Below are 129040 nucleotides of genomic sequence, written 5' to 3' on the forward strand. Positions count from 1 at the left end.
ACCAGGCTTAGACCTGGCTGAAGGTGATGGATTGGCGGGCAAGACCATGCCTTACCTGGAGGCGGCCGTCTCGCTCCGGTTTCTACCACAACTGTGCCAGTCCGGAAAAATTGTGCCTAAATGCCGGTTAAATGTCAGTGCCAGGAACGGCCTCTGAAAGCGGTCACTTAAAAAGGTTTCGTTAATGCGTAGTACAAGCACGACATTCTGTATAGAGTATAAAGAGCAAGTACGCTAAGCCTGCAAAGCAGGACAGCACTGCAAAAACACCTCGGATATAGAAAACCAAAGGCTCTGAGTGGTATAATCGCAGAATCAAAAACCCTCTGGGTTCAAACAACAACAAAACACCCAGAGGGTTCCCTTACGAGGGTTTTGTTTTGAAAAATAAACATGCTATGCGAGATAATGTCTCGCAATAATTCTTCCGTATATCTTGCTCCTTGTTTCTATCGGTACAGGTTGTTAATAAATAGAATGTCACATCTCGCTGATATAATCGATGTAGTCGACACACCAGCAGAAACCATCGACAAGCGACAAGCTTTGAATGATGCTATACGGAAAGGTAAACAGCATCTTTTACCGAAAAAATGTACGGAAGGTTTTGTTGACAAAGCATCAGACAAGGCAGTCGAGAAAGCGTATACGGAATTTGTTCAACGTGAGATCCACGAGAAAGGGGAAAAGACCGCCAAGGCACTCTCTTCGCATGCGATCAGCATGCACACGAAGGCTGTAGGGAGTGTAGATTCAATCGATAGTGCTGAAGGTTTGAGACAAGATGTCGAAGCTGACCCCATCGTCAAAGACTCTATGGCGGATCTAGGGATCCTCGTATAGTCGTCATTTGGAAAGTTTCTCACGCCTCTTTTAGTCGCTGCGCATACTGTAAACCACTGCGAACTCTCCATGCCCAAAGTAGTTGAAAAGAAGGTGGACGAAGAGCAAGAAAAGTATGAGAAACCGTATATCAAAGATACACATGAGCAATCGTGAAATAATAGATATAGCAAACAATGAGGTCCTGTGCAAACGCAGAATAAGAGCGCGGTATACGGACTGGTGTGGTGTTTACGGAGACTGTTACGCACGCGGTCTGATGATTTTTACACCAGCGGCTGATAGATTCCCCAGGAAATTAGGAAGTTAGAAAGTTCTTCATCAAGTGGTGGCCAGGTTCCTGCATCAAGTGGCCAGGTTTCTGCATCAAGTGGTCAAGTCCCACACAAGTCAAACGACGTATATCTCTATGGCGCTGGAGGTCTTGTTGTACTTGCTTGCGTGGCGGCAGTTGAGGTCTATATCTTCCGTAAGCAGCAGGGTGGAAAAGAGCAACCTGTTGGTGCAGAGCCATCGCCTGGCGGTTCCAGGGGGGTACGTGCGCCCCAGCCCGATACCGACTTTTTTCACATGTTATAAACCTAATAATAAACATGAGTTCTAATGTGACGCCCCTGCAAAAAGAGATAATTGACGTTCTGTATCAGACAGTCGTGGACCTTGGGTTCACATTTGCATATGCCATGGTTGGCAAGAGGTTCCTCGGGATCTCGACCCCAGTACCAAGCTTGATACCAGCGATGCAATGAAGATGATCGCTTATTTTTCAGCGGGACGGGGAAGTCGTGAGATGGCCGTATCAAAGGGATGGATTCCCGCGAGTATAGTCACAAAAAAGTAAGCGCACGCAAAGTTTGTGTCTGCCTAATAGGCAGGCACAAAGAGGTTATAATAAATGCTAGCATCGTGAAAGACCCGCATACAGCAATCTTCACGGGGTCTACATCGTGTGGCAAGACTCAACGTGCACTTGACCTACTGGAGAACGAGTACAAGCACCATTTCCACAACATCGTGATCCTGTGTCCAACGATCTGGTGGAACAAAACTAACTTGGAGAGATCCTCGCTGGATGACTGCGTGTTTCTTATAGATCCCAAAGACCAGTTGTTTGATTGGATCGATCAATTCTCGAAGCGTCTAGCAAGGGATGACACTTTGTTCATCGTGGACGATTTTTTAGCGGACGAGAGCCTCGACAAGAAGCGTCAACCTCTGCTCGAGCTGGCCATCAGTGGGAGACATCGAAAGCATAGTCTCTGGCTCTTAACACAGTCTTACACGGCCTTGCCAAAAAATCTCCGTCGGCAGAAGAAGCAGCTGTTCATATGGTACCCTCACAGGCGCAGCGATATGAAGCTGGTGGTAGAAAAGGCGAACATGATCTCGGATTGGGAGTTGATCAAGACTCAGCTCAGGAATGAAACATGCGTGCTTGTATGTGAGATTGGAGCACCCTCGGACCTGTGAAATTTTGGAGTGACGCGGACATCAGTTGTACTCGGCGGGTACAACTGAAATTGGAGCATTTTTGCCTTGACTTTCAACTAAATAAATATGACTTGTATCGAAAAATCACGAGAGGAGTTTGAGGGAGAGATCCGGAATTTGGAGGAAAAATGGAGAACTTGGAAGCGAGATATAATCAGTCGCAGTATAAGATGTGGCAGAGTGACCAACGACCGGATCGCTTTAATCGCCTGTGTCTCCTCGCTGGCTATTGGCATGATCCACTATATGATGAAATATTAATACCCGGGTGTTACGGCACTAGAGGACTAAGTCACAGTTTTGTGGTTTATCAAAGCCACAAAAATTTTTGGAGTGAGCACAGTCCATGCATACACGATCCCAGATCCAAAAACTGTAAGATAAAAATGTCTTGTGTTGCAAAATTATAGAGGGAGATTAAAGTGAAGAAACAGCAAATTGAGGCTCTTGAATATGACCTGATAAAACGACAGGAATGTATTGACTATATGAATGAGGATCTCGAGGAAAAATCCCGGGAAATTGAGGCTCTTTGAAAGAGATGCAGCGCGCAGGATCGTGGGCAGGGCAATGTGATTGTAATTTACCGTAAATATACCACACCTGACGATGACGAGTATCATCGTCTCCCGTATATGCTCCAGCGTGTTCAAAGACGCGATATCCGCAGGATATGGAGTTGTTTCAAAGAGAAATTTCCAAAGTCGGAAGAGATTGTCGTCATTGACAAACCCAACCTTGTACGCGTCTTTAACAAGTTTGAGGAGGTAGGGCTCGTCGAACGATACAGAGGCCACTTCAAACTGATCGATCTTACTCGAGATGACTTGTACAGCCTGGGCGTTCCAGCACTAGGGGTATAAGCGTGCACATGTTTTTGTAGCTCTTGTTGGGCCACAAAAATTACAAGCACCGTCCCAGCAGACATAATTCTGCGCTATACGTTCTAAAAGAAAATGGTTTAAAGAGAACTTTCCAAAGTCCAAAGAGATTGTCATTATAGATAATCCCAATGGTGTACATGCCTTTACCAAATTTTCAGAGAAAGGGCATGTGGCGCGATACATATGCCACTTCTGGCTTCTTGACCTTATTCAAGACGAGTTATACGACTTAGTTGTTCCAGCGCTAGAAGATTAAGTCGCAGTTTTTGTAGCTCTTGTCGAGCCACTGCTTGACCACTCCAGCTGCATGTTAAAAGGTAGTCAAATGTCAAAGAAAAAGGATTGAAACCTATGTACAGAGCCAACAATTTAAAAACCTTTACGATATTCGAGTGCCCGTGCTGCGGTGCTGCATCAAGGCAGGGTCTACTACCGGTTATTGTTCATAGTGTATGGAGAATTTTAGATTTCGAAATGGGCCATACTATGAGGGGTTTGTATATCCAGATGATGACGAGCTTCTAGACAGAGTAGCATCAGGTGAAAAGCCGTGGGCAACAATTCCATGTGAGGAGGAAGATGAGGGGCTTGAGGTTGATATTGAAGACCGAGGTCTGCATATTGTTTCCGCTGAGGTGAACAAGTGGGGCATGCTCTGCTACGAGATCATCAAGGATAAGGACTTAAGGCTCTCGGATCTGGCGGACTTAGGGAAAATTGGCGACATATCCAACATTCAAATCGATGACAGGGGAAGAAACAGCAAATTGAGGCTCTTGAATATGACCTGATAAAACGACAGGAATGTATTGACTATATGAATGAGGATCTCGAGGAAAAATCCCGGGAAATTGAGGCTCTTTGAAAGAGATGCAGCGCGCAGGATCGTGGGCAGGGCAATGTGATTGTAATTTACCGTAAATATACCACACCTGACGATGACGAGTATCATCGTCTCCCGTATATGCTCCAGCGTGTTCAAAGACGCGATATCCGCAGGATATGGAGTTGTTTCAAAGAGAAATTTCCAAAGTCGGAAAAGATTGTCGTCATTGACAAACCCAACCTTGTACGCGTCTTCAACAAGTTTGAGGAGGTAGGGCTCGTCGAACGATACAGCGTGCTGCGGGGCAGAGTCTGAAGGAGTTTGATGAGGATATGCGGGACTATTACATGGCGACGCTCGAAAAAGCCCCTAAGTTATCCGACTTTTACACCCCCAACAAGCAGCAACAAGACAGTGAGTTGACGTTCATTCTTTGTTCTTTGGCACTTCTTGGGTTTGCAGCGTATAAGTGGGCCTAGATGCAACGTGGGACGTTTTCGATATGTAATAAACATGTCGAAAGCAACAGCACATATCATTAACCCTGAGGAGGAGGAAAAACTAAGCAGTATCTACCACTCTCCGGAACATCTCTGGACTGGTCGAAAAGCCATCAAACTACTCGCTGTACACTCTGGCCTTTCAAAAAAGAGAATTATTCACTGGCTCTCTCGTCAACTGCTCTGGCTTAGGCATATTCGAGGGCCTAAGCGTATCAATTACCCTCATTTCACAATTACAAAGCCGAATGAAATGCACCAATTTGACTTGCTCTACATGCCTCATGACAAAGTCTATGGAAACACGTATAAGTACATCCTCACAGGCATTGACGTGGCCTCGAGGTATAAAGTAGCTAGACACCTGAGAACGAAAAAGGCTAGTGAGGTCGCCGACATGCTTAAGGATATTTGCAAGTGACAAAGCTGTTAGAAAGCAAAGAAATCAAGATAAAGCGTGCAACTACCAAATACCACCACACTTTCACGGCGTTCGTCGAGAGCTACAACAAGGTGCTCGCGGAAAGGCTCTTCAAACCTCAAGATGCGCAAGAGTTGGTCACTGAGGAACAGAGTAGTACATGGGTTAAACACCTCTATGCTATCGTCAAGAGTTTGAACAACACCAAGACCGCGATGATAGGGGTGAAATCCTCGAAAGCAATCAAGCTGGATGAAGTCCCGCTTACGAAAAGCGAAGGTCATCCTGAAGAAAAGCCTCTACCCGATGATTGTCTATACTTGTATTTGCTGCGTCCTGGAGAGGAGCGGTGATGCTAAAAGACGAACAACAGACGCTTGGTGGAGTAAAAACACATATAGACTCAACCGTATTGTGACTGGTACCCGTCTCCTGTAATATTAGGCTGATGAACCTGATCGAGGCTTTGTGTCAGAGGAGCTGATGCTAGCACCAGAGTATGTTGAAGTACCTCCGGAACATGTTAAAGAGTGGTAAATTTGTTGTTTTTGTGGTAGTTAACGTGAACCATAGGTTCACGTTAATACCTACCCGTGCAACATCCCTTTAATCATCATCGGAGTTATCATAGCAATCGGATGAAGACGGGTATATTCATAACGATGTAAGGTGTAGAATGGATAGCCATAGACGATTCCCGTGATAACATTAGGCTCGCTATCAAGGTTGATGATGTCAACCAATGCCCTGTCATCGATTTGAATGTTGGGTATGTCGCCAATTTTCCCTAAGTCCGCCAGATCCGAGAGCCTTAAGTCCTTATCCTTGATGATCTCGTAGCAGAGCATGCCCCACTTGTTCACCTCAGCGGAAACAATATGCAGACCTCGGTCTTCAATATCAACCTCAAGCCCCTCATCTTCCTCCTCACATGGAATTGTTGCCCACGGCTTTTCACCCGATGCTACTCTGTCTAGAAGCTCGTCATCATCTGGATATACAAACCCCTCATAGTATGGCCCATTTCGAAATCTAAAATTCTCCATACACTATGAACAATAACCGGTAGTAGACCCTGCCTTGATGCAGCACCGCAGCACGGGCACTCGAATATCGTAAAGGTTTTTAAATTGTTGGCTCTGTACATAGGTTTCCATCTTTTTCTTTGACATTTGACTACCTTTTAACATGCAGCTGGAGTGGTCAAGCAGTGGCTCGACAAGAGCTACAAAAACTGCGACTTAATCTTCTAGCGCTGGAACAACTAAGTCGTATAACTCGTCTTGAATAAGGTCAAGAAGCCAGAAGTGGCATATGTATCGCGCCACATGCCCTTTCTCTGAAAATTTGGTAAAGGCATGTACACCATTAGGATTATCTATAATTATGAATAGTAGCAAGACGCCCTTCAGAGACTTGGAAGGACTGTCGATCTGGAGATCATAGCTGGTATCAGCTTTCTTCATCGTTTTTATAACCTTGCTGCGAAATACACGCTCATAGGGCAGGGCGAGTATCGAATATCGTAACGTCATAGCATTCGCGAGGTTTTCGTTGGTAACCTTCTCAAACTCAAGGCAAATGTTGCTGATCTTGTACGTAGCATCAGCTGGCTTAGCTGCGGTAGATCCCGAAGCGGTCGTACCATCATCTTTGATCACTTGGTCATAGGGTGAATGTATGGTGAACTGCAGCCTGTCGTGTAAGCCTGCTTGATAGAATGGCATATCCCTCGTCAATTCCAACATTTTGCCTATAGTTATGCAAAAGGTGTTGCCGTAAGCTGCCGCGATCGCCTTTTCTCCATCATTTCCTGCGTGTTCAGTCGATTTTACCTGTAGACCTTGGATTCTACCATCATTGGATTGATGCCTTCTAGAATTAAATTGTTATTGCGTTCAAAGTTTTGAAACCACAGATCCCGAGACACTGCCAATATATTGTAATCGCCGATGTTCTGCACCTCATGGCCGTTCAAGCTTATGCGAAGGTTTTGAGCCAGGGCTTTGCCGATGTTGCTGACAATGGTGCGTTTGGTGTTGGTGCCAGTAAGCTTCAGGTCAAATAGGAGCTTGGGAGAGCATGGAAAAATTACACCATTCTGTCCCAAATTGGGGATGTCAACATACAAATCTTCTTTCTGATTAATCGTACTGGGTACGTGGGAGACCTTGACACGCTGTTTCTTGCCTTTCATGGCCTGCATTGTCTTTAATTCCATGTTAGGATCTAACTTCGTTCCATACATTTATTAGTAGAGTCATGAAGCTTGAATAAATGGCTGATAATCCAGGATACGAAGAAGACTTTGAAGGTATTCAGATGGATGATCTCGGACCCGAGATCCCTAGCGAAGTCCTTGTGCCACAGGAGTTCCGTGGGCTCGAAGACGTGCAGGGATCCAGTCCAGCGGGAGATACCACGACGGAGCAGCAGGGAGATACACTTGATAGAATAACGAAATCTGTACTAGAGGAAGAGGTAAGTGCTTTCTACACACATCTAAATAATCAAGACCCGGGACCTCTGGATAAAACCCGGATAGATATAAATATAACCGGGTTCCTGGCATTAAGTACATTACACAAATATGGCCTTACGGCTCAAGATATTCGCGATATGGGCTTCATCAAGTATGTCTCTACGCCCAACAATGGTAGTAAAGCACAAGCCCAGAACCTTGCGCTGAAGGTTGATGTTCTTGTTAAGAAGGGTGAGGAGGGGCTTTGGGTAAAGAGGAGGTTGAGACGATTGAAATGCAAACAATTGATAGTGTTCAAAATTTTGCTCGTGACGCAGAGGGCTATGTAGATATTTCGTTTGCGGGCATCGACGATGAGATTGAGGTCCCTGATATGAGAAAGTTAAAGCTCGAAATTGAAAACCTGCAGAAGACTATTAAGGAGGTGAAGGATAAACTTGTACAATATCATAGCGAGATAAATACGAAAGAGGCGAAGCTGAAAGAACTTAAAAAGCAGACGCCTGGGGTGCGAAGGCCCCAGGATATTGATGATCTTGAGAAGGAATTGAAGAAATTGAAGGAAGATAAGAGGGATGAACTGGGTAGGCACGGTTTTCCTCCGAGGTTTTTAAGCAACTGAGGTTCATTAAGTCCGAGCTAATGAAGATTGCTGGAGACGATAAAACCCTGCTTGAAGAGCTTAAAGCCCTTTTCCGGGAGCAGGGCCTGACTATCGCGAGCATCGTTTCTGCTGTTGGGTTGATGGTCTCTACCATCGTGCTTGCCGTCACTGGAAGTGGAGGTGCTGCCAGATGTGCTGCCGGAGGAAGTACAGGTGGGAAAGGTTTTGTACGGAAACAGCTTGAACGACTCGGAAAGTTCTTGAAGTACCTAGCTGGCAAAGCAGGTGCAGCGCACACAATGAAAGTGGAGCTCTCTAGCGCACTTTCGACTTATCGCCGTTTTTCACTCAAAACCCTAATTTCAAGGGTCTAGCGCAGCACTTTTTCCTCGCTATATTGATCCTCTGTGCAAAGGGTCTCTTTCCCTAATTTCAAACACGTGACATCATGCCTCAAATGAGTAAAACATGTGACATCATACCTCAAATGAGTAAACAACATGTTATCACCCTGGTTGGGGTCACAACATAAAATAAAATGTCCAGTGCGTTAGAAAATTTTCCAACATATAATAAAATGACTTCTTACTTGAGAAGCATGATTAGCAGTCTCTATGAGGGTGTATCTGCACCAGTGGCAGCAACACGCGATGCACTCACAGAGAGACTGCAGAGTGTGCGTGAAACTGCTTCTTTATTATACCACAAGGCTAAGGAGAGGCTTGGTTACGGTCAAGCCCTGAAAGCCACCGTTGAAGATGTAGATTTGGCTCTAGAAAATGCAGCTCTCAATGGTCACATCGAGATTGTTAAGATGTTCAAAGAGTGGGGTGCGACGGATTTTGATTTGGCCATGAAACTTGCAGCTGTCAATGGTCACATCGAGATTGTTAAGCTGTGTAAAGAGTGGGGTGCGACGAACTTTAATTGGGCCATGGGACTTGCAGCTAAAAATGGTCACATCGAGATTGTTAAGCTGTGCAAAGAGTGGGGTGCGACGAACTTTAATTTGGCTCTAGAAAATGCAGCTCTCAATGGTCACATCGAGATTGTTAAGCTGTGTAAAGAGTGGGGTGCGACATACTTTAATTGGACCATGAAACTTGCAGCTCTCAATGGTCACACCAACGTTTTTGTATTGCTGCGTGGTTTTGATGTCATTCATGATGAATTGCTGCGACATCATCACAAGCGCAATTTTCATGCAAAAATATAGAATGAGGTATTGCCAGTGGCGTGGCATCCGGATCGATTTTGGAATTGGTGTTTAGATGAGGAAGAAAAGCGCGAGATCTCTAAATTATGGAAGTCTTAATAAATGAACGATAAAAAGACGTTAGATTGGTACGCATTTTTTACACTTGTAATGTTTTTTGGAGGTGTGGCTTGTGATGAAAAGTGAGAAAGAAGAAGAGTGCGAGACTGATATCAACGCTCTAGTGGAGAGAATTAAAGAACTGGAAGAAATAAATGGACAAACTGCGACAAGAAGCTAAAGCCTTAGGTCTCAAGGGGTACTCTACGTTGAAGCGAGTAGACCTTGTTGAAGCTATACTCAAAGTCAAGTATAAGGATGCGTCGACACGGACGGACGGACCGTACTGCGAGCCTTGTGTTAAAATTGCATGGCAGAAAAATCTTGAACAATATTTGAGGGATCTCGCTCAGCGACATGTCGTACATGATGGCGACTTGCTCATAGATCAAGATACAGGAGAAGTAATCGTCTAGTATGTTGACCAACATATTAGACTTTGTAAGCAGGTGGAGACTCTAAGTAGCGCTGGGATACTGCGCAGATTGCAGTTTTTTAAAAATTTCATCTTTAGCTTCTTGCCTGCCTTGTGCTAGCAACTCTGCGCGTTCATTGTCGTTGATGGATTTCACAGCCTTTTTCATTCGTTGTCGAATCTGCTCCTTGAGCACCATAAAGCGCTGTTTTTCCTGCATGATCCATGTAAACTCATCGTCTGAAATTATACCATCTTGGATCGCTCTGGAAATCTTATCGTATACAGTGTCTAGTTTTGATTCAGCTAGGAGTTTGATGCACTCATGTTTGTGCACCTTGAACTGTATCCGTTTGGAAGCATTCTTCAAACCTACTTGGCCTATGCCCACTGCAAGAGCCGCGGCTTCAAGACCAATTGCTATAGGGGCTTCGAATCCGGTTGCAAGCGTGGCAATACCTGCTGCGGAGGTGATGACAGTAACAGCAATCATGCCATGATCAGCATAGCGAAGCCCCATCCCCCAAAGCTTGAACTTTTTGTAGAGTTTTTCTCTCTCTTTGAACTCAGACCGCAGGTACTGCTCGATTTCTTCGATCTTTTTTAGTCTGTAGACCTGACTTTCTTCAGGCTCATGCTCAGGCGCACTTGGCGGCAAAGTTGGGTAAAGCTTATCAGCCATTTATTCTAGGAGTAAATGCATCGTAATTCCGACGAACGAAACATTTTTTTCATGATGATGCTCGTCCGTCAGCATGAACTCCAGTCTGTCTGTTGAGCCTTTCAAAGGAAGGTAGATTGGACTGTCAAAATTCCAAGTTAACATGTCTCCCCATGTGTTTAATTCTTTGGTGGGAAGCAAAGCAAGAATTTTTGATTTCTTCCCATCCAGCAGGCAGTCATCCTCATCTAACTGAGGGCAAACGAGTCTCAATCTTTGGTACACGTCAGTTTTGTAGAAGCTGTCATAGTCGCCTTTGATAAAATACTTTTTTGCAGGATCGTAGGGTAGCCCCATAAGCTCCTGCAGTTGTCTATGGATTACCACAGTATACCCGTCACTAACCCTAAGCCTGCATAGTCCGTTCTTTAATACAAACAACTTGATCTTGTCCTGTGCTTGACTGTTGACGATGGCCGCAATATCTTCAATCTTGTACAAACCGTTCATAATTTCAATTCTAATCTCTTTCTGATCAGGCCCTGTCCTACGAATGACAAAATCATTGTCGCTGTAAAGGTTCAGCCATACGGGCCTGATACTTATTGATTTCAGGGCAATTCTCGTATCCTCCCCTAGGCAATCGTTAAAAATCGTAGGCTTTTCTATATCCGTGACATACAGCTGTCTCATGTTTCTTTTAAAAAAAAACATGAACATTTATAGCTATAGCCACAAGGCAAAATACAAGTCAAATAGAGGCGAATGGCCTCTCGGTGTAATTAATCTAGAGCATCAAGACCTCTACGTTTCTACAGAATCGCACATTCCCGTGACCTTCTCGATGTTCACGAAATACCCCATAAAAGTCCCCACTAACCTGTTGAACGACCCCGTAAGTGTAAATTGGACCGGTCAAGCCCTTGGCTACTGGAATATACAAGTTAATTTCGCTTGTCATTGCGCTAGCACCGCTTTGGGTATATCCGCCAAACACTTGAATGGCTTCGTGCCTATCATCAACAGTATCTTTAAATTCCACGTCTATTACCACATGCGGCATATCCTAGCGAGAATTAAGGTACCCTTGCCATACGATGACGGCTTTTCTCAATACGAGAACCCCTACTCTACATCTGGATATGCCCAGATTTGTCGTGAATATGGTGCCGACCCCAATGCCCAATACAAGTTTAAGGCTCTCATGTCCTCGCTCACAAATGGTAGATGATGGCCGCAAGTAGATGGTGATTGGGCCAAGTTTATTATGCCTACGGGCCAAGGCCTGACATCGGAAGGTCTGACGAAGCTTAGCGAGAGTATTCGTGTTTACGTGATTTTACTACTAGGGTCCCAAGCTGATGCCAAGGCATCCCTTATAGGCTCGGATGCTGACAATTTCACAGCGAGACAGATACTACTACCGAAATTCGAAGCAATGGTACAACGTGAGGAGAACGTAGGCCACGATATAACCGAGTTTTAAAAGGTGCTTCAATATGCCAGGATCCCAGTGAATTTTGCCGTGATGCACCACGTGTACATGCTACCATCCGATATGAACCTGCGTATTGGTAAAATTGTGGGGTATAACAACAACATCTTGATTGCGCCGGCGAGTGCGATGCTTGGCATAAGGCTACCCTAAACAACAAACCCACACAGCCTCGGTTTTTAAAACGAGTCAGATCACCACCTGGGCAAGAAATATCGAGGGGTGCCCTAAAACCGGGGTCTGAAAAGATGCCACCTCAGTCAGGTCTAGGAGATGGAAACCCTCACGAGGACACCAAGGTCACCTTGGTTACTGCGGGAGTATTATCGATCCTAATGTACATTTGGTTGAAGAAATATTAATGCTCCGCAGGAGCACTAATATAGTTTGCCTCTCTTCCCAACATATGCCACAACAAGAGCAGCAGCGGCAGCGATCGCCATGTATAGATGCTTGGCTACATATTCGACAACTTTTGCAGCCACTCTGAAAAAGAACGAGACAACCGTGCCAATAATCCCTGGTAGCGCCGCACCTGCCTTACCTGCCAGGTATTTCAAAAATTTTCCAAGCCTTTCCAGCTGTTTTTGCAAAAAACCCTTCCCTGCGGCACTTCCTCCTGCGCCTGTTGCGGAACCTCCACCTGTAACTGCGAGTACGATGGTGGAAATCAGTAGACCAACAGCCGCCGCGATGCTAGCTATAGTAACCCCTTGCTCCTTGAACAAGATTCTAAGCTTTTTAGCTAGAGATTTATCGCCTTCTGTGATTTTCATCAGCGTTTCCTTAATAGATTTCAGTTGGCTCTGAATGTCAGAGGATAGTAAACCGTGTGCCTCTCGTACTGCTTCCTTTTGATCCTGGAGTCGTTCTAGATCTTCCCTAGCCTTTTCAATGTCTTCGTTCCAGATAGTTTCCTGTTCCTCTGATACTCCAGGTGTGGCTTTCTTTGTCTCAAGCCTTTTCACCTTGGCTTCTGCTTTGGCGATCTCGTTGTCGTAGAAGATCATCTTGCTTTTCAAGTTCTTCAGGTTACCCCTTAGCGTTTGAAGCTCGAGGTTGAGCCCTCTTCTTTCACGCTCTGTGAAGGCTTCGCTGGCGCCAAAAGGAGTCTCTTCTATCAGGCTCTCCGTTTCATCAAGGACGTTCTCGAGCAGCGGCATCATTTCGATATCATCGGCCTTCTGTTCAACATGAACAATCTCGTTAAGGAGTTTCTGAGCCATTGCTTTACTGCCTTTGTTTGGTGTAGTATAGTCGGTAAACCCCAATTCTCGCAAGCGATTTGTACCTAATCTCCTCTTTATCTCGGCAACGCTCCTCAATTCACCATTCCTTTTAGTGATCTCTATGCCATCGAAAAGAAGCTGGTTTCCTTGTACCTCAAACTGGTTATAAAATCTCGTGATTGGCTGCCCCAGCTCCTCACCAAGGTGTTCGTAAAGATCGTCGACCTTTGATTTTAGTAGCTCTTCCCTCTACCTTGTCGTGGTGTCTATTGCGGAGACGGTAGGCGATTGACCCTGATCTGGCGTTATCGTGGAGCTGGCATCAGGCCTACTGAAATCCTCGTCTGGAATTTTTTCCTCTGACGTAAAGTCGTCTCCTTCGTATATTGGATTAATCGGCATTTATTTGAAACATAAATCAGCTAATAATAAAGCATGATATTCGGAACTAAGCTCGATCCCTACGCGGAGATTAAAACAATGATGGCTATGAAAGGTAAGAAGCAGCGTGTTAAAGTAAGTCATGTGCCTAGTACGACTAATCAGAACGAGGACTTATATGTTGACATACCCAACATGGGCCAGAACGATGTAATTCTTCCAGGTAGTATTAAACTACTTTTCGATCTAGAACTTACGGTAACAAACACAAAGCGCACTATCGTCAGCAATATAGGTAAATCCTTGGTGGAAAATCTTCGTATCACTTTGAATGGCAACGAGGTGCAAAATATTAGCGACTACAGGGTGCTCGCTACCTACAAGGACCTATGGTTGCCCAAGTTTCATCGGGAAAACAACTTGATCCTAGAGGGGATCAATCCCAACGACGGTACAATACGCGCCCTACAGGTAAAAGCGACTGATCATGTAGGATGAGGAAAATCGATCGTCGCAGCCTACGGTAGCACCTTTTGCGTGCCCTTGGGGACAATGTTTGAATTAACACGAGACTTGCCGTTCTACCAGGCAGGATTATACGACAGGCTGCAATTCGTTATACATTTTGCATCGTACGGTGACGTTATCAAAGATGGAGGTACGGCAGCTGTTGGAAATACCGCAGCTAAACCACCGGATGCCGCGTATAAGATCACTAATATCGCACTAGAGTTTGACAAGATTAATAAAGAGGGTCTTGCGAGCGCTATGATGTCACGGTATAATCGTTTTGCGCTACCCTATGAAAGGGTTCTCCGTAGTAAGGTTGTCACGATGAAAAAGACTGACACAAGTTACAATTTGCAAATTGATACGCCTGCAAAAAGTTTGAAAGGCGTCTTACTGCTCTTTGTAGACCCTGGAAAAGTGAAGGCTTACTCGGGCGCTAACGAGGTGTTTTATAACCCAAAGATCGAAAAAATCTCGATCACTGTCGAAGGTGAGCCTAATGAGCTCTACACGCACGCGATGCTCCCGAAAGATCACCTCGAGCAGATCGCAAACTTATTCGGTAGCCACAATTCAGAGGTGACAATTGGGCAGTTCTTCACAGAGAGATACGCCCTGTTTGTTGATTTCCGAGCATCACCTGATCATAGTCTCCACGGTTCTGGAAGGCAATTACAGAGATTGTCAGACGGTATAACATTGCATATAACAAAGAAGGCAGACGGAACAACTGGGAATATTAAATGCTACGTTTTCCTACTTCAGGATGCTCAGCTGAACATCTTAGATGGTAGATTTCACTCCGTGGAATACTGAAAATAAATGGCGACCTTGGCAATCATGGCAGGAGGGGCGTTGATTAACTCTCTAGCATTCTCGGGGAGTAACTATCTGTTCAGTAAACTCAGTGGGCATGGTGAGGCCGAGCGTAAAAAGCGTGATAAAGCAATTGAACAACTTCAAGCAGCTCAAGCACAGTGGGTACGTGACAGGCAGGCAAAGATCGATTGGTATAACCATCAACGAGAGCTGAAAAGGCAAGCTGGAGAGAGCTTGAAGGAGCTTGATGAAAGCATGAGGGAGTACTATATCGCAACGATCGAAAAAGCTCCAAAACTATCCGACTTCTACACGCCCAGCAAACAGCAACAAGACGGTGAGCTAACGTTCATCGTTGGATCCTTAGCCCTCCTTGGTTTTGCAGTGTACAAGTTTGCCTAGCGTCTCCACAGGAGTTATATGTAAAATGTTTTCGACGTTTCGAAAACCCACGTTCTGAATGCTTCCAGTCTTGATGAGAATCCGAGAGGGGAACACAGTTCCAGCTGGTACAAACCAGGCTCTGAAATATACACAGCCTTGCCGTCGTTTACATTTTTAAATCCCAGAATTTTACACACCTCTAAAAATGTTTTTGATATGTAATAAACATGTTGAAAGCACATATTCTCACAGAGAAGGAAAAATTGACCAGGATTTACTATACCCCTGAAAATCTCTGGATCGGAAACGAAGCCATTGAAAAACTTGTTGAACTTAGTGGTTTGTCTATGAAAAAGGGCAAAATCTACCTTGCCCACCAGGCCTTCTGGCAGGTTCACATTCCAGGGCCAAAGGTGGTAAATCATCCTCATTACACCGTTACAGTTCCAAATGCAGTACATCAATTTGATTTGCTTAGCATGCCTCATGATCGCCTGTATGGCTCGAAATACAAATACATTCTTACTGGAATTGACATTGCCAGCAGGTTCAAAGTGGCGAGACCCCTGCGAACGAAAAAGTCTGCAGAAGTGGCCAAAATGATCGAGGACATTTACAAGGCCAGACCCTTGACGTGGCCCGAGACTGTCATGATAGATGCAGGAACCGAGTTCCTTGCAGACGTTACAAAGACCTTTCAAAAACATGACGTCAAGATCGACAGGACGGTGACAAAGTACCATCATCGCCACACTGCCTTTGTGGAAAACTTCAACAAGCAGCTCGCGAGACGTCTCTTTAAGGCTCAAGATGCTCAAGAGCTCAACGAAGAGGGTAAGGTCTCGACGATATGGGTCAAGCAACTCTACAAAATTGTCGATCAGATGAACAACACCAAAACCGCTGGAATCAAGATGAAACCAAACGATGCAGTCAAACTTGACGAAGTTCCATAAAAAGCGAGTTATAAGCCTGACAAGAAGCCTCCGGCAGAAAATGGTCTCTACCGATATTTGATGCAGCCTGGTGAAGAGCATGGAGATCAGAGAAGACGTGCAACTGACATGATTTGGTCGAAAAAAACGTTCCGTTTGGACCGCATCGTCAACGAACCAGACAACCGAACGATGTACTACCTTGCAGATGGTCCAGAGCGTGTGTTTGTGAAAGAAGAGCTTTTGCGGGTTCCTGAAGACACGAAGCTGCCTTCTGACTCGGTTAAAAAGTGGTAAATTCACGAGCCATTAGTTCCCCGCTATGGGGCAACCTCTCAGTTGATACCCATAAGCGTAGTTAATGTGAACCTACGGCTTACATTACCAACATAAAATCTTAGTCATCCTCCTCAGAGTATCGGATGAAGGCGGGTATAATCATAAGGATATAGGGTATAGAATGGATAGCCATGGACGATTCCCTTGAAAACATTTGGCTCGCTATCAAGGTCGATGATGTCAACTAAACGTCTATCTTCAATAGGAAATTTGAGTATGTCGCAAATTTTCTCCAAGTCCGCCAGATCCGAGAGCTTTAAGTCCTTATCCTTGATAATCTCGTAGCAGAGCATGCCCCACTTGTTCACCTCAGAGGAAACAATATGCAGACCCCTGCGATCCTCGATATTGTATTCGAGCACTTCATCCTGCTCCTTACAGGGAATTGTTGCCCACGGCTTTTCACCCGATGCTACCCTGTCTAGAAGCTCGTTATCATTTGGATATACAAACCCCTCGTAGTATGGTCCATTTCTAAATCTAAAATTTTCCACACACTGTGAACAATAACCGGTAGTAGATCCTGCCTTGATGCAGCATCTCAGCACAGGTTCCTGAATATCGTAAAAGTTTCTAAGTTGCAAGCTCTCTACATAGGCCTCCATTTTTTTTCTTAAAGTGTTAACTATCTTTTAACACGTGAAGTGGTCACGAAAGCTTCGTCCATAGCCTATTAGTGTATGATATCAGGGTCTCGCCCGTCTCCGCAGGAGCACGGGTTACAAAAATAATCCTAGATCTCGGCAAGCTCCATCAATCTCTGATGTGTATACTTACGACCTAATCGAAAGTGTTTTAGACGTTCGGGATTTATTTCGATGCATCCACGCTCTCGGAGCCAGTTGTAATGTACAATGCCATTTGGAGTTTCTGCAAGAACGACGAGTTGACCGTTGGGATGATCTGTTAACTTGTTGCGAATCTTTTGCGCTACATAGCCCTGTTGCCCACATATAGCGACATACGGATATTCATCGTTGTTATTCTTTTGGATTATAACCATCCCATTATCCTTTCGAGGATCTTGCGCACATGGAACATGTCGCTGTCGTAGCTCTATGATTTCTTGCTCTTGTGCGGCTATCGTTCGATCCTTGTACTCCAAGTCGTTGTTGCGCAGAACCAGCGCCGCTTCCTTTTCTTTAACAACCCAATCCAAAAATGGTTCTGCTTCAGGTCTACCACACCTTAAGAGGAAGCAATAAAGGCCTGGCTCTGTCAGCAAAACTGTGTTTGGGTGGACAGATCTGTCCACCTCATCGAGCTCAGCAACAACAGCGTCGCCAAGCCGTGTTTTGTACTTGTCGGGAACAAGTCTCTGAAGGGCTTTTACTCCCGCCTCCCGCTTATAGTCCGCGGCTCTCCAAACATCGGAGGCAACGATGCATTCACCTTTATAATGAACAAAGAATGATCGAACTTGCTTTCCTTCAAAATAATCAACCACAAGAGACATCTTTCTTATTCACGCCAAGGCTCAACCACAGTTTTTTTGTGATTCGCAAAAAAAGTCACAAAATTACTGGATCCAATAATGAGCACCAGGCTAAGGAAGCCATGGATATTTTTGTAGCCTCGTGAAGCTACAAAAGAGTCTCGCTAGTCTTCGAGCGCAGGCACTCCCAGGTCATATAAATCGTCGCGAGTAAGATCGATGAGTCGAATGTGGCATTGATACCGTTCTACGTGTCCTTCCTCTTCGAATCGATTGAACGCGTGCATCGCGTTGGGATTATCGATGACCACAATCTCTTCACAGTTTTGATAGTTGTCCCTAAGCCATCTCCTTTTGGTGGAGATTTTCCGTCTTTGAACACGTGCACAGTAGTAGGGAAGACGATGGCACTGATCATCGTCTGGTGTAGTATGCTTGCGGTAAATCATGATCGCGTTGTCTTTTCAAGGATCTTGCGCACGTGGAACATGTTGCTGTCGTAGCTCTGTGATTTCTTGCTCTTGTACGGCTATCGTTCGATCTCTGTCGTCAACATCTTCCTTTAGGGTAAGAATTTGACGATCTTTGTCCTCCAAATCGTTGTTGAGCAGAGCCAGCGCCGCTTGATTTTCCTCTACAATTCCAGCAAGCTTGCAGACCTCTCGAGGTAAAACCTCTTCAACAACCCATTCCAAAAATGGTTCTGCCTTGGACTTCTTACACCTTAAAAGGAAGCAATAGAGACCGGGTTCTGTCAGTAACATCGTGTCTGGATGAAGGGGGTCGATATCGACCCCCTTGTCTTCTGCGGTACTTTTAACCTCCCAGACCCGCTTTACATGCTTCTCCGGTACATGTGCCTGAATAGCTTTTCTACCATCACGATTATCGTTATAGCCTACAGCTCTCCACACGTCTTTGGCTACGAGGCATTGGCCTCTTTCCTTAATGTACAAAGAACGAACTTTGCTGTCTTCGAAAAAATTACTGACCAAGGACATCATTCTTATACACGCCAAGGCTCAACTAGGGATTTTGTGATTCACAAAATGTCACAAAATTACGAGGTCCAATAACCAACACCAAGCTGAGGAAGCCATGGATATTTTTTGCATAACTCTTCAATATCCCGAGTCGTGTTTACCAGTTTGCTGTCATCATGCACTGCATCTATCAGTCTGTCATGGGCTCTCAAAAGAGCTTGATACACAGCTTTAATTACGCTCTCATTATCCATCTTTTATTATATGTCAAGAGTCTAACCAACAATCTTGTAACTTCTAGGATGCTCCAGTCTTATGTAGAGACATGCGTGCTTGGACTTTTTCAATTCAGTCTTGATAGTCTCCCAGTCGCTGATCATATTGGTTTCCTCGTCGATCAATTTCAAATCCGATCGCTCGTGGGGGTACCACATGAACAACTGCTTTTTTTGCCTTCGAAGGTTCTTCGGAATGGCCGTGTAGCTTTGAGTGAGTAGCCAGAGACTGTGTTTGCGATGTCTACCACTGATGGCAAGCTCAAGCAGGGATTGACGTTTTTTGTCGAGACTCTCGTCAGCTATCATATCGTCAATGATGAAGAGCGTCTCTTCGCCCGCCAGCAACGACGACAGTATTTGGATCCACTCGAACAGCTGCTCCTTGGGCTCCACCAAGGACACGTAGTCATCTTTCCACAGCGAGGACCTCTCGAGATAGGTCTTGTTCCAGCGGAGAGTAGGGCAGAGAATTACAATATTGTCGAAATGATGTCTGTACTCGTTCTCAAGGAGGTCGAGCACTCGTTGGGTCTTGCCGCAACTTGTAGGCCCGGTGAAGATTGTCGTATGCGGGTCTTTGATAAGAGTCATATTTATTCAAAGCTAGACTTTCGGAGGCATTAGGGAACGTTTATACCGCTGCTGTTTTATAGCGTAATCGTCGAATATTATCGCTACTGTCATATAGCCAGCGAGCTTCAACCGTCCGACATGTCCATCTTAGCCGCCCCCGGTCTAGAAACTTCCAGAACTTGTTTCCCGCCTGGCGCTAAGAGAATAGTATGGGATATTAATCTGCCAGCTTCCCACAAGGAATCGACTATTTCTTTCTCATACTCTTTGGTGCTCATTTATTAAGGTTTATCGCATGTGAAAAATGTCAATTTTTGAAGGCTTTTGCTGCTGAGACGGTCCTTCCGCTGACACGCGTACTTCTGCGGCGACGCTAGGCTTCTTACGTATATAATAGACTGCCACGCAAACGGCAAGAACGGCAATACCTCCAGCGCCATAGAGATATGCACTGTCTGGGAACTTGTGAGGACCTGCGACAGGTTCCTGACCCTCTTGCGAAGTACTTTTTCCCACGTTCTTCTGTAAGTCAGCCTTGTTGTTGCGATTCCATTCAGCAAGTCTCTTGCCAGCAGCAACACGACCCTCATTCTTCTTGGTTATGACTTGGTTAGATTCACTCATTTATTTGTAAGTCGTGAGACGTACAAAAATCACTTCTTCATCAAGAAGGCTTCTCTGCGCAACTTAGTTCTATTTCATTCGGAAAATCTTTTCGCAGTTTGATTTGCGCTTGACGCTTCTCGGCAATTTCGCTGAATTTTTTCTAAGTCAGATGGTTGAAAACTGTGCAAAACAGAGAGACGGGAGCGAGCCACAGCCCGCACTTTTCATACATGTATGACCCTGCAACTTTCATCGGAGAGTTCCCTGTGAACGATGGCAATTTCTCCGTTACATTACCAATCAACTCTGAAGTCGAGTTTAGAATCAGAAAGTTTGCGTTTATGTCGCTCATCATGGTCTGAAAATTGTCAACACCTGACATTTTCGACAGCAAGTCTTTTGCTGCTGATTTTTGCGCTGGTGCCTCGAGCTTCTTCAAGAGGTTGTCAAGCTGTTTCTCTGTCGCTTTATCCAGCAACTCAGGCGTCCACTGCTTTTTTCCCAGAGAGTTGACGAGACTCAAGTTTTGCTTGACTTTTTCCCACTTTCTCATTGCTGGTGACGGTGTGTCTAAGACGTCTAAAATTTCATTCAGTTCTGACATAACTTTTATTAGAGAGGAAAACTTGCAGTAGACGTACAAAAAACTTACGTGCAACATTACCAACAGGAGTTCAAGTATCATTTTTATTAATGCATTTTCGTGATCAAGACCATGCTGAATGCAAACAGACTGTTTGAAACAGAAAATTTTGACATTTTGAAAACACTGAGACTATGTGTGAGATGCAAATAAATTTTTGAAGCATCCCGCGAGACTCAAAACATCCATGGTTTAACATGGTCGGGATGCCACACTCTGGTGGGCAATTCTTGCTTGCAAACCAAGGCAGGACTGCTTCCATGTGCAAAGGTGAACCCACCTTGAGCTTGAAGTCGCTTGTAATCATCAACACTCAGCGCAATTTTGTTCAGCTTTTCGGTGAAAATCTCGTGTTTTCGACTGGTAAATCTCAGTTGCGTGCGATACAAATTTTGACAGGTCTGCAGGCTGTTCAAATAGTCTGCGAACGTGATCTGTTTCTTGACACACTTTTTTGTACCTTTTGCCTTCTTTTGCACGTATCCTTCGAGTGTCTTGTACGCATACATTTTTGACCTCAATGCAACAAATTCGATCATGATTTTGCCACCAAGTTTATCCTTCATTAAGCACAATTTTTTCTTGTTTTTGCCAATAGGCAAGGGACGTTTGTCTTCGGGACTGTAATTCGATGTGTCAAACCTTAATTCAACGTTACCTGCGATATCTTTATAGACATCGTCTGTTTTGATGTGGTAGACGAAACTATCTGTGTCCATGTAGCAAAGCTCTGCGCTTGCACCAAACTTCGGCTTGATGTAGTCGTAGTGAAACTCATACATCGTGAGTTTGCTCAAGTCCAAGATGGAGAGGCCGAGGTAGACAGGTTTGTTCATGACGACCTTCACTTTGTTCATTTCCATTGCAACAAATTTTTGTCAAATCTTGATGTGCTGTGATAGTTTGGAGCTGATGCGAGCTTCTTGCGCCTCCATTCCGTTGTCACCAGTTTGATGTCACGGTGCTTGCGAACGTTCTCCATGGTCTTGCCAAAGACGCTATTATTCATCAGCTTAAAAAAGTCTTTCTCAAAGTCATTTTTGGCATCCTTTCGCAGCTTTGTGTTCATGTCAATGTAGGGTTTCAGCCAAGCACTTTGCTTGAACTCAATGACTCGGTGCACCTTGGTGAGAACCAATCCATGCTGCAGTGCCTGCTGCAATTTGCGAATGTGAAGCACGTATTTTTCCTTGTCAAACACATTGCACGTCAACTTTTCACAGTCGTTGTTCAGACGCATCTTTTCAGGTAAGAATGGAAGGTCGTTGTGGAGTTTGTGCAGCTTTTTCGGGTAGTGGACATCCACTTCAAGAAAATATCCATTTTTATAATTTTCTATAAAAGCTTGAGTAACATTTTCGAGGTCTTCACGCCACTTAAAGCCGTGTGTTGGCAGCTTTTGTGACATGGCACCTCCGTACAGATTGTTGGCATCGATGTACAGCAGATACGAGATCAACAGGTTGACATCAAACAATTCTTCCATGTACGGATTGTTCGCCTTAGCATGGCGCTTGATTGCTTGGCAAATACCACCTCTGAGCCCCTTTTCAACCATCAGTAGCATGTCGATGTCTGTGAGAAGCTCGAGCACTTGACCAGTCACTTTTAGAGCTGCCTGCCATGCGAGGCCTGGAGCAGTGTAAAAATACGCTGGATCAAGCTCGTAGATGTTTTGACAAGTGTCTCGAAAATTTTCAAAAACGTCTGCTAAAAGAAGCGTGTCGCTCATCACGTAGAGATCGTGGTACTCTCCAAGGTTTTTGATGTTGAAAGCCTTCCACACCTTTTGAGCATGCTTGTAGTCGTTTTCGGTGATGTTTTCAAGGTTCAAGCTGCTGTAAAATTGTGCTTTTGGAGGAAGTGCTGTCTCTTCAAAACGCTCCCACGCATCCATGTATTCGTAGGGGTAAACACCCTTACGCAGCAAAAGTCTAAAGTGCTCGTCATTGCCCTTTGCATGCTTGAATGTGTTGGAAAATTTCTTCTTTATGGAATGCTCATTCAGTTCCACCGTCTTGTAAGAGCAGTAACAGGTTTGGCACTTGAATTGCGCCTTGTACTCTGAGTCAATCTCGATGAGTTCCATGTTTGATTTGCAGTCGTTGCAGCTGACACTTTCACTGTTGGTTCCAGCTAAATTATCTACAAGGCTTGACAATGAGCTTTGCATGAACCTGCAGCTGTCGATAAACTTGATTTTGCAGGTCGTGCTGATTTCCACATCTTTCATTTGGTTGGTTTTCTTGTTCTTCTTCATCTGCTTCAGCGGTTCGCCGTCTTTTCCTTGAAATGTGACGGGGTGCTTGATGGAGAAGCTGATGTATTTTTCGCTGTTTTCACCCAGACATTCAAACTCGTGGCTTTTGAATTCCCTGGCCAGTTGCTTGATGATAATGTGATCGTCATATCGTGAGCGATTGTGCATGACCACCGGAATCTCGTTGGGGATGCGATATTTTAGGTTGCACGAACTGTGTGCAGCTCCTCGATACTGACCAGTGTAGTGACAGTGATCTCGAACTTTGCGCATTGTGATGTCTTTGTTGTTCTTCTTGAAAAGCCCATTGCAAATGAAGCATCTTTTTGCAGACTTGTGGGCTTCTTTCTCTTCGTGTGTCAACGGGATCATCTTCTTAGGCAAAGAGGTGGTTAGATGCTGCATAGAGAGAACATAAGCGGATGTTGCGCAGTAGGTAGCAAAATTTAACTGGGTAGACCAGAGGCTGAAAGGGTGGCTTTGCCATGTGTTCAACACCGTACCAGAGTGGAACTCGTATTCGACAAAGATGTTGGGGAATTTCATCTTGAACGAGGACCCCTTTGCATCAATCACGATGTCTTGTGAGGTGAGATCATCACCCTTGAGTCTCTCGAGATAGCGCCCATATGTGGGGGCATACTTTGCCTTGGGGTTATACGAGTAAAGGCTTATCTTTTCTTTTAAGAAACATGAAGCAACTGTATATGACAGATATCGAAAAGCCTACGATATTTGAAGACTACCTGGGGTAGGACACGAGGATAGCCCTGAAATCGATCAGCATTCGAACTACATGGCTGAATCTCTTCAGTAACAACGAATTTACCATCCGCAAGATATGGCCCGATCAGACGGTTACTCGAATTGAGATCATGAACGGTTTGTACAAGATAGAGGATTTGGCAGCCATTGTCAACAGGCGGGCGGAAGGCAAGATCGAGCTCTTCGTATTCAGGAATGGACTCTGCAGGCTCTGTTCGGCTTGCTTCGTATTTTCTGGGTCAATGATAAAGCACACTTTCCACTTGGCAGTCTCGTTGTACTTTTGGATACCATAGCTGTTCTGCTTAGGGGCCTGGATGCAGAGGGATGTGATCTTGTCTTCCGACAACTTGCATTCCACATAGATGCGCTTGAACTTGATTGTGTTGTCATTGACTGAAAAGTCGACCATCGACGAGATCACGACCTTGTTCACATCGACTTCGGAAGGTTTCATGATTTTTGAGTCTACATTGAATAAGAGGTTCGTGGTTGGTACTTCGATTCCGGAAAAGTTTAGTGTTTTGTTCATTTTGTCAGACATGTCTTTTATTGTAGAAAACAAAACCTTATCTAGCATCACATGGACAGCTACCACCATTATACATGATGTACTCTTGCTAGCAATGCCAGTAGAGCAGCTTAGCTTTTAAGAAGAACCTCCGTCCACAGGAGCATCTGTCATAGGTGTCGAGTATCTTTTCACAGTCGTCGCATTGTTCCTTCATCTTTTTATTTACTCCACAAGAGCTCGAGGTCCGCCTTTTCATCCTCCGAAAAACACCAATATATATCTCTGTCAGGATGCCAAGCCACTGGTAGCAATTCCTTGTTAATCCTATACTTCTCCGCTTTCCGCTGATGATAGGCTTCGAGCAGATCATTGTTACTCATGCACGTTTCCCGGGTCACAAACCAGTCCGGAACAAACACGAGCCACTTGGGGTTATCTTGAACAGTCATGTTACACATCTCCTGGCTCTTGAAATGATCCGGGACATCCCCGAATACCAACGGATACTCTTGAACCGCCATAGCGCAGCATCTCCGGCACCTCTTGAACCGCTCTGGTACACATTTCGCAGGTCCTGAAATGGTCCGGACCGTCCTCGAGCATCCGGGGATTCTGTTCAACGACCTCGATACACATTTCATGTGTCTTGATATGGTCCAGAATATAACGAAACATCCTCGGATCCTCCCACACCGCTCTGGTACACATTTCACGGGTTTTGAAATGGGCCGGAACATACCAGAGGTCCAAGGGATTCCTTTGAACCGCCCTGCCTTACATTTCCTGGGTCATGAAATAATCGCGAGTTGCTGATAGTAGAGCTGATACGGTGTCATAATTTTTTTTGAACAGGATCATATTTTTTATTACATACTGGCATCAATTAGCAGTCACAACTCTATGTACTTTCCCCTACTCAATTGCGCAATCTCTATTTTTGTTGATGTCAGCATTATTCCCGTTAGTCGCTATTGCGCATGCGCAAGAATTATCGGAATCGGATTTGTTTTCGGATTTGTTTTCGGATGCCGTCGGATTTTCCGATTTTGGGAGGGTAGGGTCTGGGGTGTGGGTGGAGGTGGTGGAAGCGAGGGTTTGAGGGGGTAAAGGTGTCAAAGGAGCGGAAATGTACTTAAATTCATCCCTTACTACTACTACACGCGTGCAGTAATAGGGAAGATGATGGTATTCGTCGTCATCCTGTGCGCTGTGCTTACGGTGGATGATGATGACGTTGTCTATTCCAGGGTCAACAAAGTAGCATTTGGATGTCAGGGCAATCATCCGAAACCCAATAAATTCCGCTTTAAATAACTCTCCTGTTCGACTCGAGTACTTATCACTGAAAAGCCAGTTTTTTACAGCCTCATCATACTCGTCAAGTAGTTCGGGTCGAATGACATCTCGTAACCTTTCTCCAGAAATGGCAAAATACGCACAGCCGGTGTCCATGTAAATATACTCAAAGTCCCGACAATCCACCTACTTGTCCAGAAAATCGTAGTAAAATTCAAGCATGCGCAACTTCGCGAGTTCATATACCGCGATATCGCACTGGTAGGCGCTATCGATAGTCCATTTGTGCTTGCCCCTTCTTACCTCATACGCATCCCTAATTTCTGCACGGTCCTCAAGATACGGGCTTCGCAGAGCAGCGTCAACTTCCTTTTCATTCCTCGTAAATGTAGTATTTGCATGCCATGCAAAATCTTCAATCATCTTGCCGTAGAACGAGTTGCCTTTCAACTTTGCCGTATCCCCCGCAATACGTTTGTCGGGGTCTTTATCAGCCTGTCGTCGTGCATCGGCAATCTTCTCAGGGAAACAGGCAAAGGTCCTACCCCAGGCGTACTTGAGGAACCGGTGAAAGGCAGTAACCTTTAGCCCATGGTTAAGGTACCATTTCAGCACAGGGGTAAACAGTAGGATTTCCTCAGCTCTCATCAAACCCAAAAGCTTACGTGTACCCGGAAAACGCTTGCGGCCCGTAGTTTTAAGTATTCGTGCATGTGCTCGGGAATTTGATCATCAAGTATCTCCTTGAAGACAAACAGGGTAGCCATTTTACTAAAATTTTCGCGCAGATACTTGGGTACCTCGATATCAACCTGGGCAAACCCAAACAACGATCCACATCCAGCGCCAGTAGCTCGATGTTGTGTTCCGATGTCGGCGTAGCCACCTTGATCAACTGTTCCTTCCCACAAAGAAAGTCCTGTCGTGGTATCTACAGAATACTATCGCGGGGCCACTCACATTCCCGTCCGTAGGAGCTCGTAGGCCTCATATCTCGTGCATTTTATACACGCTTTCCGTACCTCCTTGCAGGCCTTACAAGTCTTGCTATAACAAGAGTCCCCACACCGATGCCTGCATGGGCCTCCTGGAGCGTATAACTCTAACTTTGAGTTCAGCCGTAGAGACTTGTTCAATACGTAGCGCATCGACTTGGCCGGAATACTGACCGCTTCCTTCAAAGTATCTATTTCGTCGTCGTAATACCGCAGCCTCGTCTTGTCCACGGCTTCAATGAATGGTTCCACATCGGCCAAGTTGTACTCGCGCAAATTTCTCCCACTTAGACGGCTATAAAATCCTCGTGAGCCACAGGCCCAACATGATTCAGCTTTTCGTGGCTCGTCAACCATTCATACGGAAACATAAACTTTTCGAGCTTACATTCCAACGACTTGCACCAACTGTCATAGCTTAGGCCAGGGGTAAGGAAATTTTTGATATCTAGAAATTTAAATCTCGAGGTAGTGAGGAAGATGTAGTCCTTGTCTTTTTTCGCCACCTTGATCTTATCACCTTGCGCGATCTCTTCGACAAAATACCGCTTGATCAGGTTGATGTCGTACTTGCCAGAATTAAACCCTATTACAGCTACTTGATTTACCCACTCATCCCACAACTCCCGGTTCTCTTTGGACAGCATGTCAAAGTCTTCAGGCCTCGGGTACATTCTCTCAACCTCTTTCAGAATCAAGGCACAATTACTTCCGGCTCCTCCACAAACCGTTTAATCAAAACCTTAGGATTTTCGTGCTCAATTAACGTAGGGCGGCTATTCAAACTATCGGCAATACCAACACTTATTAGAACATGTCTTGAAAGGTATGTTAGATCGGATGTTTGCTGGTAATTTAAAGGTGATAGGAGGGCTTCGAAATCAAATACCAGGTAGTGGGGATATGGTCTGAACTCCTTCTGAAAGTACCTCTTGATTTTATGTGGTTTTTCACATTCCCAAGCCGTGACGAGGTTATAGCCCTTTTCCCGTATCAGCCTTTCCTTACACAGGCGTAATGTGTCTTGTCCGCCTTGGTTCTCTCAGGCAGACAAGGGCATCCGTGCCACTTACAACCATTGTACTCGTATGCAGTCTTTGAAATGGGTTCATAGCCATCAACCTTCTATTCCTTTTTGCCATCACGGATAACACGTTCACCACCATGACCACATAGGGCATGATGAATATGTCTTCTGGTTTGCTTTGACATATATTCTATCTATTTGCATCATAGCTAAAACTCTCATCGCAAAGACCTTCTCGGCGCTGCTCGGCATACGATTGACCTTCCCCCCTTTGCAGATAATCGTCGTCTTGACACCCTCGCATTCGTTCCTTTTATGCCGTGTGAGGGAAGAGGCGTAATTAAACTTCTGTTTGCATACCTCGCATTCTCAGTGTTGGGTCAGCACATCTAAATTCTTGATGTAAAAACAGTGCCTGTCCAGCATACCAAGATTGGTGCCATCCAAAAAATTTTTGTGCTGCCTTTGCCTATAGACGAGTCGCCATGGTGCCTTCTCGGAGTTTTTCCTGGGCTCAAATACTCTGATGTTTATCTTGAACTGCTTGCCAACCACCTCAAAATCCACCAGCCTTGTGGGTCGCACGCCCTTACGCTTGAGCTTGGGGTCCCCGTAGTATTCCCGGACCAGGGCGAGGGCTGGCCTTGTTAGATACTCTGTTCGTCGTTTTACGTTAATCCTATCTCTTATAGCTAAGCATCTCCAGAAGCATAGGTTGTCTGTTCTGGCATCTTCACCATCCATGGCGTAGATGCATCTTTTGTTTCACAACCAACCGGAAGGCACGAAACCGACCTGTTGTCTTTAAACGATGATAGAACACTTCCACAATTCGATATTTTTGTCTTAACCGTTGCTTCCTGATGAGACGAGCACTGGGGACAATTACACTTGTTGTAGCCTAAAAGTTGCTGGGGTTGGAAAAGATAATCGAGGGAGTTTGATATTGTCATAAACGTTTGCATGGTGAATGGGCTCCTTTCGGGCTCTGGAAGATGAATAAAAACAGAAATTACAGGACGTTGTTGTGGTCAGCGTTACAGAAAGAATGTCGTGCACCAATGATGAAGAGATAGAGAAATGTTCGTTCTGGCGCAGTCGACGTCGACCAAAGGGAAATTCCCCATAATGCCAATAACCAACACATAATAATATATACCAGAAATATATGACATCATCAACGCATGCGCAATAGCATATATGTTATTATACAGAATATGAGTAAAAAATTATCAGACCGTGCTAGAAATTTTGCTGATTGGAATTAAAATATATAATAAAGATGTCCGTTAATGATCATCTCATAACGTCTGATCGAATAGTCCGTGCTAATTTATGGACACTAATGTTCGTACCCGATCATTTAAAGACACAGGAAATGTGTACTGCCGTAGTTCGTGAACATCCCTGGACATTAATGTTAGTACCCGATAATTTCATGACACGGAAATGTGTGACCGAGCAGTTCGTGAATATCCTAAGATCAACGAGTATGTTCCGGATCGTTTCAGAGCCATGGTTATCCGAAGCCTTTAAAAATAAATGACTGAGTATTGCAACGAATGCGGGATCGCTCTTGATCAATATGATAGATGCGAGAAGTGTGGACGGAGGCTAATCATAAAAGGAAAAATGTTGTGTTGGCAGCACTATATAATGTATATCACCTATAACGGTGGATATTGTGTTTATGAAAATTCCCTAGTTAAAGTATCGTCATAAACAACATTAACCATCTAATCTAGTGGTGACAACAAACAAGTCTCTGATGGCAACCGAGCCCAGAGTTTTGGGAGGACAGTTAATGCTTGAAGAATAGCAAGAGTTGCCTTTGTTTATTAATCCAAGATAAGTGTTCGAAACGGCCTTTTTAGTTGGTGTTTGATTAGCCGAAATGACAAATCAACAGGAACAGCGCAAGTTGATATTAATTGTACGATCATGCATGATCCATCGACTATGCGGCTATTTCAATTCCACCTCCCAATATATGGAATATGAGGTTTGTACGAAAACTCTCCCAAAGAAAAGTTTATCTTCTATTGTTGCCGACTTTGATGGATCCATTGTAATACATGTAATACATATCGATGTCAATAACATTGACGCAAATATTTGCTGGGTTTTAAATCAGTTAAATACAATACATTTATAAAGGTCTTTTAAATCAGTTAAATACAATATATTTATAAAGGTCGTGATTGTGTCAACATTGAGATGAATCAAACAACAACGAATGTTTTTATTACGATTAGGCGCAGGAATTCTAAGACGCTTGATATATCAGTACACCGGAAGCAATATGGTGTCGTTTTGAATTTAAAGTGCAGCCACAATCTCATGTTATCCATAGATTGCAATGCAACTACAAAATAACCATTTTGTTTTTATTTTCCAGGCTGAAGAAGCTGGAAAAGAGCTACAAACGAAAAGCACAAAACTAACAGCTTGGTTTGTGCTAAATGAAGAGAATCACTTTGCTCTCCAGTATTCGTATTCAGCCATTTCTTTTCATTTTGTTTTCGATAATGAGGAGAGAGTTTCAAAACCATAGCCACATGGGGTCATGGTAAAATTTTCTCCAGATTATCTAGTGTTACTATTGCATACATCTTGTGCAACATGCTTCGACTATTCACAAACTGTGGATGGCAATGTTGTTGAGACATTTTGTGAAACCTGTTTACTTCAAGATGATGCAAAATAAAGTATAAAATAATACTTTGAAGAAAGCGGTGAATTTTTTTATGTTTCCACAATTGAAGCAACTATTTTTATTATACTTACTTACTGCAAACCGCCTGGCTTTGTGTGAAGATTATATTTATTGGCCATATGAATCAGGAAAGTGCTAAGTATAAGGTGCTTTTAGATATTTTTTATGTGTTAAGATAATTTGGTAAATCCCTTGCTGCTTCCCCTTTTAGATAAATTATCTCCAGTTGAGGCTAGCAGAACTTCTCAGCTAAGAGGTCAACCTAATCAAGAACAGACTGATGCGGTTATTGAAGCTGTTGTAAATGTTGCTAACAATGCAGCCCAAAATTTTTCGTGTATTAACGGGTCCTTTCTGACGTCATGAAACTTCGAGTGACGGGGTTTTTCCATTGCTCTCCTACCTAAGTGATATCCTAAAAAAGTAGATTTATCATAAACCATGCTTGTCAAATACGACTTTTCTATCTGACAAAATCCTTCCTCGCCAAATTGATCTCACTGCGACACATAACGTTGTGTTACAGTGGACATAAAACATTCAATTTATTTTTTTTGCAACGAAAGTAGAATGATCAAGGTAGCTAATAAACCACAAAGAGGAAGTTTCGTAGTATAAAAAAATGAACAAGTATAATTTCGCAACGATAATACTTAATTTACCTTAATTAGAAGTTCTTAATACGAACGATGCAAACTTCTTTATAATTATAGAACGTACAGCTTTCTAAAGGAACAAAGCTTTGGAAATTATTTTCTTTCTTTTCAACAAGCGTGGCATTAATTCTGATAATTCTTGTAATGAAACTAAAAAATTTAAAGTAGCCCAGATTGTTTCTCCTGTTAATAATTTCATGCTTTATTCGTCTCGTGGACAGGCTGAACCAATATTTTAGGTTTATTTCAGCATGCAGCCTCTAAACATACTGAGTTCGCATCGGTGAAAAAAGTTGACGAATAAAGGTCGGTGTGGTTTTTAGTTGAAAAAATTTCTAGTCACTCGCATAGGATTTATTCTGTATTCACTTTCCAAATTTCAAAATTATTTGTGCTTCTCAAAAAAGACATTTGTTTTTTAGTTCTTTCTGTGTGTTGCTTGGTAGAAAAACAACTTACGTTCCCCACAAGTATACTTTTTGAGTTAATAAAACATTAAATAGAATATTAATATTATACTAGTCGATAAGGCCCGTGGAAAAATCCACTTAGGAAAAAGGCCAATGAAAAAATAGGTTGCTTTAGATGTTTTGCTGCCACCAGCAGTGCATATACAAAAAAAATGTTCTTAAAATTTTACACCAAATATCAAATGTCAAATCGCATTAAATCCTCCACACAAATCTTACACAAAATAAAAAAGAACAGCATTACTCACAAAACCGACAGTAAGAACACCGACAGTTACAACACTGACAGTCACAACACGGATAATAACAATATCAGAAATAACGCGTCTCAAATATGTACATCTTATAAGTGATTATGTTGAAAACCCTCAGTATTTTATTCCGAAATGTCAAAAAGTTGGCCTGCAAGAGTTACACATTTTAAATATTGTCTTCCCCTTAAAGGTTACCTCCCGCTAAAAATCAAGTTGAGCTCATATGAAAGATCTTTATCTGTTCTCGAGATATTTGTCTTAAAAGTACTGCTAATTATGCAAAATTGTGACGTCATGAGTATGCATTGAGCCTAATTATGGTAACTAAATAAAAAAAATTATGTAAAATGTTCAAAACCCGTCAAAGTGAACGACCAGAAAACATTTTTAACTCTATATGGCTTTTCAAAAGTGTTAAATTAACTGCCTTGCAGAGCATACTCATGACATCATGCATAATTAGTGAATCTTCTTAGTCCAAATTCTAAATTTTAAAAAAATATTCAAATTCCTAGACAACCTTTCAAGCTCTTTCATATGAGCTCAACTTGATTTTTCACGGGAGGTAACCTTTAAAAGCTTATACAAAAATAGGAAAAAGCCATAGTTTGGAAAACATCAAATTTAAATTTACAAAAATCAGTCATTTCAGTTGCATACCATCCCTCCTACAAAAAATTTACACAAAATGTAAAAATCAACCAGTTAAGAAGACAAAAATTCTTTTCTTTTTTAGTATGATGATCCGTACTGCCCTTTACCAACAATTTTTTTAACCTAAATGTCAAAAAATCAATAAGCAAAGAATAAACTTGAATAAAAAAAGATCATTATTTTGGAAACATTGTATACGGTTCGTAAACAAAAGTTTACACAAAATGTAAAACAGATTGGTTTTTGAGAAACACATCTAAATCAACAAAAATAATTTCATTCAGCATATCGTATATTGCCAATACCCATTAATCTTCCACAAAAAGGTTATAAAACACATCAAAATTTAGAAAAATCAGTAATTTTAGTGTATAAAGTTCTCGCCCGTTAGATTACAAAATATAAAAAACAAAAACAGTCAGTTTCAGTCAGAACATTAAGTACTTTTTTATCATCAGCAAACATTTATATATCCCTACAAAATTTTGTAAAATTCTCAAAAAAAACAAAACCGTGAAACCTGGAATTTTCTTCCACCAAATACGACATCACATACAGTTAGTTCTCCCCAACAATAGTTTATATTACGAAATATAAAGACATCAGCTTATACAACAGCTTACAGTGAAGTCCGATTCTACAAAAATTTGTTCTTTCAGTATATATTGCATGTGGTTTATTTCCACAAAAATTTACATAAAATTTTAAAAAACAACATTTTGCAACACAAACAATATAAACTGACTTAATCATACCATCCTCTCATAAGTTTTTTTAACCCAAAGTCATAAACCAACGTAAATTTCCAATCGAATGTAAAAAACCCTGTAAAAAAACCTGGCATATTACATGTAGGCTGACAAAAGTTTAACGGGATGTCAGAAACAAAACAATAAGAATAACTTAACACACACACTTTAAATTCTATAAAATTCGTTCCACTTGTCATATTGTGGTCCCCTTTGTAAAGTTCACAGGTAATGTGAAAAAATTATACTCTATGGGCATAACAATGAGTCACACCATCCTAAAAGTTCAAGAAAGATTCTGTAGCTAACTTGTTACATCATAATTCGTGTTCAAAAAGGAAGAGATATGTTAGAGCTAGCTAAGAAGCTTGGGATGGGAGCCTTAAAGCTAACATTAGCTATCATATAACAGTAGCTAAGACACCCAGTTAAATATACTTAAACTGGGGAGACTTAACTGGGTCTAAAGCTAGCTATTCATGCTTAGTAAAAGACATTATAAAGAGAAACAATAGTAATGTAAAACAAACCAAAGTTTTCTGTTTGTCCAGCAAATTAGTTTGTTAGTCAGCTAACAGCTTTATCCAGCATTTTGAATTTTAGTACAAATACATTAGTTACGTACCAGGGGACACATTAATTATGCAAAAAAATTGAATAAGAATTGAAAAAAAATTGAAAAAAAATTGAAAAAAAATTGAAAAAAAATTGAAAAAAAATTGAAAAAAAAAAACGCGGTAAAAATTTGGAGCTTTAATGGATTTTTTTTGAGAATACGATTCTGCTTGACAATTTTAAGTGTACTACATAAAAAAAGTAACACGCAGCTTCAGCGACAAAAAAACGGAACGTCTTAATATATCAAAGTTCTTACTTTTTCTGAATTCCAATACACTTGAAACTCTAGCATTCATTTTGTACTTCTAACTTTACTTTACTACTTCTTAGCTCCACTCTTCACTTCCGAAGTAACTTCTTGTGGCTTTCAACTTTATTTTTCTACTTCTACTTCTTTACTTAGAGTTTTCTTTCTCTGAATCACTCTTTGCACTTTTTTCAAGACGAAGGCACCTTTCTTTTGTGTTTTTTTCGGTGTCGAGGGACACCATTTTTGGAAAGTTAGCCGTTAAATTTTTTTCAGCAAATCAAATTGAATCGTTTTCATCACGTCACAGACGCACGGAAATGGCGTATTATTATGTAGATAAAATACACGCAAAAAAAGTTAACAAAATTTCTTTTTTTATATAACAATCTTAACCCTAAAAGTAAAATTGACATTAACATTCTGTTGTTTTCAAGCCACTAAAAAGAAGCAATGAGCAAATTTAAAATAAAAACTGCAACGCAGGCACCCACTCATCTCATCTGCACCTTTTATTTAGTGCTGGAAAATTCACTAGTAAACCTTAGTCAGCAACAACTTTCTAATAAATGGGTGTAATTACAAATAGAAGAAGTAAATTATGCAATCATTCCACTTAAAATATTAGATTTTTGTCTACATAAAAATCTTCTTATCGCTGTCTCTGGGGCAAAACACATAATCAAAATGGCCCAACTTATGCGTTGCGAGACTTCAATTTTGTTGACCCAAGAACTATTGTGTGGGGCTATTTTCATTTTTAATATCATTCTGAATATTTATGAAATAACATTCAGTGTTGGAAACACTACTATCAATGTGTGCCTGTGTTCTGAAGGTATATAGCCTTGTCTACGCGCCACTCAAAATTTTTATATCTAGATTCATCTCTTTAATAATAGCCGTATTCCGTCTGTCTGTCTCTGTGCGGACCCCCCCGCTGAGTTAGAAAATGATTTTACGGAAACACGAATATCAAATGCAATATATTTTTATCCACTTTGTTGCGACGGGTAATTATAATGGACGGGCGAACCCGTGGATTTTTCCACGGGTTTGCCCGTCCATCATAATTAGTACTAGTCGTTAGCCCGTGGATTTTCCACGGGCTAACGACTAATACTTTATAATCGAGAAACAATGTTTATTTATCATCTTGCTTTTGGAAGGCAAAGTTCTTTTCAGTCAGATTGATATTAATAGCTATATTTTTATGTTGTAATGGAAGTTGAAGATAACGTCTGTTCCATATTTCATGTTATGCTTAATCAACCTTATCTCCAGCAGCTTTTCACTTGCCATTCCAGTTAAAGAAGACAAAAAAGGCAATAGTTGATTTACAATGTTTATTAAATTTCACAGACAACCCATATTCCAATATTTCACGTTGAATTAATTTCGCAGGCAGGCCTTACTTCAACCATTTTGTGATTTCTTGATTTCGCAACTATTATCCCACCCACGTGCATGTTTTTTTTACAATACTTTCACAATGTCTGCATATTTCAATCCAATAGTTTATCTTTAAAGGAATGTGTAACTGCTGCCCGCACCAATACTACAATGATGCAGTATTATGCTTATCGTCTAGCTGAAAAATTCAGTCTGATTCAGTATGGGAAGAAATTATTTTCGCAGTTTTGTGTTGATTCGTAAGCTTAAGTTGAAGGTAACAATTTAAATTATATTTGTTCGAATCAAACTAACCTTTGTCAACATCATCCTTGAGTACACTACCCTTGCCCCTGCGCTACATTTCATCACTTCCAAAAGCGTTTTACTTCCTTTGGTTAGAGCGTTTATGGACGATATTAACCTAATGTCATCTTCAGTCTGTGGCGCTCAAAATCTTCTTTCAAGATGCACTACTGCCCTGAAATGGGCTGGCATGAGTTTCTGTAGTGGAAAATTAAGAAGCATATTAATTTAAAAGGGAAGGTCTTTAAACTCGACACTTCTTTCCGTATTCAAGCCATCCGAACCTACGGAATTTTCATCCTTTATTTTATCCATTCATTCATCACATGTCTGTTTTCTGGGTCGCATTATTGACGGTTCTATTTCTGATGCCAGATCAATTGTTGAACTAGATAATAAATTAACAAGCGGCCTTGCCATCCTTAATGGTTTATGTTTAAAAGGTAGCCAAAAAAATTTGGGTTTTAGAAAACTTCCTTATCCCTCGCGTCCAATGGGCAATGCTTATTTACGAACTTCCAATATCCCGTGTCACAAGGAGCAAAAAACATCTACTTTATGACGCGGTAACGGGTGGTTGCCACATATATATGCCATTAAGGTAGGTGCTAGAAGTTACTCTTTGAAGTCTGTAACTTGCTGTTTAAAATCTCTTGGTTTCAGTATCTGCACTGCATCTTTCACTGCACGCAAACTTGGTGATATGAGCATGAAAGGTTCCTTTTGTATCTGGATAGCCAGAGATAAAATAACACAGTTTATGTCAACCGCTTCCCGCAGTTTATCATCATAATTTAAATGAAGTAACAAATGACAATAAAACCCCTCGTTCGAAATTCTATAACATAATGATGATTATGTGACAAAACAACAAGCTGTAATGATAATACTTTTCTGAGGACAGGTGGTTACGTCTATGTAGAGGTTGTGCACTCTGAAGATTCTGAATTAATCCAAAATCTTTCTTGTTGCAAGGATTGGGCGAAATATGCATTGTCCACTTTGACTAATATAAAAGTAATACAGTACACAAGCACACTTCCTTTCTGCATCGAAAGCAAGAGGATTCTGACAACATTTTCCAGCGCTTTAAACTTCCAGGAGAAGGAAGGACGTTGTACGACAGAAAGACAGAAAGACAACAGATTTGGAGGCATGGCTAGAATGAATTTTCATGACAGGTCGTTTTTGACATAATTCTCGCATCTAGTCCACTGTACCGGCACTTGTAACTGCATAGCTCTACTTATTACAACTTCTTTGTTGATGTGCTTTGCTGTTTAGAAAGTAACTTTCGATAAACATAGCACTGCTTTGTTCTTAGAATCTTTAAAGCTTTGTTTATGCCCAGTTCAGCTCTGTCATATTGAAGAGTGCCCATGACAGATTTAACTGCATCCTCAACCTTCCACAAACCTGTTTTCAAAGCGGGGGCACTGCCAGACACTAATGGATTTCTCGAATCTCTTATTAATAAGTGGCCGCTGATCTTAAAACACTTAAGCAAGTGGTGAGACTCTTAATAGGCAAAGGGCAGGGCGAACAGGAGCTATAGAGACAAGTATTTCAGATTGAACTATGGAGGTAAAGTCATTTTCTAATGAAAGTAGATGTTTTTTACTCAAGCCTTGTGACACGGGAGATTGGCAGTTCGTAAATAAGTATTGGTCATTGGACGCAAGGGATAAGGAAGTTTTCTAAAACCCAAATTTTTTTGGCTACCTTTTAAACATGAGCCATTAAGGATGGCAAGGCCGCTTGTTAATTTATTATCTAGTTCATCAATTGATCTGGCATCAGAAATATAACCGTCAATGATGCGACCCAGAAAACGGACAGATGATGAATGAATGGATGAAATAAAGGATGAAAATTCCGTAGGTTCGGATGGCTTGAATACGGAAAGAGGTGTCGAGTTTAAAGACCTTTCCTTTTAAATTAATATGCCTCTTGATTTTCCACTACAGAAACTCATGCCAGCTCATTTCAGCGCAGTAGTGCATCTTGAAAGAAGGTTTTGAGCGCCAGAAACTGAAGATGACATTAGGTTAATATCGTCCATAAACGCTCTAACCAAAGGAAGTAAAACGCTTTTGGAAGTGATGAAATGTAGCGCAGGGGCAAGGGTAGTGTACTCAAGGATGATGTTGACAAAGGTTAGTTTGATTCGAACAAATATAATTTAAATTGTTACCTTCAACTTAAACTTACGAATCAACACAAAACTGCGAAAATAATTTCTTCCCATACTGAATCAGACTGAATTTTTCAGCTAGACGATAAGCATAATACTGCATCATTGTAGTATTGGTGCGGGCAGCAGTTACACATTCAATAATATGGGGTATGGCAACCTGGTTCATCCTTTAAAGATAAACTATTGGATTGAAATATGCAAACATTGTGAAAGTATTGTAAAAAAAACATGCACGTGGGTGGGATAATAGTTGCGAAATCAAGAAATCACAAAATGGTTGAAGTAAGGCCTGCCTGCGAAATTAATTCAACGTGAAATATTGGAATATGGGTTGTCTGTGAAATTTAATAAACATTGTAAATCAACTATTGCCTTTTTTGTCTTCTTTAACTGGAATGGCAAGTGAAAAGCTGCTGGAAATAAAGTTGATTAAGCATAACATGAAATATGGAACAGACGTTATCTTCAACTTTCATTACAACATAAAAATATAGCTATTAATATCAAACTGATTGAAAAGAATTGATGATAATCATATCTTTGACACAAGTCAGATTTTTACTTTCTTTTACGATTTTATGTTTCCACAACGTTTAAATGTCTTTCGATGTAACTTAAGAACTGTTTATGTTTGTTTTTTTCAATTATTTTTCTTCGCTGGCAATTAATTACTTGAATCGTTCCGGCAAAATTTTCTTCACCAGGATCATCAAAAACAAGAAAAGTTCCAAGTACCTCTTCATCCAACCAAGACGCCTTTGACAACTTTTTCTGTTAAAAACTATGTATGTTTTGTAGTTTTCAGAAAAAGTAATACTACGTCTGTTTGCTAGCTAAGTTTTATTTGATTTATTATTCACCGTGCGACATCTGCGAAAATTAAAAAGGTTATTCGCGAAAATTAGTCTACGCGAAATATACAATAAAAGGGCAATCAGCGAATTAAAGCCACGCTAAATACGACGAATATGGCGTCTGTAAAAATTTATCCACGCAAAATTTATTCCACTGAAAATAGCTACAAAGTTTTAAAATCTATGCTGCGTTTACGGTAGAACAACACGTTCTTCTCTTTTATTGTATTTTAACAGATATGCTATGTTTCATCAAATTGCAATTTCAACGCTCTCTATATAATAATGTTTGGTTTTGTGTATGTTTTTCTTCGTATTATTAATATCACAACTTGCATGAGACATAACAGCGTTAATCCAAGCCAAAACGAGTAACAGTACTCTACAATATAGCCAGATACTAAGCTACCTAGTATACATCCGACATTTCTTAGTACATCTCTCATACTTTCCACGTAGGCCTGGTGTTTTGATGACACTAGATTTGCTGCAACAATAACAAGAAAAATTTGTTCTCCAATTTCTACCACAGTTATGCATACAGCCAGCAAAATGGTAAAGATTACATTGCTCAAAATATTTAATTTTGCTTCTATTAAAATGATCTGAAAGCTTCCTGATATGACAACAAATAAAATACTTGCTAAACCAGAAATGTAAACAGTTCTGAGTTTTAGTTCGGTTGATGTGAGAACAAAAATAATTCCAAATACTGTGAGAGCGTAGCTGATATAACATATTGTAATAAAATAGTAAGGGAACTGTAACAAACCAACGATAACTGGGAAACTTCGTGCAAAAGCTACTTGGAAAAATGCAGCTAACACTGTCATTATCATTACAAAAAAAACGTCAAACTTTAGCATAACTTTTTTTAGTACAAACAGAAAAGTTTCTTTTTCGTAACTTTCATTATGGTGTTCTCTTCTTGCAGTTGCTTCTTTTAAATCAAACTCTCTTGACAGATCGCTGGCTAGACCTACAACACTGACTTGAGTAAACATCAAAAGAATCAACGAAATGAAGCCAGAGATGTTGCCAATTGTTATACGTAAACCAAACACTGTTATATTAGCGTATTGAAAGAATTCACCAATGATTGGACCAAAAGAATAACCGACAAAAAAGAAAGCCATTAAAATTGGTATTTTCTTTTTCATTTCGTCTGCTGAATACGATCTAGCTATTTCTGCATACGTCAATGGCTTTGAAATCAGGTTGAACCCCAGCAAAGTTTGGCCAACCAAAGGATAATAAGGTGATATGGGAATTACATATATAATACAACCAACCATACTGATGAAATTGCATATCAATATAATCAACTTTACTCTTCTCGTTTTATCTGCATATCTAGCGACTACCATGGAAAAAAAGATGGGAGGTAAAAAATATACCAAGCTTATAAGTCCAAAAAATAATTCAGGATATTCAGTTTTGATTAAATTTGTTAAGTAGGTCCACAATGTTACGCAAGTAGCAGAACGTTCGAATCCTATCGTAGCGTATTGGATGACATACGCAATCAAAGTACACTTTCTTCTCTTCTTCCATGTTTGGGAGACTTTCGTAGTCATATTTCTTGTTGTAGCTACTACACTGTTCTATCTCTTTTATTCTATAAAGATAACATAAATGTGAATCCTTATTAAAGAAAGTTCAATTACAAGATCTACCTAATAAAAGAGTTTAGATTACCGTAATATTCTAATTAAACGCAAAGCATTTTTTTGAGCGCCCCCTGGAATAAGCGCCCAGCACTTATTAAACGACCCCCTTAAATAAGCGCCCACCTGATGAAAGGGGGCGCTTAATCGAAAACTGGGCACTTATTTGAAAATTTTACTTTCTTATATTGAGAATATCGATGTTATATAAAAAGCAAAATTTAAAAACCCTCTAAAGACTAAAATTTATTTTGTAACATCCTTTGTTCAGTTTTATTTTTTTAGGAAAAAAAACAAAATTAAAAATTACCGTTGTCTTTAATTTGTAAAAAACCAGGAAAAAATTATAAGCGCCCAACACTATATTTTACCCCACATAATGCAGAGGTAGTGTAGTCGCAGCACATTCAGCTTTTAATCATAAAGTTTCGAGTTCGAGTCCCTACTCCGAATCACTTTAAACGTTGTGTTGTCAGCCCATTGGTGTGACCGCCAACCGGCTTGTTTGGCAAAAAAGGAAATTAGAGTAACGCTATACGTATGTTTGGCGGTAATATGTTATACAGGAGAGGAATAGCCAGCCATTAGAATGAAATCCCCGAGCACATTAAAAGTACTTGTTACTTACATATTTACCCATTTACATGCTTTCATGACAAAATGTCTAACATACAAGCAGTAATTTATTATTTCAAGTACATTTATACAGATTCTTAATATATTGAGTAAATAAACTGTTTTTTTCTATAAAGTCCCGTGTATAAATAAGTTTCAAAAGTTAAATTATTAATCCTTATATGTATGCATTGTAAATGGATTAAAAATATTCATAATATCACATGCAAAATAAAGGACTACAGAAAATAATGAAACAAACGAAGTGGGCAATTATAACAATAGACATACCGAACTGAGCTTTCTCGTGTGAGAATTGTTAATTGTTGTAGTGTTAGTGTAGTATTGCATGATATTGTTGTCTAGTAACTTTAAAACACGCATTCTGTTTGGCTGATGGAAGTAATTTGTAAGTGAACATTATGTAATATTTGGTAGCTACAATCATAGTCTGATAGATGCCCAGTCCGCGGTATCTGTTAGGTAAGATCGAATTCTACGTGACAGTCACAGTCTCGCAGTTAATTGTGATTTATCCATTGCCTTCTGAATATCATCTGAAAATAAAGTTGAAGCAATTTAATCTACATTTACGCAACACAATTTGTTTTGATGACAAAAGATTATTCAAATTCAGGTATTTTACCAGTTGTTGATAAACACATTTCCCAAGTTTCTTCGATATGATTGGTAACACCTTGATTTGTTGATTGTAGTTAAGAAGGTGTTCCTCTTCGCTCTTATGAATATGTGTAACCTTGCAACTTTGAAATCTGCTTTAATTATAGAAGTATTTAAAATGGTAAACTATCGGTGGAACTGACTCATTTACACAAACCTTTAGCAGACAAGCTGGAATATTGTCTGTACCGTCTGACTTATTTTTCTTCAGCTTCTGTAAAAACGTCTTCACCACTGGAACCGATACATTAAAATTGACTGCCACATTCTTCCCGGAATTTTGAGGACTTAACCAGGTAAAGTTTGCAGTTAATTCGTTCCATTTTTGAGTTTATCTATTGCAAAGTGGCAAAAGGAACAAAAATTATTTGCAATTTACTTTTCATTTATCCTCTCGGTTCCGTTAATGTTGAATTTAATGTTTGATATATTCCTTTCTGGCTTCGTAGGAGAGATATGTTTCAATCATTTTCGGGGGTTTCAGGGCTTGAAATATTTTCTTGGAGTTAATTTTTACTGTATTCTGTCTTGGCTTTTTTGATCAGAATATTTACGTAGTTTTTCTTCTGTTAATAGACTGACCAGTCGTAATCTTTAACTGATTTTCTTTCTTTCCTTAATAAATTGTCACGATGATTCATTTCGCTTTTAATGTTTCATAGTTTCATAGGTGGTATATGGTACATGTTTATCTACACATGATACTAGTGTTTCTCTTAGAAAATCCCAGTAATTGTCCCAGCTGTCTCCCAGCATTCATTTCAGATTATTTCGGGATTATAATGGATGTAATTTCGATTTGTTAATTTCTTCGAAGCGAACTTTGCGTCATGATGATTTAACTTCATAAAGTGTTTTCACAGTCTGAAATAATCTCAGGAGAATCTGATAATTGAAATCAAAAGGTAGTGAATATATCCTTTATCTCTTTGTAATCGTTCTTTTTAAGAAAATCACAGTCTGATCTCCTAAAATAGTAGCTAATTTTCTTCTATTCATTTGATGCGATTTGTAAAATCTCCTTCACCTACGATATAAAGTTTTGTGTAAATGTTTCGACGAATCTAAAGGTCAATATATAATACCATAGAATACATTTCTTCGCATTTCATTGGATTTCTTGAATGATGGGCCTAATTAGAAACCTGTCTAAAACCCAGAATGTTCTTATATCTTGCTTTAAATTATGCTTTTTTACGCTTTCTATTTGTGTATAAAACGTATACTTAGTCAAATCAGTGTGGCCCTTCTTCTCGCTTGAGTTCAAAATATTTTAAAGTGTGGTAATGGAACATCCATGTGCCATGTTTGTTGATTGTTTCTAATATTTTCTCCTTCTACTGCGTATGTTGTTCCTTTAACAGCCTGAGGTATACATGGAGAGACACTGAAGCTATAACATAAGTTAATTATGTGAAAGGTAGGATAAATCTTTTAGTGGGCGTAAGCCAAATTATGTCGATTAAAAGACCTTAAATATCTTTGAATGTCTTTCCACTGTTACTTGTGCTCTTAAGCTCCTAAACAAAGTCTCTTTTTCCATCAGTACGTAAGGTAATCCATGGCATTATCATTCAATTTTGCGTTAGAATTTGTCATGCGCCCTTAATTGGAGGAATTTTCGTGGATTCTTGACAACAATTAAACTAACGCCTTAAATGGTGTGGGGGAGTATTTTTTGCTGAATTATTTTCAGTGTTGAATAGGTTTTGACAGTTTTTGATGGAAAATGTAGACACAAAGAGAGAAAAAGAAGGACGCTACGGAGATACCCGTCAACGTAAGAAATCACTATTGAAAGATAAAAATCCAGAAAATTAAAAAAATCAGAAATCTCTAAATAGTTCCCGTATGAACAAAACGGACTTAGACGAAACAAAATTTAAAAAACTAAAAAGCTGACCCTACTTTAAAACGAGAGAGATAATTACATCTTAAAGTAAAAAGTTTTACTGACCAAATATATAAAAATATTTTTTATAAGTCCCTATTATTTTGTCTATTGAAACCTCTAACTATAAACTTGCTAAGTATTTTATTATGTGATGTTTTCCCTTAAGACTACTCTACTGCTGATTGGTTTACTTTTATTAAAGAGTCAAGTAAATCTTATAAATTTATGGTTCCGTTCAATGTATATAGTTTGTTAACAAATATTGTTTTGAAAGAAACTATAAATAGAGTTGATTTATAATAAAAATCGAAAAACTAAGATAACTAAAGAAATTAAACAGTTTTTTCCCCGTTACTTCCTTCCCTCATTTCTAGTTTCAGAACTATGTATAATCATGTTTTGGCCATAGGTTTACCATTGGCACCCATTCTAGCAAAAAAAACTCGATGGCAAAATTTATTTCTTGATGTTCTTTTTAATAATACTTCGGATAAGTTTTTTGCATCTAGTTATATCAAACCTATGTACGCTGGTTTACTCAATATATACAAAATTGGCTTAATAAAAACTCAATTGGAAACACTTTGATTAAGTTTCTTTCTGATACTTTAAGTATTTTTGGTTCCAAAACTAGTCAGTGGACATATTTCAAATTATTTAAATCATCAGTTAATACAACGAGAAGTTAGCATCCCTCTGATGTTATATAAAAAAGTTGGCATTTATTGGTAAATATTCCACTATTAAGCCAGGTCCACACCAATGCGAATATGGTAATTCTTATGGTAATTTGCATGTTATGTTTTTCGTATGTTATTCGCACAAATTACATAAGAATTAGCATTCGAATTTATATCGAAACTTTTTGATATTTTTTCATGTGAATAACATGTGAATTGCGAGCATCAAAGCAACACCGCTTGATCTCTCTTAACCCAAATGTTTTGTTTTACAAAGTTTTAATGAATAAAAATGATTTCTGTTATTATTTCTGTTAAAGGAAACAAATGATAAAGCAAAGTAATACTCAAGTCGAAACTTTGCTTTAAACATAGTCATAAGAAAAAAGAACTATTGTTCTCATGTCTTTATGGGCGAGATATACTGGCGCCCAAACCTCCGATCCTGCACAGAACTTCAAAATGGCGCATTTTTAACTGTTGTTTGTGCTGTTGTTTGGACTTCTTGCTTGGTATTTGAGTTTATTTGTTGCAATTTTTACTATGCCTGGCAAAAATTGTGCTATATTTGGATGCCCTACATCACGGAGAAACAAAGAGCTCAGTATTTTTAAAGTTCCACTACCCAATAGTGATGTAAACAAGAAATGGGGGAAGGACTTATTAGCATTATTACGAAAGATAAGGTCATTGATGATCAGCTGAAAAAAAGCATCGAAACATTTAAATTATATATATGTAAACGTCATTTTTCTCAAGAACAAATCTGGGTTTATTCAACTCGCAAAAGCTTGAAAGAAGGAGAGCTACCTCATCTCAATCTTCCACAAAAAAGTATTGCTCAAACCACTTCAAAAGCTCCTCGATCAAGCACTTCAATTTAAAAACGGGAAGATTTTAATATTATTCAAGAACTTTCACCGCCTCCTTCTCCAACCACTATATATAGAAACTTCTTTGACTTCAGTCAACGAATTTTAAAACTGTCATTGAGCAGCTGTTGGCATATTGACATTCAAGACACACTAGTTATTGTTACTTGTACTTCATCTGGCCATATCATCCCAAAGTATGAAATATTCATTGATCAATCTCTCTCGTTTTCATTGAGAATATTTGGATGGATGTTACCTAGCGATCATGAATTGTACACCTCCTATAAAAAGTCTTTTTATAACATCACCATTTCAAATTTTATAGCAGAACTTAATGGTTATAAATTATGTGTTGGTATTGCTGCACCAGATAGTGCTAATAGCAGGGAATTATCCTTTCAAAAGCATGTTATTCCCAAAAAGTTTGATTATTTGACATTTCAACAAAAATCATTCAAGTCAAATCTTCACCAAGATCAATATTATCGCTCAAATGTTTGCAGTATTTTAACTTTGCCTGTGAAACCTAATCCTTGTATCAATTGTACAGCACATAACGTTAAATTCAAATCATCTACAGCCCAGAAAGAAACTAAAATGCTTGAACCAGCAAAGTAAAAAGCACCTATCAATTTCACCTCTCCTGAACGCATAAAATTAACCATTTAAAGTCATCGGTTAGAGTGCAAACAACTATCAGTTCAATTAGTGGAAATGAAAACTGCGATTCAAGTTAATGGTGGCAATGTAAGTCATGAAATAAGCTCTGATTTAGTTACCTTGTTCAGTGGTTGCGACAAAAAAGATGTACCACCGTTTATGAAATTATTTTGGGAAGAGCGACAAAGGTATATTCAATCTTCTTCACCAACTAGTATCAGGTACCATCCAATGATTATTAAATTTTGTCTAAACATGGCTGCAAAATCTTCTTCTGCTTATTCGGATTTGAGATATGATCCTAAGACTGGTAGTGGTATGCTGGTTCTTTCAAGCCTGCGAACACTTCGTGATTGTTGATGGTTCACTCCAGAAATGCTAATTTCATTTTTATTATGGAATTAGGCAGATTAAACCATAATACTACTCAAGGGTAAGTTTGTTTGTTTTTACAATTTTTTTTCTACAAAGTTTAGTGTTGGTAGAATTTAATAATATTTACTAATTGAAGCTAAAAAAGATTACTATATAGCAGCAGCTTTTTTTTACTTGGTAAGCTAAGCCGAATAATGATTTTTATTAAGTGTGTGGCTATAAAATAGCCGTTATGGCAGTTTTTAAAGTTCATGCCTGGAACTAAGTCAACCAGTGTCCCATGTCTGTGCCGTTGCTTGATTTCTTTATTTCAGTTCTTAGTGATCTCTTTTTTGCAGTCTTCTCCGAACTCTTGTATACAACGTGAGCATATGTTCCAGAAGGTTTATACTGACTTCTTTGCTGACTTTGGATCCACAGTATAACAAACACTATTAAAGTTTGACAAAATAGAACAGTTTTTTAACATATCTTCAACAAGATCATGACATTTCAAAGTTGTGCTGAAATGTGAAGTTTTCGATCGAAATATTTTTTCATTTCTAACTATGTACGACATGTTTTCAAAGAAAACATGCATCATCCAAAGCAATTCTGGAACCAAATCAAAAAATGTTATCCCTCAAAGGAAAAGGAAAGCCCGAGTAGATCATTTAAAATTGATGATCCTATCGTAACAGATAAAAACCGTATTGCTGATAATTTCTGTACCTTTTTCTCAACTATTGGTTCCTCTTTATCGAAGAAGATATACCTTCAATTTCGAACTCTACATGGAAAACGTTTCCATGTCAAAGCTACCTTAGATGCGTGAACCTTCAAAAAGTGACTTTTAAGTTCAGTCCAGTTTTTGTTGACGATGTTTTACCGTTTCTGAAATCAATAAGAAGATCAAAAGCATCTGGTGTTTATGACATTCCAAGTTCGTTGGTCAAGGATGCCGCTGAAGAATTTGCACCACCGATATCATTCTTGATAAATTGGAGTTTTAAAGTAGGAACTTTTCCTACAGCTGAAAAAACTGCAAAAGTAACACCATTGTATAAATCTTCAGGAAAAAGGAACTCTTTTGACAACTATAGACCGATATTTGTCCTGAATGTTATATTCAAAGTTATAGAAAAAATTGCCTGTCATCAAATTACAGACCATTTAGAGAACAATAACCTACTTAGTTCTTGTCAATATGGGTTTCGTCGCAATCGATCTACACAACATGCGGTTTCAAAATTGGTTGATCACATTCGACACAACATTGACGGAGGTAAATATACTGGTGTTCTTTATATGGACTTTTCGACAGCATTCGACACCGTCAATCATTTATGCTTATTGCAAAAGTTACCTTACTATGGAATAAATAGAGTTGGACTTGAATGGTTCAGTAACTACTTGTTTAATCGAAAACAACTTGTCGTGTATGAAGGAATATATTCCAATGTAGAAAGTATAACACATGGTGTACCACAAGGTTCCATTCTTGGACCCTTGTTGTTTCTTATCTTAGTTAATGACCTCCAGTCCCAGCTTACCATATGTTCCCTGTTGATGTATGCTGATGACACTGTACTATATTTTTCCGACAAATTATCATCCAACATTGAGAAACTCATAAATGAAGAAGCTGAAATTTTTCAAAGATGGGTGAACAACAATTGTTTGCTACTTAACCTCAAAAAAGGAAAAACTGAATTTGTATTATATGGTTCACGTCCATCCAAACAACCAAATTGTTTGATCAATATCAATACTGTAGAATTGAACCGACCTGAATCGTACCAATATCTTGGAGTAACATTAGATCAACATTTGAATTTGAATTTTCATTATAATTCGGTTTACAAGAGAATATGCTCACGTGTTACATCGCTCAGTCGAGTTCGTTATACTTTACCACCAACGGTAGCAGAAACTATCTACAAATCCATGATAAATCCACTGTTTTATTATTGCTACCCTCTATTTTCTGGCTTGAACTTAACCTGGAAAATCAAGTTTCAAGCGCAACAAAATAGAGCAAAAAGGATCATTGGCACAGATTCTGCAATGTCCTGACCGGAAATTGATGTACAAAGAAATCGAAAAATGGTAACCGATGTATTTAAATCGATTCACAACCTGGAACCAATTCAAAATGTTCAATACGAATTTATAGAACATCGAATCAACACACGTGGTAACAAATCGTTACTCAGAGTACCACATGTTCGAACCGAAGCTGGTCGCAAAACCACTGCTTATCAAGGAACCTTGCTGTTCAATAAACTTGATTTACTTTTGAGAAACAAAAAGTCATTTATTATTTTTAAAAAAAATATCAACGTAGTTAATTTGTCTGATTTTTGGTTTTCTTGCATTGTTTAATTTATTTTTTTTCGATTACCTATTTTAAATTTCATTTATTACTATTTTTTGTTTCAACAGGTCTTACATTGATACCAGGATTGTAAATATTTCTGACGTAGTCAACCTGTAAAATTATAATTGTTAATAATAATAATAATAACATTCTCGAAAAACATCTTGAATTTGTTTATTCACTCTCCACAATCCACCTCTGTCCCGGGTATTGATCAATGTCTGCGAATTGTCACAGTCAACTTTGCACGCCTGTAAAATTAAAATAGCCTGCTTGTTGTAATCAGTACACATCTTTGAGAAACGGAATTTTGTGTGAAGCTTATGTACAATAAATCCAGCTACATATTGCAAACTTTTCAGATCATTTTCAGTAATCGCCAAAACAGTATCAGGATGAGACGCCATAACTTTATCGGTTCCTGAGAGATGAATTAAAATGTGATTAGCAACTTCAGTTAATAAAATGTTGCTTAAAGTCACATCTTCAAACTTTAGGGGAGAAGATTATCCCCTAGTAAATCACAAAAATGAGAATAAAAATCCTCAGCATCACCATGAAAAATTTCAATCAGGGGCTTTATTTTGTTCCAAAGTTCAACAGCTTCATCAGTTGAAAATTTAAATTTATCCTCTGGAAACATACATCTTGCTGATTCAGGTAAACATCTGTCACCAAAACATATCTCAGCACTTTTTTTCACCCTTAATTTTAATGTTAATGGATGTAGCTTCTTTAGAATTTTTTCTTATTTTGACAATTTTGGCGCGGACAGAAAAGGGCTAGCATCTGGCATTTCTGACAAGGCATGCTTAACATTGCAATGTCTGGTTAGACCACCTTGTGATTTGCAAACTTTATCGCAATTTTGGCAACGGTAAACTTCATCTTTCTTGCAGCTTTCAACTTCTGTTACAACAGCATCTAATTCTGTGTTAAAATCCACATTATCTTCTAAAAAACCACCATCAATTAACTCAAATAAATCATCAAGATCATCTCCAGCCAAGTAATCCTCTCCTATTTGAGCCGCCATTAATAACTTCCGTGCAGTATCGGAGGGTCGTCCAACACAACTTAAGGATAGGTTGCGCAAACAATGTCGGTGGTGGTTGCGTCTAGACTATCTTTCTTTTCTTATGATTATGCTTTGAACATGCTTTAAATAAAGCAAAAATAAAGAGTGCTTTGAGGCACTCTTTATTTTTGCTTTAGCTGCTATAAGTACATGAAACAATAGAATAAAAATTATGCACAAATATTTGAGTATTAAAAGTGAGGATTTTGAGCGGGTATTATGAAAGTGAAAGTTCATTCGTATGTGAGAAAAACAACAACATGAACGTTTCGTTTTAAATTTTGTTGAAACTTGCTTTAGTCAAAGTATGCTTTATTTTTATACTAAGCATGCTTTATTCTAGTGTTACCCCCCCCCCTTTATTCTTACGAGTTTGGCAAATGTTCTAGTCGTAAGTTAGTGATGCGTGAATCAGTAAGTTGCAAAATTTTCCGAATTCCGACATCCGTAAAAATATGCATATGATCTCCTTGTCGCTCTCCACCGTAGAGTTTAAATTTTAAGAAGTAATAATATCATCACATATTTTCAGACGTGATCAACGAAAGGTGTTTAGTGACAATTATGTCAAAGCGAGGAGTTCGAAAAAGTGATGACGAAAAAATATAAAGAAGAATATAAAAAATTTTTTTTTTCTGTTTTTTCCCTTTCATTAAAAATTAATACTGTGTTGTTGTTATTAGTTCAGAAAAAAATCCGTCTCTCCAGAGAAAAAAAAGGATCAAGCTAGATGAAGAAGAGTGAGCTTTATTTTTCTTTAATTTTCTTTTTCTTTTAAGGCCAGGATACACTTGTATAATATCATTAAATATCTCTTTAATAATAGCCGTCGTCTGTCTGTCTGTGTGTCCGCGAAAGCCGTGTGCCGTAACGGAAACACGAAATTTTTAAAATGCGCATCTATACCAAATGCGATATATTTCTGTCCACTTTGTTGCAACGGGTTAATTTAAAGACGGGCGACCCCGTGGATTTTTCCACGGGCTAACGACTATTCTATATTATGTCTGTCACGCAAAATGGTAGCTTAGCTGCGCAGGTAGCGAGACGCACGCAATGCGGTATAAAAAGGAAGGGCAAACCCGTGGATTTTTCCACTGGCTAACGACTAGTATTCTATAATACAGTTATAATTTTTGTACAATATGCTTCTAATTTGTTATAATATCGTTCCAATTTCATTTAATTTCATAACATCGTTGCCACAACAACGCTAGCAGATAATAGATCTATTGTCACCCAAACAAAAGGCATTCGAAACCAGATCACCAACAATATTATTAAAATCAAACTCGTTTGACTTTATTCAAATATTATAGCCATACAGCAAATTATGAGGTTATGACGCACATGTCAGGTGTTGAAATTATACATATTATAGCTATATTATAAGAAATTATAAAGGCCGAGATACATTTGAAATTTTTATTTCGAAACTGTCTAAAATTTTTATTTCAGAAATATTTCGAAATACGTTTTCCATGTTTCGAAATTAACATAAAGTCTCTCAGCATTATTTTAAACATGAATTGAAAGAAGGAGGAAGGTTGTATGGTCGCTTCCTTTTTCTTCGAAGAAGAGTGGAATGAACAGCATTACAAAAAACGCAAACGAAGCATATGGATGAAGTCATGGCTGCAAAGAAGAGAGCAGTCGTTTGTTTGAAGGAGGATTAGGAGTATGGTAAATATCAACAGAACTGCTTTCATTTGAACAAATACTTGAAGGTGTGCTTGGTATATTACTGATAGTGTTTCTCACGAGTAAATTATAGTTTAAAAACGATAAACTATCATAATACAGCCATTTGACTTGATACACCTCGTCTGCACCGGCTCCACTTTTTTTGACGACTCGAATTGTCTCCTTTGTGCGGAAGATTAAACTCTAAGACTATGCATTTTGTTACTAATTTCATCAATTGCCGGGTGTACATCAGCATTGTGTAATTCACTGTGTAGGCGTTTCAAAGCGTTTGTTTTTGCATCCTAGTTTGCGTATAATGGTTTTTTAACGTTGAATAGCACACCTATTTTACCCATTCTTCAATTAATCGCACAGTATCATCATGACTCCACGGCATACTTCTTTCTCTTTGCTTCTTTTTTTTACTTTCTTTTACTTCGTCGTTTCCATTTTTCTGAATCGAAGATAGTGCTCTTTCTGTTTCCACATTTGTTTCCCTGAGTCTGTGTTTGTTAAAACCGAATAGCAGGATCAAACTCCATCGTGTCTGCTTCGTATTCACTCATTGATGCACAAAAGCATCTCATAAACGTCAGAAGAAAGCGCACCTGTTGTCGGCAGCTTTGAACTTTTTTGAAATATAGAAAATTATACAAATCGATTTGCAGAATTTTTGTGCTCTGAAATACCTTAATTAATTTCAGAGGAATTCGAAATACTTTTGAAAGCTTTCGAAATGTTTCAGAATATTTCGAAATATTTCTGAAATAAAAATTTCAGACAGTTTCGAAATAAAAATTTCAAATGTATCTCGGCCTTAAGAAATTATAACCATACTAGCCGGGAAGCCCGGCGTCGAAACGCCGGGGTAAGTCACAAATTAAGGTGTGACCCGGCGTTGAAAATTCTGTGAAGCGCTTAATAAGAGCTGTAAACTGTTTCATAAGATCAGGTGAAGCGTTTTAGTAGAGGTATGCAGTATGTTATAAGTCAATTGCAACGCATACACCGTTGCAGTGTCGCGACTGTAACATATTTTTCAAAAAATAACTTTCCCGCAACAATAGCTGAAATAAAAACAGAGTTCTACAAACCATTTTTACTCCGTCATAACAAAAACAATCGGTCAATATTATTTTATTTTGCAGAATAAGTTTCAGCGTAAATTCAAAATTATTTGTGCAACCAGGTTGAACGCCTAGTACAGGCAAACAGCTTTGAACACACCGGTGGAACAATTAATAGTAGTCGTAAACAGTTGCACACGATCAGGTGAAGCGCTTTAGTACTGATATACAGAATGGTATACAGTGTGTTGTAAATCAAGCGAAGTGCATACACCATTATAGTGTTGCGACTGTAACATATTTTTCAAAAAATAACTTTCCCGCAACGATAGCTGAAATAAAAATAGTGTTTACAAACCGCTGCTACCCTGTAATAGCAAAAACAATCGGTTAATATTATTTTATTTTGTGGAATAATTTTTTTTAAAAGTTCAAAAATTAATCAGGACACCGGGCGGAGTGCTTAGTACAGTTAAACAGTGTTGTACAGACATATAAGGATAATACCCTTTTAAAACCCGTCGTATAGGCGTATTACCCTTTTCCAAAATTCTTCATTGCAACTTCGGTTTAAATAAAAACACAGGGAACAGCCTGTTGTTACCCACCCAGCCAAAACAATCGCTCAGCCATTTCATTTGAAGCAAAAGTTTGCAGAAAAAGTTTGCAGAAAAATAATAAAATATGTAGCTACCTAGCTAGCTAACTGCATTTAGCAAAAAAATTATTGCTGAAGATTATTGTTGTAGTCAAACTGCATTTTTATACTTTCACTGTTTAGTCAAAGATATAGCTAAGAAGGTAGCTAAATAGCAGGAGCCTCAACCCCAAAATAAATGTTGGCTAGGATAAAAACCTCTTATACTATATGGAATAGTAATAAATAAGGCTCTAGCTAGCTAGCTAGCTGGCCTTCAAAATCTTCGTTCCTAGCCAAAAAACCTAAAAATGGTGCGTTTAAGATTTGTACCTGGCCTAAAAAACGTGACAATATATTTATCTTAGCATGTAAAAACATATAGAAAACAAATGTTACAAAAATGGAATTATCAGAAAGAAAAAATAAAGCAAACAGTTAAGAAACTTTTCTTTCTCTAGCAATGCGTTGACTCAATCTGCTTACCAAATGTCGGACCGATAACGTAAAAATTGTTGCTAAGAAATATAAAGAGCTTAAAGAGCTTTAGTTTCTGATTGGTCATTTATATAAAACTCCGCTCCTGATTGGACCAGCTAATACGCCTATCGCCTGTTAAACTATGTTTAAAACCCGTCGCCCCCCCCCCCGCTTGCACAGGGACGGGCTAGTATTTCGTGCGTGGTTAACACATGTCGCTTTTGACGCACGAACAGACAGACGACGGCTATTATAATAGAGACTAGCTAACTATAAAGTATAGGTGAATAAACATGTAAACAAATAAAAAAAATACCCGAAAGTAAAAGAAACTGCAATCTTGTTTGAATACAAATAGAAGTATCAAAAAGAAAAATTAAAGCAAACAGTTAAGAAACTTTTCTTTCTCCAGCAATGAGTTGGTTCAATCTGCTTGCCAAATTTCGGACCGATAACGTAAAAATCGTTGCTAAGAAATATAAAGAGCTTTAGTTTATGATTGGTCATTTATATAAAACTCCGCTCCTGATTGGACCTTTATTTTAGCGGCAATTGTCCCTGTGCCGGTGGGGGCCCGACGGGTTTCTCGTCCCTGCGTATTTTGTATTTCGTGCGTGGTTAACACAAGTCGCTTTTGACGCACAAACAGACAGACGACGGCTATTATTATAGAGATTTTAAACATATTTTAAGAAATTATATTGATATTATAAGGTATATTTCAGTGATATTATACAAGTGTATCAGGCCCTTTTGCAGAATATATTTGAGCATGAAAATCTTCGCAACTAATAAATACTAAAAATATTCCAGTCAAATGAATTTTAGCGATTCCAAGATTTTTGATGGTTTTTTTCTCTCTCAATATGCAGATCATTTCATCTCTAGATAAAAAAACACTTACAACGTTCCATCTTGTCACCTTTTTTTAAGTAAAAAACATCTTGTGGATGCATCAAATCCGTTCAAATCCAAAGTTGCTTTCAGTGTGTCTTTCAGTGGCGGGTGATACGACCGCAGATAAAAATAGCGTTAGCCTTAAGCGCGAAAAGCTTTATCAGGCATCAGTCCAGGTCTATTTCGGACTATTCCAGCGAAAAAACAGGTTAACGTGTTAACAATAAAATAAAATTCCGGAAAAATAACCAACTCACCTTGAACTCACCAGCTCGCGACTCGTGAATTCACTAACTCACCGACTCGAAGATTACCTATACTCTATTCTTACGATTTCGTGTTCTGTTTGATGTGAACACATATTTCGTGTTCTGTTTGATGTGAACACATATTTCGTGTTCTGTTTCATGTGAACACATATTTCGTGTTCTGTTTCATGTGGACACATATTTCGTCTTCTGTTTCATGTGAACACATATATTTCGTGTTCTGTTTGATATGAACACATGTTTCGTGTTCTAATTGATGTAAACACATATATGTCGTGTTCTGTTTGATGTGAATCGATATTTCCTGTTCTGTTTGATGTGAACACACAGCTTAGAAACATTTTTATTTCCGGAATTTCTTATTCGCATAATAAGAAATAATTTTTATGAAGAATAACGTTCTTTTAGACAAATTATATAAAGGAATAAATGTAAGTATCGCTTTTAGATCATACTAGTCGAAGATTGTTTTTCTTATAACGATAATTTTCCAAAATCCTCTTAAGTCTGGAATTGTTTACAAATTTGTGTGTGCTGTAATGCTTGCTATGTAGGTGAGGCCACAAGACACTTTACCAGTTTTTTAATTAAGGAGCATTTGAGAGGGTTTGCATATTTCTTGGATAAAACGGTCTGAATAAGCAAGTCAAGCAATGCATTATTAACCTTGTCTTCTTGATAATTTTGTTTTGATTTATTAGTTTATTTATTTACGTAAGTAATTGTAAACAGATTACTATTCATTCGTAATTAAACTCTCCATTGTAACAAAGTATATTTATTACCCCGACAACAATTTTATAAACTACTGTACGTTTTTCACCTTAGTTTTATATTTTCCATTGATTTTTTTTATCTCACCGAATTACAAATTTTACTCGAGCTTGTAAAAACCGTATATATATAACCTTGAATTTTAAACTTTTAATTCATTCTGATGATGGTTGTTAATAAAATCGAAACATGTAAATAATAAATTTTCTTAAGAAAATAAAGTTTGTTATCTGCAATCTTGTTGTGCTGCTCAGAAATTATGGTGAATCCCTAATTGAAAATATCAAAAAACTCATAATCAAAAATGAATAGTACACTGCTGTTATCAATTTGTACTATGAAATTATCTAGAATGATTTCAACTGTTTTTAAAATATTTCATGTAAATCTCTAATATTTTTGCATCTCTATAAAAAAATCTGTACTTTGTCTGTCTGTCTGCGAGAAAAATGTCGTGTTACGGTTACACGAAATGCGATATATAAAGGACGGGCTACCCCGTGGATTTTGCCACGGGTAACAGACTATAATATACCATAATAACCGAAATTTGAATTTCCCAATTTCAGAATATTCAATAATTTGTCCTATTACATCCTCTAGACAATCAGTTTTTAAAATATGCGTTTATTCAACTTGAAAGTATTAAAAATAGCGCGACTATGTTGTAGTTTAAATTATGCAAGCACTAAAGTCAGAAAAGTGGATTTTTATATCATTTCAATGATTCTTCTAAACGTTAAAATTACAGAAAAGAAAAAACTGGTAACGCTTAACCTTACCACCTTTTTTTCGTTCATCACTTTCCCGCTCGTCTGAGGTACCTGCTGATGAATAATTCTTATCGTCTTCTTTATGCATAAGAACAATAAATAGTTAATTTAAATCTACATATGTCGAGCAGCTTGCTTTCTTTTTATTATTGATGGTCGGAATGTGCAACCTGTTCTGTTTGTACTAGTGTTTGATTATTGGATATTTTCTGAGGTAGAATATAAATACTTAAATATGACCTTATAGTGGACAGAACAGATTCAGCACCACCAAAACTTTTTACGACCTCATATAACACATCTTCTCCATCAAAATTTTCTACAACCCCATATCACATATGTTAAGGAAATCTCCAGATAGTACATAGTTAACTGATGATATCTTAAATTCAAAGCAATGACATTTTTTATTATTTCATCAGAAAATGTAATGCAAAAAAGTCAAAAAAGCAATTGACCTGGTAGAGGCTAAGCTTTTTCATTTCAAAAGAGCTTTTAACCCTATTCGGTCCGGAGATTTTCCAACATATTTTGACATTTTATTTGAATTTTCTAAAAGCCAAAGAAAAGTTATTAAACATATTTTCCATTTTTTACATAGCTGGCCTAAAAGATTGCAGAAAACTGTCCGAAAATCCGTTTTTTCCGACGTTTGGGTAAATTCCAAAAAATCAGGAAATCGGATTATTCACGTCTCCAAAACATAAAAGGGGATTCTACTTGATGATACAAAGTTGTATTGTATGTTTCAAGTTTAAAAGGATTATCCTAACAAGACTTATTATATTGTCCTGATTATAAGAATTTTATAGAGATTTTTAGGGGCAGTTTCAAGTAATAGCCAATATCAAAGCCTCTGGGGGTATGGGACCTAAAAATTTGGCAGGCAGGTGTCTGATAGATAAATATAGCATGAGTTATTAAAAAATCCATCTCTTGTCGTTAACGTTTTACTTCCACATAATAAACCAACTTAATATCTTCACTGGTTACTTAGATACATGAAAAAGATTTGTAATAAAAAATAAGTCAATTGTTTATATAACATATAACATTTTTTGGAAAAAAAAAAGTTATCAGAATAAATTTTTGTGTAGTTTCTGAAATTAAAATTCATTTATGTATATTGCTACAAGAATGGATATATAAGGCGGGTCATACCATTTGAGAAAAACAAATCATATTATACAGAAAAAAGCAGCCCGGAACAACATATAAGCCGTACAGCATTTGCAACAGGTGTTCTTAGACTAATTACTAAAAATCGTTTTTATTACTTTTCACCGCAAAACTGAAATATAATGAAATAAAAAGTTACATCATTTTTTAGGTAAATAAGGTTTCTAATAAAAGCTGTACCGGTAAAAGCATGTTTTGCTACATCAACATCAAATACTTTAACCATTACTTTAACCATTACTTCAACCATTACTTTAACCATTACTTTAACCATTACTTTAACCATTACTTCAACCATTACTTTAACTATTACTTTAAACATTAATTTAACCATTACTTCAACCATTACTTTAACCATTACTTCAACCATTACTTTAACCATTACTTTAAACATTACTTTAACCATTACTTCAACCATTACTTTAACCATTACTTCAACCATTACTTTAACCATTACTTCAACCATTACTTTAACCATTCTTTTATCCATTACTTTAACCATTACTTCAACCATTACTTTAAACATTACTTTAACCATTACTTTAACCATTACTTCAACCATTACTTTAACCATTACTTCAACCATTACTTCAACCATTACTTCAACCATTACTTTAACCATTACTTTAACCATTACTTTAACCATTACTTTAACCATTACTTCAACCATTACTTTAAACATTACTTTAACCATTACTTTAACCATTACTTCAACCATTACTTTAACCATTACTTCAACCATTACTTCAACCATTACTTTAACCATTACTTTAACCATTACTTCAACCATTACTTTAAACATTACTTTAACCATTACTTTAACCATTACTTCAACCATTACTTCAACCATTACTTTAACCATTACTTCAACCATTACTTTAACTATTACTTTAAACATTAATTTAACCATTACTTTAACCATTACTTCAACCATTACTTTAACCATTACTTTAAACATTACTTTAACCATTACTTCAACCATTACTTTAACCATTACTTCAACCATTACTTTAACCATTACTTTAACCATTACTTCAACCATTACTTTAACCATTACTTTAACCATTACTTCAACCATTACTTTAACCATTACTTCAACCATTACTTTAACCATTACTTTAAACATTACTTTAACTATTACTTTAACCATTACTTTAACCATTACTTCAACCATTACTTTAACCATTACTTTAACCATTACTTCAACCATTACTTTAACCATTACTTCAACCATTACTTTAACCATTACTTTAAACATTACTTTAAGCATTACTTCAACCATTACTTTAACCATTACTTCAACCATTACTTTAACCATTACTTTAAACATTACTTTAACCATTACTTCAACCATTACTTTAACCATTACTTCAACCATTACTTTAACCATTACTTCAACCATTACTTCAACCATTACTTTAACCATTACTTCAGCCATTACTTTAAACATTACTTTAACCATTACTTCAACCATTACTTTAACCATTACTTCAACCATTACTTTAACCATTACTTTAAACATTACTTTAACCATTACTTCAACCATTACTTTAACCATTACTTCAACCATTACTTTAACCATTACTTTAAACATTACTTTAACCATTACTTTAACCATTACTTCAACCATTACTTTAACCATTACTTCAACCATTACTTTAACCATTACTTTAACCATTACTTCAACCATTACTTTAACCATTACTTCAACCATTACTTTAACCATTACTTTAAACATTACTTTAACTATTACTTTAACCATTACTTTAACCATTACTTCAACCATTACTTTAACCATTACTTTAACCATTACTTCAACCATTACTTTAACCATTACTTCAACCATTACTTTAACCATTACTTTAAACATTACTTTAAGCATTACTTCAACCATTACTTTAACCATTACTTCAACCATTACTTTAACCATTACTTTAAACATTACTTTAACCATTACTTCAACCATTACTTTAACCATTACTTCAACCATTACTTTAACCATTACTTCAACCATTACTTCAACCATTACTTTAACCATTACTTCAGCCATTACTTTAAACATTACTTTAACCATTACTTCAACCATTACTTTAACCATTACTTCAACCATTACTTTAACCATTACTTTAAACATTACTTTAACCATTACTTCAACCATTACTTTAACCATTACTTCAACCATTACTTTAACCATTACTTTAAACATTACTTTAACCATTACTTTAACCATTACTTCAACCATTACTTTAACCATTACTTCAACCATTACTTTAACCATTACTTTAACCATTACTTCAACCATTACTTTAACCATTACTTCAACCATTACTTTAACCATTACTTTAAACATTACTTTAACCATTACTTCAACCATTACTTTAACCATTACTTCAACCATTACTTTAACCATTACTTTAAACATTACTTTAAACATTACTTTAACCATTACTTCAACCATTACTTTAACCATTACTTCAACCATTACTTTAACCATTACTTCAACCATTACTTTAACCATTACTTCAGCCATTACTTTAAACATTACTTTAACCATTACTTCAATCATTACTTTAACCATTACTTTAACCATTACTTTAACCATTACTTTAACCATTACTTTAACCATTACTTTAACCATTACTTTAACCATTACTTTAACCATTACTTTAACCATTACTTTAACCATTACTTCAACCATTACTTTAAACATTACTTTAACCATTACTTCAACCATTACTTTAACCATTACTTCAACCATTACTTTAAACATTACTTTAACCATTACTTTAACTATTACTTTAACCATTACTTTAACCATTACTTCAACCATTACTTTAAACATTACTTTAACCATTACTTCAATCATTACTTTAACCATTACTTTAACCATTACTTTAACCATTACTTCAACCATTACTTTAACCATTACTTTAACCATTACTTTAACCATTACTTCAACCATTACTTTAACCATTACTTCAACCATTACTTTAACTGGGGAGGTAAGTTCTCCACCCCACTGTGTTCAACGAAATCAACAATAAAAGAACAAAATAAAACATTGTTGACAAATTTACCAGCATTTTTTTCTTTGGGATCACAATGTGCAGTCTTGTGTTCTTAACAAATTAATATTATCGCAAAACGATTAATATTCAGTTGATGTAAAACACCTTCCTTTATAAATTCTATTGAGCTAAAATAACTACGGTTAAAAAACATTCAATAGGAAATATAAATGTACACCTTTCAGATATTGGAAACGATGATGTTTAACGCTTTGATTGAACTGAATTCCAACGAACCGGAAGTGCATTAATTTGTGGATAGTTTTCCTCATCATCTTAGCATGAATTTGCCTGACGTCGTATTTATATGAAGGATGGGGTCTTAATAACTTGAGCACAGCTATTAATGTTCTCAACCCAAACCATATCTATTTATTTAGGCCGCTGTTTTTAATAAAACACAATAGACAATAAAACAAAACTCTCGCGAGTTTTAGTTTATTGAAATATCCAGGCTGATAACACCATCATACTGAGACCTTCATTGCTATGTATCAAAGCATAATATCTCTAATAACGAACTTGTACGTGCTATTTTGAAATAAAATTTATTTTGCGTTCGTAACATTTTCCAAAAACATTTCAAGTTTTCATTTTTCATAAGGACGACATCAGTGATATATTTGAAGTTAAAGTATCATTCTAGTGTTTTGGTTGTATACTCATTTCGATACAATAGTAGGGCAACACGTAAAAAAGATAAAGTAAAACAAAAGTAAAGATCGCATTTTTTCGTTATTGCGTAAAAAGCTCAAAAAAACATTTTTTCTTTTTTTTAGTGCGTGCGCACTTTGATTAAATTTTAAAATTTTGTAATGACATGCTATGTTATTTTAAAACGTTGGTAAGTTTTTAAAAGCTATGATTGATTTTGTGACATAAGCATCAATATGAGCATCTAGGAAAAACAAATTTAACCAAATTTGTCCGGGGTATTTCGAAATTTTGACAGGCTTGTTTAAATTGAATCAAACTTGGCGCACTTGTAGTACGTCATAAAAGAAACAAAATGACAGCAACAAATATTTGCTAATGTCAGTACTTTTCCTGTGACGTCATCGGAGACTTAAAATTTGTCTAATATGCCACTATATGCTTTAAACTAATTACTTGCGTTCTGGAGCGAACGTTTATAATCGTTCCTATAATAGTTTGCGACAGCCAAATAAAAGTTATTGAACATATTTTCCGGCCTTTACATAGTTCGCATGTTTGAAGGCAAAAATTGCCTGAAAATCCGTCTTTTCCGATTGTTGGGTAAAATCCAAACCAATCGGGTAATCGGGTTAATCACGTCCCCAAAATTCTAAAAAAGATTTCCCTTGACGAAATGAAGTTATCTTGTAAGTTTCAAGTCCTAAGGATAATCCTAACGAATGTTATTATTTTGTTTCAATTATCCACGTTCACGCTTTTTTTGCCTTCTTGTTGACGGTGGATCGGATGACGGCGAAAAATACCCTAGTATCGTTGACCGTAATTATTACGACTTTTTCCTTAGCCAGGACTTTTTTAGGCCAAGATTAAAATGGCGCATAGAGCCGTGGTCGATTATATTTGTGCACTACAAAACTTTTTTTCTTAAAAAGCCAGCCAAATTTATAAAAAGCGTTTGGTGTTACTTTGTAGATTTATTAAAATATCACTGACTACTTCTTAGTGTCGCGTTGTATATTAAGAAAAAAGATAGCGACATAAAAAGTAAAGTGCTGAAATAAGAAAAACAAATGTATATTGCTGGCTAGCTAGCTAACAGGAAGGTTTTTAACAGGTTTAGCACGTAGTAGGTGATCAAACACCTGATGTAGACGTGTTGATTACAGCTAGCTTTATATCTTTTAGCTTTATATTTTGTTCACATTCAGGTATTTAGCTAGCCAGATAAACGTTTTCAAAGTAAAATTTGCAAATTTATAGAGGACTAAAAACACTGTTTCTTTGTTCCTCAATAAAATTTCTCCCAAAGACTTGTTCGAAATCGGATTCCCAATATTTCTGGGGACCCTATTTACAAAAATTTATCAAATAATAACTTAATTATCTATGAATAATAATAACTTAATTTATTTATGAAAACAGAATGTAATTAATAAAAATCGGGGAAGGGAGAATCATGCAGGGGCGGGTAAAATCAACATACCTGCAGCTGACCTTTTGTGACTTTTCTTTTATGGGCATCCTGCAACAGAATTTTACAACACAATTATGTCATATTTTTTATTGTCTATCTGTGAGATAGGGCTTTTAAAAAATAGCAAATATGAAACTAGGTTGCACCAATTAAACATGGCACACATGGCACACGAGCCCTTAGAATTGCCCTTGATGTATGTATTTTTGTCAAAATGGATATACTGTCAAAAATCGTTAATCAGCGCCTCTGAAAAATACTAAGATTAGTAACTCAGGAACTATAATAATGAAAATATTTTGTGACTCAGCTTTATCAAACCAAATCTAAAAACATGTCATACCAAGTTTCAAGTCTCTATTTCTTTTTTTAGCAAAAAGTATGATTTCAAAAGAGAATAGAAGGGGGGAAATCCACCACTCCCCTGGACCAAATTGGGTTAAATCGTTAACAGTAAACTATCTTGTATATATGAGATCAGATCAACAATAAGAAATTATCATTAAATTCGTTTAAAAACCATGACGCTAATTAAAATGTTAAGTTTCCTTGTCTAAAAAAAAATTGAAAAAGAAGAAACAAAAATTGGTCTGTTTTCAAAATAATTTATCAAATCCCTGCATTCTAAAATATAACTACATTTCGAAACATAACACAATGCTACACGTAATGTTTATCTATGATTGGCACACAGAATGGACCACTATTGACGCTCTTAGAAAAAAGCATTCTGCAGACTTTAAACAAGATACTTTGTTCTCTCTTTTACAACCTTCTGTGCCTTCATTTCTTTACGAATTCTTCAACTTTAACTGTGCCTTTCTGGGTAAATAATTCTTTGATTTTCTAATTTTGTGATCAAACAGGAAAATCCCTTGATCAGGCAGAAGAATGTCTTGATTAGGCAAAAGGATCGATTTGTCTTTTACTGTAGATATTTTCTTTTCCTTTACATTTCGGATGAAACTCACGCTAAATTTAATTGAATAATATTTTTTGCTACTTCACCATTACGTGTGTTAATGTTACATCAAGTGATTCGGCTATCAGGAAGGTCATTTTTTAAGTGTAAGGTTAGATCTACTAAATACACGCTGACATGAAAATGTACATCTTTTATTCAAATCGAGCACATATCGCCAAAGAAGCTGCATTACTTGCTTCTCAGATATTAGTTGTTGATATACACATGTTGACAGCATTTTCTGGTATAGTCATATATAATGAACATATCATGTTCATTATGTATGACTATATTATGTTCATTAGACTCGTTACGCGTTATGTTAAGTAGCCATGTGTATGTATATTAGACTCGTTATGCTTACCTGCAACGCTACAAAGAAGCATTTCAAAATCCGTAAACAGCTCACTTGTACTACCAAACACGTCGTATACATGTGCTATTGTCTTAAATGCAAAAAACAAGGCATTGGCTCCACAAACAGCTGGAAACATCGTTTGGCCAATTACAAAAGCCACATCAAGAACCAAGTATAAGTATATATATAAGTATAGGTAATTCTTTATCATAGCACATCCGTTTGTTCATTCTCAACAGAGAATGTTTAACCCTGATCCGACCTCTGATCATGACAGCCGAATATAATATACTGAAGAGGAACTATTTTGCGCATCACTAACATACTGTATCGTTAACATACTACCTGCATCGGTAACATACTACCTGCATCGATAACATACTACCTGCATCGGTAACATACTACCTGCATCGATAACATACTACCTGCATCGCTAACATACTACCTGAATCGCTAACATACTACCTGCATCCCTAACATACTACCTGCATCACTAATAAATTGCCGCACGTGGTGTAGTGAGTTCGTCTGCTGCTTCCAGTTCCAGGGACCGCAGATCGAATCCCGCATACTGCCAGGCAGTATGAACAACATTTGTTAGAAAATGACACAAAGGTAAGAAGTTTTAATGGTAAAAAGTATATTTGTCACACATGTAAAAATAAAGTTAAAAATTGAACTACCTTGTCAAGCTGTGCATAATAAGTTAGCGATAGCTGATATACCAGAAAAGTTGTCTTAGCTCAATAAGTTAAAGTCCAGGTTGATAGCAATTATTATATGTTTCGTCAAATTCAAGTTCTTGACTACACTCAAATTGTCACTTTACCCACCCATATTCGTGGTGGTGTCATTGACGATCTGTACATTTCTAAGTCATTGTTTGAAACTAATAACTATGAAACTTCTATGGTACTGTTGCATTATTAAGACCATGATGATGTAACATTGCGTTTTAATGATAAAAATGAATATACTGGCGTATTTGTTAGTATTTATGTTTTATAGTCAATTCCCCAATTTTTGAAACTGCTACTGAGTACACCTGTAAAAACAAATTAGTTAGCTTTATACTGGGAGAACACTTTATTGAAAAAAAAATTTACGAGGTGAAATTTTCCCCAATTTTGGAAGTATAGGAGTTTTTGCGGCATATTTCCCCGCACAGATCACTGTGGCAAAAAAACAAAAAATTTCCTTTTTAGTTCCTAAAATATAATATTGAAAAACTTAGAATCAATCGCACATTACCTTACATTATCTAAACACGGTGTTATTTAACAGTACGCTGATATTTAAGGCGCTTTTAACTGCTAACTTAAATTATTAAGAAAATTGAAAAAGTAAATTGACAAGAAACTCTCCAACTTCACAGCAACATAGCTAGCTAAGAAGACATGGAAGGAGTTTATCAGCCTAGCTATAAATTAACGTATTTGGTTTAGTATATTTCATAAAACTTCTGAGCCAACAACGTACATACTGTCATCTTTCCACATATCTAAAACATCCAATTAACATTTAATCAACCAAATCAGCTTGAATTATTTCAAAAGATGTTCAATGATCAATAAAATTGTGTGAATTTACCTTATGCATTGATTTTGCACTCCCATACTTTTGAAATGTGCATTTCGTTTTTTTTATAAAAAGGATGGCTTAACGTAGAAAAACCATTCACAAAGTGTCATCCGTGAGAGATTTAAATAAAAATTAATCTGCAGCTAGAGCTATTGTATCGTAATTAATTGCGTAATTAGTATATGTAATCGCACGTTTACGAGAGCAATTAGGTAATAAAAGAACGAGTATTTCTTTTTTGCTTTTAATTTTCCGAGTCCGTGAGCACGAAGATAAATTTAAAAAACAAAAAAAAATACGATTTCGATTATTTCCAATTGCACGAGTAAATGTTTGATTACGAGCTAATCACACAATTTGTAAGAGTAGCACAGAATGTCAATTTCAATGTTTTTATTTTTTTATTACCTGATTTATAATTTAAACTTTTCAACACTGTCTACCTGGCTTACGTGTGTGCAAAAGTAGCAACTTTTCAACACTGTCTACCTGGCTTACGTGTGTGCAAAAGTAGCAACTTTTCAACACTGTCTACCTGGCTTAAAGTAACAACTTTGCAGAGCTGCAGATCATTAACTGTTTGACAGTTTTTCCATGTTTGGATAATGAGGAAAAAACTGCCTTCGTCCTAAAAATTTTTTCTACGATTGTAGATCAATAGCACGATAAAATAGTTAAACTATACTTTTTATATGGGAAAAACACCCAGGTAAATCGGGTCGTCCCACAGAATTTTTAACATCATTTCTCCCAGCGGGCACACAACGTTTATTCAACGTCTTTTTAACGTTGAGTTTGCAACGTCATTTCGACCGACGAAATTCCAAGGTCTTTCTAACGTTGCTTCCGGACTTGAATTCGACAGTCGCATCATCAACGTCTTTTAACGTTGTTTTCTCTCCGTTGTTTCAACCTGAAAACGACCATAAAAGATGTTTATTTAATAATTCCACTGACGTCTTGTCCACGTTTCCACAACATTTTAGTAAGATTGTTTATTAATTTAGTTATCTCAGCTGATTTGCAAAGTTTCATTTTAAAGAGACGTTCATAAAAGAATTATTCCAAAACTGTCAAATTTCATCCAACATTTTACGATTTTCTAAGCATACTAGTCGGTAGCCCGTGAATACATCCACGGGTTCGTCGTTGTTTATTAATGCATTTTGTGTGTTTCGCTACTGCTGTTATCATGTTGCGTGACAGACAGACATATACGGGTATTATAATATAGACTAGCCGGGAAACCCGGCGTCGAAACGCCGGGATAAGTCACAAGTCAAGATGTGACCCGCCGTTGAACGCTATGTGAAGCGCTTAATAAGAGCCGTAAACTGTGCCACACAGTCAGGTGGATCGCTTTAGTACAGGTATGCAGTATGTCGTTAATCGAGTAAAGCGCACACAACACTATAGTGTTTCGGCTGTAGTGTATTTTTGAAAATATAATTCTACTACAACTTTAGCCAAAATAAAAATACAATTTACAACCATTTGTTACCCCGTCATAGGAAAAACAATTTGCCAATTTTATTTTATTTTGCGAAATAAGTTTCAGTAAAGGTTAACAAATTAATTGTGACACTGGACTGATCGCTTAGTACAGGTTTAGGCTTAAGACCCTATTCAAAAAAAACTATTGCAGCTTTGGTTTACAAAACACAGGATACACTCTGTTGAAACACCAGGTTAAGCCACAAGTGGCTGTTACCCAGCATTAAACACCAGACTAAGTGACTAATAAGAACCGTCAACTGTGCCACACATTCAGGAGTTAAAGCGCTTTACTACAGCCATATAGTGTGTAGAACATCAAGTGAAGTGCACACAACTTTATGGTGTTTTCGGTGTAATATACTATTCAAAAAATAACTTTCGACAACTTAGATTACATTTCATTGCTACCCCGTCATAGTGAAAGCAGCTGGCCAACCTTCTTTATTTTTCAGGGAATGTTTCCGGGAAAAAGTTCAAAAATATGTTAAGCTGAGCGCTTAGTATAGGTAAACAATGTGTACTTTTTTCTGTAAAAACGGTATCACAACTTCGGTTAAACAGAAACACAGGAAACAGCCCGTAGTTAACACCGAACTAAGCGCTAAGTACAGGTAGACTGTGTCGCACATGAGTATAGGCGTAACACCATTTTTAAAAAAACTTTATCACGACTTCAGTTTAAAAAAAATCAGGAAACCGCCTGTCGTTATCAAGTTCAGTTAAAAAAATATATACTCAGCAATTTTATTTTTCAGCATAAGCTATCATTAGGAGCAATAAAATTGGTAGCTGCCTAACTGCATTTAGCATAAGAATTAAGAATTGTGTTGCAGCCAAACTGCATTTAGCTACTTTCACTTTTTAGACAGAGGTAGCTAAAAGGAGAGCTAGGTAAACCCAACTTCAACATAAAAATAAATAACAATATACCAAACTGGTATATTGTTATTTATAGTATACTATATTTAGTATATTTTATATAGTATATTATAGTATAATATAGTATATTATATAGTATATTTTAAAAAAAAAATTTAAAAGAATAGAAACAAAAATAAAGATAGCTATAGCTATAGCTAGCTGCCTCAAAATCTACGTTTTTAGCTAGCTAAACACTTATAATTGTTTTTTTTAAGATTTATACATGGCTGGAAAACGTCATGTTATACTCACCTTAACATGTGAAAACACAGACACTAAATAATCCTATAGCATACAAAGTACTCAGAAAAAAACAGGATCAAAAGGAGACATACAAATTTCAAACCATCACTTCCAAACCAAAATGACCTTTGTAGGGGTAGCATGTTTCCTCCGTTGGCATGTTGAGGCCGCGAAGCACATGGATTGGTCATAAGTGAAAATCGAGCCTCGCGATTGATCTTTTACGCTTAAGCGATCAAAACAAAGCCAGTAAAAACGGGGTCTGCTGTGGATCCGAAATAAAGCTGCAGGGCCGCGGGTATGTCTGTCTACTTGCGACGCCATGTTCCACGCAGAGACAGACAGACGGAATACGGCTATTATTATAGAGATAGCCGGGAAACCCGGCGTCGAAACGCTGGAGTAAGCCACAAGTCAAGGTGTGACCCGCCGTTGAACACTATGTGGAGCGCTTAATAAGAGCCGTAAACTGTGCCACGCGGTCAGGTGGAGCGCTTTAGTACAGGTATGCAGTATATCGTTAATCGAGTAAAGCGCACACAACACTATAGTGTTTCGGCCGTAGTGTATTTTTAAAAATATAACTCTACTGCAACTTTAGCCAACATAAAAACACAATCTACAACCTTTTGTTACCCCGTCATGGGAAAAATAATTGGTCAATATTTTTTTAATTTGGGAAATAATTTTCAGTAAAGGTTAACAAATTAATTGTGACACTGGACGGAGCGCTTAGTACAGGTAAACCGTGCGGTACATGCGTTTAGGCTTAAGACCCTATTCAAAAAAACTATTGCAGCTTTGGATTACAAAACACAGGATACACTCTGTTGAAACGCCAGGTTAAGCCGCAAGTAGCTGTGTTACCCAGTGTTAAACACCAGATTGAGTGATTAATAAGAACCGTCAACTGTGCCACACATTCAGGTAAAGTGCTTTAGTACAACCATAGAGTGTGTAAAAAATGAAGTGAAGTGCACACAACTTTACGGTGTTTCCGGTGTAATATACTATTCATAAAATAACTTTCGACAACTTAGGTAAAATAAAAACACAGATTACAATTCAATGTTACCCCGTCATAGCGAAATCAGCTGGCCAACCTTCTTTATTTTTCAGGGAATGTTCTAAAAAAAGTTCAATGATCTTTGTAGGGGTAGCGTGTTTCCTCCGTCGGCATGCTGAGGCCGCGGAGCACTTGGATTGGTCATTAGTGAAAACGGGGCCTCGTGATTGGTCTATTACGCGTAAGCGATCAAAACAAAGCAGGTAAAAACGGGGTCTGCCGTGGTTCCGAAGTAAAGCAGAAGGGCCGCGGTGATTTTCCGTATGTCTCGCTACTTGCGACGACATGTTGCGCAGAGACAGACAGACGACGGCTATTATTATAGAGATTGCGTAATTTTCGAACTTTCGAACATATTCTCGAACGCTTTTGTGGCGAGGATTGTGATAAAATCAGCTATCAGACGTTCAACCACAGCTTTACAGCAACCGAGGGTTAAGGCCAGTCGTTCGTCTGCTTCAATCGATCTAGTCCCACCAACTCTTTCCTTTGGCGATATAAGGTCAAACATTTTAAATCACCCACATCCATCCGGAACATTACCCGAAACCTTTGTCTGTCTTGTATCGTCAGTTCTTGAATAATTTTTGTAAAATATCCTCTTTCTTTTTCTTTTTCTCAGCCAGTTTCGTCAGTTTCTCGTCTTCAGGAATCCAATAACTTGTTTAAATCTTGATAGCTGCAAGGTCCTCCATAATGAAAAGTCAAATGAATGAACACATCATGTTGGATGAAACGTGTTGGATGAAGCAACTCAAATGCAAATTTCGAATTTTTCAACTTTCGAAATTCGAACCAATTTTCATCTAACATCATCTAACATTCGAACAAAATGTTGGATCCATTTGAGCTGGATCTGTTCTAAAACTAAAGACGAGTGCGTAGACGAGTAACAGACGAGTACAGACGAATCACAGACGAGTACAGACAAATCACAGACGAATCACAACGAGTACAGACAAATCACAGACGACTAGTGTAGAGTCATGGGTATACCAGTAGTACCTTAATAATTATTTTTTAGGCTTTAACAGTAACGCTGAATGGCGTAAAATGTATGCGGGTATAGAAATGACAACCATGGAACAATATCCAAGTCTCATATTTCATAACAAAGCTATGTACACCTCAAAAACAAATGTGAACTATACACATATAGTACATACAGAAACATTCGATATCAAAAATAAGAGTACCACATTGTAAATGCTGATGATACTTAGTAAAGAAACGCCCTTTTTTCTTTTTTGAGTAAACACTTTTTTTAATAAAAATTTAACAATATTTTAAAAACAACAAAATATGAAACACTGCATTCCATTAAAAGCACCCTCCAAACTCGTGCCCAATTCTTTTGTCTTTCTACACCTTCTGGGGCTAAAAAGTAGGATTTTGCGCTTAAACGAAAGTTTTCTTAATGGAATAAGTATGGAATAAAAGTAAGTAGCTTAAAAACAACAAAACACATGAACACTATCTTCATCAAAAAATAAAAACAGAAGTTTCAGTTAAAAATCGTTTTGAACACACCTGACCATTGCAATCCTTGATTAAATTCCATAATATCAGCGAGCAGTTTCGATAAGGTTTGAGATACCGTACCGTACCGGGCTTTTAAAGAATAGCCTGTTTTTTTATAGCTATATGTTCCACATCTGAATGTTAATACGTGGCGATGAGGTCCTTAACGAATTTAACAGGTTCAGAAGGAAATACTCCTGTTATTCGTCTATCCATGTGTTTCACAATCACGTTGTTTGGAAATGTGCACCCGTAGCATACCAACACATGCGCTTTGTGGTGTAGGAGTTGTTGGGTTATTGATGACAGCAGCGTTTGTGGAATACTGTTGGACGTGTGAATCTAAGAATCGCTTTTGTTAATCATCTTGACTACTTTCTTGCGTGTTCTTCCTTGCGTAGTGTTTTTTTATCTGATCTTTAGGCCGGTTTGTTATATTGTCAAATCCGTTTCGATTGCAGCAGCTAAACCTCTTCGTCTTTACTTTGCATGATTTTCTTTTTAACCTGCACGAAATACGCGAAACACATGTTCAGATTCACAGCTACAGCTATTGTATGTTCGCATATTAGGAACCATGTATGAGTTTTACATTTGCTTTCCAAAAAATCACGATTTCTCGAAGATGGTGATATGATGTGCGGAGTTGTTAAAGTTGAATTTTACGGTTTGCATTCTTGGATCAGCTAATACAGCTGTAGTTATTCCTTTTACATCAGACAGGATGTTCACAGCATGCTGGAAAATTTTCTTTAAAGTATCTTTGGGTATCTTGTCCGTGGATATATCGAGTTCTTCTGCAGATATTGGAATATCCGGCTTTTTATTGTTAGGTGTACAATTAGATAAAACAGAATCTATCGCCAATTCTTGTTCATTAACTTCCTTCTCTTTTTTCTGTGGTGGTGAATCAGTCGCGTTGATTGACAGCTCAGTCAGATCAGGAATTGTAGGTATATACAGCAAGAATGAACGTATATATTCCATTTTTTGTTCTTCGGTTTTATCGCTCCATTCTCCAATTGTGAGAACAAACTTTCGGTATGGTGGTGCCAAAATAAACGGTACAAAGCTTTAACTAGAGCTTTACATTTTCGTATGTAAAGTTTTTGAGTGCTTTTATGGCATACATCAGGGTCTCGGTTTTGGCTTTATGCTGTCCCGTCGCTCCATTCTCCAATTTGCTTTACATTTGTGACACTTGTCTGCTCCTTTAATATCGAGTTTATTGGCTCTTCGATTTCATCTAAAATAACAAGTGGTGCCTTGCTGCTTTTACCCATCTCCTTTATCTCACACTTCGAAGAATGCTGAATGGGGCGAAAAGGTTTTGCAGTGATTTTTTTTGCATTTCCATGTGCAGTGGTTGATATGACTTCGCTAACTTTTTCCAAATCAGTATCAGTTAAGTTATCATTGTTCCCTGATAAATCATATGATAGAAATATCAAAGAATGAGTGAAATCGTACGTTGGAAGTGTTCCCATGTGCGAGTAACTGTCATAAATGTCCTCTAACTCCATCACGAAGATCACGTTGCGCACGAAGTTGAATGTGGTAAATTTCTGTGTCTCTTTGTGCTCTGCCCTACGTCGCATCACCGCCGCAGCTTTAATCAAATTGGCCTTTCGATTAATCCAACGCTTGCCACTTCTTTCCTTGACAGTTCCCGAAATAACTTTTCCTAAAGCGTTTTTTTGCACATGTTCAAGGAATTATCATCATCGAAATCCCACTCATAAAATCGTATTTTGTTGTTTTTTTAAAGTTTCTGATATATTATCAGCATCTAAATCGTATGGGTGTTTTATGTTGAGGTTTTTTTGGTGCAGTAGAAAGTCACTGTGTCCTTAACTCTATACTCGTCTGTGATTTGTTACTTGTCTGTGATTTTGGCTGTGATTATCTGTAGCATGTCTGTGGTTCGTCTGTACTCGTCTGTAATTCGTCTGTAAGTCGTCTGTAACTTGTCTGTACTCGCCTGTTACTCGTCTGTGCTCGTCTACGCATTCGTCTGTAGTTTTAGAACAGATCTTTGAGCCGGCCTATACAAAGACATTCAATAGATTTTTATCAACAGACGTACTAAACGTTAGATTTATTTCTTCGAATATTTGTCAGGGGGTTTGCGTCTTCGTATTTCTCATTTTGCGATGGGGGTGGAATTGGTTCATCATCAGGACACTCTGCACTTTCGTCGTCTGAAGAGCCAATCACAAACATTGGAAGCCTTTCGCCCAAAGCATTGGATGCAGCCATTCCTGTTAGGCGCACTTTGCTGTGCTTTCCGCCGGAACAGCGTTTTCCTTTGAAGTGATAAGACTTTGATGGTAGCGCTTGGTAGAATAGGCCGAATTCATCGGCATTGAAGATATCTTTAATTCATATCTGGCCAATATAGTTGGTAGGGTAGTTTCTTCCCAAGGTGCTGTCATCTCACTTGTTACTTTTGCGGACTCCCCAGATACTTCTTTGAATGTGATGCCATATCTGAATAGTAAAAAAAGATCATGTTGCAAATATCGAACTTACAGAAGTTTTTATCCTTATGTGCATGGAGTGAAAGCATTCATATTAGAATAAACCCTGTTGGAACATAATAGACAAGTAAGTATTACCTCTCCTTCCAGCCTCTCAACCATCCGTTCGATGCTGAAAAATCTTCATAGTTGAATGCTGTGGCAAATTCACGAGCTTTCTCGATTAAAATTGGTCCATTAATTGGGATGTCGAGACCAGTTGAATGAAATTTTGGAAAAGGAACATAATAGTGGTATGAATTATTCTTTTCATTAATTTATTACTGGACACCCCTCGTTTCTTTTTTCAATTCGTAATTTCTTTCGCGTTATTTATAGAAGCCTATGTTACGAACAGAACATTGAAGACACTTCTAATTGACAACTTTGGAGAAGAATTATCATTTACATATCCAAAAGATAGGAAGAAATCACAGATGTTTTATTTATCTGACACACAAACTACTGCAACAGTTATAGAAACAATGCGATCAAACAACCCAATTGAAGTATGTGCAAATAAATTGAGATCAGAGTGTGAGAACTTTGACTTTAACCTCGATAACAGCTTCAGATATGCCAGTGATTTAGAGCTAAGTTTACAGTACTATCATTCAAGTAGTGCACTTCCTTATTGGGAGAAGTTTTTCAAAATATTATTTTCCAATCGAAGTTATTCAGAACAGATTAAAAGGAATACCTTCTATGAACTCATTTGTCAGTGGAAAATTTTTTCATTATTTTTATTTGTCAAACAACTTTATCCCTCTATACAGGTTTTAAAAATATAAATTGCATGAGATACTTTGGAAAATTTTGCTTAGAAAGATGAGTTGTATCATTCCATGATACAAATTTAGCTAGTAGCTAACGCGAAGGATGTCGGAAATTATATATATCAAATTTTGTATAATATTTACAATACTGCGATGAAATAATTTTTGTTTAAAATTTTTTTTAAGAATACATGCAACACCTACTACCCATGTTTTCTGAAAGCTAAATATTTTTTCTGATAAAAAAATGAGTGTGGTGTTCGTTATCATCTTTTGTGAAGACTGGATTTAACAAAAATGACGAGAAGGTCTAAAATTAATCTCTGGAAGGTAATACAAATTTTAGCCTGACTACATCAAACCAGTTCGAAAACACGCCATGGGTTGTTATACCTCAATATCCTTTTACATAAATTACTTCACTCTTGATTTTAACGAGCGTATCTAACGAAGCGTAGACACAAACATAAGGCGGGAAAATTACTCGACAAAATTAACAAATACTAATTAAATTCCTCACGTAACCAGCTAGGCCCGTTGGTTGTTTAATTACCATCTTAATATAAATAAACTAATAGGCCTGGGAAAGAGGTTGGTAATGTATAACGGAAAAAATTCTTTTATCCAAATCGTTTTTAAAATGAACAGGTTCAACTCGTTGGGAGCAAGTAACAGCGGTAAGGTTTTTTTACCAAAGGTTTATAAAAAACTATTAATTGACAATATTCGTCTCTCACTCACACAACGTACAATTATTGTTGTTATTATTATTACTTTATAACATATGATTCTAACAATTACTGCAATCAAAATTGTTTAAAACGATCAAAATACATAGGTAACTCCCATAAACGACCACGATAGCTCAACCTAGTACTTAGAAGGTAAATAAAGCAACATCAGTATAAGAAGAAAAAAACAACACTTTGACAACGCTTCAACTGTTTAGTGCGCACTTTGTCCGTCTTTTAAGACTCTCTTCACGACTGGGCGCAAAATTGCTGCTGTATGGAGAACGACCCTCGCTGTCGTCACTTTATAAATATCTCTGTTCAAGCTTCATCTTATTTCTTAAATATCCATGTTCAAACTTACTTCATTTTTTAAATGCCCATGTTCAAACTCACTTTTAGGCAAGCAAACAAGCAAACATCTATCATCAACTACTTTTTCGCTGTGTTGCATGAATTAACTCAAGGCTCGTTTAAGAAAGTAATCTTTAAAAATTGATTCCTGCATGAACAGATACTGATGAACATATTATTCGCAATTAGCGCAACCTTCCAAAGCGCATTGTAGAAAATACTGAGTCCTCTCCACCACAGCTGTTTTTTGTTTGCTACACACATCCAGTACTCCACCCCAGCATTGATCAGACGAGAGTAACTTTTTATTTCCGACGACAAGTAAGTGCCTCTTAGCGCGTGACAAAGCAACGTTGGTGCGCTGTGGACAGTCGATGAAACCAATATTACGTGTCCTAACACACGATAATAAAACGATTTCCTTTTCCGCACCTTGAAAAGCATCAACTGTGGAGATCTGAAGTGCCTTAACATCCGCGTTAGCAACGTTTGATTCGTGCAGCAGCGATTTAATTTTGCATACTTGAGATTTATATTGCGTTATTACACCAACTTGGGTCGACTCGATACCACTGCGCATAATACATACCAGAAGGTCCACAATAAATTTAGCCTCCTCCAGGTTGAGAAAACTTCCGTCCGACTGACACTGTTCTTTTCCCGTGTGAACATCGCAAAAACCGACAGTTGGTAACCAATCCAACAAGGGCTCTCGATCATTCTCCGACACGCCGTTGAGTAAAACGCCGTCATAGAACATTTTATTGCATAACTCACTTATTGACGGATGACATCGATACTGAGTTCGCAGAATCACTGAATCGTATCCTACATGTTGCAAGCGTTCAAACATCGTCATTTCTAAACTAACAGAATGCTTTGCTTCTGATCCCGATATAGTCGGGCTGAGTTGTTTCGGATCGCCGACAAGTACCAAGCGCTCGCATTTAAATCGCGCTATCGGCAACATCGAAGTCGGTTCGGTTATCTGACTGCATTCATCCAGTAGCTGCACTTGAAACGTCAAACTTTGTAAATACGGAAACACACAGGCCGCACACGTCACGCCGACAACAGCAACGTCGTTCAATTTCTTACGATTCACGCCAAGTTTATGTAACTCTATCGCTTTTCGTATGTATCCTAATGATGAAAGAATAAGATAAAACGAGAAAAAAACATCTTTGCAGGGAAGTAACAAGGATCATTTTAAAATGAAGGTGCTCGCAAAACGTCAAATTAAAGGATGTCGTTCCGTAAAAAACTGTAAATATCGAATTTACAAACGAATTTGCCGTTCTAATTCTATAACAAAAGTGAATGTATTAAAAAAAAATTTAACACAGATTTACTGCATGCGTCATAATTTTATGCGAACAACAAAATGAAAGATACCTTTTTCTTCGTCTGTTAAATCCGTTTTTGCCAAATCGTTTAACTCTTTCAGTTCTTGGTCTTCACGATCGCTTGCATGTACACTGTATGGTAAAATCGGTTTCGCTATTTTTTTAACGCTCCCGACCCGTACGAAATCTTGATAACCCAGATTTAACAATGTTTGCAGAACTCGGTCAACCGCAACATTTGTTGTCGATGCTATTAAAAGCTTGAGTTTTTTTGACAATTTAAATTTTGTCTCCATTATTCCAAATAGTTCTACTAAAAACAAAACCACAATTGCAAGTAGGTAACTTTTACCGGCACCGAAAACTCCGTGGATAAGAGTAATACAATTATTTTTTTCTTCTACAAACATATCGGCTATCCGGCACAAAGCCGTTGCTTGGTCTTCGTTTAAACTAAACTTTGAAATTGTGTTGTTTAAAAATTCTTTTGTATCACCGACTTGCAAGCAAGACAAATTAAGTCGATTACACAGATTGTTTACGTTAGACAATAGAGGATACGAAAGTAGACTGGACAACACTGGCACATCCATTGGGTTGACATAATCGTTTAAATTCTGAATACAGATCAGCTCACTGGATGCATTGCATGCTTGAATACAAACGCAACTTTCGTTGTTTTGCCAATTCGATATTGAGTATCCGGCTAACGGCAAAATCTCCAAATCACCTGAAGAATTTGGTCCGTAAAATACGCTCCTAGCGATAAAAGTGGAACGTGGTTGAAATTCTAACGTTTTGGACACGATCCAAATATCGTCTTTCGCATAAAAAGACGAAGCTTTCTTAAATGGTAATACCAGAATGAGTACCTTCTTTATATTTGATACCGTTGCCGTAATTTTTGCTTTGCTTCTTCCTTTTATTTTTACGTTATAGCACGGTGATTTTCGTGTAATTTTTACATCACAATACAATTGTACACCACGCGTATTAAAATAACTGGATATACTTTGGTGATCGGTCAAAACAATTTTACTTGTTAGTTGTGGATTATTAGACGTTGCTGCAGGGGATGACCTAACCACGTCGTCAGCCCATTTGAAGTAATTACAATTTGCAGTTGCAACACCAGGACACGAATAAAACATGCGTCCAGCATTTCTGCCCTCCTTACGAACAACTTTCAATTTTGCAGGGCCATGCTTGCAGGCAACATTCGTACCCACAGAACTATCATTAAAACCGCTGCCAATCTGAAATGACGACATGTCGACAGACGTCATTGCCGAGAAATATTTCGACGCGACGTCGAATAGAATTATGTTGAGATGTTCTTTTATAATCGATTTAAACGTTTGCTTATACCTCGCAGCCGAATCGAAAGTAAATGGGATTTTTATTTCACGCTTCGGAGTCGGATTTTCAGTGCACTCCTCCTTTGTAGGGAAATTATATTCTTGTTTAGAAAATTGCGGGGGAGTATACGAAGAGGTCTTGTAAAAGTTTGAGTTACGTGTCAAAACATTTCTTGGAGAGCTTTGTGTCAATAAAGTAGAATTAGGTTGGGAAGCACTTAATGGCGTGAAGACTGTTCTTTCACTCCGCTCAACCATTGAACTTCCTGCATGATCACCAACATTTTGAATTTTCGTCGCCGGTCTTTCAAACGTTTGAAACGTTTCTAAACCAAACAAAGAAAGTCTGATCGATGATGAAATAAGTGGTAGCTGCAGGGTAATTTTACTGCTTACCACTGGTAAGAAGAGGACTAAACTTTTTCAAAGCAGTTTTCATAACTCAGACGGTACGGCAACTGCTGAAAACATCTCAACAATGAGAGAGACAACATTTTAAAAGTATACCTGCTATCACATGGGTGGGTAGCACATGCTTTCTTTTCAACGCCTTAAAAATAAAAACAGAGGAAGAACTTTACGAGTCGATTAATTAATAACTATATATAATTTAAAAAATATTAATATATACAGTGAAAACTGCTTACCTAAACGTTGCCCTAGGACCTTACAATACCACAGTCAAATCTTTACACACAAAAAAATCTAATTAAGTGAATTATTATCTAAAAATCAAGTACGATTTTTTTATCGCGTTTTTTATAATAGATGGAATTGTTTGAAAATTGTCATTATCATATTTTAAATTATTGCAAGAGTTTTTAAAATAGACAATTATCAATTGCATCAGACTTTTATGACGGATCATATTTTTTTTTCTCTTGCAGATACATACTATAGACAGGTTTGCTATAGACTTTCTACATATTTTATACACGAAAGAAGGATCAGATATAAAATATAAATTTTATTGTTCCATTGACAAACAACCCAGTGTTAATTTTCACATCAGAAGCTAAAAATAGTAAAAAAGGGACGGAAGGGTAAATTTTGTGATACAGTATAACCAATAGTAGGAAGTGAAGGGATGGGTGGTTAGATCTCTGAAAGCAAATCATGTGTTGGCCAAAAAAACACATGATTTTTCACAGTTAGTTACCTCACAAAAGCGAATGTCGCTATATAGCAAGAAATTAATACACGTCTACCTTTTCATTTCTCTTAGCGACATCACTGCCGCAATATTTATCATGGACATCAGTGCAGCTAGGTCTCGTCTGAGCAAGTGAGTCAGAACACGGTTCATTTGAGTTGGTTCCTGTACAGTATCGGGACACGTCAATCCGAATCAGGCTACCCTTTTTAAACTCTTTATCGTCAACATTTGTACTTCTCATTGTGGAAGTACTATTGAATAAATCCAATAGCTCGTTAGTAGATCTTTTCTTTGTTACACGCACACTGTTATGTGAGAAGAAACTCTCATTATTCTTTTCACATAACAGATTTACATCCGTTACCTTATCAGCAAGCTTCATACAATCAACGTCGAAATTGCGAAAGTTCGGTGACTCACCCTGGTGATAAGATTGCACAATGTTGTCCATAGTTAAATTAACTTGACGCAGATTACCTGCGGGTTGGTCATACGAAAAAAAAGGTGATTGTTTTGGCGTACATAAACGTTTTTTAAGCCGCTCATATGAATCAGGAAGAAGACCAGAGTTTTCAGCAGAGGATTCATTTGGATGTCTTGACGAGTCATATTTTAGTTCAGCCTAAATAAAAAAAGATTGCATGTATATATTCTGATTATTAACTGTCGATAAGAATAAAAATATATACATGCCATAGCAGAAAACTATAAAAAATATGCCGAAGAGTAAAGGTATGATAAACTCGTATACAACAAATTTCGAAAATAATTATGTCAAAAATTTTTTTTCTTCTTCGCAAGTATTCGCAAAATTGTTTTCGGGGTCATGAGAAAAGAAAAGGATTAATTTTTAAGGTTGCTTGTTATTTTTATGCAGAGAATTCGTGATACCCAAATGGCTAGATAGCACATTGGGGCTCGTCAGTAATTTTAATCTTATCCAGTTATGCTTAATCATTTACTTCATGTAAGCATTAATAAATGTTAAATAGTTGAACTATTTAACCAAAAATACCAACACGAGATTTGTGAATTTTAAAAATCCTTCAAATTCTTTAAATAAAATCCACAAAATCCCATTTCCGCGAAATAACATCCAGGCCAAATATCTTGCCAAAAAACACATCCATACAATATATACCTTAAATGCAGCTTGCTTTGCACGCGATGAAAATACTGGACAGAATGGCTAGAAAAAACAGTTTAGTCAGAAATATGAATCAGATTACCAATGCATTTTTTCATTATTTTTAAAATGTTACGTAGCATTAATTGCTATGAGCCAAACTGAACACAAAACCCTCGATTCATATCTTCTATTAAGAAAGCTATACAAACAAAAACATAAGTGTTATAGATGTTGGTGTGAGGATATAATGAAATGTAAAGAAAAACATCGCCAGTTTTATCTATTATACTGTCAGTCTAGGCCTTGTTTGGAGAATTTATCGATACTCTCCGCCGCTAGGAAAAACTACGACCTAGAACTGAAGAAGAGTTTATCAATCCATAGGAATAAACCAGCTTTGAATAGAAATATTGCACATATTCCATTATTTCTATTTGTTGATTAATATATCGTGCGATAATTATATCGTACGATCGTAATGTATATAAAATAAAATAATCTTTTACGAAATAGTGTTTGTAACATGACTTGATAATGGCCGTGTGCGGCCGAAACGTCGTCAAATATATTTAATTGATGAAACTGGTGATGTTTTTCTTTCCTCTTAAAAACATACAGTGATAACATATTACTGAACAAACAATACAAAATATGCAACAAGACACATAAAAAACACTACCTCATTTTCGCTGCTTTGACGAACGCATTTTTCTTCTCCTTGCTTTCTATAAAAAAACATGACGTTAGCTTTAGACACATTATTTTAATCAGTTTAAACTGAGCAAACCAAAAGATTTTGCAGCTAAAAGAATAAAAGCATTATGGCATGGAGACAAAAACTGAGATTGAATTAACAGCATTTGAAGCAGCGAAAGCGTAATGTAAAAAAAACATTTAAAATCCTTCACACTAAGGTGACTTCATTGCATAGGTGTTGTGGACAATAAAATAGGTGTTGCATAGGTGTTGTAGACAATAAAATCACAACATGATGTTATGGAGCCTTTTGTGAAATCTTTTCAGAGAAATCGTTTCCAGCAGAGAAAAGTAACAATTATTTGACCAGATTTTTTCTCAAATTATGATTAAATCAGCAAACCTTTATGGTTGAAAAGGAGACGTAAAATTTCAGGAGAAAAATAATAAGACAGTTACGATAACCAATGATAGTAAATAATGCGTACTGGCTGTTGTTGACGCATGCATTTTCTTTGTTGGAGCTATTTCCACTATTTGATCTATGTTGATCATTCAAATGTTCGCATTCAACAGTGATAAGAAACTTGTCACTCTCCAACTCTGTATCGTCACAGAGCTAAAAATATATAAATGACATTGAATGGGTAAATGAAAGGATAGATGTAATATTAAGAAAAGAAAATCCACACAAAATCAATCCATGTTTCACGAGTATACAAAACACATGCACATGGTTGCATAAAAATGTTGAGGTCTAAACGTTGCAGGGAAGCAAGTAATATGCACAGTTGGTAAAGAAGACAAATGTAATGAGAGGGAAGAAAAAGCAACTAAGTAAAAACAACTACGGATGATAAATTTCCATCAATTTACACAAGTTATTTTCAGAAACATATTTTCATGGAATGAGAAACATGAGCTATTTCACATACTTTGTAATCTCTTACAAATAGCGAATCAATATTCTGCCAACTGTCATTGAGCAAGTTCGCCTAAAATTAAAATGTAGGTTTGATACTTTAAAACATACATTTCGCAACCTTTCTAGCGTCACACTTTTAAAGTTAATTTCCTCACCTTTCTGTTATTGGGGGACACTTTTAAATATCCATCCTGGAGAGCGAAATTAACATGAGAATAAAACAATACCAGAACATCTTAAAGCTATAATTATTAATTAGCTCATACATAGTATTAGGAACGCCAGCCTTTTTATTTTCAGAATAACTCCCTTATTATTTTGAGGTCAAGCTATTATCTTCATCCTGTAAAAAATATATGTAACACAGACATTCTATTAATTTTTTTATACCTCTCAAACCAGAAAATTTTCAATTAGCACATTTATAAAGCGATAATTTTCCTACAAAATGGACAACTAACTTAAATGGTACTAGTTTCAAAACTTAATGAATTGTTTTGTGATTGTTTCACTGTTTTGTTTCGCTTTGTTTTGAAGCCTACTTAATTACATGATCAATTACAGTGTTCAATAATGCTCAAGAAAAGTAATGGTATAGAGAGCATTTTATGTTGATCACTTTTACTGTGTTTATACAACAACACCTAAACTACACCACAACAACTAAATATAATCCAGAAAGATTTTAATAAATCACAAACCTGCCATATTTTTTTCTTTTTTAATTTTTGGTGAGTATAGAGCACCTAAAAAATAATACAACACTTGACAGGAAGTTCCAAGATATATTATTATACAATATATAAATAAAACCAAACATCAAAACAATACCAACACCTAATTTTGAAAGTATACAACCAATAATGTATAAAAATAATTATTAATGGCATTTTTCAACCCTTGTACAATCGTGGACAAAATCAAAAAAATAAAGCCAGTTATTTTTCATTTTTCACAATGGTCAATACTCTGCAGCTGGCAGAGAATTGACAACTGGCCACACATATAGACCAGGTAGAGAGCGTTTTAAAATTCAATAGTGGCATTCTCTCGCAAAATTAGGGAAAAACGGTTACAACAAATAGCATGTTTCAAAAGATTGGATCCAAATAACACAAAGTCCTAAGTCCTAAATCTGTTGTAAACTTGACAAGTGAACTTTGACAACTCTAAAATGCAGGACTCAAACAAACAATGTAATCACTTTTGGTGACGAAATTTGAAATTAGATGTTTTTACTATATTTTGTCCATGATTGTGACTAATACCTTATACTGTACTTCCATTGATTCTCCAGCTGCCAAGTTACATGATATAGATGCATTTGAAATTATAACCTTTGTACTCTGTAAAGACAAAGCAGAAACTGATAATATTGATAATTATTTTTCTTATCTCAAAAACGAGATAAAAGGAAAATCCCACCCTGTCGAGTTATATTTTTGGACTTAGAGTATCTTTCATAAACAGGTCATGTTCGATATGACTAGGTTGTTTACCTTTATCTTAAAAGCATATAAAAATATGACTTTTATATTCACCTTTTTCATTTTAAAAAAAAATTAGACATGTTGGTAAATGAAGTAGTACTGTGTGTACATGCTACACAAATGCATCTGAAATATCAAACATTAGTGCAACCATGGGAATTACAATATATACCATTTTAATATTTTGCATATGCTCTTGACACCTTTATATATATTTTTATTACATTATAAATATAAACAACTGTGGTCACCAAATATTTTCCAAATTTCCCGATAGTTGCAATAGTTGGAAATTTGTTCTTAAACATCTGGAAAAACCAACACATAGAAATTACATCATAATATGAAAAATATATGTTTGTATTATACATACTGCAAAAAACAAAGACACATTCTTGATTCAATACCATAGTTTTATGCCTTTGCAATAGTCAGTTAAAAAATGACATGCAAACCATAAAAACAATATGATGTTATCAATATACAATGTGATGGTATCTGTGACACCAAATCTGCTAGTCCTTAGTATCCATAGGAAAAGTTTTTTGTATTATATATAAAATTTAAAAAAAGTCATCCAACAGCAACATAGTAAAAATGGCTTTGGTATCAACATTAAGAAAATGATTTCAGCAAATATATGTACATTAAATATAAATACTTTAAAATCAATGATAAGACCAACAAGATCAATCACAAATGGTGGCTAACATGTACTAGTCTTTATTTCAACATTTGCAGCATCCCAAAATGCAAATAAAGACATAATGATATTTCTCTGGTAACACCTATTCTCACTGAATCACATAGATATCAATGTTCGTTTCATGGCACTCCCTTAAATCAAAATCACAAAAACCTAATGACACTCTTCCTTTTGGTGATTTGAAATAATCGAGACCACGTCCAATTTTGATTATCCAACCATTGTCCAACAAAATTTCCCTGTCGTGTATAATATCGGAAAATTCTACTTTGAGAGAGACGCCAACAGACTTTAAACTGTTTGTCAGTTCTTCCAACTTTGCAGACTGTTCTTCAGGTTTTATTTCATCACGGCCGGTTATAACAGTGATATTTTTCAAAGATTTTCCCCTTTTCACTAGTAATTCACAAAATCGTAATAAGTTAAGAAGTTGATGATGGCTTCTGATATACGCATCTTGAATGGTTACACAGTTTAATTTTTTATCAATGTATTTTGAAAACAAAGTGGAATAGCTGCAACCAATTTGTCCATTCTTTATTTTTATTGTTTCATGAAATTTTCCTGATGCATTATGCTTTTGGATATGTTGCTTCAATTCTTCACCCCTTTTCATGTATTCAGCTATTTTGTTTCGAATTTGTGCCTTTGCTTTTTCATCTGCCAATGTAGAAACAGACTTGATAAGAAGTTCGATACCTTCTTCATAACAAATCTTAGCTTCTGAATATTTTTTGTTGTTGTCCAGCTCAACGGCCCTTTTTAACATTTGTGTGGCAGCATTCATCATAAATAATGTAACAGGTTCTTGTTGCCTTACAACTAAAAGCAATAGAAAAAACATTGATTATAACATCATCAAAGCGTTCCCTAAGTTGTTTTTAATACTTCTGATAAAGTTGCCATAAATATACAAAAAAAAAACAATATACAAAAACACTAAAAAATGTTTTAAATTTACTATGTAAGGTTTCATTTATTCATAAGTGTATGATTATGTAATTTTTTACACCATAATGGGCTCTGATTTGCTAAAGATTGTGACTTAATGGTCTGTTTTATATTAGAACTATGGATAGCCAGGGTGGGTCATTGAAAAGACATTTTGAAATCATGGTTACATAGTTAGACTAATTCTGAGGCTGTTTCCAGTATGTATAAATCCTTGGTTTGAGTCATCTGGCCAACTGAAATTTAAAAAAAATCCTGAAATAATCCATTTGCCTATATACAATAGGTAAAATGGTAGAAATATAAAAACCTGCTCTGCTTGCAAAACATAGACTTAACCTTGCAAAACAATGTATAAGTGTATATGGAAACCAGTTTTCAGTTCTTGTTTTTTTACAAAATCTTCTTTTTCGTTCTTTCACTTAAATACAGCTTCATTACCATGTCATTTTGATGAGTTTAATGTTCTCCTTAATGAGCTTGGGCATAATTTTGACATTATTGCACTGACTGAAACAAAAATTCCCTCTAATCATCTCTGGTGATTTTTTTCTTAAATCCTATAATTACTGCCACACTCCATCAGAATCTAGCTGTGGGGGTCTCTTCTTTTTATTGCAGATAACATCCTTTCATTGAAAGGCTTGGTATCTATCAAGAAAACTTGAATCATGTTTTATCGAAATTCCAACAGTCAAAGGCCGTGCTGTTATATTTGTTTGTATCTACAGGCATCCATCTATGGAAATCTCTGACTTCCGTGATAACTACTTAAGACCTCTCTTATATAAGCTTTCTATGGATAATAAAGGTGTAATCTTCTTAGGAGATTTTAATATTAATTTGTTAAATGTTGAATTTGATCATAATATTTCTAATTTTGTAGACATATTATCACTTCATTCTTTCATTCCTAATATAAACCTGCCCAGTACGATAACTAGTACCAGTAAAACATTAATTGATAATATTTTTTGTAACTTCTCTAATTCTTCTTGTGTTTCTGGTAATATAGTAGCAGGCATATCTGATCACTTACCTCAATTTCTCTTTGTTAATAAATCTCCTAGACATGCTATAAAATCATGTCATCAATATGGTGACTGGAAGAACTTTAACCAAGAAAATTTTATTCTTGACTTTTTTGAAATTTTTTGGGACAATGTAAAAAAACTTAATAAACTGTAGATGTAAAAATTTTTTTTAATTCTTATATTCAAACTAACTTAAACAACCATGATCCTTTAAAATTAGCATCTAGTTCTAAATCCCACTCTTCTAAAATTAAGCCATGGATTACAAAGGGTATTCTTAGGTCAATGTTTTCTTGTAATAAAATATTTCAAGCTTATCACAGAGAAAAAAACCAAACTAAAATCTTTTAAACCACTATAAGCAATATTGTAACTTAATTACACTTCTCTGCAGACAAAGTAAAGACAGTTATTATAAATCTTATTTTTCCACTAATTTGAATAACTCTAAGCTAATTTGGAAAGGTATCAATAATATTTTGGGTGCTAATCAGTCATCAAAAAATTCAATTAAATCGCTTAACATTAATAATTCAATCTATAATGACCCACAAAACATTGCGAACACTCTTAATAATCATTTCTGTACTGTTGCTGACAAAGTTTGGTCAAAGATTCCAAATTCATTTAAACATTTTTCTGAGTTTCTTAACAATTCAAATCCAAATACCTTTTTTCTTTTGCCTACTGATCCTGGTGATTTTTAAAGTTATTTTAATTCTCTCAACCTTCTGGTCCCAATAGTATTTCCAATAAAATCCTAATCCTTCTAAAATTTGAAATTGCTGTCCACTTATCAAAGCTAATCAATCTCTCTTTTTCTAGTGGTCTTCTCAAAATTGCCAAAGTGATAGCCCTGTTACAAAAAGGGCACTCCACTCGATTGTTCTAACTATCGTCCTATTTCTTTTTTATCTAATGTGGAGAAGATATTTGAAAAAATTATATTTAAAAGTCTTTATAACTTCATTAAGCACAATAATATTTTATATTTTCGTCATTTTTGATTTTGTAAAAAACATTTTCCACATCTCATGCACTTATGTCTATCACTCAGCTTATTTCTAATGCCCTAGACCAACAGAAACTTTGCATGTGCCCTATTTATTGAACTTGAAAAAGCCTTCGATATGGTTGACCACATTATACTTCTTCGTAAACTCTAACATTATGGCATTCGTGGACATTCATTAGAACTCTTTTCATCTTACTTCTTAAATCGAAAACAAATTGTCTCCCTTTCTGGTATTTCATCTTGCTCCAACATTATTAAACATGGTGTTCCTCAGGGTTCAGGTTCTTGGGCCTCTCCTCTTCTTAATTTATATAAATGACTTTTTTAATGCTATTAAATTTGGGGAGGTCCATCATTTTGCTGATGATACCAACTTGTTACACGTCAATAAAAATCTTAACCATCTACAGAAGGCATGTCAGCCCAAAATTAAACGATTGTGTTATTGGCTTAACGCCAATAAAATTTCAATGAACATATCAAAAACCGAATAAATCAGATTTATAAACCTAGACGTAAATCTACTCATAATTTTAATTTTAAATTAAAGATTAATGGTAAACGTATTAAATTCTAGTGTCATGATTAAATATTTAGGTATTTTACTCGATTCTGACCTTTCCTGGCAATCTCATATTAATTTAATTAATTCCAAACTTAAAGAGCTAATGTTACTTAATCTAAACTGCTCCATTACACCAGAAATACTCTTCGTCAAGTTTATTCTGCCCTTTTTCACTCCCATCTTTCATATTGTTGCCAGATTTGGGGTCAGGCCACTTCTTCCTTATTTAATACAATTCTAACTCTTCAAAAACAGGCCTTACATATTATTACTTTTTCAGATCCTCATTCTCATGCTAATCCACTTTTCTCCCAACTTAAAACCTTAAACTTTCCTGATTTTCCTGATTGGCCCCAGCCTTGCTAATGCTTTTCTTTCGCACCACGAAAAGACTTGGTTGGATAATTGTCCATCATCCTTTAAGCCAGTGTATTATAGAAGATATGTTGATGATGTTTTTGTGTTGTTCTCATCTCCTAGCCATTTGCCTCTATTTAAGGACTATCTTAATAGGCAACACATCAACATATCTTTCACGTCTGAGTGCGAGGCCGATAAAACTCTTCCGTTTCTTGACGTATCTGTTTCTCGCAATGAATCGAAGTTTGTTACATCTATCTATAGGAAGCCTACATTTAGTGGTGTTTACACGAATTACAACAGCTTTTTGCCGGAAGAATATAAAACGGGTTTGATAATGACATTGATTTTTCGGATATTTAAGATTGTTTCTGATTTTTCTAGGTTTCACTTAGAAATGCAAGATCTTAGAAACATTCTGTTAAGAAATGGCTACCCGTCAAGTTTGATTGATCAATGCATTAAGTCTTTTCTCGACAGAATGTTTCAAGATAAGAAAGTTTTCAGTACCGTGCCTAAGTTAGAAGTTCTTATTATTTTGCCATATTTGCCATATTTGCCATATTTGCTAACCCTAACCCTAACCCTAACCCTAACCCTAACCCTAACCCTAACCCTAACTGCGAACTCACTTAGTTAAAACATTTGATAAGCATCTTCCGTGCTGTAAGCTTAGGGTTATTTTCAAATCGGGTTGTAGAATTAGCAATTTTTTCCGGTTTAAGGACCGTGTTTCAAAGGCTCTGCGTTCAAAAGTCGTATATAAATATCAGTGTGATGGCTGCAATGCCATCTATTATGGGAAAACTATGCGGCATTTGAAAGTTAGAGCCTGCGAACACATGGCCGTTTCTGCCTTGACTGGAAAATCCGTCAAATCTATTAACCCTAGTGCGGTTTTGGAGCATGTTGTTTTCTGTAAAAATAGACCATCTTTAGATAATTTTTCTATTATCTCCTCCGCATCTAATAATTTTGATTTGGAATTGAAGGAAAGCTTGTTAATCCGTTGGGATAAGCCAATTCTTAATAGAAATATTGCATCAATGCCATTATTTCTATTTTCAGATAATTGACTTGCCCCTACGGAATATTTGATCGTACGATGATATATCGTACGATATTTTGTATATAGTGTTGAATTTGTCAATTGTAAATAGCTATACTTGAAAATGGCCGTCGTACGGCCGAAACGTCGTTAAAGAGTTGTGTTCGTTGTTAGTTCCAAAAGTCTGAACATACACACCAATTCAATCAAGTTATGTTTCCTGATTATGTCCACCTTCATAATGTCCTATTTCTTAAAAAAAAATACTTTAAACACAATTCCACTCTCTGTCATTAAAACTTTTGGTATTGATTTTTCTGTTAACAACGGTACTCGTGGATATAGTAATGGTCTTATAAGTGTTCCTTCTGTTCAAATGGCATCCTACGGTTTAAATTCAAATCGCTTTTAATCTATTCGATCATGGAAGAAGTTTATCCAACAATTTAACTTATCCTTCCTTGATTTATCATCTAATGCTTTAAGGATTAAACTAACTGATTTTTTTTTACAATCTTATACCCAACAATAGCTCCTTATTTCTTAAACTCCTTATTTTAAGCCAATTGTTTAAAACTTTTGTCATTACACTAGGGTCATGTGTGTGTGTTGTGTGTTAATGTGCTGGTTCTTTGTGTGTTAATGTGCTGGTTCTTTGTGTGTAAATGTGTGTCCAATTGTTTTCAATTCTTGCTTTGTTTATTGTGGTATTTTTGTTTTATTTATTTATTTATTTATTTATTTATTTATTTATTTATTTATTTATTTATTTATCATTCATTCATTTATTTATTTATTTATTTTTTCCTGGTAATTTAATTGATATATACCCCATTTCATATATCCCTAAATAGTCACTGATCATAGTTCTTTAATCAAAGGTGGCCACACATTTTTCTAGCTTTGCTATAGTGTGGCCTCCTGGATAATTTTTATAGTTGTGTGGATATCATTATTTTTATATATCTATATAATAATACGCCAGTTCCGTGTCTCTGTGACAGGCAAAGTGGATGTCTTCATTTTCCTTTGATATTGCCGAAAAATGCATGTCTAATATGGTAAATATTCAGACATTACGGCGCGACGTCAATAACACCACTTTAACGTCAATATCCTATATTAAATTAATGAAGCCATTACAGTGCACCTAAAACTTTGAGGCTAAATAACTTGGAAACGAGTTGGTGACGTCAATGATTTTTCACCGCGTGGGTAACTAGGGACCACCTTGGACCAATTTGGGTAAGTTTCCCAAACCTGGGTCCCTGAATCCGTTTTGGAATGGACGGGTTGATGACGTCATCAAAATATCTTTAAACCCTAATATCTCTGCAACCGTTTGTCAAAGATATATGATCCTATACATTTTCTTGCTCAGCGTTTCAAGATCTATACGATGAAGGCAACAGGCATACACATTTCTGAAAAAAACATTTTGTGTTCTGACATGTCTCTGCTGACGTCATCAAAATTTAAATGACGGTTGTTTTTCTCTGTTATCCTGCCTAAGTGGATTTTTCCACGGGCCTTATCGACTAGTCTCTTATAATAATACGGAGCTTCTGTCTGTGACTTTTGCAAAGTGGATAAAATTTCTTTGATAAAGTCTATAAAACATCGCCTATAAATTTGTTCTGTAAATTAGCAAACTTTGACGTTAGATCAATATTGACGTCAAAGGAAAGTATGATTAGTGAAGCCATTCCATTGCACTTTTAAATTTAAGGCTAAATAACTTGGAAACGGGTGGAAATAACTGACGTCATTTCCTGCGTGGGTAACTAGGGACTACCTGGGAACAATTTGGGTAAGTTTCCCAAACCTGGGTCACCGAATCCATTTCGGAATGGACGGGTTGATGACGTCATAAAAAAACCTTCAAACCCTAATATCTCTGCATCCGTTTGTCACGAGTACACGATCCTATACATTTTCTTCATCAGCGTTTCAAGATCTATACGATGAAGGCAACAGGCATACACATTTCTGAAAAAAAAATTTGTGTTCTGACAGGTCTCTGCTGACGTCAGCAAAATTTAAATGACGGTTGTTTTTCTCTGTTATCCTGTCTAAGTGGATTTCTAAAAAAACTAAAAAGTAAAAACTAACTTTATGCTGGAATTCATCTATAGACAAAGTTCAATTTGTTTACATCGATAAAGAGATATAGTTAGATGCATAATAGCTAGATATAAAACATTGTGGTTTATTGAAAGGAGATCAGCATTTAAAAGAGCTTAAACAAAGGTGCTAGCTAAATAAACGTGATGAAAAAACACGAAACGGAAGAGAACAGCACAGAAGAACACAAAGACAAACACACACATAAATAGGCAGAGGTTTATAGGATAACTTTATCATTCACCTCTCATGATTAATGTGCTACCTAGCTGCCATCTCCCACCGATTTGTTTTTATTTTGAAAACTGCTTTTGTGACGTGACCGAACATATTTCGCTGCCTTTTATCAAATAACAAGTATATGGCACTCCAAAGTCACATTAATACAGTTATCTTAAGATAACAAATGTTATCTTAAGATAACTCTATTAAGGTGACTTTGGAATGCGTGCATATTCACATTAATGTTCTGATTGTAAGATAACTCGAGTAATCTTAAGATAACAAATTATCAGAGAAATATTGTAAGATTTCTTGATCATGTTAACATTAACGACTTTTCTACCTTTGATGTTAGCGCTATCTTAAGTTAACTAAAGTTATCTTAAGATAACTAAAGTTATCTTAAGATTACGAGAAAACTGGAGATTACTCAAGAACTATGCGAAACAAAAACGCGTTTTAAACTTAAACACGCGGGAAGTACGGTATGTTGCCCAGCTTGGTTAATTTCTAGAGAATTAACGATTACCTGGTATATATGTCCAGACCTTAACAACGAACCTCATGGCTTTGTAGTAAGCACGTGCAAAACAAGACAAAAACAGTAACAAGTAAATGAAAGTACTGCCTATGCTGCTCGTTAGTTATTTTTTAAAATATGTCTTCCTTTTTTATAAACAGTTCGTCCGACGAAATCGTGCTTCCTGCTTTATCTGATACATCTGCTATGATAGATAGGTTAATGAATTTGGAGTAAGTTGTTTCTAATTTTTTTATTAACTTCATTGATGTAGCTAAGCTATATACCTAGCTGAAGCTGTTTCTGGGAAACATTCTCATCGAAGATTGCCTTAAAAAGCAAGCTCAGACACGTTTTGACTTTGACCCATAGTGTAAAACTAACTGGGAACGAAGTTGACACTTCAACGCTGTAATTGTTTTTTATTGCGTAATTTAACGCGTTTGGAACGAAGATAATGCTATCTTTAGATAACACGAGTTATCTTAAGTTAGCAAAAATATCGTCAAATTGTATTAATAACATCTCTAATCTCAAGATAACTACAAAGTAAAGATATAATTATCACATTAATATGTTATCTTAAGATTACTCGAGTTATCTTACAATCAGGACATTAATGTGAATATGCACGCTTTCCAAAGTCACATTAATAGAGTTATCTTAAGATAACATTTGTTATCTTAAGATAACTGTATTAATGTGACTTTGGAATGCCATACAAGTAGCTCTCACAACAATTTTAGTCAGTAGTAGTTAGACCATAGTCTATAGTTAGACTTAAGAACAGAAGAAATACACAAATAAATCAGGCGCGTAGCCAGCGTCAGTCAGGCTCTGCGATCCATATTTTTTCATCCCAACACGTCGTTTTTTCCACCGCCCCCGCCAACACATGATAATCTTTTATAACAATGAAACTTTTACAATTAAAAAAACACTTAAAAAGGACAGGAGACATTATACGTGGAAAGATAAAAACTATAAACACATAATATAAAGATTGACACTACACGACTAACGACGTTGAATTCTGCTTTCTTGCACGGAAAGTTCAATATCTTCGTCTAAATTATGTGTCTTTTCATACATCGATCGTGTTCCTCTGACACACAACAACATGGAACGAATTAACGAAAAATTCAATCATGTCTTTATCCAAGCACTAACAATTGATTTCAAAAGCTTGCGTTTTTTGGCAATTAAATCCGCGGCATGCGAGTAAAAACGACTGCATTCCCTCGACATTTCTCCGAAACATGAGAACACTAACGGTGTAAACGAACCGTGATCAACATGAATAATTCGTTCATTATATGATCGTTTTCTTTTGTTTTCATTCTTTTTATGAGCAACTTGAAGTGTCAGATTCTTGTGACATTTGGCTAATGGGTTAAAAACCCTTACATCTGCATACGCCATTTGTCGTTTTACCCAAAAACTTCTTGCTGCAACATCAGTTCTTGCTTCGTTGGTTGTTATTGCAGTCCTCAGCTTAAATATTTCACCGGTCAACACATGATGGGCGCACCAACCGTGCATCGTCACAAATCTTTTCCCGGGCGGCGCACACAAGCTTCGCGCTTAGCACGTCGTTTTCGCAGGATTTAACAGTATTCACTTCGTTTTGCAGGCTTAGGTGTTGAATCTCTACCTTGTTTCGCATATTGTCTTTTTCGCAGGATTACATGCGAAATTTATGCCCATGTAAAGTCATGTTTCTTCCATTAATGGTAATTTTGGACGTATCCTATTGGCTAAAAACTTTCGCAGATAGGGTAAAAATTCGCTCCTTATAAAGGCTATATGAAAATACACGAAAAAATTAAAAATGAAATCAAGGTCAGTGAAGTTGCGAAGGTGAAGAAAACATGATGTTGTTATCAAACGTGAAGTCGTATTTAGCTTCAGGAAATTTAAACGGCTTTCAAAAAGTTTCAAGTTCTTTGAGAACTACGCTGGATAATAAACTAAGAGATCCCGATTTCTCAGTTTTATTAGATGAAGACGCTGTGAAACGAAACGAAGAAGCTGAAAGTGAAACTTTCCAAAAAGGATCATTTGCTAGCCATCAACTGTAAGGATAATTCTATTCGGGCTCTCAGGTTAGTTTACAATTGCTATAATCCTTTGGCAATACATTGTTTAAACAGTGCAGTGATTAAATTCGTGTCATTCGACACACGGAATCACTTAACAATAATGGTGTTAATGTTAAGTAAACTTATTTTGTATGTTGTGGTTATGAGAGCTTTATTTTTACTTCAGGTCAGTGGCAGACGGTGATTGTTTATACAGCAGTGCTTCTCTGGCTATTTCAGGTACGAATGATTTGATAGATGAGCTTAGAGCTTTAACTTGCATAGAGCTTTTCGAAAACTCTCTATTCTACTCAAACCATCCAATTTTTGTATCTTTATGTCAATCTTCAGGTTTGTTTTCCTGTGTGGAAAGTACATTAAAGTTTTCAGTTAGCCATTCCTCTGTTGACACAGGCCTTTCGGCAGCAGGTCTTGTACAGAAGGAAGAAGAAGAAGAAGAAGAAGAAGAAGAAGAAGAAGAAGAAGAAGAAGAAGAAGAAGAAGAAGAAGAAGAAGAAGAAGAAGAAGAAGAAGAAGAAGAAGAAGAAGAAGAAGAAGAAGAAGAAGAAGAAGAAGAAGAAGAAGAAGAAGAAGAAGAAGAAGAAGAAGAAGAAGAAGAAGAAGAAGAAGAAGAAGTATTATTAGCCTACGGCTATGACAAGATGCTGGCCACCCTTAATATACAAAAACAAAACAACAAAACAAACAAACAAAAACATATGCAAAACGCAGTAACATATTAAAAGAAAACAAATGATGACAAACTCTGCAGTACAACGAGAAAAAGAACTGGATCAGAGAAGAAGTTAGTTTAGGAGAGGTGAGAGAGACTAGTTCAGTTGAAGGAAAGGAGTTTTGTACAAAATTCCATAAATAAATGGAAGATGGAAGCTATTCTTATGTGCAGTAAAAACATATGGCCATCTTTTATCTGTATACTTGCCCTTACCAGTGTGTTAAAAAGAAATAATTCAACTTTATATCCTGATTGTGGTCAGCTACGATTAAAGACGCTTTTCAATCAGAATATTTTTCCTCGTCTGCCTTCAAATAAAAATTTACAGCCTGTTTCGATTTTATTTTGCAATAATGGCAAACATTCTGAGCAATTTAAACCCAATCATTTTGTCCCTTTAGTTTCTGTTAAATTGAGTTAAAGCGTCCTGCTCACGTTAAAGCGTCCTGCTCAATATTTTCAAGCTAGGGTGCCATACTTTATGAATACAGAGAGCAAAATAAAAAGAACTGAAAACGTATGTGTCTCATCACCAAATTTTTCATCTTCATTAGGCCAAACAACATTAGTTAATCAATGTGGTACTTCTGGCACTAATGAGGAGACTTCTTCCATTTCAAAAAAGCAAACCTTTAAGTTTAAAAACTTTTTTGTCAAAGGAAATGCTAAATTAAAACCTAATACACCTGAAAAAGTTTTTTCTGCAAAACCTTTATTACATTCTTTCCCCCAGGTTATATTGGCGGTATTGGAAAATACGATGTAGGCACTTATTACAAACAAGCTCCACACCTTAATGATCATGATATAGACACATATGTTGATAACGTAACAAAACCTGATCAAGGATTCACTTTTCCTAGGGACAAACTTAATACGTGATTTCGATATGTTTGATTTGCTGAATTTCCGTGGCTAGCATATTCTAATCACATGGATGCTGCGTTTTGTCTGCCTTGCACATTATTGCATCAAAGAATAAATTCAAAATCTGCATTAGCTGCGAGAGAAATTCATAAGGTTTATTAATTGTAGTGAAGGGCTCTCGGGTTTGTCTCTTTCAAAGGTCATTTTAAGAACCTTAAAATAAGAAAAATAACAATATTGATTATAAATATTGTTATTTTTCTTATTTTGAAAAAACTGTAAATAGGAACTGTATATTCGTACGCACTTTAATAAGACATAAAGTGCGTATTAATAGTACGTAGCGCTATTTATACGTAGAAAAAAGGAAAAAAGAATCCTAACCCTAACCCTAAAGCACTTTACGTTCGAATAGCGGATGAACATATACGTACGCAAAAATGGGCAAAAGTGTGTACGAATATACACTACGTTGTAAATAAGTTACCTTTTTTGTGAATGAGTCAAAAACGAAAGCGCACTGTCGCAATTTGCAAGCAAATTTTGTGAGTTAATAAATAGACAGACAGAAATGTTTGCAGCCATGTCTTTTATAAAGCTGTTTATATTTGGGTGAAACGGAATGATAGCCACGACAGGACAAAATAAGATGATTTGTTACCCACTTTTGTATATGGAAACAGCGTGCCGATTTACATTTACGTTTGAAGCATTATAATCTCTTTGTTATTTTTTTAATGCAAATATACTTCCCAGTTTGAGAAAAATTTGGTAAATCGAAGTTAATACATTTTTAAAACTATTTTAGTCGATAAGCTTTCGCGAATCTACGATTTAGACTTAAATAAATTTTCTAGAATATGGCATTGTATAGCATCTTTGACATACTTTTGGAAGAAATTTTGGCAGAAAAACAATTTGAGATATTTGACGGTCGGATAAAAACTCCTCCAAAATTAAGTTTTTTTGATATCCGTAAGTTAAATTCCCGCCTAAATTCGCATTTTTTGCCCTACCCCTACCCCCGTCTGAAGTTTAAAATTTTTAATTGGTAAAGAAAATTCTTATGAAAAAGTTTTTGTTTTAAGTATGTGTGACCACTGTTATTGTCAAAACTAATGCTGTTGCCTGATGCAAAAAGAAAAACTTTGTTTGCAAACAAAAATTTTCGTCCCCACCAAATCAAATCTTGGCCATATTTAATATTCTTTATGATTCGCAAAATTCGCTTTTCACCAAATTTTCTTCCGGGCAGTATTTCTTCCCTTAATGTATTGTTTCAATGCCCCGTAAAAACTTTTGGATCTAAAAAAACAATTTTTATGGTTTCCCTAAAAAAAACTATACATCAAAGGACTGTTTTTTGTTAAGTTTCTTGACGAGGATAGTATGTTACATTTACAACAAAATTAAGACAAAATTTTAGTTTATTAGTTGCCATGAATCCTCGTTTCAAGATAAAATAGCTGAATATCGTCCTGCCACGTAAAGCGAGTTTTTGTTCTTGTTGTTCGTCAAAAAGATCTTTCACGTATCTGAAGTTAATTTTAGAGCTTATTTAGAACGTATTTAAAAAAACTCATTTGTTCCCGGGGCTCTTTTTCACTTTTAATACTGGCCTTAATATCAAAAAGTAGAAAAGAGCCCTGGGCATGAAATTGAAAACAACTCCGAGTCGAGGCTAAAAGTATGGTGAAATACAATATGCTTTTTAATTCAACTTGTTGAAACAATGAAATTGATATTGTTGGTTTATCATTTGTTGAACGTTTCAGGAGATCCTTCTCCATTCATCGAGCAAAGAAGAATAACTTCAACAATAATATGAATACTGAACAGACAAACAATAATATCTCCAAGAAAAGTGTCAGACACAACTGCAAATTGAAATTATATATATTTTAGTTTTTTGACGAATCTCAAAAATTAGTACCCAAAATTAGTACCCATAAGAAGGGCAAGAAGAAGAACTTCAAAAATAATATGAGTACTGAACATACCTTGAATCTCTGCTTAGTAACGTCTTTTTATCTGAGTTTCAATATTATTTATCTATTAGATACCTGCATGCCAAATTTTTAGGTCCCATACCGTTCAGAGGCCTTGATATTGCCTATTACTCGAAACTACCCCTAAAAATCTCTATGAAACCCTTATAATGGGAAAAATATAATAACTCTCGTTAAGATTATCATTAGAACTTGAAACTTACAACAAAACTTTGTTTCATCAAGACGAATCATTTTGCATGTTTTGTACACGTGATTAATCTGATTTCCCGATTCTTTCGAACTTTACCCCAAACAGGAAAAAACGGATTTCTGGGCAATTTTTGGCATTTTTTTATGCAATCTGTGTAAAAGCAGGCAGATTCCTCCCACCCCCCCCCCCCCCCAGGTCAAAATATGTTCGAAAAAACCCGGACCAAATAGGGTTAATATTCGTCATTCAGAGAACTAGTTGATTTGTTTATTTCAGCGTGCGTATGAATTTTGTCTTTTTTTTGTTTAAATTGGTTTTGTGTAGCTCGCCTTGATCTTTGACGAAGGAGACTATACAGACCTGAATGTAAAGTGTGATCAAGTGTTCCAACACATTCGTCGCAACTTTTTTCTCACTGTCACTGAATTTCTCAATATGTTATAACTGCTTTCCATAGGTAGTTTTGTGTGTTCCTTTTCTTTTTATGCGACAGTAAGGTGTGCAATGAAAAAGCCTCTAAGATCTGTAATAATACCTGAGGAATGGACTCAAAATTCTAAAGTAATATTTACGTTTCCTAATACCATTGCAAATTGTCAGAATGAATACCCGCGGGATGTTTTGCCATTAAAAAGATGGCTACCGATTCGCTATAACTTTATTTTCATGGGCGGACTGTTAAATTAGCTGTGGAGTACATTGAAAGCAACAATTTTTAATTTACTAGATGTTGTTCACAGAGAAAAAGTTATTAAGATCCAAAAGAAGCGTCCCCTTTAACAAGGTGCAAGTGAAGCTATTCAGGCATTTTACTTTGCTTTATGAAGAATAAGCAAAACCAGCGGCGTAAAAGCGTATCGACTGAGGTAGTTGTACCACAGCTAAGCAATAGCTTAGCTTAATTACTCTTTTTTTAGTAGAGATATTAACCTCTTACTGTGCAACAAAGTAGATTAAAGGAGGCAATTCAATCTCCTAGTTTTTACAAATCGCTCTCATTTAACCAATACATTGTTGTTTTACCGCGACAACGTGAGTTTGCTCACTCCCTACCATCCATTGAGACCATGTAAGAGCAAGAGGGCTTGAAATTGTGGCTTGGTTTGAGGCTTGACAATCCTGCTCTTTACGTCAGACCAATGCTGAGGCTAAGTTCGCTCACTTGGTCTTAAACATTAACAATACTTTTAAACAAGCATAACGGAGTTGTTGCTTTTTTTCTGCATATTTATATTCGATTTCAACGCATAAAACCAGAGTTAGAAACTATGATTTGTGTAAGAAGGAACAATTAACATTTGTAAGGCTGATGCCAGGTCACAGGTACTGGAGCACATATCGATCTCCGCTTTAGTTACAATATATATTATATATATTGCCATCATGCAAGAAAAAAAATCCTTATAAAAAACGTTAACAATATGTGTACCAGGCAAAATGTTTATTTTGACGTTAATGAAATACGGTGGAATTCCAATAAAGCAGGAATCTTTAAAAGCGGACAGTTTTGTGAGACGGACAGTGGTGACTGGAACGAATAGATATTAGGCAAAACTTTTGTAATGCGCCGTTTTTATAAGAGTTTAGAGGACATCATAAAAGTAGAATGACGACAAAAAAATATTAATGGATATTTTAAATTTTAGAGATTTTATAACTTTTGTAATTATCAAACCTTTTATATGTTTTTATGACCATTCGACAACGTTTTCAACACCAACGACACAGTCATCGCTCAGAGAACATCTCTATAGACCATCGATAATGAAAAGATTAGATGCATGGGTTAAACTTCTGTAAGAAGAATGGGTCATTATCAACCCAATTTAAGCCATATCTTCGTATATCTAACCAGATGCTACCAACAGTCAGCATTGGTGGGAAATTTACATATCTAGGAAAAGACTTTTCTTTTAACATGAGTACGAATTCGTTGAAGGAAGAGCTTGTTTTAGAAATGAATAGATATTTTGATATTCTGAAATTGCGCTGGCGTTTCTCAATTTACAATCTTTCAACAACCTAGGCTGTACAGAATCTTAATTCTATTGTTAAAGAATACACGAAACGTTGGCTCAGATTACCTCAAAGCGCAAATACTAGGCATTTATACCTACCAGTTAAACAACTGGGTATGAAATTTATGTTACCATCTGATTGTTACAATTCCAGCCAGTTAACAACTCGAAATATTTTGAAAGAATCGGTTAATCCTGCAATTGGTAACCTGTATTGATTAACCGCTGAGAAATATATGTTGAAGCTGATACCCTGCTAAATCTTGATCAGCCCAAGAACCCAAAAGATAGACAGTTAAGAAAGTTTAGTCTAATATGAATGTGTTTAAAGAGCAAAACTTATTAATGAATCATGTTGCACAGGAATGTTCAGTTAGTGTTATCAGCCAATGGCAGTGTGTTTGTTAAAAGTTACCACAAAATGTATTTGTTTTTGTTAAAAAGCAGTCATTCTACAATTGGCTAATAATACCAACCTTTTTCGTTGGAAAATATATGTGGGTTGTGTAAAAGTAACAAACGAACACAATTACAGATGTTTAACAATTGTTCGTTTGGGCTACGTAGCGGTAGATATACATGGCGTCACGATTCTATTCTATTCACTATTTGTCACTACCTGAAATCAATAGAGAATTTGGGTTTTAAATTATTTGCTGATCCTGATGGTTTCAGAAGTCCAGCTGAATTCTTTGATGGCCCAAGTCCTGATATCTTATTAAGATTGGCAACGAACTGAATGTCATTGAACTGTCTTGTTGTTATGAAAGTAACTTTACAAGAAGCTCGTATTTTATCTATGTTAGGAGGAATAGTATGGTATGGGAAAACCCTTTTATACTAATTTTTTTTTTTTTTATTGTTGATAATTTAAGTACGGTGGCCACAATTGATAGTTGCATCTTCTCATTAATAGTTATCTAACTAATACAGCTGCATGGGACGCTGAGTTTATATCAACAGAAGTATTAACAAAGTATCAATCTAGTTGGACAGGATCAAACTACGAGGGTGCCGATAATCCGCATACGCCGCAAAAAGTGCGTTTTTGGGCGAGTTCGGCGTTTTAAAAAAATTCAGGTATTTGCCCGAAAAAACCCGCATAGTCCCGAACAATGCCTGATAAAAAAAGATTCACCATAAATGACTCTTGAAGAATTATTTAAAAAGTATAAAAATAAAAATGAACAAACTATATGGTAGTAAGTTCTTAAAAGAACTGTTTTTATGGTTTTTGATAAGATTTACCTGATAGATAACTTACATATAAACATTACCTCCTTTCTCTTCAAAACGTTCTTTCAACTGTCGTTCGCCATGTTTATGTTACAAGATGTTGCATTTCGGGAATGTTAATTCGAAATTCGAAATTTAATTCAAAAAGTCGCCCAAACTCGCCCTTATATATGCGGGCAGTTGCGGCTTATCAGCACCCTCTTATCAAATTAACTGTAAGTGTTATATTTCATTTTGACAACAATTATTTCCAATAATGGTGAGAATAGCTAGGCGTGTGATTTATATAAAACTTTTTAGGCTTTTACGTCTTACACACCCTTTTTAATAACCACAATGTTTTTTTTGTTTGACAATGGCATTTTAAAAGTTGTCCACCACCATAATGGTTATATACCATCTTAAAATTGCAAAACAAAATTAATAATCAGCTTCCTTTATGCCACATGCACTAAATCAACTTTCTTTAAACTGTAATAACACTTCAGATATCATAAATATAATATGAACATGTTATTCCGGGGTCATGCAATAACCCTTTCGTAAAGTTAAAATAAATAGGAAGACCAAGAAGACATAATACTGCCCTAGGTTAAGAACTAAAATCAGTAACTCATAAATATTTGAAACCATTTTTCTTGGTACTTAACAAAGGTATATCAAAAGTTACATGTTGTTAAACCAATATTAAAAAGATGTCATCCTTTTTATCACCAGAGCTTTTTTCTGTCTTCCTTCTCTTCGCAAGTACGAACAAACCAAGACATATAAAACTCGAGGAGAGCCCTGTTTTGTTTGCAAACAATGCAAATCAACTGCAGTGAAAATGTTTCCATTGCAGTTGAATATTACGGTCAAACTGATTTAAAGACTTTGAAATACATATATATAAATTTTGTTGTAATAATCATAGCTAAGGTATTCAAAATCTTATATTATTTTTGCTGAATTTAAAGATGTTGGTCACATTGAAATATGAACCTGGATCTGGTCTGAGAATGCGAACTAAGTCTGTTCCGACCCATATTGTCCGGCCGACCCATGTTGTCCGAAGAACGGCAACAACCTATATTGTCCGAATCCAACCCATATTGTCGGGATAAGTAAAATAAAACTTATCGCTTGATTATTTTTCAGAAAATTAATTTTTTGTTAATGCGGATTGTTGACACCCTGGGTAAGACCTTTCAACAAAATTTACAAGGTAACGCAAGTCACGTCCTCATCTAAACCTTTTTGGACAACATGGGCAGGCATAAAACCTTTACCCATATTGTCCTAAACCTTTTTGGACAACATGGCAGGCATAAAACCTCTACCCATATTGTCCTAAACCCTTTTGGACAACATGGGCAGGCATATAACTTTTACCCATATTGTCCTAAACTATCTCGGACAACATGGGCAGGCATAAAACCTCTACCCATATTGTTCTAAACCTTTTTGGACAACATGGGCAGGCATATAACCTCTACCCATGTTGTCCTAAACTATCTCGGACAACATGGGCAGGCATATAAGCTCTACCCATATTGTCCTAAACTTTATCTACCAACAATGTGTAAGAAAAAATAATATGTGCACAATACATAAAACACCTAACACAATAGGGACATTTAAAAACCTTGGGACTGGGAATGACCAGGAGCACCATGAACGAATGTTGTTTTTCCTAGCCAGGATGCAGCGACATGTTCCATGACACCATTAACAAATTCTCTCCCATTGTCTGAGTGTATGACTTTTGGCAGACCAAACACACTCAAAAACCTATATTTAAATCTTTCGGATGTTTCTTCAGCTGTTTTTCTACCCAGGGGGGACAGCACACGGAATTTCGAAAAATGGTCAACTATGTGACCAATATATTTGTATATTCCATCAGGTTTTGATTGCATATCAATCAAGTCAATCTGAAATTTAAGCCAATATATAAGGAACAGTAACTATGGTACCAATTTATATCAAAAACTTCTATTTGAGCATTATATGTAAAAGTAATTAGATTTATTTATTTATTTATTTATTTATTTATTTATTTATTTCACGAATGTTTTACAAGGATGGCCATTTCAGACATTATAAAGTCTGTTATCAACATGGGTCCTTGGAATAAATAGGATAAAAAATATTAGTAACAATAAAACAAGAAAATGTAAATGTACAATAAAAACGGTGAGTATAAAATATATAAACTGCAAAAAACACACAGACAAAAGGCTAAAATCAAAATACCACACTAGAAAATGAGTTGATCAAGACGAAAAACAAAAAACAAACAAAAACCCATAAAAAGGACTAAATACGCAGATAATATTCTCTCAGTTGCGACTTAAAAATATTGTATGATTCACATTTTCTAATGTCCAACGGGAGTGTATTGTAAATATGTGCTCCAGTGTAACAGAAAGATCCACGAGCATATTCCAAACGAAGATTAGGTAATTTCAAGCTATTTCTGTTGTTACGTGTGTTTCTTGTGTGGTTTGTTTTTGTGAAGTAATTTTTAAATTTTCACACACATCGTTGTCCAAGCAACGGCGAATGAAATTACAAGCTCGCATTTCTATCATATTGACAGTATCAGGTGATGTCAAGAATTGATTTCCAATAATTGAAGTTGCTCGTCTATGTAAAGATTGGAGTTTGAGTAGTTGTGTCTGAGAATTCTTAAGGTGAACAAATCCGCAATATGTTAATACTGGTTGAATCATTGTTTGAAAAATTGCCAATGCAGCTTTATCTGTAATCAGCGGTCGAATGCAATATAGTAAACGTAATCTACCGGAAGCTTTTTGATACGTTAAATCAAAGTTGATGCTCAAATTCAATGATGGTTCGATAAGTACACCAAGATATTTATATGTGGATGTTACCCTCACAGTTTGGTAGCCGTAAGTTACGTTTAATGAGCTGTTTTGTTTAGAGAGGTTATTTTTCGAACCAAATAACATTGCTTCAGTTTTTCCTGCTCCGAGATTTAAAATTAATTCATTTTCCAAACACCATGCAAGTACACAATTCATGTCGGATGAAAGATGGGTTTCTATGATCTCTAAGTCCTTACCAGCAACAAATAAAACAGTATCGTCTACATATTTGACTACTTCAGAGTGTTTCACTACGGTACAAAGATCATTGAAAAACATAATAAATAGTAGTGGGCCCAAAATTGACCCTTGTGGTACTCCACTATTGACTGGATGTTCATCAGACAAAGAATTTTTGTATTGAACTTGCTGAAATCTACCAAACAAATAGTCTGTGAACCACTCGTGTTCGTCTCCAACAATTCCAAAACTGCTTAATTTTGACAGTAGTTTACCATGACTTAACATGTCGAATACTTTTGTGAGGTCTAAAAATACGGCACCGACCATTTTGCCATCGTTAACCTTCAATTTCACAGTGTCGATAAAGATTGTTGCAGCCAGTTCAGTTGAGCGACGAGGCCTGAAACCGAACTGGTTGTTGTTTATTAAATTGTTACTTTCCAGATATGCAGTCAATTGTCCATGCACAACTTTTTCAATCACCTTAGATATAGCTGGAATAACAGATATTGGTCTATAGTTATTAACGGATGACTTTGCTCCAGATTTGAAAAGTGGTAACACTTTGGTGCATTTCCAGTCACTTGGAAAAGTTGAAGTTTCAAAAGACATGTTAATAATATATGTCAGTGGTGAAGCGATTACCTCCATGCAGTCTTTGAGTAACCAGGATGGTAGATCATCTAGCCCAACAGACTTTTTACGTTTTAATGATTGTAGATGTTTCATGGTTTCATTAACAGTGATTGGTTTAAGTCGAAATTTTGGGTTAGATTTACTCGGTATTTCTTTATGATATTTCCAGACGGAGTTTGTCAACACAAAAGCAGATCTTTTAAGTGAATTTACAACATTAGAAAAAAATCTAGAAAACGCATTAGCAATAGAATGTTGATCGGTTACCAATTTCTCGTCGATTTGTATAGTAGTATTCACTTGAGAGTTCGATCTAAGTGGAAATACTTTTTTTATCGACCGCCAGAAGGATTCTGGATTTCCGGTGTTCTCCTCAAATAACTGTCGCTGATACGTATTCTTTGCTTTACGAACTTTATTATTAACCTTGTTTCTTATTTTTTTATAAGCGGTGATATCTGCTTCTGATTTGGTTTTACGCGATTTTCGTAACAAATTGTCGCGTGAGTTCATCTCCTTCTTGAGATCAACAGTCATCCAATCACATGGCTTACCGCAAACTTTTTTACGAATTAATGGAGCCATGGAATCGTAGGTGCGATATATAATTCCATTTAACAAAGACCATGCTTTATTGACGTTCGTTGAATTATAAACATCTTGAAAATTCTGTGATGAAAGTGTTTGACAAAATTTATCTTTGTCATAATTTCGATAGTTTCGACAATTTATTGTTTTGCTAACGAAACGGGTGTGATGTTGTTTTTTAATACAACATATAAGGTCATGGTCACTAAAAGAAATGGGGATGACTTTGGTATCCGCTATAACTGTGCAATTAGTTGTAGCGATAATGTCGATAAGAGTTTGTGACGTTTCCGCTATTCGGGTTGGTGATTTAATGACTTGTTTAAAACCGTGTAACGTTAAAGCTGTTTTAATTCCAACATGATCGTTCTTTTTCAGAAAATCGACATTAAGGTCCCCTAAGATTATAACTTCTTTGATACCGTCTAATGTTAATGACTGTACATCAGATAGAAGAGATGAAAAATCTTTATTAAGATACTTTGAATTATCCGGGGGTCTATAAATTACGGATTTTTTGGACATATTTCTAACCAAATACCTTCAATTTCATTTATTTCTAGATCGTGTCGCCTTTTATAAATAACATGATCAGCAACATAAAATGCTACTCCGCCTCCTTTTCCAAATTTACGAGATTTGTGTATAAATGTGTATCCATTAATTGCAAACATGTCCTCCGGTTCATCTCCCGTATGTATTTCCGTAAGAGAAAAAATGTCGATTTTTCTGTTGTTTATAAGAATGTTCGAAATCTCAGCAAAATTTGCCAGGTGAAACATATTCATACCCTTTGCATTAGTAAATTCACGGATTTCATCTGTGGCATTAGGTCAAGGACACTTTTCAACATCACCGCTTAAAAGCAACAACACAAACAACCATCTGCTTCGTCTAGAGAAATATACTCGCGTTTTGTTAAGACTTGTAAAAAAGCACGATTCAATGTTACAAATACCACTACTCTCGACAATATCCATACCACTTTTAAAATAAAGCGAATAGTTTTCATTTGAGCATAAGTAAAAACGTTTTTGCAGCAATAATACAACAAATAATAGAGCAGCCACAAACGCTGCTGCTTTCTGTGCTGCCATTTTGATCAATACAACTAAAACAGTTTTTTTACAATGTTACCTGAATTCTTTGAAGAAAACCAGTTGAGACAATGGGCTTCAGAGGAGCCTTTTTCAGTTGGACAGATTATAAGGCACAGACAGTACAATGCCTTGTGTAACACTCCACAGCCCCTCTCGGAATGTTGCTGTATGTTCAACTAATCTGAAACATGTGAAGGAATTATACAGAATCTGATTAGGATTTGACAGGCTTGTTTTTTTAAACATATTTAGTTTTTTATAATTTAACAACTTTATTAACTGACAATGTTTCATTGTTATCTTACATTTATGTTTGATTTCCTAATTACACTTTCCAGTAAGGTCAAAAATAGTTATAGGCGTTAATACCTGTTCAAAAGTTTTTCTTAAACCACAACGGATGAGTTCCTTGCTACGGATTCTTTCAATTATGTCAAACATCTTGTTTCCTGTGCATACCCTCTTAAAATTTCCCGGAGTTGTGTTGCACTGAAAAAAGCATTTAGATATATATAAATATTATGTCAAATCAACGATTATGTATATACATACTTACAAAAACATCTACTGTATATAGCCATTATAAAGAACAGAATTGATTCAGACAGGATTCGAACCTGCATTATCCTGTTAACAGGACATCCTACCAATTGGATGCCTGAATCGAAAGTCAAAGTTAATAGACATATATGAAACTAAACTTACATTTTGCTAGTTTAAGTTTCCAGTCTATGAATCTTGATTTTATTATCTAAGAATTATGGTATATATACAGAAATAACAATAAAAAAAGAAAAATTACATAACAGGATAAAAAACCATCTCAGTTTACCACAGTAACTGAAACATAATTTAGAGGTCATGCCAAAACTGAACTTGCCAACGAAACAATCCATGGGTATTAACTAACATGCATCTTTACTCTTCTGCTATTGTATGTTTGTTGTTCATATTTTTGGCCTTTAGAGTTGACAAAGAGCTAGCTAAGCATTGTTCACAATAGAAAATGAAAAAATTACAAACACCATAAAAAGTATAAAAAAGTAGATATATAATATATACCTAGGTACATGAATGTGTAATAAAATGCAGTATAATTAAACTATATATAAAGAAGAATAAAAAATGACTTACATCAACTGTAGTGTTAGGAACACATAAAATATCCACCAACCCAGGTGTAGGGTAACTCATCAAAACATACTTGTTTTGTCTGATACGCCTTACAGTACTTTCTGATACATCGCTCTTTTGTTTTTTCAAGTATAAAACAATGTCGTGATAGGTCTCTTGGGACATTATTGTGGAGTTCTTTTTGCATGCTTCCACCTCCAACCAGGCCTGGAACTGTTTTTGTTCTCCCAGATCATTTTTAGGCAAAAGATTCTCCATTAAAAACTCAAATCTAAATTATCCCTGAAAAGAATAAAAAAACAAAGTAAAATAACAAACTTATATAAACAAACTGAGGAAAATACAGCTAGCTAGATATCCATAATACCCACGACCACACTCAACAACCGCGCTGCACTAAATTGTCGGTTTACCCATATTGTCGGAGGGCTGCCCATATTGTCTTTTTTCCACAGTTCAAAATATCGGACATACGATGGCCCCTATGGCTCACTTCTCTTCTCAATAAAAACACTTCTCTTCTTAGTCAAAACACTTCTCTTCTGTATAACAACACTTCTCTTCTGTATAAAAACACTCCTCTTCTGTATAAAAAACTTCTCTACTTTGTGCGATGGCCCCTATGGCTCACTTTTCTTCTCAATCAAAACACTTCTCTTCTTAGTCAAAACACTTCTCTTCTGTATAAAAACACTTCTCTTCTGTATAAAAAACTTCTCTACCTTGATACCCAAAGTTCTCTTCCGTTCGAAACACTTCTCTTCTAAGTGCGAAACACTTCTCTTCCAAGTGCGAAACACTTCTCTTCCATAAGCTCGAAAATTTCCCAGACTAAATCTGGTCATGAATTTATCGCCCGCACTTTCCCGAAATCGCCCGGAACATTCCCGAAATGCAATTCCTTGTAACAAACCATGCGGACGATATTTAGGAAGAAGGCGCTTGAAGAGAAAGGAGTTAATATAGTTTATATATAAGTTATTTATAAAGTAAACTTTATCAAAAACCATCAAAAACAATTCTTTTAAGAACTTCACTACCACATAGTAAGTTTATTTTAATTTTTATAGTTTTTTTGAATCACATTAGTGTCTGTTTTTTTTTCTTTTTCGGGTATTGTTCGGGCCTATGCGGGTTTTTCGGGCGAACCCTTATATTTTTTTCAAAACGCCGAACTCGCCCGAAAACGCCCGCACTTTTTACGGCGTATGCGGCTTATCGGCACCCTCGTCATAAATTCTTACGGGGCATATTAACGTTTCTGCAAAATTAAATTTTTCGCGGGAAAAACTTTGCGAAATTTCAAGCTATATTCTTATACGGTCCCAGAAGCGTAATACGAGATTGCTTTTTTTATCTAGTTTCCACTAACTTTGAACTTTTATAATTGCGATTCGGCGAAACTAGAACGTTTTGCGGTTTACAATTGACCCTACTTTATCTGGGAATAAACATTGATTGCGATTTCTGTTAGGAACAGAACTCTTGGTTTACAAAAACCAAGATATTTTTTTTGCAGCAATGTTGGAAAAAGAACTCGTGGTTTTGAAAAAACAAGATATATATTTCTAAAATCCAAGTATTTTACATTGTTACAGGTGTTGTATTACATATATCTTTTAACTGCATAAATCAAGGCAATATAATAATCAATAGCTTCATGAGCTGCATCTGGCTTAAAGGTTCCCTACCGCTAAAAATAAAGTTGAGCTCATATTAAAGATCTTTGAAAGTTGTCTATAAATCTTTTTATTTTTTGAAAAATCTTTATCCGTTCTCGAGATATTTGTCTTAAAAGTAGCGCTAATTATGCGAAATTATGACGTCATGAGTATGCATTGAGCATAATTATGGTAACTAAATAAAAAAAATATGTAGAATGTTCAAAACCCGTCAAAGTGAATGGCCAGAAAATAACTTAACTTTTTAACTCTATATGGCTTTTCAAAAATGTTAAATTAACTCCCTTGCAGACATCATGCATAATTATTGAATCTTCTTAGTCCAAATTCTAAAGAACCAATCAAGAATTTTTAAAAAAATGTTTAAATTCCTAGACAACCTTTCAAGCTCTTTCATATGAGCTCAACTTGATTTTTCATGGGAGGTAACCTTTAAGTTTGGAGAAACCCTCCATTGGAAGAACTGTTTCCGCAAATTCAATACATTCAGGCTCATTATCGTGATCTGGTACAGATAGTTCACTAAATTCTTCTAGCTCATGAAGATCTAAAGTTTTTTTAAAAGACTCGCAACAATATAATTCTGGAACAAAGTACAATGTATCAGGCCTTCCACGGGGGAGCAGTAGCACCTTTGTTTGGTGTTAACAGATGTTGATTCCAACAGATCGCAAATTCATTAAGGTTCTTTCTGATCAAATCCATAAAGCAGTAGCGTACACATTCAGCAATGAGTGCATCACCAGCACCTAAAAATGTCTTTTGAAAGTTGTGACCAAAAAGACTCAATTCTTTGTTAAGCTGTTGGTGTACCAACAATAAAACTGCCAGTGCCAGCATATTCGTCATTATGCTGAGATCTTAATGCAATCTCAACAGCTTCCAAAATACAGTTTTCAGTACCATCATCAGACCTTATTCTTGTTGAAAAAAAATATGCCACATGGCGAGCGGACTGGTCCCGTGTAATAAACCTCACAAAAGGTTAAAATTACGGACCAATGATGTAAAATTGCAGACCAGATTTTAGAATTCAAGTTGTAAAGAGTCACATGCAGAGAAGTGTTAAGTGTAGAAGAGAAGTGTCAAAACACTGAAGAGAAGTGTCAAAATACAGAAGAGAAGTGTTTCGTTATATAGAAGAGAAGTTTTTTTGATTTGGAAGAGAAGTGAGCCATAGGGGCCATCGTACGGACAACATGGGTCGACAGACATCGCGGGATGACACACCTCCACGCGCCCCCAAGACACACGAAAACGAAAGGTTTAAGAAGTCTGTTTATTTTTGTTTATAAGAAAAATTCCATGCAGCAAAGCCAAGCTTCTAAGGACCCCTACTTTATCAGCCCTTTTAACGTCGACCCTCCAACTTGCGTTTGGATGACTAGTCGATAATGCGCCTGTGGAAATATTCACTTTGGCAATAAAGAAATACCGCCGTTTGAATTTTGTTGCTGTCGAAACAATTTTTTTAGAAATCTGTTTACCCGTTGCGTCTATGTGTAGAGCCATAAAGAGCGATCCAGAAAATGTATGGGATCATGTACTTTTCACGAACGGTTGAAGAGATATTGTGGTTTAAAGGTATTTTAATGCCATCAATCCATCTGCTCTGAAAACGGGTAATTTGACCCCGCTTTGGGAAACTTACCCAATTTGGTCAACGATGGCCCCAGTTACCCATGCGGGAAATGACATGACAGAAGGTGATGTCAGTCAATTTAAGCCGTTTCCAAGATATAAGACCTTAAACATAAAAAAGCAATGCAATGACGTCGCTCATTTTGAAAATGCTATCGACGTCAGTCTAAATGTATTGACTTCGCGCCAAACGTCTGGGCAGTTAATTAATGCATCCACTTTGTCTGTTACAGACAGACACACAGACAGACACAGTCTTCGTATCATTTTAAGAGACTACAGTGAAACCTCTCCGGACACCATCGGACCTCAAGAAAGTGTCCGCTATAGAGAGGTGTCCGCTACATAGAGGTCCTTTCCAAAATTTGCTTAAATTTCTTCAAAAAGCATCCCGGGGCTATTAGGGCGTATTAAAATGTTTCTATCCCTCCCTCATTGCTCTATGGAAATTATAGTGACTAGGAAACGCGTTAGCCGCGGAGGTGGAATACGGCCTGGAAATGCCTGCGAATTTTCGGTTTTATAACCCTGGAAAAGCCATGAACTGGCTGAAAGATAACATACAAAATATTGAAGAATTATTAAATAACATGTCTTTGGTAAATATAAACAAATTCGTTACAAAAATTTGTTTTGTACGACCCATTCTTAAGCTTGTCCGCTGTAGAGAGGGGGTAATGTCAATCGGAACCTTGAAATGATGTCCGTTATGTAGAGGTATCCGCTATAAAATGTCCCCTATAAGGAGATTTCACTGTGGTCGATAAGACCCGTGGAAAATCCACCTAGGCAGAAGAACTAGAAATCGGTAGGTTTTAGAAGTTTGATGACGTCAACAATGCGTATTCAAAAACTTTTTTTAGAAGAGTATATAGAGCTTAAAATTCTGATCAAAGTCATGTGCTTCTGGTTAGGGAGATATTGGGGGTATAGAATTCAACAAAGTGCCAAAATTGTTTTTGCAAAGTTTGTTTCAAAGTTACTTCCATTGTATAGAACTTTAAACGCTGGCGAATAAAATGTTTAGAATCATGTTCTTTTGAAAAAAACGGCTGTGGAGATATTGAGGTTTATCCCTTAACTTAATATTGCTCCACGCAGACACTAAAAGGAATCATTCATGATAAATAAAAAGATAAAAAAAGCCAACTTAGTTCTCAGAGTATTTTAAGTTTTTACATCGAACTTTTATTGCTCTTAGAATAATTAAAAATTAATTCTGTAAAATATCAATATATTGTATGTCATATATATGACAATACACACTCCATGCCGTCCCCACAGTCAATTGCTTCGCCTTATTTTTACATGAGCTGTACACAACAGGAAAAAGAAAAAAAAAGTCTCTTTGTAGTGACTGTGTTTACCTGTAGGTAGGTACAAGAAACTGCTCTCTTCTTCTTTGCGGTTTTTGGTGGAAAGTCGCTTAACTTTAACTTGTCTTGACTTGAACGTTTTTTAACCCCTCTCCCCCTCCCCGCTTCCGGACGTTTGAATTAAGAGGCTTTTACTTTATGCACTAAAACTTATCGCAAATGCACCAGTACTTTATCGCCATTTTAACTTGACTGCTTGTGCAACTTCTAATTTGAACTCCCTACAAATGGCAAAAACGGTTGCTGATAGGTGTTGCTATGCAGTTGTTTTAGTTTGTGGTCGAGAATGTATCAAATTATTACCAACCAGACAGACTTTTATCGTAAACACTACTTACTGTCTATAATGTCATTAAATCTTTGTCAAACATAACAGCATAACAGTCTTTTTTTGTAAAAATACGCATTAGAAAGGGTTTGGGCATGAGATGGATAAAACGTTGTTGTTGTCTCCTCCCCTACAATTACTAAGATTAAAATGATCACCAAATTTTTTCCTAACTTCATATAAGATGACCCAGCAACCGGAAATATTGCACAAAAAAGCTGTCTGGCATGTGTGCAAAAATAACTCGAAAATCCTGTAATTTTTCGGTTAATTCAACAGCAAAAATGTTAAGAGGAATCGAAACTTTAAAAAGTATTAAATTAAATGTTAATAAGTTAAAACAAAGAGACCTTAAGCTGGTTATTCAGCATTGAATTCACACACGTCACTATTTCATTATTGCCAGTAAATACAAGGAACTGAGAGTCAAAGGAACTGAAAGTCATTTTTGTGCATCAAACATGAAAACAGTGATTTAATAACAGACAATTGTTTGTGATGTTGGATGATATAAATACTACATGCCTTCCCCACAGTCGGCCTCGAAAAGCTTTTGGCTTAGTGAGACTAAACTGAGAGAGTCTACTTCCGTAAGAATGGAACACGAGAATAGCAACGGTACCATCACAAAATTTATAAGTGAGTATTGCGTCTAAAGATACAACAAATTCTGGGTAAACTATAAGTCGAAACTAGTCGTTGTGGCTTCTATGCGTTAAATATTAAGTATCCATTAATAGTAGTATGTTGCTTAGCTGTCTGCCTGGCTAGGACGCAAATTAGCAAGTACAATATAATTACATCATGGCCATTTCCTAGGAAGCACTGTGCTAGAGAAGATTCTCGACTATGATAGTGTATAAATATTATGTCAAGATTTTTACTAGTTGATGCTGAATAAGAGACATACTGTTTTCTTTGGGCTTTACAGTTTAAATATTTTTCCCGGCATCTTGTTTGATCAAATTTTTATTTTATTTCTTAGAAAGTAATACGACATCAAAGCCAACTTTATCTGTAAAAAATTCATCAAAGTTGCAAGTAAAGAAAGTCATAGTGATAAAAAACAATGCTTTTTTCAAATTGAAATAGAAGAATCAAGTATCGGGATATATGTTAAACTAGTGTACGTTCCGATGAGAAGCTGCATGAAAATGCTTGACACATGAGATGACTGTGTGAACAGTAATTGTTAGTCTACTCGTCAACATTATACAGCATAAAATAGTATATTTATTAATTTATTTTTCAAGCATGATTTTTTTTATTGATACAATGACAGGTATTCTGCACAGAATTCAAAAACAGTCTGTGAAAACTTTTACGCTCGAGAAAATTTTGCCTACAATTACTTTCTTTTTATCTTTGTCAAAAAGCTTGACTCTTTATTAAACTGGAGTTGTGGTAAAAATTTGAACTTTCACGAAAGCCTATTCCGCAAATTAGAAACTGTTGTTGATAGGACAGGGTTACGATAAGCTGTGTCCTGTGATATTTTTAAACTGCCGTGTTACGAAAAAGTTATTTTTTAACCACAATTCGGGTGTGTCCTATACCGGTACTATAAAGCGCCCCACCTGCATTCGAACACTCCACAGAACGTTCAACGCCAGGTCATTCATCTAGTCTGTTATATGAATACACCATTTTCATCCTCCTGTCAGTAATATTATGGTAAGAGCAAAAGATATAACAGGGCCATTTATTTAACACATGACATTTTTGGTACTTTTGTGTAAGTTCAGAGGCAAGAAACAAATTTAAGACTTAATTCATACCCTAAAAAACCGTATAATAATATCCGTAATACATAAAAAACTCTTTCTACCGAGAAACGGGTGCAATTTTTACTTAATTTTCAATTCTACAGTGCAAGCTTATTTTTTTCTGGGATTGAAATAGCGTGCAAAATGCTTATACAGTTGCCGCTCGATAAGTAAAACTGTCAAGGCACCGAAAGAAACTTTTTCCACAAAAAAATAATTTCGTCAAAAAAAAGTAGTTTTAAATTAGAAACCCTAAAAAATATAGGTGCCAAAGGTTCCAGAAGGGGTAGGATAAGACATAGCGAGTTTAATTTAGGAGATGCACTTTTATACAGTCACTCAGAACGAAACTTAGCTGTGATGTTTCTCCACGCATGTGATACACATGTAAAAACACACGTTCGATCGTTGGAATTTCTTCTTGGATTCTGCCCACTACCCCAGGGTTTACGGAGCCCGCTAATTCCCAGACAGATTGGTGCAATTTGTGAGCGCCCTGAGGTAGTAAAAAATTGGATTGATCTGCCCCTGACTTCAATAAACGGACGTTTGTGTAAATTTTGTTTATTTTTAAACAATTTGACTATTTTCTCTATATTTTTGATCGATTATATTACTCCGCATTAAGCATAAGTCACTATTCTGATTTATTGTCCCCGCAAAAGGTAGCGAAATTAGGCCCATAATCAAGCATTGTCCATTTAATTTTCTTATAGCCAGTTTTACCACTGTGTTTCTTCTGTATTTTGATTTTTGATAGTGTCCAGTTCGCTTCCGCTTCTGTTACCTGTTAATAAGGACGGAAATAAATTCAACTGTCTTGTAAAACTTTTTTTCCTAAAAAATTTAAAATGGTCTTTCTTCTTCTTCTCTGTGTTTGAATGCACGTGCGCATACAAAATTTTGTAAACACCCGCAACCACGTGCTTCTGTTATGGACACACAAAAGAAACGATATTATTGTCAGCAAACACTAAACATAAATGTTCAAAATTAAATATATATAGCCAAGTTTAAAATATGTATGCTCAAATATTGTAAAATTTATAGCTCTAAATCAAAATTCTTTTGGTCAATTATAGCACATATATGGCCAAACACAAACATATATCGGATTTTCTGTCGCAGCTTCTTTGTCCCAAGTCCCTCCCAAGACATGTGTTGTTGTTAAAGATTGAAGATGCGATCTTTGGAAATTAGACGTCGTCCAGATGAAATGATTGGAAGTAGTGGTACGTGGTTACTCCAGCAGGTAATGCAGGACATACAAAAACTTTTCCTTACATCACAGCGAATTATTGTTTGTCAAAACAGCTATGCAGACATGTTCCGTCCGAGCTTCGTTGGCGTTCATCTTTTGACAGAAGTGAAGGGTCGTATGGCGAGATATTGGTTGCAATCCTCGGTTACTAACTGCAATGTGTGTAAATATTCGAACATTATGCGCGTTGTTAGAATCAGCAATTAAGGAAATCATCGGTGTGACTAGAAATATCAAGCAACAGAGAACGATTGTGGTTTTCTCTCACGAAAGGTTAAAATGTACAGCGAGAATGAATAAGGCAAACCCGTGAGAAACATGATCCATTTGGAACGCAATTACGATGAGTTCGAAGGATATAACGCTGAAAATGTCTGCCTTAAATTCTTTGTAGCTGTTTTGTATTAGAATCACTTAGATCCACACAGTTAATATAACGGATTTAAAAACAGATGGTTATGCGAGCATCGCAAAATAATGAATACTAGGTTGGTCGTGCATACCCGCGTCGATCAACTGAATGGTGATATATTTAGGATGTACAAGTAATAGTCTCGCGATTTTATCTCCTTCACTTTCATTAAAATTTAAAGTCTGAGGAGGCATAAAATAGAGCACTGTTTGTTGTTTCATTTTGATCCCTACAATCTGAATAAACCATTCCGGTCTGTTCTGACAAAAAAATGTAATTCATGAGCAATACGTTGAGATCTCAAGGACTGGTAGTACAACAAGAAAGACTGGAACGTCCTGATTTCAATTTCGTCAACAGAGCTATTTAAGATACTTTCAATGTTTATTCCAAAAAGCTCGGGGAAGAATTTTTTGAGGAGTCTTAGATCCATCCCGCAACATTCCTGTGCTCTGCTTACATTGCATATACTTATCACGCATAAATAAAGCATGAACGGAGAGAGTTTAAAAAGCCTTGGGGAAAAAAGTTGTTTTGAAAATAGCCATATTTTTAAAAATCACTATTTATATATTTATAAATGGCAATATATATTTTGAAAATGAACATATATTTTTAAAAAGAAGACCATTTTTATATTTTATAAATAAGTATATATATTTTATAAATGCCATATATATTTTATAAATGGCCATATATATATTTCATCGCGTATGCCTGCTCGTATGTAGCAATAATCAATACATTGCATTATCGGTTTAATCCAATCATCATTCACGTTCAAACATGTTTTTTGTTATCAATGCAATGATATTTTAACATTCTAACATTTTTAATTATTCAATGTAATAATTTCTATTTGTTCAATGCAATTACTTTCCTATCTATATTATAATACCCGTATACGTCCGTCCGTCTTTCCGTCCGTCCGCGGTGCTTAGTCATGCATATCAAGGTAAAGTACCTATCATACAAAAAAGAGTAGAAAGGGGGAATTCCTTAAAAATCAACGCATGCCCAGTAAAGAGGGGAATAACTGTGTTAGTTGGGCAAAATGAAATGCTCGGACTTTGTTGAAATCTGTATATAATAAAGGGTGGGGGCGATGTGTCCGATTACCACAAAACTAAGAGCTCCGGGTCGCTGTCAAGCATGGTGGAAATCGAAGCGTTCGTAGAAGAATCCGAAATGAAGCCCCTCGATCTGGAGGATCACCAGTTTTGGACCGGGGCTTATTTACCATCCACTAGAACCACCGATACCCCGGGAGCGTATAAAGGCAAAATTGCTTTTGATCAAGTACAGATAAAGGTGATAAGTACGCGTGAACCCCTCTTGGGATGCGGCCCTCTCCCGGATTGGTTGCGAAAAAAGGTGCATCTACGCCATGGATGGAGTTTCTAACAAGGCCAGCTCTCACCTTAGCTCGAGACTACTACGGGGACCCTAAGCTTACGCGTAATGACGTCAGACCTACGAGGCTGGTGGATTTGGAGTGGGTTGCCAAGCAATTCAAGGTCAACATTAGGGTATTTGAGCCCAAGACAAACTCCGAGAAAGCACCATGGCGACTCGTCTATGGGCAAAGGCAGCACAAAAAATGTTTGGATGGCATCAATCTAGGTATGCTGGATAGGGACTGTTTTTACATAAAGGATTTAGATGTGCTGACCCAACACTGGGAATGCGAGGTATGAAACAGAAGGTTAATTGCGCCTTTTCTCTTACACGGCATAAAAGAAACGAATGCGAGGGTGTCAAGTTTTTTTTTTATTATTTATTTATCAGAATATTTATACAGGATATGTACATTTCAGTTTTAAAAAACTGCTAATAAATTATATATAAAATATGCTCTAAAATTACTATAAAAATTACGATATGTTAAAAAGTAGAAAACTATTCAAAAGAAAAATCTTTATATAATAGACAGAGAAGATTATAAACATACCCAAAGAGACTATATATCCAAACAAATGTGAGAGAGAAAGGTAAATTCACTAAGTATATATTAAAAATAGAAAATATATTAAAAATAGAAAACTATAAATAATAAGTCTGCGCACATGTTATATAATATAATATGTTCTTCAAAATAAATAGTTAGATAGTTAAACCGAATATGAGAAAATAAAGACGACGATCATTTGCAAAGGGGGGAAGGTCAAACGTATACCGGGCAGGGCCGAGAAGGTCTTTTACGATGAGGAGTATAGCTATGATGCAACAAAATGGATAGAATATATGTCAAAGCAAACCGGAAGGCACATCCATCATGCCTTATGCGGTCATGGTGGTGAATGTGTTACCCGTGATGGCAAAAAGGAATGGAAGGTTGATGGCTATGAACCTATTTCAAAGACTATATACGTATGCGGGACGGATGCCCCTGTCTATCCGGGAAAACCATGGCGGACAAGACTCATTACACTGCAACCCTGTCCAAGTAAAGGATGGTACGGGAAAAGGGCTACAACCTCGTCACAGTTTGTGAATGTGAAAAAACCAGAAGGAATTTAGGCCATACCCACACTATATTGTATTTGACTTTGAGGCCCTCCTATCACCTTTGAATTACCAGCAAACCTCTGATCTAACATACCTTTCGAGACTTATTCCGATAAGTGTTGGTATTGCCGATAGTTCGAATAGTCGCTCGACGTTCATTGAGCACGAAGACCCCAAGGTTTTAGTTAAACAGTTTGTGGAGGAGCTGGGAAAGAGGCATGCCCTCATTGTGAAAGAGGTCGAGAGAATGTACCCGAAGCTTGTGTTTCCATACGAATGGTTGACGAGCAACGACAAGTTGGACCATGTGGACCTGTGGCTCACGAGGATTTATATAACCTTCTAGGTGGGAGAAACACACTATACGGCGAGGAGTACGAGACATTCTGCGCCAAGTTTTACAGGCGAGGCTACGTCACCATAATGGACTGGTTGCGTGAGTACAACTTAGCCGATGCGGAACCGTTCATTGAAGCCGTGGACAAGACGAGGCGGCAGTATTACGATGACGAGATAGATATTTTGAAGGACGCGGTCAGTATTCCGGGCGTGTTGATGCGCTACGTATTGAACAAGTCTCTACGGTTGAACCCCAAGTTAGAGCTATACGCTCCAGGAGACCCATCCAGGCATAGGTGTAAGGACTCTTGCTATAGCAAGACTTGTACGGCTTGCAAGGAGGTACGGAAAACATGTGAAAAATGTATGAGTAATGAAGCCTACGAGCTCCTACGGACGGGGATGGTGGGTGGTCCCCCGATCGTATTCTGTAGATACCACGAACGAGACGTGACAGGTATCAGATCTCACGTGTACAAGAAAACCCACAAATGCAAGACCACTATAGGGTATGATGCAAACATGCTCTACCCGAGTACCTCGATGCAAGACTTTCCTTGTGAGAAGGAACAACTGATCAAGGTGACCACACCGACATCAGCACATAACTTAGAGCTACTAGCGCTGGGTGTGATGGATGGATCGTTGTTTGGGTTTGTCCAGGTTGACATCAAGGTACCCGAGTATTCAGCAAAATGGATCCCCTGTTTGTCGTCAAGGAGATACCTGATGATCAAATCCCTGAGCACATGCATGAATACTTAAAAACTACGGGTCGCAAGCGTTTTCCAGGTACACGTAAGCTTCTGGGTTTGATGAGAGCTGAAAAAATCCTACTGTATACCCCTGTGCTAAAATGGTACCTTAACCATGGGCTGAAAGTGACTGCCTGTTACCGGTTCCTCAAGTACGCCCGAGGTAAGCCCTTTGCCTGGTTCCCGGACGAGATTGTCGATGCACGGCGATAGGCTGATAAAGACCCCGACAAGGGTGTTGCGGGAGATACGGCAAAGTTGAAAGGTAACTCGTTTTATGGCAAGATGATAGAGGATCTGGGGAGGCATGCAAGTACTACATTTATGAGGGATGAAAAGGAGGTTGACGCTGCTCTTGACCTAACCTTGAAGAGATTGGGGATGCGTATAAAGTAAGAAGGTACAAGCACAAGTGTACTATCGATAGAGCTTACCAGTGTGGTATGGCAGTATATCAATTGGCCAAACTCCGCATGCTCGAATTTTACTACGATTTTCTGGACAAGTACGTGGATCGTCGGGACTTTGAGTACATTTACATGGACACCGACTGTGCGTATTTTGCCATTTCTGGGGAAGAGTTACGAGATGTCATTCCCCCCGAACTGGTTGACAAGTATGATGGCGATGTAAAAAAACTGGCTCGTCACTGATAATTACTCGAGTCGAACAGGCGGGTTATTTAAAGTTGAATTTATTGGGTTTCGGATGATTGCCCTGACAGCTAAGTGTTATTTCATCGAGGGTAAAGAAGGTACTAAATTCTCATGTAAGGGCATGTCAAAAAGGCAAAATGCTGTGACCTGGAATATATACTTGAGTGCGCTAAAGGGTGGCTTAGACATGGCCAAAAATGTAGGCTTTCAGGTACATGAGCAGGGTGTGGTTACGTACAAGCAAAACAAGCTCGGGCTCTCGGCTTTTTATGACAAGCGAGTTGTACATGACGATGGTGTACATAACTTTCTGCTTGTGGGTTAAGGGAATAAAATGGAGGTGTGTTTGTGTATTGCTATACTTCTGCCGTATGCCATGATGGCCTACATACTTTTTCGACATAGGCGTATAATAAAAAGGATGTCTGATATTGCACAAGTCTTTGACAATGCCTCTGCAGATCATGAACATGTGGAACCCCCGCCCAATAAGTGTCAGGTCCTGAAAGAGGCCCTACGTAAGGGCAAGGGAACCTTCTGCCCAAAAAATGCACAGAGGCTCTATTGACAAAGCCCCCGACGAGGCCATCGACAAGATCCGTACCGAGTACCTTCGGGAAAAGAGGAAGAAAACAATTAAAGCACTGTCTACTCACGTTGTCAATCTATATGCGAACATGATTGGCAACTTTGTGGATATCGACAATATCGAGAAACTGAGAAAGGATATTAACCCTATTCGGTCCGGGGGGGGGGGCGGATTCCGCCCCCCCCCCTGACGGTTTTTTTTTTAATAACTCCTGATTGCTTTGTTATATGGCTATGATACTTACTGAGTTTCAATATTTATCTATTAGACACCTGCATGCTAAATTTTTAGGTCCCATACCTTTCAGAGGCTTTGATATTGGCCATTACTCGAAACTACCCCTAAAAATCCCTATGAAATCCTTATAATGGGGAAAATATAATAACTCCAGTTAAGATTATCCTTAGAACTTGAAACTTGCAACATAACTTTGTTTCATCAAGAAGAATCATTTTGAATAATTTTCACACGTGACTAATCCGATTTCCCGATTTTGTCGGATTTTACCCAAAAATCGGAAAAAAGCGGATTTTCGGGCATTTTTTGGCAATTTTTTATCCGATCCATGTAAAAACCGGAAGAGATGTTAAATGACTTTTATTTAGCTTTCAGAAACTGCAAACAGAATGTAAAAATTCGCTCTAGAACAAAAGTAATTAAATTTTAAGCAGATAGTGGCATTTTTAACAATTTTCAAGCTTCTGATGACGTCACAGAAAATGTGCTGACGCAAGCAAAAATTTATTGCCGCCATTTTGTTCCTTTTATGACGTACTATAAGTGTGCCAAGTTTGATTCCATTTGAGCAATCCTATGAAAAGTTATTGAGGGGGGGCGGAATCCGCCCCCTCCCCCCCCCGGTCATAGTATGTTCGAAAAACCCCGGACCGAATAGGGTTAAAGAAGACCCTATAATCCGAGACTCTATGGCAGATCTCGGGATCATGGTGTACTGCACCATCGGCAGATGTCGTGCACGGTTCCTGGTCCTGTCCCACAAGACGAGACATATGAGCAAAAAGAAAGAGAATGCGGAGAAGGAGGTGGAGGAGGCAGAGGCAGTGTTATAAGATAAATGAGTGAAGAAGTTCAGAAACAAGAGGAAAGGGTTATAAGAGACTACCGAAGAACGAGGGTCATGTTGCTGCAAGCAAGAGACTTGCGGAAACTTCACAGGATGGTAAAGAACCTGCGACAGGTTCCAGTAAGTCAAAGGATGTATATCTTTATGGAATCGGGAGTTTGGATATTGGCGATAGGGGTAGGCGTCTGGTATAAACATGGCAGGGATGGGAATGAATTCCAAAACACCACACCAGAGCCTAAGCAGGAGAAACATGGCAAAACTCAGCCTCAGATTGACATCTTCAAGATGCATTGAATTTTTTCGAAAAATTACACTTAATAAATGACTACAAGCAACGTAACCTCGAAAGAGAAGGAGATTTTGGACATGCTATATGAGACAATGGTGGACCTTGGTTTCACCTTTGCCTATGCCATGGCAGGTAATAAAGTTGTGGGCCTAACGGGACCCTCTACCAAAATGGACACCGATGATGTCCATAAGATGGTGGCCTAATTTGCAGAAGGCAGGGCGAGTCGTGAAATGGCCGTCTCCAAAGGATGGCTCCCTGCAAGTATCGTGCTAAAGCCTGAATAAGTGTCCAGCCCCTGTACGAGCAAATGAATAGTAAATGGATACGGCATGCATAAAATGCAAGCACCTTCCAACCCCACACAAGTTTAAAATCCGGGGAAATGGCCGAACCACGAGTTGTATAGAATGTCTTGATAAGGCGAAGGAGAGGCGGGTGTCAAATGCAAGGACATCAAAGATGTTGAATATGAAGTAGACCCCCTTGCTATTGATATGGAAATTAGAGGGTTTCAACAGGATGAATATTACCTACTTTTGTATATCTTATTGCGGTGGAATAAGACATGCTTAGAGAGGGCCTCATTCTGGAAAGACCCTTACGTGTTCCTTATAGATCCCGGAAATGAGCTTTTTGAATGGATGTTGAAATTGCCCTCATTATTGGCATGCAAGGAGACCTTGTTTGTGGTTGACGACTGTATTGCTAACGACGACCTCGACAAGCGGAGACAGTTCCTGCTTGAGCTTGCAGTCAGTAGACATAGGAGGCATAGCTTGTGGCTCTTGACGCGGTCATATACTGCTCTCCCAAAGAATCTGAGGAGGCAGAAGAAAACCTTGTTTTGTGGTATCCACATGAGAGGAGTGATATAAAAATGATAGACAAGGAAACCAATATGATCACAGACTGGGATCAAATTTAAACTGAATTGAAAAATCCAAGCATGCTTGCTTGTATGTGACGCTTGAACACTCCAGAACTTGGAAAATCCTTCAATGAGCACAACTCATGTTTGTCCTCCTAGGGCAAACATGAGTCAATATGGAAAGCAAGAGCTGTTGGAATTGTAAACACTTTCTATCCCTGGACCATTTTAGGATCAAGGGTAATGGTCAAACTACAAAGACATGCATGAAATGCCACGATGGTAGCAAGGCGTCAAAGGAACGTAACAAATGTCCCCATCAAAGACAGAGATCCAAGTGTAAAGAATGCGGGAGAAGTAAAATTTGCCATCATCAAAAGTTGAGGGCCTATTGTAAAGAGTGTGGGGGTAGTCAGTATTGCTGGCATTCAAGGCAGAGACACACCTTTAAAGAGTGTGGCGGTAGTCAAATTTGCGACCATGGAAAACTGAGATCCACCTGTCAAATGCATGATCCTGCTGGGCATCTCGCCAATGTTGTACGATGTCGGGCCCATAACGCCCTAAAGAGAAACAAGGAGCTCAGCTCTCAGGAGCACCTAGGTTGCGATATCGCTACACTGATGGCCCATATTGAAGCCCAGCTTTCCGATGGGATGACATGGGATAATTATGGAGAGTGGCATATCGATCACAAAGTACCAGTTAGATATCAGGAAAATGGGGATGATCCATCGCTTGCCGAGGTAGTGAAAAGACTTCACTACACCAATTCCCAACCTATGTGGGCAAGCGAAAATATATCAAGGGTAACCGATATGTCTCGAAATAGTAAGCGCACACCAAACACAATTTTAATACCCTAGCGGTATTAAAATTATCATTTTTGACCCGTTCAGCTGTATGTTAAAAGGTACTGAAATATCAAAAAGATGGAAGCCTATCTACAAAGGAATCTATTTACAATCAACTACAATATTCATGTACTTGTACTACATTGCTGTATCAAGGCAGGGTCAGTGAACGGTTATTGCCCTATCTGCCTGGAAAATTTTAGGTATCAAGGTGGAGTATACTACGAAGGTTTTGAATACCCCACGGACAAGGATCTTTTACACAGGGTAGCGTCAGGCAAAAAAGCATGGGCAACATTTGCAAGGAACGAGATCGATGATGATCTCGAGGATGATATTGAACGTCTAGGGCTCTATATCGTTAAGTTTAAGAAAACAACCATGAGGCACTCTGCTACCAGATCGTCAAGTATAAGGATTTGAAGCTATCGGATTTGGTTGATATCGCAACAAAAGGCAATATACTCAACTTTCCGATACCAGATAGACATCTAGCCGATATTGATTTGAAGAATGAGCCTAATGTCATCAAAGGTATTGTCTATGGGTACCCGTTCTACACTCAACATCCTTTGGACTATGTAAGTGAACCAAATTAAGATGATGATAACGAGGATGCCAAGGATGACGAAATAGATTTGGATGACCTGGAGGAACTCGTGAAAGCATTTTACCATTTCTTGATAAATTCTGGAGGTACTTTGTACGTCCCCCGGAATAAGCATCAACTGTTCTTACACAAAGCTACGATCAGGGCCATCCTTCAAATACTATAAAATACGGCTACCTGCTACAATACGATCCAACCTGTAAGTATGTTTGCTGTAAAAGGCGTCAGTTGCGCGTCTTTTAGAGTTACCATGCTCCTCCCCGGGTTGTAGGCTGTACAAGTACAGCCCATCCTCGGGCATGGGCTTCTCTTCAGGATATTGCTGGCTTCTTGTGAGCGGTACCTTACCCAGTTTGATCGCCTAGTTAGACTTTACACCGGTCATGGCAGTTTTGCTGTTGTTGAGACTTTCACGATAGTGTATAGGTGTTTCACCTATGTGCTTGACGTATCGTTAGAAACCAACTCCTGCGCATCTTGAGGCTTGAAGAGTCTTTCTGCGAGTACTCTGTTGTACGACTCTACAAAGGCTGTAAACGTATGGGGATATTTTGTGGTAGCCCTCTTAATTTCAACACCTTTGCCTTCTAGTAGCTTCGTTACATCCGATTTAAACTCGCTACCGTTGTCACACTGAAAAATCTGTAAGAGTCCTGCATTGTAGATGTCCTTAAACATATCCGCTTCCTCGCTGGCTTTCTTCGCTCTTAGGGGCCTGACTACCTTATACCTTGAAGCTGCGTCAATCCCCGTCAGGATGTGTTTATATGTACTACCGTACAAACGATCATGGGGCATGTATAGTGAATCAAACTGATGCATCTCATTCGTTGTTGTGATGGTAAAATGGGGGTAGTCTATAAGTTTTATACCCCTGATGTGTCTCAACCACAAGAGTTGCCTGGATAGCCAGTGGGTTACTAGCTTTTTTGAGAGACCACTCTCCTTCGCGAGTAATTTGATGGCTTTCCGCACAGTCCACAGATGTTTTAGCATATAGTAAATTTGGCTTAATTTTTCCGCCTTCTTCTCGGTAGCAACGTGCGTTTTTGACATGTTTAATATATATGTCAAAAACGTTTCTACATATACTTATATGCTATGAAGCTTAGTAGGGACAATAAGCCAAGGACGAACGTTAACTCACTATCTATTTGTTGCTTCAAAGGTACGTAAAAATCCTTCAATTGTGGTGCCTCTTTCTCTGAGGCAATGTAATACTGATACATAGTATCATCGAGTTCACGAAGCCTTTTACCAGCCTTTATTTGCAGTTCGCGTTGCCTCGCAAACCAATCGAGCTTGGCTTGTCTGTCCCATATCCATTGGGCCTGGGCTGCATTGAGCTTTTCAACGACCTCGTCGTGCCGTTTTCCCTCCGTTTCCCCGTGTCCAGAGAGCTTGCTAAACAGATAGGGCGTTAATTGCCGCACCTGCTACCAGTACAGCTATTGTCGCCATGTCTCTTTATTCTGAGACATATCGATTACCTTTGGCTATACTTTCGCTTGCCCACATAGGTTGCGTATTGGTATAGTAAAGTCTTTTCGTTTAATGTTTAATTGGTACCTTGTGATCAATATGCCACCCCTTACCATAACTATTCCAGGTCATCCCCTCAGAAAACCGGGTCTCGATATGGGCCTGCAGCTTAGCCATATCGCACGCAATATAATCCTGGGAACTGAGCTCCTTGTTTCCCTTCAGGGCATCGCGGGCGCGACATCGTACAACGCCAGCTAGATGGCCGTCAGGGTTGCAAATGGGGCACCGGAACCTATATTTTTCATGATGGTCGCAGATGCTTTCTTACATATTGACCTTCGTCTACCATTTTCGATACATATGCTTCCACCGCCACAGTCTTGGCATGTTGATCTTACCCTTTGATGGTCGCAGATGCTTCCACCTCCGCAGTCTTTGCACTTGGATCTTATCCTACCATGTTCGCTTCATCTGCCCCCCACGCCCACAGTCTTTGCATGTTGATCTTACCCTTTTATGTTTGCAAATACCAATTCCCTTGCAGTCCTTGCATTGGGATCTTCGCCTTTAATGTGGGCACCTATTACGCTCCACTGACGCCCTCTTTTTATCGAGGCATTTTATGCACCATTTCGTTAGTTGACCGTTTACCTTGATCCTGAAACTGTCCAAAAAAATAGTGTTTACATCTCGAACACTCACATTTTCCCTCCATATTAATGACAAACACAAATTGTGATCATTTTAATACCTCACAGAATAAAACCTACCGTGCGCCCGCGACAATAACAGCAATCGTTGCCATTTATTGTTTACCCTTCTTACAGTCTTTGCAGCAAGCCCTCTGTTATTCATGTTCGCAGATTTGACTGCCCTTGCACTCCTTACAATAGGCCCTCTGATTTTCATGCTGGCAGATTTGACTGTCTTGCACTCATTACACTGGGCCCTCTGTTTTTTATGTTCGCATATCTGACTGCCCTTGCAGTTTTTACAGCGAGCCCTCTGTTTTTCATGTTCGCAGATTCGACTATCCTTGCACTCTTTACACTGGGATCTTATGCCTGCCCTTACAGTCTTTGCATTTAGGCCTTTCCCTTTGATGCGGGCACCTATTGCATTCCAGCGAAGCCTTCTTTTTATCCAGGCATTTGATGCATGTCTTTGTAGTTTGACCATTTTTCACCACTCTGGATGCATCTGGTAAAAGATTCTTTTTACAATTTAGGCACCTCCTGGTTCCCTCCAAGTGTTTGTTCTTCTTGCATTCCTTGCAGCGATACCGCAATTTCTCATGTTCACATATCTGACTGCCCTTGCACTCCTTACACTGGGCTTTCCTTTTTTCACGCTTGCAGAGTTGACTCACCTTGCACTCTTTCCACTGGGCCCTCATCCTTAGATGTTTGCAAATCAGACTGCCTTTACAGTCTATGCAGCAAGCCCTATTCTCTCATGGGGACAAATCTGACTACCTTTATATTCCTTACAATAGGCCCTCACGCTTTCATGGTGGCATATTTGATTTTTCCCACAGTCATTACACTGCTCCATCCGCCTACCATGAAAGCATTCGTTTTTTGGCACACCGCTGTTTCTTTTTATCCAGGCATCTGATGCATGCCTTTGTAACTTGGTCATTTTTCAACACCCTAAATGCATCCAAGGCCAACAATTTTTTACATTTTGAACAGCTCTTGTTTTCTTCCATATTGATTTGTATTTGTCCTCTGCGGACAAATACAAATTGTGGTCACCAATATTCCACAGAATGATAACGGCCGCCTAGAACATTTAATTGGGCATCCACCCGCAAGTACACATAACAACGTATATCCCCAGTTCCGTCAGCTTTTTTGGTAGTGTGCAGCGTGATACCATCACTTAGACGTTGTAGGGGTCTTCCGCTACCATGCAGCGCATTATCGTTGGATGCTCTGAAGTCAATGAACAACGCATACCTTTCGTTGAAGATTTGCCCGATAGTCACGTTAGAGTCGTGGGCACCAAAAATTTTGACGATCTGTTCGAGGTGATCCTTGGGGGAGCATGGCATGAGAGTGTAACTCATTAGGCTTCCCCTCGACAGTGACGCTGATCTTTTTAATCTTTGGGTTATAGAACACCTCGTTTACGCCGGCGTAAGCCTTAACCTTCCCGGGGTCTATGAACAATAGTAAGACGCCCTTGAGATTTTTCGCGGAGGTGTCAATTTGGAGGTTATATGAGGTATCTTCTTTTTTCATAGTGAAAACCTTGCTTCTTAGTATGCGTTCATATGGCAAAGCGAGTCTTGCATACCTTGACATCAGGGCGCTGGCGAGACCTTCATGGGTGATCTTGTCAAACTCCAGCTTAACGTTGGTGATCTTAGAGGCAGTATCAGCCGCCTTGGCCGCGGTAGACCCTGAGGCTGCCGTCCCTGCATCCTTGATCACGTCAGCATGTGCCGCAAACCGCAACCTGTCGTATAATCCTGCTTGATAGAAAGGTATATCTCTCGTCAACTCAAACATTTTTCCCAAGGGTATGCAGAAGGTGTTACCATACGCCGCCACGATTGCCTTTTCCTCATCGGTACCTACATGATCACTAGCTTTGACCTGCAGGGCCCTGATGGTCCCGTTTTTGGGATTGATGCCTTCGAGGATAAGGTTGTTGTCCCTACCAAATTTTGGCAGCCAGAGGTCCCTATAGACCGCCAGGATATTGTAATCCGATATATTCTGAATTTCGTTACCATTCAAGGTGATACGTAGGTTTCGTACCAGGCTTTTGTCAATGTTACTGACAATGATACGTTTTGTATTGGTCCCTGTCAGCGTCAGGTCAAGTAA

General features: G+C 37.3%; 5 protein-coding genes and 1 long non-coding RNA gene across 7 annotated transcripts; 2 read left to right on the forward strand and 4 right to left on the reverse strand.

The window, feature by feature from the left end:
- Positions 1 to 39297: 39297 nt before the first annotated feature.
- Positions 39298 to 40599, reverse strand: LOC130628661 (uncharacterized). The gene has a single exon (XM_057441645.1). The coding sequence runs from the start codon at positions 40597 to 40599 to the stop codon at positions 39298 to 39300; it is 1302 nt and encodes a 433-aa protein (XP_057297628.1).
- Positions 40600 to 55544: 14945 nt separating this feature from the next.
- Positions 55545 to 66654, reverse strand: LOC130629232 (uncharacterized). The gene is made up of 2 exons (XM_057442370.1): positions 65780 to 66654; positions 55545 to 65690 (listed from the first exon to the last, which is right to left on the reverse strand). Exon 2 carries the CDS (start codon positions 60652 to 60654, stop codon positions 57763 to 57765), a length of 2892 nt encoding a protein of 963 aa, XP_057298353.1. The 5' UTR covers positions 60655 to 65690; positions 65780 to 66654; the 3' UTR covers positions 55545 to 57762.
- A 7101-nt stretch (positions 66655 to 73755) lies between these two features.
- Positions 73756 to 74820, forward strand: LOC130628662 (uncharacterized). The gene is made up of 3 exons (XM_057441646.1): positions 73756 to 73791; positions 73877 to 74254; positions 74753 to 74820. The coding sequence occupies exons 2-3, from the start codon at positions 73975 to 73977 to the stop codon at positions 74818 to 74820; spliced, it is 348 nt and encodes a 115-aa protein (XP_057297629.1). The 5' UTR covers positions 73756 to 73791; positions 73877 to 73974.
- Positions 74821 to 75029: 209 nt separating this feature from the next.
- LOC130629230 (protein ZGRF1-like) lies at positions 75030 to 83691 on the reverse strand. Its single transcript, XM_057442369.1, has 11 exons — positions 83277 to 83691; positions 82710 to 82754; positions 82164 to 82199; positions 82019 to 82078; positions 81572 to 81702; positions 81067 to 81112; positions 80400 to 80447; positions 79311 to 79880; positions 78610 to 78652; positions 76794 to 78428; positions 75030 to 76541 (listed from the first exon to the last, which is right to left on the reverse strand). The coding sequence occupies exons 1-11, from the start codon at positions 83292 to 83294 to the stop codon at positions 75574 to 75576; spliced, it is 3600 nt and encodes a 1199-aa protein (XP_057298352.1). The 5' UTR covers positions 83295 to 83691; the 3' UTR covers positions 75030 to 75573.
- Positions 83692 to 83842: 151 nt separating this feature from the next.
- LOC130629233 (MIT domain-containing protein 1-like) lies at positions 83843 to 91648 on the reverse strand. 2 transcript variants are annotated; one of them, XM_057442371.1, is made up of 2 exons: positions 91546 to 91648; positions 83843 to 85026 (listed from the first exon to the last, which is right to left on the reverse strand). In XM_057442371.1, exons 1-2 carry the CDS (start codon positions 91550 to 91552, stop codon positions 84293 to 84295), a joined length of 741 nt encoding a protein of 246 aa, XP_057298354.1. In that variant the 5' UTR covers positions 91553 to 91648; the 3' UTR covers positions 83843 to 84292. The 2 variants fall into 2 exon arrangements, with proteins under 2 accessions (XP_057298354.1, XP_057298355.1); XM_057442372.1 differs by lacking the exon at positions 91546 to 91648 and adding an exon at positions 86860 to 86969.
- Positions 91649 to 113152: 21504 nt separating this feature from the next.
- LOC130629147 (uncharacterized) lies at positions 113153 to 115307 on the forward strand. Its single transcript, XR_008981915.1, has 2 exons — positions 113153 to 113360; positions 113707 to 115307. It is a non-coding gene; the product is annotated as an uncharacterized LOC130629147 (long non-coding RNA).
- The last annotated feature ends 13733 nt before the right edge of the window (positions 115308 to 129040 follow it).

The sequence above is a fragment of the Hydractinia symbiolongicarpus genome, chromosome 15 (assembly GCF_029227915.1).
Source record: "Hydractinia symbiolongicarpus strain clone_291-10 chromosome 15, HSymV2.1, whole genome shotgun sequence".
Lineage (NCBI taxonomy): Eukaryota > Metazoa > Cnidaria > Hydrozoa > Anthoathecata > Hydractiniidae > Hydractinia > Hydractinia symbiolongicarpus.

Excerpts from the sequence above, each read along its gene's own strand:
- LOC130628661 (XM_057441645.1), bottom strand. The coding sequence starts at position 40,599 with ATGACTACGAAAGTCTCCCAAACATGGAAGAAGAGAAGAAAGTGTACT.
- LOC130629232 (XM_057442370.1), bottom strand. The coding sequence starts at position 60,654 with ATGGTTGAAGTAATGGTTAAAGTAATGGTTGAAGTAATGGTTAAAGTA.
- LOC130628662 (XM_057441646.1), top strand. The coding sequence starts at position 73,975 with ATGTTTTATTTATCTGACACACAAACTACTGCAACAGTTATAGAAACA. Across the intron at positions 74,255-74,752 it reads TACCTTCTATGAACTCATTT|CGTATCTAACGAAGCGTAGA; the intron begins GTCAGTGGAAAA and ends GATTTTAACGAG.
- LOC130629230 (XM_057442369.1), bottom strand. Across the intron at positions 82,200-82,709 it reads AAAAGAAAAAAATATGGCAG|GATGGATATTTAAAAGTGTC; the intron begins GTTTGTGATTTA and ends TTCGCTCTCCAG. Across the intron at positions 80,448-81,066 it reads GTCAAAGCAGCGAAAATGAG|CCATTCTGTCCAGTATTTTC; the intron begins GTAGTGTTTTTT and ends TGTTTTTTCTAG.